Raw genomic sequence first — 144,179 nt, 5'->3', positions numbered from 1 at the left:
GGCAACGCAACCAAAATTTACTGGTGAATCTGTCCCCTTGTGTATAGTTCACTTTCGCAGCTTTTCCACCCACCAACAGCAGGGCTTTTCCTACCCCAGATGCATACCACTGGTATAAGCACTTTATTTTTCTAGTGTTTAAAAAGATGCAGTGCCCAGAAAATCAAATTCAGGTTAGAATTTTCTTACATAGGGCTGAATTCTTTCCTTGGATGCACCCCACATATCTCCTGTTGGGACTGATATGTGTGCATTCAACAGTGGAATATGTCCCTTAATTTTCTGTGATTTGTTTCCTTGAATTATCCAGGGAGCAAATAATGCTGTTTGCAAAATGCACAAAACTGTGGTAACAAATGTAGTACATTTTTTTTATATCATTTTTCCCAGGAATCTGTAAAATAAGTAGATGAAATGACTCTGAGCCCTAACAACATTTTTCTGATCTGATTTGTATTAAACTTCAAAACGTATAGATTTCAGTTTCTTATTCACATGCGCTGGTGAAAACTAGCTCATTAAAATCTTTATGCTTTATTTTGCAGCATTTATTTACAGTGATTACTTCAACAAATTGTCCATCAAAAACTAAAACAAAGAGCCAGATCTCGGTCTTCACGTGTACTCTTTGCATGGCTCCAGCTGCACAAAGCAGTCACAAAACTGGTTTAAGAGATCACTCAACCATTCGCCTGGCATAAGGGAATTTCCAGGTGGTATAGCTTCAATGTTGTGTCTCCTGTATCACTCGACTATGATGTAGTTGTACATGTCTAGAAGCATTACGTATGATTCACTATAATGTTGTCCATGTGATCAATCTAGTGGAAAGAATTATTAAGTGGACAATGGAAAAATTGCTTCCCTGGAGCCAAATTCTTGACTTCTATTTGAGTAGCATGACACAGGGTTTTCTCCCAGGTATTCTTGCTATTAGCTATGGAGTACCAGCTGCCTATGGCTGTACTAACATCCAGGACTCCTGCACTTGCCCTGTGCAAGCGGTTTGAGCTAATATATCCATAATTGTTTGGTATCACTGGCCATGACCTTGACCTTCCCCAGCTATTCCCTCTGCATGGGATCTGCATCACCTGACCCCCCTACACAGCAGAACCATTCTGCTTACAGCCCTCCATGCCCATAGGATGATCGGGTTTCACGTTCTTCCATGACTCTTTTCACGGAATTACCCTGTGCACACTTTCAGAATTGAACACCAGTGTTTTCAGAGTGGAATTAAATTAAACCCCTCAGAGTTTATGAACATGTATGACAATATTAAAATCAACCCAGAGATAGATATGTATGTTGATCATATCTAGTTATGCATGAACTTAATTTACACAAGCAGATTTACATTATTTAATGGCATTATTTAATTTCAGTTGGATATTTGATATCTTTTTATGTTTGCTTGTTTTAAGATAGATTTCTATTCATTGGCTTTATCGCTAATATGAAAAATTAATGGAGCTCTTATTAAGGTTAAAAGCACCTCAGAGAAGCCATCATTCTTTAGCTTTTCTTTTATTATTATTACTGTAATTGCTGACAAAGCTGTATTGTTATCCCTGACAGAATAAGAACTCTATTTTGCCTACCAGCAGGTTGCTCTTCTGCTCCTATTTGCACAGCAGCATTACAGCAGTTTGGGCATAGGTGGTGTGACGGGTTGGATCACAGAAACCCCCTTGGGAGCTGCCAACTGATGTGCCAAGACTACTTCTGCCCCTGCTTTCCTGCCCTGGCAACTTGGGACTTCAGGGCCCTGCCTGGTTTGAGCCAGACCTGCTAGCCTGCTGCAAACCCAGACCCAGGTCTGAACCACGTCCCCTAACAGCTGTAGGCTTAATTGAAAGCAGCTTAAGAAGTGTTCCTGTCTTTAACACTCATATGCCCAACTCCCAATGGGGTCCAAACCCCCAAATAAATCCATTTTACCCTGTATACAGCTTATACAGGGTAAACTCATAAATTATTCACCCTCTAAAACACTGTTAGAGAGATATGCACAGCTGTTTGCCCCCCCTCCTCAGGTATTAATACATACTCTGGGTTAATTAATAAGTAAAAAGTGATTTTATTAAATACAGAAAGTAGGATTTAAGTCGTTCCAAGTAATAGCAGACAGAACAAAGTGAATTACCAAGCAAAATAAAATAGAACACGCAAGTCTATGTCTAATACAGTAAGAAAACTGAATACCAATAAAAACCTTACCCTCAGAGGAATTCCAGTAAGCTTCCTTTTACAGACTAGTCTCCTTCTAGTCTGGGTCCAGCAATCACTCACACCCCCTGTAGTTACTGTCCTTGGTTCCAGTTTCTTTCAGGTATCCTTGAGGGTGGAGAGGCTATCTCTTTAGCCAGCTGAAGACAAAATGGAGGGGTCTCCCATGGGCTTAAATAGACTTTCTCTTGTGGGTGGAAACCCCCTCCTCTCTCCTATGCAAAGTCCAGCTCCAAGATGGAGTTTTGGAGTCACCTGGGCAAGTCACATGTCCATGCATGACTCAGTTCTTACAGGCAGCAGCCATTGTTTACATGTTACCTGGAACGTCCTCATGTAGACTTATTATGTGGATTGGAGCCTTTCAAGATCCATTGCCTGTTAAGTGCTTCTTGATTGGGCACTTAACTTGCAAATTCCTTTCTAAAGAAGCTGACCAAATGTCTTACTAAGGCTATTTAAAATCAAACCAGTATACAGCCAATATTCATAACTTTGAAAACAATAATGACACATGCATACAAATAGGATTAATATATTCAGTAGATCATAACCTTTACATAGATATGTTACATGGCATAGGTAGCATAAAACATATTCCAGTTATATCATATATACATTCATAAGCATATTTCCATGAAGCCTTATGGGATGCAACGTCACAGGTGCAACATCCCCCCACTCCTCCTTTAGGGTTAGACTGTGGCACTGAGAGAGAGTTTCAAAGCTGCTCCACTCCAGGGCAAATTCTGTGGCACAATTCCTCCCCCAGCTTCATGGCATGCAGAAGTGCTGCAATTGTACCATCTCTATGGATGGTGCATCCTGGTCTGACAGCACACCTGTGCAAGCTATGTCCCCACTTCCTCCCTACCATTGCAGTTGTTCCTAGCCCTTGTGTGAGAGATGACTGAAATACTGGGTCCTCCTGCTTCCCCGAGTCCTATGCACTCATGGGAACCATCCCACTTCCATAAGTCATTGAAATGGGTGTGGTGCTATTTCCCTTCACAGGCCCAATCTTTCAGACCTAACTGTGGCAATTTCCTGTTGATTAACAGCAGTTTTTCCTGAATAAGGACAACAGAATCAGGCCCATTAATGGTACATATGCAGAACAGACTGCCCCATATGGATGCCTGGAAAAACACCGTAAAATCAGATGATGCATAAAGTGAGATTTGAAAAAAGAAGATGAGTAGAGAGGAAAATATCCTTTATATTCCAAAACCTTAGACCTTCTGAGACTACTTCAAATAGTGTTTGCTAAGCAATAAACATCCTCAGAGATCCACACACTCTCTTTGGCTAATATCATTTAGAGGCAATTCCTTGGAAAAGTAAGAATAGGAGATCCTTTCACAGCTGTATCAATAATTTCCTCTCTCTAACATACACACACACACACAAAGTAAGCAGCTGACATGGCATGTCAAGCATGACATATTTGGCCATGAAAACAAAGTATAAGCCACACTGCCCAGTAGCATAGAATTGGAACAATGCCATTGAAAAGTTGCTCTGTAAACTGATGCTACCTTACTACTTGGATTCTATGAAAGCTTTCTGGGACTTAATAGCACACCAGTATGATCACATTCCTGGTTGATATTTCTGTTCTTGATACATGAGATCCATGCATGAGTTGAAAAGAGCAAATGAACATCAGGTTTACATCACCCCTGATATGTGGATGATTGATCACCCATTAAATCATATATAGTACTAGTCACAGCACATTGCATAGTGTTAAAGAGAGATGTGTGATTTTTCTACATGTTTAAAGAATATGTTGGAATCTGTATTATAAATATTGTTGCAGATTACAGACCCAAAGAAAGTGGGTTGGTTGAGGATACTGTTATGCCACCTTTACATCGTCCAACCATTGGGCCATTGAGGATTAATACAGTACCTGGCACAACTTAGACACCTCAGGACTGCTCTAAATTATACCACTTGGTAATGGTTCCCAAAGGGCTGTTATGTGCAGGGATTGCTGGAATGTAAGGTACTCTGGCTATACCAACAGCCCACCACTTTCACTGAGACGCTGGAAGCAGGTGGTGTAAAGCTCTGTTTTCCAACCCCTTTTTGTCTCTAGAGCAGCACAAAGGGACCTGAATAAGGGCCTGACTCTAACCTCATATATTTTATATTTAATTTCTAGGTAGCTTTAGTGCTGGATTGATGGACCTGGAGACTGAAGTTTCAGTATAACCCAGACCAAATACCAACCTGATTTCCTCCCTTCATCCTTATCAATATTCCACAGTCCTGTTCTAGAGGTGCTGGACCTCTGCTCACTTATGTTGATTCTGCATGTGGTGTGACTCTATTGACTACACAGGAGATAGTCCTGATTTACACCTGTAAATTAAGGTGGGACTGGGTCCTCCCCCAAAACTGAAGTCATAGTTCAGGCTCCTATTCTGTCTTTCACCTTCCTACTCAAGTAGCCAACACCAAATCTAGTCAAATTTTGAGAAGCCCTCCTAAAGTGCACCCAAAATATGTCACGAGCATGCAACTCTTTCATGTGTTGGTGCAAAATAGGTAATTTAATGCATAAAACAGGAGTGTGAGTGTCTGTTTTCTGAATTTCTCTGTCATGCAGCTAACTCTCTTTCTTGCTGGTTTTTCTGCCACGTTTTCTTTGGAAGCATGTGAAAGCTTCTTATTGAACCCTGAGGATCAACATGTTGTATCAGCAGGGACAGAGGAGATCTGCACAGCTATTAAACTTGCAAACTCTGCAAGAACCCTTCTGAAGGCTCAGGAAAAGGGCAACACAGCTCCAGGAGAATAGAGCAGGAGAGCTGCACTTAGATTGGCATGAGACGCTTAACAAGACTGAGCCAAGAAAATAATATGGACTTTGGTTATTTTCCCAGGAGCTCTTTGGAAGGCAGTGATTTTTTGACAAATTGTGCAAGTCCTAGAGATGGGTCTATTGTTGTCAGGGCATTTTTCTATTACCATCTTATACAGCTTCACAACTCTTTCTATCTTAGCAATTCTAACAATAAAAAATCATCAGATTTTCTTTTGCTATTTTAAATGGCTATTGTTCTACTGTGTTTAATCATTAAGGAACCAGAAGGGACATATTTTATTGAAAAATGTTCATTTGACCCTCTAGAAACAGCAACTTGAAGCTTTATAACAGGCTATCCAAACTGTTTGGACAGAAATAAAGCAGCATGTTTGAAGCACATGTTCATCTTGGATTGTTTATGTTTATGACCTAAGTTCTTTGCAGTGCATTGTTATTTATGACAACTGAATGTATAATATTTTTGATTCAACACTGCTTTAGTTCTACAGCAGCTAACTGAAATCCATGGGAATAAAAAATTCAAAACTGAAGTGACTTGGCTGATTTAAGAGGTGGATTCCAGCAATCCTATTAGTGTGAAAGTAGAAGGGAGGAGGATAAGGGGTAAAGAATAGATGAAGCAGGTAACTAAGGGTTACAAATTAAAAATGTCTAAGAAATCTGGGAAAGAATCTTGTTGATGGCATGGGATATATAAGAAATTTCAGGAAGTCACTGAAGCCATGGGAAGACACTCCAGGAATCTGACCAAACAAAAAGGCAAGAATTTTGCATGCAGACAGTTTTTCCTAAGGAAAACATTGACACTTGCAACTCTTTTGTGTTTCCTAAAACAATCATAGGTTAAAATATTTGCATGTTTTAAACAATTTCAGTTTTATATATATATATATATATATATATATATTTCTATGCTGTTTTAAAAACACAAAAAGACCAAATTCTGCCTGGTGTAAACCCAATGTAACGAGAAGTGGAATTTGCTACAGAATGCCTTTCAGCAACACAGCATGTGAATCTCAGCATTACTGTGAAAAAGAGAGACCCCCAAACTGACAAGCACTACTCTATAATTAAGGCTGAGGAAGTTCTGAGGTACAGAGAGGGCAAAAGCTCACTGTGAATATGGGGTGAAGGAGTAGGAGGAGGGGGAGTTTGGGGAGCTACTGACACTCTGTTGGGGAAGCCAGTTCCAGGCTGGGAAAGGGTGTTCTGACAATTTCTACTGCTGTTCCTTGGTAGCTGGTGCCCAGTGCTTGGGGCTCCCCTCTGCCCTCAGCAACTGGTGCCCTGTGTACAACATCCCCCTCTCCTCTGTACCTCCTCCCAAGCCTGGTCCCTCAACACCTGCTCCTGCCCCTCCTTCCAGCCACGTGTCTCCACCAGGACCTGTGGTGGCTAAAAGGCAGGAAGAGGAGAGGAGCTGGCCCAGTCTCATGCACAGTGGCAACCACTCCAGCCTCTCTGCCATGTCTTGCTGTAACCTCTGTCAGATATTGTGGGGGCAGAAACATATTTCAGCCCTCCCAGTATTTCTCTTGTGGAGGTTGCAGCCTCCTTGGTTCCACCACCCCTGCTGGGTAACTTTATCACAACAGTCTACATTAAACTAGATTATGCCTAGCTATCAAGTATATTAAAGGATTCTGTAACCATTAGCAATATACAGTAAAATACTGTCTGTTTGGGAAATGGGTACAAAGTAAGGTGGGAGCAAGTTAAGAGTGAAATTTATTTTTTTTTATAAAAGGAAGTGAGTTGAAAATGTTTGTTAGGCCAAAGGCCACTGCAGAAAGGACAGCTGGGTTTCTGAGGAAGATGAGGGTTTAATTAGTCCAGGAAAACATAGGGAGAGAGAGAAAGGGGTAACAGATAATAAATATATCCAAAGGAGTTGAGAAAGGTGATTTTAAATATGTTTTGTGTTTTGTGTTTAATTTACTTAATATTTTGTCTCCAGCTAGTTATAATATAAGGCCCTGATTCTGCAATCTGATCCACAAAAATGGACATCCATCCCTAAGGACCTCAAAGGGACTCGTTATTGGTATGTATAGATCACATTGCAGGATTGGGGCCCAACTGCCCAAGATCAATGACTGATTGCATTGGGAGCAAGACTGGCCCCTAATGTTGTACAGACTGTTATTAATTCCTTCGTGCACTAGACATATTTGCTTAAAGACCCTGCAACCTTCCTGTCTTTTGTATTCAAAGCAATATTCCAGTCATATAAATACAACAGTATACTGCTTCCCGTTGTACTACTATTATGTATTTTGGGGGAGCTTTTTATTTAGAGTGGATTAAACATCATGCGCTTGCCTTTGCTCTCCCTCCCCCCAAGAATTCAGCTCTCTGGTATTTAGTTCCTCTCAGGCTATTTTCCTTTCATTTGCCTTATTAGTAGGTAGGTCACTGGCTGATGCCACCTACTGTGGGCATCTAAAGGCTTTTTTCTTTTGTTTCGTTTGCTCCTGAAGCTTGAGAAGTTACCACTTTTTAGTAGTGATACACAAAAGGTATAAAAATAATTTTAAAATCCTTTGATAAGAAAAACTTTATACTGCACCTTATTTTTAAAGGCATGTATAGGTTACATTAACCACTCATTCAAACAGCTTAAACTGACTGGAGATGGTGAAAAATCCAAAAGTTTAACAGACATATGATATATTAATTTCCTCTCATTTTTTACAGTTCTTTTCATCTAAAAAGGTTTGCTGTTTTCCATACTGTGAAACCTCTGGAAGCTGTGGTAGGTCAGAGCTCAGCTTTGCAGTTGAAGATGGAAGGACAATTTGGTATAAATTCCTATTTTTCTACATAACTCTTCCCTCATCTTTAATGAAGATATTCATATGAAGTTCACACATACAAACACACACACATTTTCATCTCTCTATAGCCAAATTTTATCCATATACACAATAAAATCTTCCATAGTCCAAGCGATAGTTGGGTATGTATGCTAGGGCCAGGGCCAAAGACAGATCTGGTATATGGAAGATTTTATGGTATTTATGGATATAAATTGCCTATAGAGAGGTGTAAGCATGTGTGTGTTTGTATGTGTGAATTTCATATGAATATCTTCATTAAGGATGAGTGAACTGTTATGCAAAAAATAGTAATATCCCTCTGTATAATATATACCTTCACCCATTTTTGGCACAGCTGCAACAGAACCTTTTCTGAGATTCTGGAATGTTCAGATAAGCTTTCCTGCTTTCTCCTAGTTTACAGGTGAAATATACCATAAGAAGAGTTATCTCTCAATCTGCCATCCTTCCCTTTAATCTTCTCCCCTCCCACCACATCCTTTTCCTTCATCCTGTCACTGGCTTTGAAAGGTCCCTACTAATACTCTTTCAATGCTAGACCTTGTCTTCTACTGGCTACTGACGTCTAATTCTCCCTTCATGATACCCTTTCTCTGTGTTTAATTTCAACCTCTCCTTCCCAAATGGCTTCTTTTCCTTTGCCTTCCATCACAACTTTATGCTCTGTTCTATAAAATTCCTCTGTCCTATATAATTGATCGCTTCTGCCTTTACAGCCATCACCCCTCACTTCCATTTCACACTTGAGCTCCTTAAATATTCTTCCTATCCCAGTGCTACAGCTTACTCTCTAATGACCTGTTGGATCCTCTGAAATCTGACTCCTGCCCATTCCACTTAACAAGACGGCCTTCTTTGACCAAGTCCCAGACTTCTTCTCCATTATCCCCTTCTACTGCCCTTCTCATCCACTTCTTTCTCTTTCCTGGATTTTGTACTTCTGTACTCAATGGATTCTCCTTCTGCCTCACTAGTCCCTCCTTCAGAGATGCTGCTTCCTCCCCCTTTCTTGCTTTTTGTCAGTGTTCCTTGGGGCTCCTTACTTGCCCCCTCCTCCTCTCCTTCTACACTGTATTCCTGGTAATCTTATTTGTTTTCATTGCTTCAATTACCACCACTGTTCTGACTATTCCCAAATCTACCCTCCACTTATAGCTTCTGCTCCTTGGTCCAGTGGTGCATGTAAGCATGTATCTAAAATGTATCCTATATGTTCAGCCTAAATGCAACACAGCAAAAACAGAGATTACCTCCTGCCCTGAAATCTCCCCTCTTTCTTCATTCTCTATCAACATCAATAATTCAGCCATCCTCTCCATCTCCCTGGCCTCCCTGATTCTCATATTAAACTCCTTTGGTCTATCAAACATCTCCCCACCAAAATTACTTTCCTTATCTATCACTCCAACTGTATCACCACACTTCTCCTTGTCTCTATCACTTTCTAATCTCTTTATATATGGTATGCAAACATCTTATCTTCATCTTCAAGGCCATACGTGGTTCCATTCCCAGCATTGGGAATTCAACTTTCTTTGATGCTCCTTTCCTTATTGGTTTAACTTAACAAATCTTTTCTCATCACTTTGGGAACGACTATTTTTATACCTTTCATTAGTACTTCCAAAACCATGGAAAGCTCCTCTTTACATGCTGGTGAGAAGTGTGGGTTTCTCCATCCATTACTTGCAGTTTGTATTACTGCTTGTCGTGTTTCACCCTTAGCTGCTTCTCTTTCCAGCTCATCCCATATTTCTGGTGATAGAACAGGGGATGTGTTTATCAATTCACATGCACTCTTACTCCTTGTTACAGATCATGTGTAAGTCTGATCAGCTGGTTGTGTGTAATCAAGCATAGGACGTGCTCTTGACAATGTGTCTGCAATTATGGGGCAACATCTGATCTGGAATTCTAGGATCACATCATACTTTTGAACTTTCAAAGCTAACCACGGGATCTAGAACTGGTCAGAAATACTCTGACTGAACATTTTTCCACTGGAAGATGCTGATTCACTGAAAGCTAAATGTTTTGCATAAACAATGATTTCAACAAAAGTTTATTTTAAAAGAAAAATTGAAAAAAGCATGTCAATAAAGTCAAAACATTCTCTTTCAACCTTAGCCTTTTTGGAATGAAACATTTTGATTTTCCATTTAGAAATGACTTTTCATTATAATTGTTTTTATGATGTTATGTCATGTTAATATAATATAATGTAATGTAATATAATTAATAAAGTTAAAATCAGAATGAAACATTTTGATTTTATTGAAATGAAACATTGTGATTGACCAAAAATTGATTTTTCCCTCCAGAATTTGTTTTGCAGAAATTTTTTTGCTTTTTGTTTCATTTTAGAATGGAACAAATATTTGAACTCATTGCATTCCCTCCAAAACAAAAAGTCTGGTTCCCACCTTGCTCTAGCTGCATCTTTAATGTATTCCTCCAAGTCTTTTCTTGTTTATTGCAGTCTATGGGATATGGGTCAGTTCTAGCTTTACAGCTACAACCATAGAGCTACAACCTTGAAACTTTGGTCAGCCACATGCAAGGCCTGCCATCTCTTTTTTTAAATTTGTGTGATTTGCTTTGCCACTATCAAAGCACTCACCTGCTACCAAACTGAAGCATCTACACAACAGATTTTAGTATTCCATCATTTGAATAAGTGCTGCAAGTAGAGAAGATTCTGTGTTAGGAGATCTTTGTGAAGGCTGTGGAACAGTGGAAGGCATACCTGAAATAGACAGAAAAAAGGGAAAGGATTTTACTGACTGGACTTGTTTACACAGAAGATTCAAGACTGTTACATCCAGGTTTTTTTTTTTTTTTTGGGGGGGGCGGGGGGAGTATAATACAAATTACTGAACTTTGAAAGATTGGCATATGTTGCAGATCTGATGTGTATGTTATGTTACCAATATGATGATGTCAAATGGATGGAGAGCAGAGGGTGAGGGATTTTTTGTACTTTTTTATGTTTATTGTTGTTCATATATATGAAAGGACAAATAAAGAGTCACAAGAAACAAAAACAAAAAAAATTATACAACCCTTAGCAAACAAGAAAAACTTTCGAAATTAATTCATTTGTAGACTGGGCTAAATACCATAAAGACCTTTTCTAATGATCAGATTGATGCTAGTACCTGCAGGAAAAATGCTGAAACCATCTGTGAATTTTTAGTAGTGATGTGACAAATGCATTTTTTTATTAATCAGGAACAGAGGAAAGGGTATCAGTACCCTGTGGAAACTGAATATGAATCCCCAGTACAGGTGGAAGTGTTGGAAAGTAGCTACACATCAGGCAAAAGTTGAACAACTCATAGGTTGAAATGTATTTGAATAAACTATTTGGTAAATATTTGCTGAACAAATAATGAATATACAGTAATACATACGTATGTCGAAATCAGGCTTGATTTGCCAGCAAAATAGGAGGCTACTATGAATGTTATTTACAGTGAATATTATTTCCAATGAAAAATTGGAGCTTTAGTAACTATGAAGTATAACCATCTCAACTGGATCTGGAGAGCCTCTCTCTACTATGTTATTGCACACTGTGATCTTTACATAGTGAGGTTTTTCACATGTGTTATTTGTCTTGTCATATTTGTGACTAGTCACATTGTCAAGTAACATCTTTGCTCATTTTCCCCCTAAACAGGTAGATTCCCCTTTAGCATACTTTTGTCTCTTCGTTTCATTTGAAGAGTTTTGCTTCCATAGCCAATATTTAATGTGAATTTGATAAAGGTTAAAATTTTCTGAAGTGCCCATGTCACACTTTCAAAAGAGATTTGGGCACTTTGGAACCTAAGAGCCAGATTTTCAAAGGGATATTAAGGCAATGGGACTTAGGTCCATGCTGCTTTTTAAAATCCCACTGGTGCCTATCTGCATCTTTAGGCACCTAAATACCTTAAATCTGGCCCTAAATCTCTATGACTTTCAATGACGGACTATTAAATGCATGAATTATTTTTAAAAATAGGACTTAGGTTCCTTAGGTACTCTTGAAAACTTTACCCTAAAGTTTAGTATTTCTATACTCTGGAGCATCATTGTTCCTCCATCATTCTTCAATGTGAAATTGATACACTCATGGTGGGTACAGTCCATGATACTTGCAGAGTATGATACAGACAGAGGATTCTGTACGGGGTTACTGGGAAGTGGGAAAGTTCTGTAGCTGATACGTTGTGAAGGAAACAGCTTAAAAGCAACTTTAATGGTAATTCATAGTTTTCTGTTGGCTCATTAGCTCTAACAGTGCAGAATACTACACTGCCCTAGTCAGTACAGCTGTAGATTAGACATTAGGCGTTTGGAATTGGGTTTCTTGACAGCTGTTACAGCCAGAGCCTGCCTTCTTACATTGCCTTGGAACACTGAAAAAAATAATAACCACAGCACGTTTAATTTCACTGTCATATAAATATAAGGAATGAATCACTTAAAATTACTTCTGGATTCTCATTAATAAATTTAATAATCTCTTTAGAAGTCTTTGGCAAAACATCCAGTGAGAACTGAGGGATTAGAGGCTTTAGATTTTAATGAGAATTGGTTGTTTGTGGTATTTCTCATTTTGTCACAATCCATTGTCAAAAGAATGTGCATTCAAATTTCTGTGCTTTGACTCACAAAACTGAAGTATTTGCATCATTCATATTGTCTAATTCTGTGAATTGTACTAGTCATTTTACATGTGTACATTTGATTTCATTAGCCATTGTTTAATTTCTTTCCCTTGTTTATAGGCAGTACAGATTTTTAGGAAGGAATGCAATGCCCAGCTGTCCAAAATAAAAAATAATGAAAAGATCAAAGTAGTACAGCTTGGCAGTATATTACACAAACTATGTTAGGTATTTACATGTCTGATACCTTATTCTCATGACAGAGAGTTGCAAGAACAGAACGTGGCATAACATCAATCTAGTTTTGTTACAAATAGTAATAAAAAGGGGAATTGGTGCAAATGCATCTATTTTCATTACAATCTCAAGATAGTAATGTCTAGGTCCTCTTCAGACACGATAGTGAAAGGACCTTTGAAATGCTAGTGTATTCTTCTGTTAGTCACAAAGGTACTGTACACAGTAATTTGTTTCCTTCAGAGATGGCTATGCTATTAGGCCAACAGGAACTGATCACGAGGGTACCACTATTGCTGAGATGGGGTCATGTAGAGTGGAAATATGAGCTCTATAACCCTTGATCCCCCTCCTTCCCTCTTTATTTCGATTCCTTAACAATGCATGGTTGGCAGACAAAAACAATGGAAAGTTCCAAGCTCTTTTGTTTGGCTTGGGAAAAACTCAAGACAGCTCAGTTTTGTTTTTACCTAAAACTATGTCTGGGTTTCAATTAAAAGGAGCTACTTTAAGTTTGCTAGTCTGTGAAACTGTGTTTGAAAAAAAGCCATTGTTGCCCATCTATGATTGAAGCAACAATGAGCAATACAACTTCTCACCGTTTGTCATAATAACACTAAGTCATGTTTAATTTTAGTAGGCTAAGGATGGATGGATAATGTATTTTTCAAAAAACTGTGTAGTATTTTATGTCTAATTATTATACTACTACTTTAAAAAGCAAGATAATACTATATTAGAAGTCCTGTATCATGGAAATGACAGTAAGAGAAAGAATCACAGATTTCAATGACAGTCATCTATGCAAACTCAGGTGCTTAGCAGTGCTGATGCATCCCTTGGCATCCTTTATGGAAATGTTAATGTTTTACTGTGATGGGAAGTTGAATTACTTGTGAAATTAAAAGTAGTAAATTCAAGACTCCTAAAAATAGATAACTGGAATTTAAATATATACTATAAGTTAAGATTGGCAGAGCCAATTTCTATGTTTTACATACACCTGAACGTGAACCAGTAGCACGTATCTGAACACCTCTCCGACTTTGAGGTGGTTTTAGAATCTGATCCTGGATCAAATTTAATATCTTGAAAAATACAGATAATTGTACAATTGACTTCACAGGCTAGAATAGAAGTGGCTGTATATCAGAATTATGTTTTATGTTTAATCACAAATTGTGAATCTTTCAGCACTAAGGATATTAACTGATCCAAATTCACTCAAACAGGATTCATATTTGCTCCAAACTTGGTCTGTTTTATCATGATCATTATTATTAATTTTTTCACCACAGTTAAGAATGGCATGTATTGTAGAACGAAGGGAGACATGGCACAAAATCCTGGCTCCATTGAAGTCAGTGGCATAACTCCCTTGATGTCCGTAGGGCCAGGATTTCACCCATGCCTTGTTCTTAAGATTTTACAATCTTAGGTTATATTTCTGCAGTCCATCCCATGTTGGACAGTTCCTTGCATATGTGCAGAGCTCTCTGACTCCTGGGACTCTTTGCAATCATAAGAGCCTGTCTGCATGGAACAGATATTAGGATAGGTGTTTAACTTTGGACATGATACAAACAGGTGAGGTTATCAAACACTAAAGAAGGGATGTGATGAGGAAGAATAAGTGTTAATGTAATATGACTGTGCAGTACTCATTTAAGTCCTATGGCTCAATAGTTTATGAAAATTAGCAAAACTTTCAACAATCTACTCTCAATTTTACATTTGTAACAAAACCCAGAACCAGGTTAAAGTCATTTGACGCTTCCTTGTAACCATTAAGCACAGCTCTAAATATTGATTTAGCTATATAGAAAGACTAGACTCCAAATTTTAAATTATAACCAGTTTTTTTTAAATGGTATGCCTGGGGAAAAATACTTTAATCTGATTATCTTCATTTAACCCTAAAATGATTAGGCTTTATTACATCTGATGAGCTCTCATTGTTCAAGGGTTCTTTACATTTTGGTTGCAAGAACCCATGGGTATGCTGCTAAGAGGATAAAAAAATTATTCATAATAGGCAGCTCTGATGAAAAAGTCATATAATAGGATAGCTGTAGACTGAATTATGAGCTTTTTTCCTTTTTCTTTTCCATACTTTCCCTTCTTTTAAAAGAAGAAGAAGGACCAGCCATAAGATTGGTTCTTAGAGGGGACAAGAACACCAACAAATAGAGAGCAATGGCATATCAGTTTATGTGAATGTTCATTGCTGGGCGTTTCAACCTGGAGGTTGAGAACAGTTGTTACAGGGTCAGGACCACACTGGTATTCCAGTATTCATGAATGGCAACAATGTCCTGGCTAGATCAGAGGAATTACTGGGGGCTTCCCAGTGTGGAAAAGTTCGAGAACACATGGTTTATCGCCAACTGCATATTTTTATTTTTGAAGGCTGTGGAATGATGCCATATTCTGTCTTCTTTCAAAGCAGCAATAGGCACAGTTAGGGGAGCCCCATTGGGATGAGCCTTATGAGACTAGACAATAGCAGGGAAAAGAAGTATCTTCTCCATCCTTGAACACAGCTGGGGAGGAGAAATGAGGTGTTCCTATGCAAGACTGGATATAACTGGAGGAGGTGGTGGGAGTGTCCATCTTCTCCGGGGGGAGCTGGAGAGGAACGCTCTCCTTTATCTCATATGAGACGTAGGAACAACAGCAGGAGATGAGACTTCAAGTAGCAGAAGATTGGGTGGGGGCAGTAGGACAGGAGGTATAGAATTATACCATGCAGGAAGTAAGTTCTCCTTATAACTTGTAGTGTTAGCAGCAGAAGCACTGCTGACAGCATGCAGTGATTAGGGACAATCCCTATAAATTCATTTTTTCCTGCATTTGGAGACAGAAGTACTTTTACACTTTTTTCTTCATTTTTATATGATGATTTAAAAAGACTATTGGCCAAATTTTGCCATTGGATTTGAGCACCATCTCTCATCAACTTCAATGGAAACTGCATGCATGCATCTGAGGGTAGAATTTGGCTTGGTGCATGGTTTTGATTCACTGTCTCTTCTTTAATGTTCAAAAACTTTAAAGATTATTTGGATATAATACATGAAAGGAAAAACAATATCTGAAAAAGGATAGGGAACAATTATTCTCTGTTTCAAGAGTGAACTGCCTTAAGTGAGCAGAAATCAGTCACAGGAGGCTGCCTGCTTCACTTATTTTTCTAACTGCTCTAGGCAAGTAAAGATTAAGCCATTCTTTTATCAGGCAGGCCCTTTCCCCACTATAAAGATATAATCAATCTAAACCGAAGGCAACTTGCAGATGTATAGAGGTTTTTTGCAGGTTTCAATGCTACCTAAAGACATAAATGTTTAGGGTTAATTTTGGTTTGGCCTTAACTGCAACTTATTGAGCAAAAATGCAGGTCAAAGCCAAACACCTGAAAGAAGCCAAACATTTTAATAGTAATTTGCAAAACAGTTAATGAGTCATTTGTATAAATAACATCTATTGCAAAAAACATGTAGAAAGTAATGCAGCATTGTAAAATGTTGGTATCTACTGTACAAGATAGTTTCTTTTGCTCAACAGAAGATCAAAATGATGATTGATAAAATAAACCTTTTTCTCATTGAACCATTTCAACCCTTTTTATGTTTAATCTTGAATCCTTTTTTTAACCAGATTATGGTTTAGAGATGTGACAGAAAAGTTCAGGTATCCTAGGTTGCTTGTAGAGATTAGCAACATTTATTCCAATATAAACTCTCACCCCTTTTCTCCCCACTTCTAATAAAGTGGACCTTAAATCTGAACCAATCTCAGGTTTTGTTCTGCAAAACATGATTAATGTTATATTTCAAAACCCAACTCAAAAATCACATGCACCTCAGTTTATCCATAATAGAGGGGACAAAAATAAAACCTTTTTTTCCTGAACTCAGAAAAAAATCTGAGTGTCTTCAGTCTTTGGTGATCAGAATAAAAGGGAATATAGACTCAAATTACCAATGGTCTGAGTTTAAAAAAAGCAAAACTTGGCCTCTTTTCCCCCTTTCTAGCTATTTTTGTGGTTATTTAAGTGTTACTAGACCTTAGTTGTATACATTTTAAAAAAAAGAAAGCTACATGGAGGCACAGAACCAAGAATGGTCCTAGGGTCCAATGGAGGCTTTTCTTTAAATAAAAAAAGTTTACTTCAATCTTATATCAAGACCTGCTGATGGTGCTGTTCAAAGCAAAGCAGCCATTAAAATGGATGAGACCACAAGAGAAGTGGAGATATATCAGAGCCTAGTACTTTTATGCCGACATCAGGTTACCTCACTACCCTTGCTATACTTTCTACTTTGTATTTTACAACTTTTTTAACTTTTGCCCATTTTGGGCAGTTCTTACTTAGTTTTGAAGTTAGTGGGAGTTTCTCTGAGTAAGAGTTAGTAAAACTGGAGGGCCCACCTGAGCATGCAAGATCTGCACATAGCAGGAACATCACAATGTGCAAATATTTCCCTCCCATGCATGAGGTTGGGAATGTCAACGACTTCCCTAGTAGTGTTCTCCCTTTCCCTGCAGAGCCATGGAAGGTTCATTGTAGTTGGACTGGGCTTATGGGAAGGAATGGGCAGGCTGGAGGTGGGGGGAGACAGAGCGACATAAATTGACCTCTCTCCCCCTCCGCCTCTAGCTCCATGCAGATTCCCCTAGAAATATGATATAGCCTGGGATTTGGATTTTCATGTACCCATCTTATGAAGAGGGGGCCTCAAGGGCTCTTTCCAGCTGGAGATGTCTCACTCCCAGGGAGCAGGGGTCTACCAGCAACGCGGAGCCAGCACAGAGGCCCAGAGCCTCTGCATGGATCTTCCTTTTTCATTTTGTCTTGGCATTTCCAAACTAATTCCTATTTTGCATTAGAACAAATATAATGAATCTTATTAACACATTTTAAAGGACCAGTCACAGGCGTGGTTGCTGCCCTTGGAGGAGCTCAGGGATTGCTTCCTCGGTGCCCTCACTAGCCCCATCTAGACTAGGAAAAAGAAAGGAGGTGTTTGTTTGAAACATGTTAGCCAGGGCTTAGAGAGGGTTTAACACATTTTAAAGGTGTTAGGAGCCTACAACTGACCAGCTAATACTTTAAAAGAACCAAAAGCAAATGCCACCTTTTTTCAAAGTTGAGATAAGGCCACAGAGGCCACATCACTCCAGGGATGGTGAGGAGGACACAGATCACAGCCCGATCCCCTTCCATACAGGGGCTGGAGGGAAGATGCACCCTGGGCAGAAAAGATTTTGGGAAGGATTATGTTTCCCTGAGGCACACTCCCTCCCAGTGATTCCCTGAAGTAGGAGCGGCTCCACACTGTTCCCAACCCTGGCCTCTTGCCATATTCACCCAGCTCAAACCAAAATGCATTTGAAGTAAGGCACAGGATCCCAAAGATTGGCGTTTTGGATACAATCTCATTTCATTTTAAGTTCAATGTTTTCATTTTGTTTGGTACACACTGAACTCAATGTGTTGTACAATCCACACATTGTTAAACACTTTAAATATTGAACTATTCCTGATCGATATAAATATTACAGTTGAATTTATAATTGGAATACTACTTTTAACACTTTCTGTGTTTAGTTTTGTTGTATGTTGGAAATCATTTTGCTAATGCTAAACCAAGGTGAAGCCAAAAGATCATGTGTTTCCTGCAGTGATTATAGCAATAGAGATGTTTGACTTTTCTTTTGTGGAAAATGCTGTGAATTTTTAATTATTCCTAAAAAAAAAGTTAAGTGAATTAAAAGAGTTATGGATAAGCTATTTTTCATACAAAAAGGCTAGCATTCAGCAGTCCATATTCATTAACACACCAGCATTTTGCATTTAATTATTGCGTTTCATTCACACAGCAGATAAAGATGGTAAATTAGTTCAATTGCAGATGAGAACTCTGAGCCTACTAGATGCTGATTTGTCTGTCAGCATCCAGGAACTTGCGGCATAAGACACAGCTGCCCTAACCGTACTTTGTCATGTAGAATAGAACATCAGTATACATATGTGTCAGTCTGCTAGTATGAAAAATGCCCTTTCCCTCACAAAGAACAGGAGTACTTGTGGCACCTTAGAGACGAACAAATTTATTAGAGCATAAGCTTTCATGGGCTACAGCTTTCCCTCAGAGTGTGTCCCACTTTGCTTGCCTCAACTTTCTATGGTTACTTCAATTGCCAACATTTAAAGACAAATTGGCAATGCAGAAAGGTGTGACAATGCAAAGACAATGCTTAAAGGCAATGAGTTTTGAAAAGACTTGTAATATAGGTTTTGAAATCTAAGAAAAGAGGATATTCCCCCTGGATGTATGCAACTGGCAGGTGTGAGTGGCGATCTGGGCTATCTTTCTTCCCAGTTGTTACCTGCACACATATTAACACAGCCACTGACTATATTTCCATCTAATTATGGGGAGTATTGGGAATCTTTCTGGGGAAATTATGCTCTTAAGTGTGATGGACCTGCTGAGACCCTAACTTTATCCAGGAAGTGCTGGTATGTGCTTCTTATTGCCTATTGACTCAATGAATGTGAAACAGAGACATTGAACAAGAAAACACAAATGGTAACTTAAGGGGGATATACCTTGGCTGTTAATTTAGGAAATCAAAAGGTAACTGTAGAAACACTGAGCTAGCAATCTTTGATGCTCTCATTATTACAAGGTTTTTAATTTTATCCAGGTGGCTTGTATTCAACCTGACAAGTCATGTAGCGATTAAAAATTGGAATGCTGCAACAACAGTGTTAGAATTAGGATCAGTGACTAGTTTAACTCTCCCTGACAAGGAAAGCCTGGCAAATGACTCGGTTCCAGCCAGTAGGGAATCTTCAGCCTGACTGCACACTACCAATGAGTACTGACAAGTCCCATCAAGACAGCAAACGTGGATCTAGCAGATGCACTTACAAAAGTTTCCACTTCTTGCCTTCCTTGCTTCTCTGCAGTTTGTTGTTGGACCATGTAGGAAACTGGGTTTTGAAGCTTCAGGATGTAGAATTACAGAAGATATTAAAGAATTTGAAAAGGTATCTTAAAAGAGCCTATTCTGGAAATAAATAAATAGATTTTTGAACAGGTTTCCCCCTACTCACTCCTATACTTGCAGAACAGACATCTTTGCCTGATGCGTTTCAAACTTGTGTGGCTTAATATCTATGTTATCATAATGACTGATTTTCTGTATCCTTGGAAAGCATCTCACTAGACACCTAAGAGATAAAAAAAACAAGTGACATTTTGAAATAAACAAGCTCTAGAGGTGGTACAATTAACAACCAATCTGTCATCCTGCATGTAAGGCTGAGCCTCAGACCAACAAAAGATATTTAAAATAAAGGATCTACTGGTCCACAGCCTAAACCCAATGTTTTAGGTTCATAATGAAGAAACTAAAAGGCAAATAATACCCTCCGGCTGCTAAGGAGATTTCCCTGTGTGGAGGGGGGAGTGGAGGCAGAGTTTGGGCAGCCATGGCATGGGCTTTGTACTCCCTGTGCAAAATGGAGTTGGATTCTATGGCAGTTCACCACAAGCCATTGTGCTGCAATGTTTATGGCAAGTGGGGGAGACAGATCTTCCCGTGCTCTCGCCACCCCCTTCTGGGGACGTGGAGGCTGGTCCAATCTTCTGGCTAATGTGTTGGCCTCAGAGCAGCTCTGCTACAGCTCTATGTCTATTGGGGAAGGATTATTTTCCTCTGAGGACTGCTGCAGATCCCTTCTGCTCAGCCCACTTGTATAGCAATAAGATCTTAGCCTAGGCAGAACCAGGAAGCATGCACTGATAACGGATCCTGGTTAGAAAATGTCAACAAAAGTGAAATTTTGACAAAAAATTTGAAACAAAATTGTGAGAAAATATTGGCCCTTGGTTGAAATATGCTCTGTCACATAAATGATGGCCTGTTATGGATCTGTAAAAAACTAACAACAAAATGCTGAGTAAAGAGTACCCCCATGGGGGGAAACAAAACCCTGTTAGCCAGTAATTTAAATGTTTTTGGATGGTCTAATGCATTGAAGCTCTAGTCTTCACATCCCTGTTTCTCAATGCCCTGCCCTATGATTTCTGAGTAGGAAGCAACAGGACTGATGCAGAGGAGAACTGCAGGAGTGTCTCATGGAGTTTTAAATACAAATTAAGAAACCAAAGGCCAGCTAACAGCTGCTGCTCAGCCAAATTGGGAGGAGAAGAGTCAAAGAAGAGATAGGAGAGCAGTGCTGGAGAAGGTCTCTTGGTGGCTGAGTATTATACAACTGAGAAGACAGGGGTATAGTAATGTTCCCCATTGTGCTGGAAACAGAGCATGTGAAATGACTGGTAGGCTGCAATGTTGTGCTACTGTGACCCCTCTCAGATTAGTTATATACCCTTTTAAAAACCCCTCACAGCTCAGAGATCATAAATCAGCAGCTTGAATGGAAGAGGCCAGTCTTAATGCATAAAAAAAAGCAGTCTAGAAGAAGTCACTTATAGGTTGCCACCTCATATGACAGAAATGTGCAGGTCCTCACCAACCAATCTTCAGAGTCTCACCCCGGAGTGAAAGAACATAAGGAAACCCTGGGCACATGTAATCTGAATGCTGATCACAAAAATAAATAAATACAAATTAAGAAATTGTGGGTAACACCAAAAGCAGGAGAGCTGGAATGAAACAAAAAGGTGCCCACAGATCTTCAAAACTCTGGGATTCAAATCACAACTCTGTAACCCCACTTCTAGCATTCATTGTCTGTAGAAATCCTTCATGTGAAAAACTCAGGAATGGTGCGGGAAGAAGTCTTGAAAGGCTTGAGAGCAAGTCTTCATATCCTTTCTCTTTCCCACTTCTATTTTATTATTGATTGAAACTGGTGAATAATGATGCCATTATAGGGAGTTACAAGTATATGCAGAGTCTTAGGGCAAAGTTCTTCTGCCTTTTCTTAGGCTTAGCAGTACCTTACTCTGTGAGTAGTCCTGCTGAAGTCAGTGGGACTACTTGCAGAGTGAGAATACTCAGCCTTGGATATGATGTGGTTCATAATTCAAAATGTAAAAAGTCTCAGCAAGTGAGGTTTTACATACTGTTCTGCATGTTGCCCTTTTTTGTGTTCCATTTTCATCTTATTTTAAAACATAACTGAGCCAACTGAATTTTAAATACTCTCAATTATCATTGCAACAATTCAGATTTCAGGAAAATGGCTATCCATGAGTCCATCAACAGATTCACTTGAGTGCTAGAGGGGAATTGGGTACAAGAAGCCCTATTCAAAAGGCTTTGGCCTTGAAGCCCATGTAGTATTTAGACCGTGAAAAGTAGGCATGACATTCTACCCTCCTCGTTAGATGGTATTTTTAACCATTTTCCACCACAGTGTAAATCACTGCTATGAACAATCTGGCCCATTATTTCTATTGTTCCAGGCTAGGCCTAGGTAAAGAATTAAAGGGCTTTGTTGCAAGGATAGGTTCCTGGGTTAGTGTTTTTGTTGTGTGATGTGTGGTTGCAGGTGAGTATTTGCTGCAGGTTGGGGGGTTGTCTGTAAGTGCTATCCTTGCAACAAAGCCCGTTGCCAACTCTGTCCACATATCTATTCAAGGAACACCATCATAGGACCTAATCACATCAGCCACACCATCAGAGGCTCGTTCACCTGCACATCTACCAATGTGATATATGCGATCATGTGCCAGCAATGCCCCTCTGCCATGTACATTGGCCAAACCGGACAGTCTCTACGCAAAAGAATAAATGGACACAAATCAGACATCAAGAATTATAACATTCAAAAACCAGTCGGAGAACACTTCAACCTCCCTGGACACTCAATTACAGACCTAAAAGTCACAATTCTTCAACAAAAAAACTTCAAAAACAGACTCCAACAAGGAACTGCAGAACTGGAATTAATTTGCAAAATGGACACCATTAAATTAGGCTTGAATAAGGACTGGGAGTGGATGGGTCATTACACAAAGTAAAAACTATTTCCCCATGCTAATTTTCCCCCTACTATTACTCACACCTTCTTGTCAACTGTTTGAAATGGGCCATCCTGATTATCACTACAAAAGTTTTTTTTTCTCCTGCTGGTAATAGCCCACCTTAATTGATTAGTCTCGGTAGAGTTGGTATGGCAACACTCATTTTTTCCATGTTCTCTGTATATATATATCTTCCTACTGTATTTTCCACTGCATGCATCTGATGAAGTGGGCTTTAGCCCACGAAAGCTTATGCCCAAATAAATTTGTTAGTCTCTAAGGTGCCACAAGTACTCCTCGTTCTTTTTGCTGATACAGACTAACACAGCTACCACTCTGAAACCTGAACCTTCTGTGTGGCGGCATGAGGCCATCACAGTCTGGCCCTAGGAATTAATACTCTGAGCTGGCTTGTGCTTCATATACAGAACATTCTTCATGGTCTAACCTAATTTGGCCCTGAACCTCATGCGTGTATTTAACTGTAAGAATGTGAATAGTCCTGTGCTGGCCATATTTTTTATAGGAACACAAGTCCATTGCTATGTCATTTATGGACTGCAGGAAAAAAAATAATCATGATTTGTCACAGAGTGTAGGTTTGAAAGTACCATGAATGAAATCCTGGCTCTCTTGAAATTAATGGCAAAATTCCATTGAGTTCAATGGAGCTAGGAATTCATCCTATATTTTTACCTAAGTAGGAAAGACAAAATTACATAATTAATTTGGCTGTAATTTTGGGGAGATGTTTTTAAAATTGTAAATGTGAATTCAAATCTCCATAATGAAAGTGTCATATCTGAAAAGCATCTATAAAAGAAATCATAATGCACATTTTGGGGCAAGTCAAAGACTTTTTTTCTTCTATCAAGCACTGACCAATCAAGAAAGAGTTAAACAAAACTTTGGAAGGTATATTAGTCATAGCAGTAATCTCTTTATATATCAGTGGGTCAATAGTTCAGTAAAGGAAGGAACTATAACTTGAGTAGACACTAATTAAAAGAATCAATTCTTATCCTACTACATATGTCCAGTCATATTAACACATTTCTGGATTTCTTACTCAGTGGACTAGTCAAGATTAAAGGATTTGCTAATATGGATGAACTGAGTATGCTTCCAAACTGACTGAGCAGATTTGTGAACAAATTAGTTCATTTAAAATTGACAGTGAAAGATTGATTTTGCACAGACTGAGTTACCTAACGTATTCATCATTCCCTCTGCTTCCATGCACAAGACAGATCTGCTTCTTTTTCCTTCTGATTGTAGTAGGACTGCTTACTGAGCACCTTTATTTTACAGTCATGATCGCAGCCTGTCATTCTTTTCATTTCGATATATTTTAGCCTCCATAGTAAGAGCTTCAGAAATAACTTCTTTTAAAAGACTCAGCATAATGACTCATTACATGAGTTGCTCAATTCAACCATAGTACTTTAAATTAGAATGGAGGGTGGAAATTGCTAATTACACAGAAAAAGATCAAATTACTCTCGAGGACCATTTGATTCATTATTAAGATTGTTTGTGGGGATATGGATGTCTGTAAACATGGGGTTATGTCCCCACTTACAGTGGTTACTATTTACATGTCAGCATTTGCCAACAGTTACCATTGAATGAAATCCGAGACATCGGTGTTTTCACATGCAGACTAGATGTAGGTTCCCAAACTGTGATCTGTGGACACTTGCTGGTGGAGAACTGACTAGTCAGATAGGGCTTGATTTCAGCTGCTAAATTCCTTTAAATTGCTAAAACAACTCCAAATGCTTTCCTAATATTTCTTTTCCATATTAACATTTCCTTGGATATTATGTGAATGGAAAGAGAGCTGGCCCACAGAGTCGTGAAGGATTGGAAAGGATGATTCATCAGATGACCTCTCTATTATTAAAATACGGTCCATTATTTAACCATTCCGTCATCTTGCTTTTGATTCACATGGATTCACACCCTGTGGCTTGGCTTGAAGTTTACAGTATGGGGGTGAATTAAACCCAAAGTATATGCCATGACAATCAAGTTTGGCCATGTGTCAAGTTGAAGCCATGTGAAGTTGCTGAGAGTCACCTACTTTCAACTCATAACCTAAAACCATTCCTGGAACCTATGGAGAAGGTGAATTTTCACTCCACATATGGCCCATGTTCATTAGAAAATCAGCAGGGGTTCACCTGACAGGATCCAAAATCTCACTGAACCTGGCCTGAGTTTCATGTTTGTAATGAAACCTGAAACCAGATAAACTTCACCTAGAAGGAGGAAGGTTTCCAAAAGATACAGGATAGTATGCCTTAACAATTTGTCCAGATGAAGGTGTAAATACTCTGTATGAAATTAGATCAAATTTTGATTTAGTTTTATTGGAGGAGTGGTTTATGCCAAAACTAACAAGGAGGGAGAATAAAATACAGAAAAGATGGCAATTCAACTGGCAGATTATAGTTTGTATCTATGCCATCGGTGAAGTGCAATAATTCTAAGAGCTCCCAATGATAATAGTTCTTTTTTACATTTAAAATCTGCTCACTGATTATGACAATTTTGAAGGATATTGTTAACTGCTCCTGCGTTGTGAGCATGCACATGTATACACACAGCTCCATAACTACAGACACAAATTTAGGCCTGGTCTACACTATGAGTTTAGGTCGAATTTAGCAGCGTTAAATCGAATTAACCCTGCACCTGTCCACACAACGAAGCCATTTACTTCGACATAAAGGACTCTTAAAATCGATTTCTGTACTCCTCTTTGACGAGGGGAGTAGCGCTGAAATCGACATTGCCAGTTCGAATTAGGGTTAGTGTGGATGAAATTCGACAGTATTGGCCTCCGGGAGCTATCCCACAGTGCACCATTGTGACCACTCTGGACAGCAATCTGAACTCGGATGCACTGGCCAGGTAGACAGGAAAAGCCCCGCAAACTTTTGAATTTCATTTCCTGTTTGCCCAGCGTGGGGAGCACAGGTGACCACTCAGAGCTCATCAGCACAGGTAACTATGCAGTCCGAGAATCGAAAAAGAGCACTAGCATGGACTGTACAGGAGGTACTGGATCTGATTGCTATATGGGGAGAGGATTCCGTGCTAGCAGAATTACGTTCCAAAAGACGAAATGCCAAAACATTTGAAAAAATCTCCAAGGGCATGATGGAGAGAGGCCACAATAGAGACTCATATCAGTGCCGCGTGAAAGTTAAGGAGCTCAGACAAGCCTACCAGAAAACCAATAAGCAAACGGAAGGTCCAGTGCAAAGCCGCAGACATGCCGCTTCTACGCTGAGCTGCATGCAATTCTAGGGGGGGCCGCCACCACTACCCCACCCCTGATTGTGGATTCCGAGGAGGGGGTACTCTCAGCCATGCCTGAAGATTCTGCGGACGGGGAAGATGATGATGAGGAGGAGGACGAGCTTGCGGAGAGCACACAGCACTCCGTTCTCCCCAACAGCCAGGATCTTTTTCTCAGCCTGACTGAAGTACCCTCCCAACCCTCCCAAGGCGGTATCCCAGACCATGAAGCCATGGAAGGGAACTCTGGTGAGTGTACCTTTTTAAATATAAAACATGGTTTAAAAGCAAGTATTTTTAATGATTAATTTGCCCTGAGGACTTGGGATGCATTCGCGGCCAGTACAGCTACTGGAAAAGTCTGTTAACGTGTCTGGGGATGGAGCGGAAATCCTCCAGGGACATCTCAATGAAGCTCTCCTGGAGGTACTCCAAAAGCCTTTGCAAAAGGTTTCTGGGCAGTGCAGCCTTATTCCGTCCTCCATGGTAGAATACTTGACCACGCCATGCTAGTAGCAAGTAATCTGGTATCATTGCATGACAAAGCCTGGCAGCGTATGGTCCCGGTGTTTGCTGGCATTCAAGCAACATCCGTTCTTTATCTCACTGTGTTATCCTCAGGAGAGTGATATCATTCATGGTAACCTGGTTGAAATACGGGAATTTAATTAAGGGGACAGAGGTGGATGTTCCTACTGGGCTGTTTGCCTGTGGCTGAAAAGAAATATTTCCCTGCAGTTAGCCAAGCGGGGTGTGTGTGTGTGTGTGGGGGGGGGAGCCATTGGCTCTGAGCTTTTAGCGTTTGGCTAGCAGTTTTCTTCCCTGATACCAGCCACACGGTGGGGAGAGGGGTAAAGCAATCATCCCACAGAATTGGATGGGGGGGGGTTATAAATAAATAAATATAAATATAAATAGTTAGTTTGGTTTCTGCAGGGATCTTCCTTGATACCAGCCACGCGGTGGGGGGAGGGGTAAAGCGATCATCCCAGAGAATTGGATGGATGGTGGTGGGGTTTAGTTTGGTTTCTGCTGCTGCACGTTAACAGGAAAACCGCAGCACTCAACGGACTTTGCCTGGTATGGGAAAGGAGGGTGCTGCTTTTATGAAGGTTGCAGAAGCTGAAAGACAATGGCTTACCATGGCTGTATGCAAGCCAAATTCTGTTGCCCGGCCCTGCGTCTGTGATCTCTAACACCAAAGCCGCAGTCACTCAATATAAGATGCAAAATGCGACCTTGTACCGAAATCACATGTGCTATGTAATGTGAATAGTGTTGTTCAACGTGAAAGAGTATAAGCATTTTTCTGCAAAATGTATCTTTTTAAATACTTCTCTCCCTTTTTTCCCTTCCTCCTGCAGCTGCAAATTTTTCAAGCCTCCCTCCTCCGTCCCGAAGGCTATCTCAGATAAGGTGGCGAAAAAAACACACGTGAGACGAAATGTTCTCGGAAATCATGCAATCGACCTGCGATGAAAGAGCTCATCTGAATGAGTGGAAGGACACGGTATCAAAGTACAGGAAAGATGCTAGTGAATGTGAGGTCAGGAGGGATGAATGTGAGGCCAGGAGGGATGAATGTGAGGAGAGGAGGGACGCTCGAGATGAGAGGTGGCGGGATGCAAAGCTGGGGCTGCTGCGAGAGCAAACGGACATGTTCCGGCGTCTGGTGGAGCTTCAGGAATGGCAGCAGGATCACAGAGTGCCGCTACAGCCCCTGTATAGCCCCCCTCCCCAAGTTCCATAGCCTCCTCACCCAGACGTATAAGAACGCGGGGGGGGGGGAGGGGAGGCTCTGTGCACCCTGCCACTCGACCACAGTGGACAACCCAAGGAAAAGGCTGTCATTATTTTGAACTTTTGAAGTGGCCTTTTCCTTCCCACCTCCCCTCCTCCCAAACCCCACCCGGGCTACCTTGTCAGTTCTCTCCCTCTTTTTATAATCAATTAATAAATAATACATGATTTTTAAACGATAGTGACTTTATTTCCTTTGAAAGCAAACTGTGATCGAAGAGGGAGGGTGGGTTGCTTACAGGGACTGAGTCAATCAAGGGGGCGGGTTTTCATCAAGGAGAAACAAACAGAACTTTCACACCGTAGCCTAGCCAGTCATGAAACTGGTTTTCAAAGCTTCTCTGATGCGTAGCACTTCCTGGTGTGCTCTTCTAATCACCCTGGTGTCTGGCTGCACGTAATCAGTGGCCAGGCAATTTGCCTCAACCTCCCACCCTGCCATAAAGGTCTCCCCCTTACTCTCACAGAGATTGTGGAGCACACAGCAAGCAGCAATAACAATGGGAATATTGGTTTGGCTGAGGTCTGAGCGAGTCAGTAAAGTGCGCCAGCGACCCTTTAAACATCCAAAAGCACATTCTACCACTATTCTGCACTTGCTCAGCCTGTAGTTGAACAGCTCCTGACTACTGTCCAGGCTGCCTGTGTATGGCTTCATGAGCCATGGCATTAAGGGGTAGGCTGGGTCCCCATGGATAACTATAGGCATTTCAACATCCCCAACAGTTATTTTCTGGTCTGGGAAGTAAATCCCTTGCTGCAGCCATTTAAACAGAGTAGTATTCCTGAAGACGCGAGCGTCATGAACCCTTCCCGGCCATCCCACGTTGATGTTGGTGAAACGTCCCTTGTGATCCACCAGTGCTTGCAGCACCATTGAAAAGTACCCCTTGCGGTTTATGTACTGGCTGCCCTGGTGCTCCGGTGCCAAGATAGGGATATGGGTTCCATCTATCGCCCCACCACAGTTAGGGAATCCCATTGCAGCAAAGCCATCTACTATGACCTGCACATTTCCCAGCAGCAGCTCAGTGATTGCTTTGGCTACTTGCATCACAGCAGCCCCCACAGTAGATTTTCCCACTCCAAATTGATTCCCGACTGACCGGTAGCTGTCTGGCGTTGCAAGCTTCCACAGGGCTATCGCCACTCGCTTCTCAACTGAGAGGGCTGCTCTCATCTTGGTATTCTGGCATCTTCAGGGCAGGGGAAAGCAAGTCACAAAGTTCCATGAAAGTGCCCTTATGCATGCGAAAGTTACGCAGCCACTGGAAATCGTCCCAGACATGCAACACTATGCGGTCCCACCCGTCTGTGCTTGTTTCCTGGGCCCAGAATCGGCGTTCCATGGCTATAACCTGCCCCATTAACAGCATGATCTCCAAAGTGCCGGGGCCCGTGGTTTGAGAGAATTCTGTGTCCATGTCCTCATCACTCTCGTCACCGCGCTGCCGTAGCCGCCGCCTCCTTGCCTGGTTTTTCAGGTCCTGGTTCAGCATAAACTGCACGATAATGCACAAGGTGTTTACAATGTTCATGACTGCTGTCTTGAGCTGAGCGGTCTCCATGCTTGCCATGGTATGGCGTCTGCACAGTTCACCCAGGAAAAAAGGCGTGAAACGGTTGTCTGCCGTTGCTTTCACGGAGGGAGGGGTGAGGCTGTACCCAGAACCACCAGCGACAATGTTTGTTGCCCCATCAGGCATTGGGATCTCAACCCAGAATTCCAATGGGCGGGGGAGACTGCGGGAACTATGGGATAGCTATGGGATAGCTACCCACAGTGCAACGCGCCGGAAGTCGACGCTAGTCTCTGTACATTGACGCACACCGCTGAATTAATGTGCTTAGTGTGGCTGCATGCACTTGACTTTATACAATCGGTTGCCAAAAATCGAATTCTGTAAATTCGGAGTAATCTCGTGGTGTAGACATACCCTTAGTAATTGCACATTTGCACTCACTAGCTTCCTATTTGTGCACATTTACCCAACTGGTGCACACAAATGCCAATCAATGAACATGTTTGGGCATGTGACTAGTGATCCTCACAAATATTGTAGATACCAATACCATTAAGGAGGCTTTTCAAAAATATGTTCCTTAGGGTTTTCTTGAACACCTCATGGTCTCGTTTCACAATATACTGTATATTATATTTCTTGGGTTTAGAATGAATAATTGGGAGCAAATAATTTGACACATTTAGCCTATTTTTTCTTCTCTGGATGCAACTTATGCACAAGCAGCTTATTTGTCTAATGTATATTATTTGTCATTTGAAAATATTTGCTGAATAATTTGGGTGAATAATTCTACAACTGTAACTTGCGCATGAGTACATTGCTACAAATATTCAAAGCTAAAATTCAAACTGTGAGAGACATATTACATGATTTTGTTTCTTTTCTCCAAATAGATGAGGGGAACTTGTAAAATCAAGATCCTGGGGCAAATACTCAGCACAAGCTCTGTGTGAACATCCAGCAATATTTGCTTAATTAATATCCACTCTCTCTGAGACTGAGAGCATTCCTGTGAGTAAACTCATTTACTAGAATATTTGTGGAACAAAGACATAACATAACATGAGCATACTCAAAGCAAATTCATATAAAACTTCAACTAAATAGTTGCCGATTTTTTGGTAGCATTCATCTAATTCTATCTATTTTAATCTGGTTATGTTACTGGTACAATCCATTAAACATAAATTGCTTTCAGAACGTGCATTCTTCTGCAGTCAAATCTATGCCTCTCTATACTTCCCTATTATGTTACCATCATTATCAATTAGTTTACTGCATTTGTTCATTACTTCTTAATTCCAGTTCTCTTTTCTTTAACTCCACTTCATACCATACATTGCTGTTTCTTTTCTGCTTGAAACACAAGTCTCCTTACCCAGTTCTATTGAGTACATATTTTTAATTCTACAAAACTTCTTGCTGTCAAGATGCTCAGTGCTGCGGTATTTGTAATGAATATTAATAGATAGCTTAGGTTTTTTTTAATGTTGTAGAGGGAAACAATGAGAATTCTCTGAACTTTGCTCTGCAGTTGTATGCGCGACCAAGACACAATGAAGATACTCTCCCTGTTCACCTTCGGTGATTGTCTTTCACAGTTCGATTCTGCCATTTCACAAGCCTGTTGGCTCTAGTGTTATGTGCCCTGGAAAATTGTTGTCTGACACCTGTTAATGTATTTCCTCACTTATCTGATTGACAAATTCCCTGCCTTGATCATTGATTTGTATGGAGACACATGAATGTCTGATGAATTCAAACAGAACCCTTCAACACTTTCAGCTAGTTTATCCTGTAGGGGTTTATCTTCAGTGAGTTTTGAGAAGTAATCTACAGCTGTTATCAAATATTTGTATGTGTCAGGGTCAGCAGTGAGAAAACAAATATCACCATTAATTTGTGCTGTATATAGCGTTCAGACCCTGATGACCCCTTAGTAGCACTCTTATTAATTTACTTGTACTTGATCACACGCTGAAGATAGCTTAGATTTTACACACTACCTCAAATTAGCATATATCCAAATCTTGCAGTCCTTACTCAGGCAAAACTCCAAGTATATCTAGTACTGAATTCAGCAGCATCCATGGCATAGAGTTCATAGAAGCTGCAAGGGGAATATAGCATCACAGCAAGCAAAGCAGATCCTAAAGCGGGGGAGCAATTCTCCATGCAGGCCATATAGTGCTTTTGCAACAACCAAATTTCTGTCTCTTCCTACAGACTGCTCAGCCTAACTGCTGCATATGATAGCTGAACACTCAGAAGTGATGTCAGTGGAGCATCTGAACATGTACAGTGGCTCTCTGATGACCTAGTAAAGAGACAGTTTCTTCCATGGCTGACTGACATGGCCTTGGCCATTCCTTGCCATTTGGCTCTGGAATGCAGGTCAGCAGAGAGAGAAGCCAGTGTTTCTTGGGGCAAAGAACCCTATTTGCCTACTAACCCATAATGCTTGGGGGGAGTAATTCCCTCTTATCTCCAGCAAGATATGCATATGTTCTTTTCCTTTGGAAAAAGAATGGGGACTCCTCCGTGGCCATGGCATTCCCTCTTGCTGGAGCTGCACAGGTGCTACTGAAGCCTTCAACACTCTGCAGTCCCAGAGGGAGTAGAGAGTCAGATTGACACATGAGCCTGTTTAAGAGGGTGGAGTTTTTATTACTTGGGTTCTCTGTACCTACAACATCTATTCATAGAGTGAATTCATGAGTCATTGTTTGTGAGAAGTTCCTTGACTCAGTACCATACCAATATAAGGTGAGTTCCCAAAAGCATAGTTCCCTTGGCAGACTGATTACTCCCAATTGTCCAGCCCAAGGTATGGCCTTAGGTTCCCGCCAGGAGTTCACAAAGAGCTGTGTTTCTCTGGATCACCCCAATCTGGCCCTACTTCTCCATTGGAAGGGCTACCTGAACAGCATGTGAGCCTAAAACAAGCCAGCTCCTGTCCAGTTTATAGCAAAATAATAGGGGACTAATTTAGGTAATGACAAACTCTCCCCAGACACACACTTCAGTGCAGACTAACCAAAAATCCACCTGTTTACAAACATTTTCATGAAAAATAAAAATGTTGCCTCTTCAAAACAGCTGTCACTTCAGTTCAGATGCAAATTAGTGACTATTCTGTTCCATTCTCCCTTTCCCCCTATAGATGGCAAATATTTCTCACTGGGGGGCCTTCAGTAACAGGTTCTAAACTCCTCACATAAAGCGGCTTTTAATGTCAGTTGAAACCCTTGGCTGTCCTAATTTATCATTATGGAAACAGTTTTGGTTTTATTGAGAGTGGAAGGGTACAGGAGGGGGAGTCGACTCTAACTGCATAATGAATGGTGAAACAGCATTCTGGTGTGATCACAGCCATGAAAATATCAGGGTCTTTTGCTTATTTATTTGTTTCTTGCTTGGAGTGTTATTTATACTTGGTGCTCATAAAAGAGAAGGACTTATAGCAATGGTGGGCAACCTGCGGCCCGTGCCGCTTCCCGCGGCTCCCATTGGCCGGGAATGGTGAACCGCGTCTACTGGGAGCTGCAGGCGGCCGTGGCTGCAGAGGGTCAATGTAAACACTGTCTCGCGGCCCGCTAGCGGATTACCCTGACAGGCCGCAGGTTGCCCACCACTGACTTATAGCAAGAACACTAGCTGAAGCCAAACATAGTGTGACAACTGGTGCTTTGCAAGATTTCCCACACTGCCCTGCCAATACTTCTCAGCGCTGATCTGAGTTACCTTGGTTCTTTTAGTCTTGGGCCTTTCTTCATCAGAGACTGCTAGTCAGGAGAAATTCCCTGGTGGCTTTGTGATTTGAAGAAACAGATACTATTCCCAGGTTAGCAATTTCAACCCAGCAATATATAATGGACTTTTTAAAATGTTCACCTGTCTTTTCATTCATTGGTTTGCCAGCCACAGATCCTTTTACAAAGAACCAAACTCAAGTTAAACAATATTACTGATGTTAAGAGTGGCACTTAAAACCTATGGACACTGTTTCCTTTCTGTAAATACCAAAAAATCCATACCCAAATCCAGGGAAAACACTTGCTGAAACCTCAACTCAAGCTGGAACTTTCAACTCACTGGAAATCTGCATACCAGATACTCATTCTTCTGTAACAACAAATAGTCATATGTGATTGGAAAGCCAGATATGATCCCTGCCATCACCCAGAGACACTTTTTGATATTCACTAGTTGATATTGTCAATGCATTTGAGCTGGATCAATGGGAAATCTCATGACGGTACATTTCTGGTATGAGTATTCTGCTACCTTTTTTGTTATTTGAATGGGAAAAAACCCCCACTAAAGCATCCTGCTAATCATGTGATATCATAGAATGATTGTATGCCCCAAACTGTATGGCCATTGCAGGCCAGTTGAGGCATCCTCGACTAGGCAAGTGAATGGTAAACAAATTGGCTACATTCTAAATTCCACAAGGCCATTGCCATTGAAAGAAGATGCTAGTATTCACACTTAGCCTCTGTGGGTAGCCTCTGTGGGTAGCACTGGGAAGTTAGAAATTTTAGATGAAACCGACTTTTTGTATTTATTTTAGAAAATTGTTCATAATTATATTTTAATAAAACATGATTGTTTTATATTCCTCTTTGATACATTTTACCTTGTGGGCTAGATCCTCAGTTGATATGAATCTTAGTTATAATTCACACTAGCTAAGGTGCTGGCTAGCCCTGACATTTTAAATTTAAGTTATGAAAAGTGTTAAAAAATCTAAATATGTTATAGTGTTGCTCATGAACTCTAATTTTACAAGCTCCAAAGCATCTAAGCTTTGAGGTGGGAACAAAAACCTTGATATTGATTTAGTAAACCTAGAAGTCAAATTATATGAATATAAATATGCAGTGCATAGATTTTGTTAATGTTTTCATTCTGTGAGATTTTTTCCATGTCAAGCAATCTCATCTAAAAAATTGGCTCAGTCCTGATCCTTTAAAATTCCACCAGCTCTCAGATATTAGCCTTTCTATACTTTCTATTTATCACTATACTTAGAATTGTTGCAGTGTGATAGCATTATTTCGAAAGACATAAGTAAGCCTGTTATCCACATGAATGAGGAAGCTGCTAATACAGTGAATCTCTCTGAAATGCACAGCCTTAGTACAATCAGTGTATTTTTTTCATTGTGTTTATTCCTTTGAGAGGGCTCCACAACATGTGCAGTCTTGCCATCAATTGGTTCACTACCAGTTTATCCTTTTGACACATTTTTGTTTAACTGTTAAGACAATCATTACACATTGGCATTTGAGAAGTAGGACTTTATTCATTTAATAGCTTCATTCTCTCATCAGATATTCATTTAATTGGATTTCAGACTAGTTTTCATATAGGATTTGAATAAATGGGAGCATAGGTTTCAACATGTGTATTCCTTTAGCATATATTTACTTAAGTTGCCCCGCCTCCATTTACTACAGTGTGCATTTTCTCTACTTATGCGTATCAGTATTGATTATTTTGCTCTGGGCAACCAGGTCCAGGCTACCAGGAAAGAGTCCTGGTGCTGATGTTACTGAAGTATGAAGTTACTAGAATATGAAGTTAGCATATTGTACAGGGTTCTGTCTGAGAGGCTATTAGACATTTTCATTGTGAGAATTCTGTTTTCATAGATTCATAATTCTGGCAAAACAATTAACTCTGGGATGACATACAATTTGCAGAGTAAATGATTGGAAATAAAACAGTTTTCTTTATGAGTCAAAACCTTGTTTTTATTACCATGTTTGTGCGTGATACTTGTGGGTAGCTAGATGTCTCAGGTGTTGCAGTCATGGATTGTCCTTTTTTTCTAGTTTCAGTTTTTAACCTTTAAAACCTTAAATAGATGTGGGGCCAAAATCCACCTTTAGTCACACTCGCACACCCCCACTGATTTTTGTGACTCTTTAGCATCTGGGATGTCCTCCCGTCTCTTTGCCCTTTGCATGTACTCAGCTGTGTTGGGATTTAAGATGAACAGCAACTAGCATAATTTATTTTTGCTAGGTTGGTTGTTTCCTCTTTTTGGTGTCTCTTTTAATCAAATCTTTCTCCTTTACATACAGTTTTCTGTGTGTAACCCTTATGCATGCATTTATTGTTATGAAAACTGAGTAAAATTTTAATGAAAAAAATTAGAAAGGAATTCAATTGCCAAAAAAATTATGAGCCAGGACTTAAATATTCAACTCACATGGTTATCCTTAGGACTCACAGAAACACAGACATACACACACATTACATATTAATATGTGACTAGATACATATTTTAAAATTTGTCAACTCATAAATAAATTATCTGGATGATTTTTTAAATGTCAATTTCACTCAGGCTGATACTTTGTAAGTCAAATTTCAGCCAAGAGTAAAGTATCTTGTCAAAATTGTAAACCTATAAAAATAGAGGGCTTTATTTTATTTCATTAATGTTGCATGATTGTCACTAAGGACAGAATTTGATCCCATATGTTGAGGAAGGATTAGGTCTTCCATGGTTCTGGCTTCAATTAAAACATCATTATTTAGCTGTACATTATGTTTATGAAGAAAAAACATGAAAGAAAGAGACTATGTTCTGAACATTAGGAAATCGAGGCAAATAGAAAGGTTAAAGAAATCTATTTCATAAAATGGCATATAAGCATGTGGAATATGTTACCAAAGACAAGTGAGGTAACTTAGAACATATGTTTGTGAATCAGTATGTTCAAAAGAGAACAAGATGAGTTTCTAGACAAAGAGAGAATAGAGTGTGAGGAATGCAGGAAATTAGAGATGGAAAAAAACCAGAAAGGTCAGTTTTATGAGCATTAGTAGCTTTTTAACAGAGCAGGGCTGTGAGCAGGTGGAGATCCCACCCTGCTCTGACCAGCATATACATCAGCCAGCATGTAGTCCAAACTTATCCTGTTCCTGAAGTTTGGCTTTATTGGTAGTTGAAACAACAATAGGACAATTCCTTTGCTTTTCCTAGTGTTTCCCTGTAGAGATATCTTTCCCATGTCCTAGTTACCTCTGCCCAGAGGGATGCTCCCATCTCCTATATATCTTGCAGGAATGACCAACCAACCCCAAGTCAATAAGGAGATTTTTTTCAACAAGCTTTATGGAGAGCCTAAGAGCTGCTAACAGGGTGGATCAATGGAAGAACCCTGACTTCCTGTTCCATTCCCCACCAAGCCAATACTAAGACATTATTTTTGTGTTTCCCTGTCCCTGTACAATCCCTCCAGGACACTATTTCAAAGACTCTTATCATTGCCAGAGGCTCCAATTTCCTGCTGCCAACGGCATTTCCTTTCTGTGCCACAAGCAAGTCTCATGATCTTGAGCGCTCCTGGACTAGAAGAGGGACTGAAAGTGTTCAGAGGCTATCCCCAAGACAATTGGCCAGGGTAAAGATCATAAACCCCCATGACGGGGATTACAGCCAAAGGATACAATTGGAAAACCTCCATCGACAATAATGACCTGAACAAATTTTGCCACTTGAAGGAGCTCACTTTTAATCAAACCCTCCACATTAATGCCAGGCTCCCTGCTAGCTGCCTGGGCTTAGTACACCTCTGGGGAGTTCCGGGGCTCATGGCCTTCTCCAGATACACAGAAGTTTTCTGCATGTCCCTGTTGATGGCAAGCAAAAACAGGTGGGGAGAGGCTGAGTGTTCTTCTATGTTCTGTGTCCTTTTAGCTCCTCCTTTGGCGTTTCTACATCCTTTAATTTTTCTCCACAATATTCCTTCTGACTCACTGTCCATTGTAGAATACATATGTGGCCATTGTGGTGTTTCTGGCAATTCCACTTCCAGATACTACTTTGTTTGGTGTGTACCCTTGGTCACTTTGGCCTATTTTATACCCTATTACATGGGCTACATTTATTTAAAATGATCACATTTATATAGGCATTTAAATAAACCAGACTTTTCTTTGTCATTCCAAATGTTGTGCATAAATCAGAAACTGCCATTTTGCTTTCTAAACATGGAAATCTGCTTAAAGCAAATCCATAAAAATGTATTATTTTGCCTAACTGTGGAAATTTGATCATTTCCTCTGTAAAAGGAGCTTTATTCATCAGAGGCACAAATAGTAACATTTCAGCCTGGATCAAAAACACTGAGGAAAATACCAATTTTCACATATGAACACTCATAATTCATAGAAGTATATTTACACACATCAGCCAACTTCTGAGTAAGTGTGCACTGTCCTTTATTCCGCTGGTGATGCAACACTGCCTATTAATGTATAACTCTGAAGTACCTGCTCTCAGAGCATTACTGAGTACTGAGAATCCTGCAGGGTTGAGAAGGAATGACTGTTGTTCTGTCCACTTCCACCCCAGGCTTGGCCTCTCTCTTCACTCAGGCTAATCCCTGCAGCGGGACTTCTACACAAATGGGTGAAAAAGGAGCATGCCATAAAGTCACACTCTCCATTCCATGATCCCTTTGCTAGCTCATTGCTTTTTGCTCTCCTGTATTTACCTATGCAGAGGGAAGCAATAAACCCCAGAATTATGTCCCTGCTATTGTAGCTGTTTAGCTATTCACTAGCGTTGTGGTTCAGTGGGAAACATACTTGATACATTTACCTACAACATTTGCTGCATTCCTTTAATTGTGTATTGTACCCTATGTATTAGCAGTTCCTTTATACCTCCGTTTTGCTTTAGGAACTGTAAGATGGTATATGAGTGTGACTTTTCGTTCAGTGATGATTTCCTGTGTTGTTAAGTGACAGCAGATGGTCTCCCTGAAGTGATATGAGACCAGGCCATGGTCCTACTTGCAGGGGTCAGAGCAGTCAGCTGTTCCCTGCATCAGAACTGTTTCTATCTGGGGAAGTTACGGAAGATCAGGAATTAGATTTCCCAAAAGCAGTCATACCATCTCCCCATCCCAACACCTGCCAGAATCCACTAGCTATACAGGACCACCAGCTATACAGCATCACTGGCTATGCAGCACCACCATTCTGTCTGCTCCAGACAACTAGGATGAGGGGACTCAGCGCTATTTAATGCCTTCTCACACCCAGCACACTACTTTCATTACATTATGTTATTAACAGTGTACGGTTTCCATCCTGGGGAGTTATTTTCTTTTGTACACATGTCCATTGTGGGTCACCTGTGCACAATTGCTCTCTATTTTCTGTGAGGTGTTACCACAGAGGTATGAATATAAGGTTTTTATTTTATGTCTCTCTGCAATGCACTCTTTTTTCTCCAAGTTTCTCATTAAATATCTTCTACATTACCAGTCCTTAGAAACCCTATGATATTTAAGCCACTCCTTGTACATAGTACACACATTCATTCCCTGGATTGTGTCCATTCTTGTATAAAATACAGCACTAATCTTAGAAGTCCCTCACTGTATTTGGTTTCTAGCATCCTCATCCTAGATATCGTGTTCACACAAATTGCTTTCATATACAATTGCCTTCCAGATAATCTTGGTTTGACAGGTTCATCTCAGCTTCCTCAAGTTTATATATTCCAATTTGCATGACACTGCTATACAATATTCACCATGTAAGAAATATCTCATTGATCTTAGTGAGGTAATATAATAATGCAATACCTGATTTATCTAGGAACCTGAAATGCATTGTCAGGATGCTAAAGGTTCTCCCTTTAATTGATCAGATGAACTAGAGGATACTATCATCAGGCCTTATAAGAGTTTGGGTTCATGCTCCTGGAGTCATTATGCAGGGTCTCAAAGGAAAGCTGTTGTCCCATTGATTATGATAGGATTAACTACATATGTATGTGTTCCATTGTGTCAGTTCTAAGAAACATTTGGCACTGGTAATATACATCTGCAGACACTTACCCAGTAGCCAACCTTTCTAGATCTTCTCAGTTTCAAAGAGATTTTCCAAGCCTGATTGTTTGAGTTACAGGGTCATGACAATACTCAGTGATGAGATACTACAGTGACAGGCACATGACAGAAGTAAATTAGAGAACTAGATTAGTCAGAAGGCCCTAAGAAGTGGGTGGCTGCATCTGTGACTGTGTTTTCCCATCATTGCGGCTATCATGTTCATGGAATAGGGAGATTTCTGGACTTGTAAATAGTCTGATTTTGTGCCTCAGGGTGTATGTGTGTGTGTGTGTGTGAGTGAAAGAGAGAGTGAGTGAGTGATACAGAATGATAGTTGTCACAAAATTTTCCCATGATTTGTTGCTGGCATTTCTTTGTAAATGTAATATACCGGCTAGCTCTCCAGAAAGAAGAATTAAGATAGTGATCAATACATATCAGTACTGCTGATCAGTTAGAGAGACAGCTAGCTAACTTGCTAATATCATTGGTGTCTTCAACTGTTCTCTGAAAGGATCTTGTCAACAACACTCCCAAGGCAGTAGTGATTTTGATCACAAATGGTTATGGATAACTGTGCTGCTCGATGGGGTAGATAAAAAATTAACTCAATACCTTTTCAATTTTTTTCTTCTTTGTAGATTGATCATGAATATTTCAAATTAAAGCTGTGTTGTTTAGTAGTGACTGGTCAGATAAGTTGCCTGGTAATTGGCTCTGATCTCTGATTGAATGAACCCCCACACACATCCATCCCAATACCACTACAATCCCTCATTATGTTCTGGCAGCCTTTGATTCCTGTCCATCAGCTCAGCAAAGACTATAGGGCCAGGTGAAATCTTTCTACCACTCTCTATCTTGTACCAGCTTCATTCATATTTAAACCTTATTGTTCTATATCATTCTTCACCAAGTCTATCCAATCAATCCTCAGTCTTCCTCTATTTCATTGCAATCTGGTATGTATCACTATGAATGGTATCCTTGTTGGGTCCATTCTTGACATGTGTACAAACCACTACAGTTGTCTCTTAAATCTTCTCTAACATCATTATTTCTTGTGCTATTTTCTTATCACTTCATTTTTTATTTTCTGCATTCTTGAAATTTAGTATTCCCATCAGCCAGTTAATTTCTGCAGTCAGTATCTTTCATTCACTGCCTTTTTCTCATACTCCAGCATTCTGACCCATACAGCAGTATTGGAGTGACAGTTGTCTCATATACACTGATTTTTGTTTTTATTGAAATATCTTTAGCCTTTCAGATCTTGCAGCATTTTCTATATGCAGTAGTGGCTAGTCCAATTCTTTTTTATTTATCTTCCCTATTCCCATTCTTTGATAGTAGTCCAAGGAAAACACATTTTTCTGTTTGTTCTGGTTCTTTATATGCAACTTTGATCTTTATCTCTTCCTTTTGTCTTCAAATTGCCATATTTTTGTCTTCTCTGTGATAATCTTCAGTCTGAATTTTCTCCTTTCCTAGTGTACCTTGTCAGTTATTTTCTGCAGAACCTCCTTGGTCAATGCTATAAGGTCAATATTGTCTGTGAATCTAATGTATTCACTGTCCTAGTCTAAGAGTTAAGTACAATAGGTTGACCAGAGAGATAAAACATAAAGGAAAGAGACAGTAACAACTGGATAAGTGAAGAATGTAAAAAAGCTGAAGAATATTTGAAGAGAAATGTACATGGGATTGTATTGCAAGATAAAAGAATGGAATGTGAACAACCAAAGAATAAGCAATGGGACGAATATTGTGAAGAACTGTACAATGTGCAGAACACAGGAGATGAAACGGTCCTGAAAAAGCTTCCTAGTACAAATGAAGAAGACCATAAGAACATAAGAACGGCCGTACTGGGTCAGACCAAAGGTCCATCTAGACCAGTATCCTGTCTACCGACAGTGGCCAATGCCAGGTGCCCCAGAGGGAGTAGACCAACAGGCAATGATCAAGTGATCTCTCTCCTGCCATCCATCTCCATCCTCTGACAAACAGAGGCTAGGGACACCATTCCTTACCCATCCTGGCTAATAGCCATTACTGGACTTAACCTCCATGAATTTATCCAGTTCTTTTAGATGACAGAACTCTCAAAATAAAAAATAAAGATCTCAATAGAAAATTTGAAAAAGGGAAAGGTACTGGGAAGAGACAACATAACTGCAGAGCTGCAGTATGCAGGCAAGGGACACTTGGTAAAGGCAATTCAATAAGATTTACAAACAAAAGCAAGTATAGAATAAAAAAAAACAATCTATGAAAGAGGAGATGAGAGAGAGTGTGGAATCAGCTTATTGAGTGTGCCAGGAAAAGCATTCATGAAAATGGAGGAGAATGAAGAGGTCCGTGGAAGTGGCACTTGCAGAGGAACAGGCTGGATTTAGATCAGGACAAAGTACAATAAATCAGGTATTTGTGATAAGACAGATATCAGAGAAGTATATGCAACACAACCAAACCTGCTACAATAATTTTATAGGCTTCAAACAGGCTTTGAATAGCATCAGACAGAAAGAGGTATGGGAAGTTGAGAATGTGTGACATCCCCAAGAAATTGATCAAGCTGATACAAAACATCTATAGCAAGTTTTACACATCTCTTTGAAAATTGCTTTCTGAAGACATTTGTGCCAATAAAACTCAATAGCTTGATTATTCACATAATGTAAATGCAGATGGGGAGTGAGCATTGTTAAAGTAAATTCATTAAAAAAATTTGAACACATATTTGTGAGAAATGTTTTTCAATATTCACATGACTCTTCCCCATCTGTTCCACGGTCCATGGAACACAGCGTCTACTTCCAACTGTGGATGGGCAAAAGTTCAGATAAAAAAAAATGAAGAGAATTAACCTTTTCTGGTTCAAAAAATATAGTGAATTTGTTTTGTTTGTTTTAATGTTATGTTTATTTTGGTTTGGGTTATTTTTGTCTTTAGTTTCAGTTGGGTCTGGAAGCAGAAATACTCCATGAAACGCTGTTTTTGTAATATTTCTGTCCAAGCTCATGAGGTTGACTGAAACTTGAGAGAAAGTGTTCTCATGATACTTCAAGTAATATTTCCACCTGAGTTTACTCTGCAGCTCTTCATTGCTGGAAAGGCAGATCAGTGGTTGTTCTTGGAGATGGGTTGTTAAAAATTTCTTTCTAGCTTGTGGCTTGCCTAATTAGTCTACAAGACCTAAAGAAGCAGTTAGTTCTTCAACAACATACACAGGATTTAAAGAGAGAGATCGATCACAGTTTGTCAAACCATTTGCTTAAGATTTCAGCAACAGATTTTTACTGCACAATCACCAAATTTCCCCAAAACATCATTGTTACTCTGTGTGCAGGGCCGGCTCCAGGCACCCGCTTACCAAGCAGGTGCTTGGGGCGGCCACTTCGGAGAGGGGCGGCGTGTCCAGCTATTCAGTGGCAATTCGGCGGACGGTCCCTCACTCCCGCTCGGAGCGAAGGACCTCCCGCCGAATTGCCGCCGCAGATCGCGATTGCGGCTTTTTTTTTTTTTTTGGGCTGCTTGGGGCAGCCAAAACCCTGGAGCCGGCCCAGTCTGTGTGTGGTATGTTTTGGAGAGGACAGAGAAACTATCTATGTAAGTCTTGACTAGCTTGTTTGACTTGAGTGTAATTACTCTTGATTTACTTCAGTACTACTGAGATAAAAACTTGGCCCACTGTCTCACTACCCTATTTCTTTCCAACAATACCAATTAAAAATATTGACATTTTATTGATTTCTCCATTAGATATATAGAGAAATACAACTGTAGCTCTTCTGAAAGGTTTTAGTTTGCAAACAAACACAGTATTCATCATTTGACAGACAGTGCATTTCTAACCACACATGACAGATGTTTGTCACGTCTCTTAATGCACCACTGGAAGCAGCTCAGATATTACAGTGATGAGGGTGGTTTAAGAACTTCTAAACAATAAAATATATTTGTATCAGACATATTCATTAGATACCTACAGGATTTATTTTGTACATATTTATAGCCAAGTTAATGCACCTTTTTTTATTTTAGCAACCAAAGCCCAAGGACCAAAATTGCTGGCTGAAACTTGCAGCTGACCTCTCAAGGGCATATATTTGTAAATGTGTGTGTTTTAGTAAATCATCAGTCTGAGTCATCGGCATCCACAAAGTCTGATTTTTCTTACTCTAGGGGGAATAAAACACTGTCAATTTATTTTGTTCCATATTCTCAGCAGGACAAAAATTCCAATCTCCAGCCCCAGTCAGCTTCCATTGAACAAGGAGGAATAGAAAACACAGTTATAGGGGAGGCAGAGGAGAAAGGGTGGGCTTGTTCTCTTGTAACAATTTGTCACTGAAGGACTGATCCTAAAATCACCAAGGCATGAAACATAGTCTGGGATGAAAGTATCAGTTAAGAAAGGTACAAGGTTAATAAATAAATAAATAAATAAATAAATAAATAAAGACACCCTCCCAAATCTCCTCCTGACAACACCACAGTGGTGTATTTCATTTTTCGATGCATTCTATTCCAAGACATGAATGCAAACTTCTATGAAATTTGGGGATATTTGTAGTTCGTTCAGCCCATGAGAGAGAGAGAGAGAGAGAGAGAGAGAGAGAGAGGTCAGCTGCAAGTTTCAGATTCTGAACCAATTTCTAAACCAAAGTTCGAGGGTGCTTCAATCTGGATTTTCAGGCCCATTACTACTAGAAATCCAGCATCAGTATTGAAAATAAAACACATGGCATTGACATACATGTAGTGACAGTGAAGTGAAGGTGGAGGTATGTAGCGCCACCATTATGCTGAGGCCTATAGACAGAGCTGTACTAGAAGTAGGTGTCGCCATACTGATAGTTCTATAATACTCCACCCAGCACAGCAAGAATTACATCTTACAGAAAAGGCTGGAAAATGGGTCAAAATCTCTGATACTAGGCCACAGCAGAAAAGTCACTCATCTTGATCTGGTAGCACTAATGCCAATGCTAATATTTCCTCATTGATATGAAAAAAATTCTTATTTTGTATTCTCAGAATCAGTGAGCTCTCCCTAGAAGAGGCACCCATAAGCTGTTTAGAGCCATTTTACCCATCATGATGGTTCTTGACACGTAATTTGTGTTCCCCACATCGTTCATATAAGTTGAGTGGAAATGTGGGTCTTCTGGACACTGACTATGGAGCCTTACTTTCTTCAGAAGGTATATTTATATAGTGATACACCTGCTGCTGGATGGCAGCATCGCTGGACTCACATTATTAGAGAAAAGGGTAGGAAGAGAAGAATTCTTCTGGATTTGCATCACTCATTATTTTACCACAGTTCCATGTTAGAGGCACTGAGCATGAGCACTCTTACAAAAATGACTATTCCATCAAATGTTACAAATGAGTAGTCAAAAGCTTAACCAGGATAGGAAAACTCCAGTTTTCCTAGATGAGATTTTCCAGAAGAAGGCTGTATATTCCAGAAATCATCTTACCACGTAGTCTATAAACCAAAAAATGCAGAAATGGCTGACCTTTATTTACAGCCATACTCTAATATACAGTAAATTGGCTTCTAAAGGTTTGTTCAGCATACTGATCCAATGATGCTTCATTCCAAGCATCATTTTCTAGCATTTGTTGTGGTTTGATTACAAAGACCTGCTCTAAGAAACACAAGAAGAGGGAAAGCGTATGTTACCACTGATATATAGATCAGATGACAAACAATTGCATATCTTTCTCCAGCTGGGTTAATACTAAGCCTAAAACCCAGGGTTTCTTATTTCTTTCAGAGCTTATGAGTCTACCATAGCTACCCCACAATACAAAGCAGAAGCACCAGCATTTACATACACTTCAGATAATGGCTATGGTGCAAGTGGTAGACTTCCCGTCATGCACGTACACTGGGAACATTTTAAATCTGCAATGTCTGGTTAGTGCTTGGATCACCTCAAAGCCTATTTCAGAGTCACCTTCTTTGTTGAAAATCACGATAGTCATAACAAAAGAGATTCTGGATTTACTCATTTGAACTTTGATTGTGACATTTCATTGTGCATGAAGGGCAGGTTATGACCATGTTAATGGTGATGTGTAAAGGCTGCATCTACTTCAACCACTTGACAAAGTCTTGTGACTCCTTCACCCAAGCCCAACAACTTATTCAGAATATATAAACCTGATATAATTCTGCCTAGTAAGTTAGTGTGTGTACAGCTGCTTAGAGAGTATTAAAAATTGAATATATCATTACCTTGCAATTCCCATGTCGCGTCACTGGCTATTGTTCTCCATTTAATCTAATAGCCCATAAAAGAGCACCTCTGTCTGATTCTGATGTTCCTTCTGATTGCCACCAAGAAAGTCTGTGCTGTAAAAGCAGTGTCAGGCCAACTCATCCAACTGCAAAAATAACCTGGAGATAATGAGAGAGAACTCATAATCCAGCCAGGATCAGTCCTATATTACCTGCTTTCCTGATGGACAAATGGATGGTAGGAACAGATAAAAGTAATGGCTTTATGTTAGCTGTACTGTCAGATCCTTATTTAAGAGAGAGACATTTTCTCCTGACCACCTCAAAAATCAGAAAAGGCGTATACTCAATTTTTTATAAATGAAGTTGATGCACTGATACTTAGAACAGACTTCTCTCTCCCTCTTTAGTCAAGACAGGGGCCCATGTATCAGTTTCATGATAGTGTATTTCTAAAGAAATGTAACTGAGTGGTAAAGGAGTTTTACTGAGTCCTAACTGGCTTGTTTGTAGCTGGCTGGTCCCAGGATCTTAGAGGGACAAGGTAGGTGAAATAATCTCTTTTATCGCACCACCATCTGTTTTTGAAAGAGACAAGCTTCATGTAAGCTCAAAAGCTTGTCTCTTTCATCAACTGAAGTTGGTCCAATAAAAGATATTACCTCTCCTCGTCTCTTAACGGAGTCACACTCTGGGCTTGATCCTCACTTAAAAATGAGTTACATCAGTGTAAGAGAGTGGAGAGTCATGCTCTCTGGGTGAAATCCTGGCTCCACTGAAGTCAATGGGAGTTTTGCCCCTGATTACCAAGGGGTCAGGATTTCACCTGCTGAATGTAAGATAATGTAAGTGATATGTTGAAGGTGTTGGAAGAAAGTATAAGTTCCCACCAGGATTACTCCCCTGTAATCACCTCTGCATTTAACTCCTAAAATCACTATTTCACCAACAGTGTGTGTCCCCATGCAATATTACTTGGGAATCTGGTGCTTTCCAGTTGCATAGAACTGTGGACTGTTTGGAAAAAACTGATCTCTCCCACCCAGGGTACATTACAGTAATTATAGCACTTATTTTGGGGGCGATGGCTTCCTCTTAACTATAGGAGTCCCTAGATTAATTGGATCAGACAATGATGCCCACATAGTTTGTGCAGTAAACAGTGGCAACTATGATTTATCAAGGGTGTGGTAATACTTGAATGCTTTGTGGAGTGTGTAACTTGCTTGTCACTAACTTCCTCAGAATATTAAAACAGTGGGGAACATCCTACTTCCACTCCTTGCAGATACATATAAATAGAAGAATGTTCTCATCAACAAAAGCAAATCAACCCAAAAACCTCATCCTTCTCCATGCTCAGTCAGGAAACAATCAACTTTTATTTTCTTGTCATCACCCTCCATTTTTCTTCTTTCCCCATGTTTTTATGGTGTACTTTGTGAATAATTTTGATCCTTACCATTATTCCAGTCTATGCAGAAATAGTTTAGATAAACTCCCAATCAGGTGAGTTTACCCTATTATAGTGTCAACTTTTGGTGGTATCTCCAACCATGCATTATTTCTGTTTTAGTACATCTGTACTTAAAAACCTGAAGTGAGATCTTTCTTTTGGAGTTTTGCTGAATTAATTTCAAGTGCAGTCATTATAGTATAGAAGGAGAGCACATCTCTTTAATCAATATCAAGATTGAACTGTTTTACTCAGCAGTCTGTCTTTGCATTTGGGCAGAAAAATGTGGACATACTCCTCCTACACAATACCTACGCATGCCATGCTGGGGTGCTGACAGATGGACATTCTGTATTTAGCAACTCCCCTCATGGTTTCTTTGCTGTTGGATGTGACATTCTTCAGATGTCTGTTTTATGAATGTCAAAGACCACATGGCTATTTTGCAATGAGTGGAATTGTTAAAACCAAGTCTTAGCCTCACTCCCTACTTTAGTCTTTTTTTCCTAAGTCCTATTATCAAAACCAGAGTAGATCCTCCCAAAAATGAACATTCACTGACGATGTGGCATCTTTTAATTTCAACAATACATAAGGCAAACAGTTTACTTTTTACTCTGTTCCATACTTAATATAATCACCTGATCTAGTTTCTAGCATTACTGCCACAAACATCTAATTGAACAGTATAGGATTTTCCTTGATTTATCAAAGTAATGAGTTAGTTTTATTGTAAGTGATTAAATGTGTTTTACTTTTTAAAGCACAAGAACTGAAAAGAAAAGCATTGTTACAATCTGAAAATAACTAGAAAGATAAGTTCATTAACTTCCCTACACTTGTGCATCATAAAAACCTTGTTAAAAATTACTCCCTAGCCTGTTGTATTAGCTTCTTTATGAGGTAATTTCTCCATACAGTAATAAGATTTTTCTTTTACTCTCCAGTGCATATTAAACCCACTAATCTTCTTTTATAAACTACAGTTTCAGCCACTTTCTCAATTTACTCACTTTAAAGATACCCTCCTATTAATATTAAAGGTAGCAAATGCAGATATGAACTTTGCAAAACATTCTTTCAGATTTATGGCACAATCTTTTAACAGTGTATTGCAATAGCACAAAAGGGACAAAGCAGTAAATGTCAAGTATGTCTCATGACAAACCAAACAATGTTAGTCCCCACAGAATTATTTTCCCATCCTGTTCATTATGCGAATGAACTGTGGGCATATTTTCTCCTCTTAGCACATAAATACAGACTCCAAACATTCAGTTCACTGAGAGAGATAAAATAAGATCTCCCACAGAATCTGCACAGATGTGAATAGGATACAGATTAAGGGTCTGTTTCATCACTGCTTCACTTCAATTTTACACCAGTAGAACTCCACTGCTCCCAGTAACATTGGAATAGTGCGGGGGTGAAAAAGGTCCTAAGGGCCTGATTCTGTTTCCATTTAAGTCTATGGCAAAACTTCCATTGACTTTAATGGGAGCAGAATCAAATATATGCTAGGGAGAAAAGTACCTGGCCAATGTCTCTATCCCTGTAGCCATAAATTACCCTTTGTCTTATTTTACAGCTGAAACAAAGCAATCGCAAAAAATCATGTAGTAATAATAATGAATTAACGTTATGAGGAGATTTATGATTATTATTTATACTGTGGTAGTACCTAAGGCCCCCCATCATGGACCAGTACCCCATTGTGTTAGGTGCTGTACAACACTGAACAAAAGGACAGTCCCTATTCTGAAGAGCTTCAGAATCAAAGATTAGGCCCTTAAGAGAAGCTAGTTTACAAACTATGCCTTTTTCAAAAAAATGGTAATTGAAACTCTTCTTTTCTGAAAAAGTCTCAAGTTCCGGATGTATCAGTATCATTTACATAAGAAGTCAGGCCTGTGTCACATTGGACATGCCAGAGAGTCTGATTTATCATAGGTATGACATCAGCACAGGCCTTCACAACATGTGAGGACAATCAACAATGCAACCTTGTGCAATTTAACTTAGTAAAATATTTGATTATGGGAAGAAGCTTTCAAACCAGGCAAGGAATGCATTCTTCCTTAATTAGGGCTGTATCAAAGCTCATTACAATGCAAAGAAACATGACATTCTCTATACTCTTCAAGAGCATGCAGAGTGCTCGCTCTGCAGCTAGGGCTTGGTCCTACAAGGTGCTGCTGAGCACATGGCACCCACTGAAGTCAGCAGAAGTTGTGGGTGCTCAGCACCTGGCAGGGTTGAGGTCCTAGCCAGCTCAGCTGCTTGACATGAAGGAGGCAGAGCCATAGCCCTATCTCTTCCCCTGTTCTTAGGGGTAGCACTGCTAGCCTGCACTATATTTGAACTCAGATAAGAGCAGGTACTACCGTTGTGACCAGCCATGGTGTGGGGGCTCATAGTGGAGAAGGATCTCTGTGTCCTGCCCACTTCATGCACTTATATGCAACCTGTAGGAAGTTAGAAACAGATTATGTTTGGCCTTACCTAGGTACACAAGTGGAGGGAAGTGCAGAAAGAGAGGTATTCATGGCAAGGGTGGTATTTTGTTACCCGCACTTGTAAATACATCACTATAATTTAATGCTGTTCCTGCAAATTTGAGATCATAACAGCATAGAAATGCAGGCCTTTAATATGTACAGAATAAATGCTTTTAATTGTTTTTGTCAGTTCATCACATAGCTAGAACCTCTATGTTCACTGTTAAGTGTCAAAATGATAGAGATTACCAAAGCGTTAGACTATTATAGAATGCGATTACAGTTAGACTATTCCTAGGTTAATAAACTGACTTCTAGAGGCTGAGTGTCTGTATACATAATATTTCTAGTTCTTTGGGTAGAAAGACTAGATCTCTGAACCTTACAATCCTCAGAAGTTCTACCCCTGCAAATGAATTCTTCCTGGAGTAACATTACGTAAAGAAGAAAGTAAATGGATTACTCTGCAACATATATCCTGGAAATTTTTCTAGGGCAGTACTCACATGGCATCATCACAAAGCTACTCAGAAAACAGAAGGGTATTTTGTAGATAGAGTTTTGTGTATGTATAGCTACTGGGGACATTTCTATATTATTACATTTCTACATGCTTTATTTCTAACCCTTGGTTTTTATACATACCTCAGTCATTTATTTGTGAAATCAGTGTTGAGTTGTTACTTTGAAACATATGTAACAGACTACAAGAAGACTCATGCAATTTGATACCTTACAGCTGAAAAATTGGAAAATAAAATGGGGCCTGTTGAAAAGCATTGCTTAAGGGTACTTAGTTCTCATCCAAGAGGGCTGGAGGCAGCTAGCTTGTTATATGAACATGCAAGTGCTTGCAGAAAAATTCAATGGATGTGTTTGCTATTTGATATTTTGTGGGTAATTATTGCCTCACTTTAATTGCAAATAGTGTACAATTTCAGATACATACTGAGCACAACCAAATATTGGTAAAACAGAACCATAGAAATGCAGGACTGGAAGGGACCTCAAGAAGTCATCAAGTCCAGCTCCCTGAGGTGGGAGCAAGTAAACACAGACTATCCCTGACAAGTGGATGTCCAACCTGTTCTTACAAACCTCTAATGATGGGGATTCCACAACCTCCCTTGGAAGCCTATTCCAGAGCTTGACTATCCTTACAGTTACAAAGTTTTTCCTAATATCTAACCTAAATGGCCCTTGCTGCAGATTAATCCCATTACTTCTTGTCTTACCTTCAGTGGGCATGGACAATTGATCACCATCCTCTCTATAACAGCTCTTTACATACCTGAAGACTGTTATGAGGTCCTCCCTCAGTCTTCTTTTCTCAAAACTAAACTTGCTCATTTTTTTAACATTTCTAAACCTTTTATCATATTTGTTGCTCTCCTCTGGACTCTCTCCTACTTGTCCATATCTTACCTAAAGCAGAGCACACAGAATTGGACCTTGTACTCCATCTGAACCTCACCAGGGCTGAGTACAGTGGAAAAATTACCTCCTTTCTCTTACTGGACTCAGGACTGGCCCCTGTGGAACCCCACAAGATATGCCCTCCCAGTTTCACCACTAACCATTTATAACTACTCTTTGAATATGGTCATATCCACCAGTTGTACACCCACTATATAGTAATTTCATCTAGACCGCATTTCCCTAGTTTGCTTATGAGACTGTCATGTGGGACTGTGTCAAAAGCCTTACTAAAATCAACATATATCACATCTACTCCTTCCCTCCATCCCCCAGGCCAATAACCCTGTCAAAACACGAAAATAGGTTGGTTTGGCATGATGTGTTCTTGACAAATTCATGCTGGTTATTCCTTATAACTCTATTTTCCTCCAGGTACTTACAAACTGATTCTTTAATAATTTGTTCCAGTGTCTTTCCAGGTATCGAAGTTAGGCTGACTGATCTATAATTCTCCAGGTCCTTTTTATTCCTGTTTAAGATTTTAAAATCACTTTTTAAAAATAAGTATTATGTTTGTCCTTCTGTAGTCCTCTGGTACCTCACCCTTCCTCTTTCACATGTGCAATTTCAGATCATCCATTGCACACAACCAGGTATGAGTTATATAGCACCTGGCACATCTCTAATTTCCACTGGTTAGCATGTATTGAACTATACAGTAAACAGAAGTCTTGGGAGAACTTGGGAAATATTTAAATTCCAGAGAATCTTAAGAACTTTGTTCATATTAAATTTGTTACTCTCTCTGCTCCAGTAAAAATGCTTAGAATCCAATGCACCTTCAGTCTTATAAATAAATTTCTCTTATGGTATGAAAAAAATCAAAATGATCTAGAACTGAAATCCCCATGCTGCCAAAAGATATCCCCCAAATACCTTTGATTATGGTTAATACTGGGAGATAGAAAAGGGTTTTCGGGGCGGGGTAGTGGTAAGGGGTTAGCACTCCTAAGAATACTGCCTTTCACTTGCAATACTTCTTAAGATAAGCCATAGTAACGGCATTATTGCCAGTAATACCACTGAGACGCAAATGTCTGGAAATGCAAATAGTCATGATTTAAATTTAGAGTTTCAGTAGGAAGCAATGTGCATAAACTACTTGCTTGTTTTGAATGTTTGAAGGTATTTTAAGACTGCCAAAGGATTTTGAGCCATCTAGCATACGGAAAATACTCAACTAAAAAGGATGCAATTTATATCTCAAGTTGTGTGTAACTATCCCCCCAAAAGACATTACTTTATGATCCTGAGGGGACATCAGTGAGCGTAATGTAGTGTACATGGCTTGCTCGATTTTTGAGCATGCTCAGGAAAATTTGGATCCAGCATTCCATAAAGGAGATTTGGGGTACATTTTTCAAAAGTACCTATATCCCATTTTCAAAAGCATCTAAGTGGCTTAAGCGCCTAAGTGCCTACATCAACTTTGGAAACTGGACTTAGGTGCTTTAGAAAAAATTACTGTTGGTCTGGGCAAAATCCTTTATTCAGTGCGAACTCTCAAAAGAGCAGAGTTAAAAAGAAAATAATGCTGCTCAATTTGCACCTTTTCAAATCCACATATAGAGCTGAAGCAGATATTATTGTCAGCATGAAGTCCTTCAGGGGATTCGAGATACTTTAATCAACTGAACATCCAGGAGGTAATACAAGAAGTATGCCTGTTGATATTCAGACATGTGAAACTTCAAGAAGAGGCACTGTATTGTTACAATAAGTCAAAGAAATTCAGCATTATAAAAAAAATGAAGTCTGAACATATCCAAAATATGCATCTGATCCATTCAGAGGTTGAAAGCCTACTCTCTGCTACCACAAGCCTTATATGATCATTTACGCCTGTGCAAAATGACTAAGTTAAATTTCTGTTTTGGTGGCACAGATGAATCTTCAAAATTTGCTGGTGCAATTAAGATGGAATTGAAAATTTGGACTTTTATTAAATGGGCTTAAATGTGGCCCTTTCTGTTCAAATAGATTTATATTAAGTTAATTATGTCCTTCTACCAGTCCTTGTAAAATATCTTACACCTACATAAGGAAAAGGCCAGAAACTGATTACAAAAGACCAGATGCAGATGTTATAAGAAGCACTGTCTAGTGTATGTAATACATAGGAATGCTGCAACTAGGCAGTAGCCTCTAGGAAAAGTAATAAGTATAGAAGAATTACAAGAAGTTAAAATTACATTCTATCTCCATTAACATTGTGTTTCTTTAGGCTTCTTTGAGAATACAGAATTTTTACAAATTACTCTAACAGATCAGCAATGTGTCTCAGTGACCTGTAAGAAGTTAGCTGAGTTACATTAATGTGTGATGATCCTTCTTGACCTAAAACACAGATGTTACCCTTTTTCATACATTTAATGTCCTATATCAACTTTTTTTAAAGGACCAAACAGTTCCAAACAGAATATTTGTACCAAACCTTTTAAGGTTCATCCACATCTATTTTCTTTTATATTTTTTTCAACCTGAAAGGTCATTTCACAAAAGAGATCAAAAGACAACTCTTCCAGGCCTCCTCCGCAGGTGGTCAGCAGCAGATTAACTACTAACAGAGCCCTCAAAGTATAAATCTGTGTGACTTACTTGTTTTACACAGCACTATAAAACAATGTTATTATCCTGCACTGTGTTTACATAAATGAAACAATTTCCTTCTAAAGTCTGCAATGAAATATTAAAAGTGATCCCAAGACAAGCTTCCCAGATGAGTTCCCCAAAAGTCTTTGCAACAAATCATCTGTGGGGAAAATGCCTTCTTATTTCACTGTTTACAATAAAATACTGAGCTACCCTGACACTGAGTGTCTAAACCTACCCAAGAAACAGGATTTGTGCTGATGAGCTCCAATGGGAGCAAAACACGTGTCTAGTGTTTGCAGCCATTTGTTCCAGGCAGATGTTTGCGCATTTAATCCCTTTAGCACTTTGTCTAAATCAGAATGTGGTCAGCATTTGTAACAAAGTAGATACAAATGTGCTTTCCATGAGTTCTTGAACCAAACTGTTTGTAATAAATAAAGCCTTATTCAGCTGTCACAGGCTACATTCAAACTTAAAACAATGCAGCCACACGTGGAGGAAAAAGAACACAGAGGCTTTTTTTCTAGTTAAAAATATGTTTATTTTTTCCAGTTATTCTGCAATTCACTGAATCATTTTCAAGGACCACTTTTCTCTATTTGGGCAATAGTTTCAGTAATGCCAGCTGTTACCACCAGGACTGAATAATATTCACACTGCCCTTTGACAGGTGAAATTCAGTCTCTTAGTTGTGTTGTCCCTTTCTTTTAAAGTAGATATTAGGGGGAATAGATGGGGCTCCCTTTGGGGAAAAAAATTCTGAGAATGATTTATGAAGAAATCAGCCTCTGCACAACCATTTGGCTTCAAAGCTATAAAAATAGGATGTTCTCTCTCTAACCCGAGTATGTAGGGCAGAGAATGAAAATCTGAATCTTTTTCACATTAAAGAGAATGCATAAGAAACAGATCTGCCGTCCTAAAAGGCAGAGACTGATTATCAAAACTCAGAGATAACTTTCCCAGTTGTTAGCCACCTAAAGTGCATCTATCAAATGAAAGCTCTGGTTTCCTCCTGTCCTAAACATTTAAAATTTGATCTTCCCATCACACTGCCCCAGTACTGTAAGTGCATCTGTAATACATCAGTCAGAATATATACAGTATTATCTCAGAACCTCTGGATATTTAGATATCTCTAGATATGGATGGGACTATTTTCTAATTTTACAACACTTCCATTTCAACTAAGAGTGACCCACTATTGTAGAGTATAACTGCCTTGCCTGATTTTAAAAGCTTTGATTTTTTAAGGAAGTCTTTTTACCATGTAATAAATGTTTGTGAGCCACATAAGCAGTATAAGACCTCTCATTTCAGAGTGTCAACATAAAATACTCCAAGGCAAGCTGGGTAAACTTCTCAGGAGAGACAATGTTTCCAGAAGGTATTCAGATAGGATTGCAGAGATTATTACATACACACATGCATCCGACGAAGTGGGCATTCACCCATGAAAGCTTATGCTCCAATACATCTGTTAGTCTTAAAGTGCCACAGGACTCTGTTGCTTTTTACAGATCCAGACTAACACGGCTACCCCTCTGATACTTGACACCATGCAAGGCACTGCATTTAGCCCTATGGAATGGAAATCTATCAACCTCATGAAGAAACTTGCACAAGGACAGACAGATATCATCTTCCTTACATACACACAATTAGCTATTAAAGGCTAGATTCTGGCCATGCCATGGGGCTGGAGGGTGAGAGAGAATAAGGAGCCCACCTCCATCTCTCCCCACTTTGAACTGTTTGTGTAAGTTCAATCAGACATGCAGCCCCTGCAATTGAGGGACCACAGGGCTGCTTCCAAGGTGCTCCCCACAGGGAACATGTTGCCCAAAAGGCTGTGTGTGTGTAGGGACAGGAATCAGGCAAGTAGTCCCACTGAGTGAGGACTACTCATCTTGAGAAAGACTGCCAGAATTGAGCTGTGTGGCTGATGCTTCATTCTTTGTTTTGTCACATAAGGCATGCTATGAACTAAACTGCTTACCCTTTAGGACCAGATTGTGCCTGTCCCTTACAGCCGGGAGGACAGAGCAAGGAGATTTCTTCCACATAGTGACCCGCCCCACAATTGCAGTTCCTGGGACCCTTGCTCCTCCCATGGTAGTATATAGCGCTCCAATTAGTATGATTTAAAGTGCCAAATCTTTCTTTTAATCATGACCAGGCCACCACCCTGATTATATTTATTCTGTGTCTCTCACGTCTAATCATCAGTAATGATCATCGGTTTGGTCCAAAACCCACTGATTAGTGAAAAGACACCTTGAAAAGGCTTTTATGTGCTTTAGATCAGGCCCAATCTGCATTTTCATTTCTTAAAGGTGGGGTTGTCTCACAAACATTTGGGAACTTCCAAACATGCTGTGGATAAGAGATAAAATTGTCAAACTCACCTACTGACTTTCAGTGTGCCTTCGGCTCCTAAGTTACTATTGAAAATGGGACTTGGGCTCATACATCACTTAGGAATTTGTGAACATTTTACCCAAGATGGATAGTTTGTTATCCACATAGTAATGTACTTATGGGCATTCATAATGCTACAAAACTTTTAGAAAGTGGTGCTACTTTGGAATGATATTATGATACCAGCCAGGCAAGTCAGTCCTGGAAATACCATCCTCTCTTTTTGTACTTCCACAAATGATATCAAAACACATTTTTGGCTCAGTCCTGCTTGCCTTATTCATGTAAATACTTCCACTGACTCTACTAGTCTGCAAGCACAAGGAGCACATCTTTAGGTATTTGCTGGCACTGTCCATTTTCATTCCTTACATTTATACTATGTAGTGTTTTGAAGTCACATGCCCTCAGTTAAGCCAGTTTTCTCTGGAATAACCGAAGATGCAGAGTCCGCTGGTAATAGAAAAAGTACCAAGATAGCAGTTTACAGTGGCACTCATTGTTCACTTGGGGACCCTGCAAACAGGCAGCATTGCCCCAAAGTGCATAGTGCTGGCTGGGGATGGGATATGGACATAGCAGACAGGGGTCACTCTGATTAGGTGCATACAACCCAAAACAGTCTAGCGGCTGAGGAGCACTGACTGCCAATAAATGTTTTCTACTTCAGAAGAGATCCTGATTCACACTGTGATGAATAACATCCATAAACTATATTTCTCTATATCTCCATATTGCACTCAAGTCACTCATTTTTACGTGTTTAAGTTCAGAGTCACAATCATAACTATCCCCATTGAAAGGGATATGAATTTGGACAGAAAATACTCAGCCCTATCAAAGAGTTTATAGGTCTGTGTGATGGGGTTGGGACTCACCACCTGGCACCTCCTACTGGTTGTCTTGGGAATTAGCTCTGTCCAGTAGAGCACCCCCTCCTGGTGGTGTCCCGTCTGTCGTCTCACCTTCAGTTAGTGTGTCCGGACCCGCGTTGCTCCCAAGCTCGCGGCGTCCTCTTCGAGCCACTGCCCTCCGGCAATGCCCCTTAGTCCATCCTCCCCCCCTTCCGGGGGGGGGGGGAAGATCCATCAGCTGCCTCTCTGCATCCTGGCCGATGTGGCCAGCTGCACCCTCAAAGTCACTCCCCTCTTGGCAGGGAGTTGGTGCAGCTCTAGATAGCCGCTCCGTCGGCCAGGTGCAAGGCAAGGGGGAGACCCAGGCCCGCCCACTACTCTGGGTCCCAACCCAGGGACCCACTAGTGACAGCCATCCTGCCCTCCTTCTCTCCCTCCGTCTGTCCATCTCCCTGGGCCGCTTCCCCTTCGGCCCCTCACACCAGCTAGGCCCTTCCCTTCAGGGCCTGCAGCCTGACAGACTCCAGGCTAGAGTTATCCTTTGCTCCGCCGGGCCTGCCCAGCACTGCGCTGTCCCAGGTGCTAGTCTCCCAGCTTGGAGACAGACCTTCCCCTGTTGAAGGCCTGGGACAGACTCCTTGCTGCTCTTCCTGAGCAGCCTTTTATAGGGCTGAGCCTGGCCCTGATTGGCTGCCTCCAATCTGGGCCCTGATTGACTCCCTATAAGGCCTTCCCTGATTGGCTCCCTGTCTGTGCAGGCCCACTGGCCTGCTACAGCCCAAATTCAGGGAGTAGGGCAGCCGCCCCCGCCCCACTACAGTCTGGTTTTACAGCATTCCCCAGATCTCTATGTATTAAATGACTAAAGAATATCTGGGTGCTTCCTCCGCAAATAACATTTGGATTAAAGTAGCATTAATAACAGCTAAAAATAACACTTTAAGTCAGAAGAAAAATGAGATAAATCCTTCTATTGCAGAATGGACAATATTCTTATCCATTTCAGCAGCATCGGAGGAGGTATTGTATCTTACAAGGGATAGATTATTTTTAGAAAATATGGGCTCAGTGAGGGAGAGATAAAGCACAGGTATACGTGGAAAAGGCTTAGACTTATTAAGGAAAATGTTTAAGATGACAAACATGAAATTTGTGTCTTGTATTTTAATATTTGGAGGTTTTTATATATATATATATATATATATATATATATATGTGTGTGTGTATATATATGCACACATATACTGTATCTCCTTATATATATGTTACTACATGACTACTTCCATATATGGAATTAGACATGTGACGTTCTGATGGCCCTGTAAATAATATAAGTTACTGTAACACAGAAGGTACAATTCTGCTTGGCCCTTATGTTGAAAGCACTGGAGGTTAAAGTTCCATTTGTGCCCAAGTCCTACAATGAACTCCATGTAAAAGCCAGGCAGAATTTGTCCTATATGAAATTCAAGCCGATTATCACACTTATTCTCAGTTCTGTATGTTAGAGATCTCTTCAGATATAGTGTCTGATCACTAGATAGTAAATTGGGCATAACCAGTTTCATAGATCCCCATTTAGAGCCTAATCTGAGAAAGTGCTTAGTGCCCCTAACAAAGCATCTTTCAGTAGGTACCTATTATTTTGCAAGATTGGTCCCTTGGGGACTAAGTTGTCAGTCCTACACATTACCACAGCAAAGAACTGAACTAGTCCAGCAGCACAACTCAACCAGATGAGCTAAGTAAGAGCTATCTGAACACCAGATTCTGCAGTCCTCATATTAAGTAGCACTTACATGAGTAGTCTAATCAACATTAATGGGACTACTCATGTAAATGCCACGGTATTGCAACCCCAAACTGAAAAATCATGAATCAGACCTCATCAGATTATTTAAAAAGATACATTTTGGGTTCTTTTTATGTTGAGGCTTTAGGAGTCACATTTTCAAGCTTTTTCTTACAACCATGAGGGGTAGAAATTTACTTTTTGTTTTTCTTAACGAAAGCTGTGATTCTCACATAATCACATGATTCCAGGAGCTGGGGCTTTAAGAAAACACCAAATACCATGACATTTGCAATAAAATCACAAATGCTGGCAACGCTGGTGCTCCACAGCATGAGTAATTATTTGCAGAATCTGGTACTAATCCAATAAGAGCTCTGTGGAGTTTGTCCAAATTACCAGTCACTCTATGTAGGGGGTTAAATTCAGAAGATGATCCTATACTTGACAGTAAACTAGCCTATACTAATTAGTAGAGTTCCCCCATTTAGTAGCTGGAATAACTTTGCATACTTCCTTGAACTGCTATAATCAAGCCTCAGACTAGGAGCTAAGTGATCTGAGAAATGGTATTTATCATAACAACAGTACATCCACTGGCAATGGTAGGCAGAAGTGCACCTAGGTGAGTCAAAATAGACTCCTCTGTTTGGCCAGACCAGTCCATATGCTACATTGGAGTAGACTCTGTCACATATTGCATCAGAGGACTATTGAACTGATAAGTAATGTGGACTGAAATATCCTTCTTGTTCAGGAATTCACTCACAAAACACTGACTTGAATCTTTCTATGACTACTAGTAGGTATAAGTATTACTGTTGGACCAAATCCTGTATTCCTTATCCTCGTCTTATTGAAGTTAATGTTAAAACGTGCATTGACTTCGGTGGGAGCTGGGCTTATTCATTCAAAAATTCCATTGATATTAATTGAAATTCTGACTAATTATTACAAACTTTAGCCCAGAATTAAGAAACAGAACATATTTTTCCTAATTCACAGGCAAGTGAAGGCAGATTTTTTTCTAAGAAATATCTTTTTTCATCTGTAGTTATTGACTAACTCATTTTATCTAATCTCCTGGCAGATGGAGCATATAATTTGGTTTGGCACATACACTGTTCTGATGTGTAATACATTATGTCAACAAAAATCAGGTGTGCTGCAGCCTTTCAACAATATATTCTGATCAGACAACACAACAAGTTGCAGTTGGCTGACAACTCTATTAAAAATTAACATAGCTATTGTTTTCAAAATTGAATTGTTTATAAATATCTTTTGAAATAAATATCCTTGTAATTTTTAATGGTGTACTGTGTAAACTGTACAACTAATAGAACTGGTCAAAAAGCACTCACAAATAGTCTGATTATTTTTACATCAATTGTTGAATAATCTATCCTTATATACCTGTTTCCACTATTCAACCAACTCTGTAGATAGTTAAATAATATCCAAATAAACAATTTTTGTTTGCTTCAAACAATTCAGAATAATTTATTCAGAAAACTTTTCCCAGTGTTTGACCACATTACCTTTAAATTTAGGATCTAGCACCCACAACAGAGGCCAGATTATCGAAAGAGCTCAGCTCGCATTTTGGTACCTAAATTAAGTAGTGAGGTTTTCAAAAATGCTCAGCAACCATCAATTCCTATTAATAACAATAGCATCTGCTGAGTCTTGGGACTTCAATGAACTGGTCAAAGTATGTAAAAATAAACCATTGAAGAACTTGCCACTTTTGTACAAAAATGGAGGATTGGATCCAATCCTTGATTGGATGATTAAAACTTTGTAAACTTTGGAAACAGGGGAATATCAAAAGGAGAATAAGGAAGAATTAACTTCTGGTACAAATCTTCAGACAACTTATCAATTATTCATACTAGAATTTTCAAACATTTCTATATGTATGATATTGTCATAATACACAGCACACATTGGAATAGTCATGAATGACATATAATGGGATTCCATGAACCATAGCAGACCAAACTCAGCATGCAAATATTCACAAATTTGTACTGTTTGATCAGCTCCATTTTTGTAGGTCCTAGAAATAAACAAGGGAGAGGAAACTTTAAATACTGAAACAAAAAAGAAGTCCAATATATTAATATAAATACTGGGTCAGATCCTCAGTTGGTATAGATTGATTAGCTTCATTGATTACAATTGTTTGCTGTGAAACATGACACCATTTCCATTTACTTCAGTGGAACTATGCCAATTTATTCCAGCAGAGAGTCTGGCTCTATTTTTCAAAAGAACTCCTTTCTAAATTTTAAGTTTTGATTTAGAACTTTCAGACAGTTCGTTTCTGTTCTTGCTCCAGCTCTAAATGGCATTCCGGAGCCAAGGAAAAAATTGCCTTCATGAACATGTTTACCTCAGATCACACAAGTCAATATCCTCAGCTGGTATGACACAGAATAGCTCAATTTAAACTGATAGAGCTACATTGATTTACTCCAGGCAAGGATCTGGCCCACAAAAATGCTTATACTGTATTTCTGTTGATGAACTATGGGCTGTTTGATAACATTTGAAAGCTTGGAAACAATAGCCACTCAGTCACAAAAAGGAAGATCCTCCTTAGAGATTTACAACAGATTTTGTTCTTCTATGTCAAAATGCCACAAGTCTAAAAGGAAAAAAAGAACAGTGGGAGTAAAGTATGTTGGACATGCCAATAAATTAATGATAAATTATTAAAGCATGATTGGAAATATTGCCATTTTTCACAGCTGTCAGTTTAAGTATAAAAGCATCAGCACATTAAACTAGTTACTGCTTTTTCATAATTGAGACTTTAGCTTCTAGCTGTGCCCTGAAGCTTTTCATTAATCACTAGAACTGAAGTTCAAGCACAATGACAGCTTAGAAGGCATTAAATGGGCAAAGTATTTTCCAGGTACAGCTAGTAAAGGCCCTTTAGTCCTATAATCCTTAGCTAATTGTTTTTCAAAGTCTCTAAACAAAATCTGCTCATGGCGTCTCCTAGTGACAGAATTAGCAGCAGACTGGTTTTCTTTTTATCTTCACACGCTTTCTCTCACTGAAATCTATTGAGTGCCTATTTGTTAGCTGCATATAACAGGTGCAAAAGGACTGAGATATGTAAAACTGTAACTGATACTTAACCAAGGAAACATTGATTAGACTGCCTGGGAAACAATACTTCCTGAATACTTACTCTAATCATACCATTTAATTTTTCATAAAAAGAACAAGATGTCATGGAAGTTTTTAAACACGGTTAGCTTCTCTTTATCTAGAAGAGAAGGAAATGTGTGTACTTTTGTTTTAAGTTAAATTGAATTTGCATACTCACTTCCATGTACTAAACAGGGCTTTCCACATTCATACTTGATCTTTAAGATATCCATCCTAAGCTTCTATTCTTCCTCGTTCACCTTCTCTCCTTGCAAAGTGTTGTACATCAGGATTTAATGGATATGCCAAAACATTCTTTCTTTTGTATAACAAATTATCAAGTGCATTGAGATTCATTAATTATGTCATCTAATTGGATTGAGGCAGGTGCAAAATACCTCAGATGAAGTGGTCACTGGCAGAAAGGCCTAAGCGCAAGTTTTTCTATTAGAAACCAGCATGTCTCCAGACTCCTGGAATTACTTTGTACTTATTGATTAATGGCCATAATTTATTACAGTGCAGAAGATCTTGCATTGAGTTAAATGTGTGATTAATCAATTTTCCATCAAATTATGAACAGCAGAACAGTTGCCAGAAAGAAAATACCAAGTGAATTTTTCCCATGGCGTAGGAGTATAAGGTATGAGGACTTCTGTTTTAGGAGAACTAATAACTGTCTATCACTTGTTTAATATTTCCTGCCACTCTGATAAATGCCATCCCCACAAATAGACCACAGGTAGCAATGATTGAAAGACCACCAAATATGTTTTATAGCTGCCTCTCTTATGTAATGAAATATTCCTTAAATCCATTTCAAAACAATTTATTAATGCAAAATGCATTTCTGCCTTCAGCCTGAAATACATCATTGTTAAGTCAACAAAATTATATTAAACTGATAACTGATATTGCGAGGGAAAAGATCCCTAGGCAACACAGATGAATTTGAGATTTTTGTGTACAGGAGCTCATTTTTATTTTCCACCAAAACCATAGAAAAGTGACTAATTGATGTCACTTCTAATCGGCTAGTAATGCACATCACACGTATAGCATGGGAACACTTGGGGCCCAACTGAAAAAAGAAAAAAAAGGATCCCATAGCACTTTCACATCTTTTATGCCAAAGAACTGACATGCTTGCTTTCTCTAGTTAAACAGTGGGTGAAGTAATGTTTCCTATAGCCTCTTGACTCCTCAAGGCCATTCTGCACCATTGCACAGTTGAGGGTTGCACTCCCCCAAACACGGGATGGTGACAGACAAGAAGGGGCAATAGAACTTCTTAGAACAGTGTAAAAACAGCAGAAAAAAGTGAAAAGTTTAAAAAAAATGTCAAAAGAGAGGAAACACTGAAGACTAGACAAAGAGGGTATACAGGATGTAGTTTAAATCTGTCCAGTGGCTGTCTTAATTTATGTGTCATCAAAACCCATAGAGGCAAATTCATTCAGGTGTAACTGCTGCAGAATGACTTATAGGGCACAGATTTTCTCTCTTTCCCTTTACAGTCATGGGATACAAAATGCTCCACCAAGTCATGCAGATGCTGCAGTGAGGCCAAGATTTTCAAAAGTGACTGGTGATTTTGAGTACTTTAATTTGTGAGTGCCCAACCTGAGACACTTTCAATTAGCCTGATTTTCAGAGCATGGGTGCTGAGCACTTTCTGAAAATTAGGCCATTTTAAAATGCTCCAGCTCACTCACTATCATCTGATGGCTGTTCCCTGACCTATTTTAAACAAGTTGAGGGTCTTAACTTTTAGTGGACAGGTGTTTACATCACAAAAACCCATTACACTTGACACTGGCATCAGTCAATAGGAAGACCAGTGACTGTATGTTGTTTCAATGCAAGGGAGACAGAAAAGGAGACTGAAATTTAAATCTGAGAATAGATATTATAGAATGAAGTAAAAAAATAAAAGCCAACAACTTTGGCCGTGTTTAGTCAATATATCATTAACTGCTCCACTGAGAATGTAGTTTATATGTTGGGATTAGGATTAAAGACATGGTAAACCTTGTTTACTATGCCTGAGTCCTATTTATAAAGACTAAGACCCTTAATGATGAAAAAGCTTTGGTTTATTTCCATACAATTCATATTATCTTTACTCAAGGGAAATATGGAACATTTTTTTCTATTTACCTTTTTTTGTGTGACATCCATTAAAGTTGTGTTTCCACTCCCAAATGTGGCTAATGCAGTGAACTCTTCTTCACTTTTAAGCTCCTAAGAGATGTACAACTCCAAAAGGGGAAGAAAGTTAGGCTGCTAAATGGTCCAATCTAGCTCTAAGATGAATAATGGGCATATTCATCAAAAAGGCTTTGAACAAATCATAAAAAGGGGGGAGTACAAATTACTGCTGCCCTGAGAAAGTTGAAAATTGCATGCTGTCCACTTGAGTGAAAAATTGCTGAAACGTACAGTAGGGCAGTATAAGCAGTACAGCAACTTAGCTGTGAAATGAAATATTTATACACACAGAAGTTTCTGTCTCAGTGTGAGTGTTTGTGTGTATGTAACCACACATAATTCAAGAAGTAAAAAGAGGATTGCAATAACTGAACGTGTTTTAAAAAAATGTTTAATACTTATTTTGTTTAAAATAGGGTTCAGTAGTGGTGACTTTGGCTCAGGGTACAGTTCTTTCTTCTTTCCTAGCATCTTAAAAATGTCCAAACCCAATCATATCCTATTTTGCAGACATGCATAATAAACTCATTCACTGCACTGAGCTGGCATTAACAATTAACACTTTAATCCAGCAGGGACCTAATAAAGCTAAGTGAATGGGTAGCATAATGGCAGACAATGCAAAATTTTGATAAGGACCTGGATTTTGAATCACATCCAACTGCCCTCAAAATATGACATTGATTAAGATCTGGGTCTTTGACTTGACCATTATGAAGACAGGGTCCCCATTTTAAAATTTAGACATGGATTCAGGGTTCAGATTCTGTACTCCTGCAGAGTTTGAGGTTATTTGGATCCAGGATTTCGGTTTAGGACAATCTCAAAGGATTGTTGATAGGTGGGAAGATAGGAGGAACTGTTCTCATGTTCCATGACCTACAACTATATTGCTAATGTATATGATCAACTTTGTCATCTACTGTATATATTTAGCCTATATCTGGATTCAAATACTTATTTTCTTTAAGACTGCAATACTAATTTGGGCCCAATCTGCACCTTTACTCACCATGAGTCACACAAATGAACTCACTGTGAGTACTTGAATAGATTTCAAGATCAGAAGGGACCATCATGATAATCTAGTCTGACCTCCTGTGCATTGCAGGCCACAAAATCTCACCCACCCACTCCTGAAATAGACCCACAATCTTTGGATGAGTTACTGAAGTCCTCAAATCATGGTTTAAAGACTTCAAGTTACAGAAAATTCACCATTTACATTAGTTTAAACCTGCAAATGATCCATGCCCCATTTTGCAGAGGAAGTTGAAAAACCCTCAGGGTCTCTGCCAATCTAGCCCAGGGGAAAATTCCTTCCTGACTCCAAATATGGTGATCAGCTAGACCTTGGCTATGGACAAGACACACCAGCCACACACCTGGGAAAGAATTCTCTGTAGTAACTCAGAGCCCTCCCCATCTAGTGTCCCATCTCCAACTGTTGGGGATTTTTGCTACCTGCAGTTGCCAATGGGCCACATGCCATCATAGGCAGTTCCATCATACCATCCCCGTCATAAACTTATCAAGCTCAGTCTTGAAACCAGCTAGTTTTTTGCTCCTCTTGGAAGGCTGTTCCAGAACTTCACTCCTTCAATGTTTAGAAACCTTTGCCTAATTTCGAGCCTAAACTTGTTGATGGCTAGTTTATATCCATTTGTTCTTCTGTCCACATTGGCACTTAACTTAAATATCTCCTCTTCCTCCCTGGTGTTTATCCCTCTGATGTATTTATAGTAGTGCTGTCAAGCGATTCAAATTTTTTAAAAAATTAATCGCACTGTTAAACAATAATAGAAAACCATTTATTTAAATATTTTTGGATGTTTTCTCCATTTTCAATCACAACACAGAATACAAAGTGTACACTGCTCACTTTATATTTATTTTTGATTACAAATATTTGCACTGTAAAAAACAAAATAGTTTCAATTCACCTAATACAAGTACTGTAGTGCAATCTCTTTATCATGAAAGTTGAACTTACAAACGTAGAATTATGTACAAGAAAACTGCATTCAAAAATAAAACAATGTAAAACTTTAGAACCTACAAGTCCACTCAGTCCCACTTCTTGTTCAGCCAATTGCTCAGACAAACATGTTTGTTTACATTTGCAGGAGATAATGCTGCCTGCTTCTTGTTTACAATGTCACCTGAAAGTGAAAACAGGGGTTCTCATGGCATTGTTGTAGCTGGCATCACAAGGTATTTACATGCCAGATGCGCTTAAGATTCATATGTCCCTTCATGCTTCAACCACCATTCTAGAGGACATGCTTCCATGCTGATGACGGGTTCTGCTTGATAACGATCCAAAGCAGTGCGAACTGACACGTACATGTTCATTTTCATCATCTGAGTCAGATGCCACGAGCAGAAGGTTGATTTTCTTTTTTGGTGGTTTGGGTTCTGTAGTTTCCGCATCAGAGTGTTGCACTTTTAAGACTTCTGAAAGCATGTTCGACACCTCATCCCTCTCAGATTTTGGAAGGCACTTCAGATTCTTAAACCTTGGGTCGAGTGCTTTAGCTATGTTTAGAAATCTCACATTGTACCTTCTTTACGTTTTGTTAAATCTGCAGTGAAAGTGTGCTGGGTCATCATCCGAGACTACTATAACATGAAATATATGGCACAATGGAGGTAAAACAGAGCAGGAGACATACAATTCTCCCCCAAGGAGTTCAGTCACTAAGTAATTAATGCATTTTTTTTAACAAGCATCATCAGCATGGAAGCATGTTCTCTGGAATGGTGGCCAAAGCATGAAGGGGCATATGAATGTTTAGAATATCTGGCATGTAAATACTTTGCAATGCCGGCTACAAAAGTGTCATGTGAATGCCTGTTCTCACTTTCAGGTGACATTGTAAATAAGAAGCGGGCAGCATTATCTCCTGTAAATGTAAACAAACTTGTTTCTCTTAGCGGTTGGCTGAACAAGAAGTAGGACTGAGTGGACTTGTAGCCGTCAAAGTTTTATGTTGTTTTGTTTTTGAGTTCAGTTATGTAACAAAAAAAATCTACATTTGTAAGTTGCACTTTCACAATAAAGAGATTGCACTACAGTACTTGTAGGAGGTGAATTGAAAAATACTATTTATTTTGTTATTTTTACAGTGCAAATATTTGTAATCAAATATAATAATATAAAGTGAAAACTGTACACCTTGTATTCTGTGTTGTAATTGAAATCAATATATTTAAAAATGTAGAAAAACATCCAAAAATATTTAATAAATTTCAATTGGTATTCTACTTTTTAACAGTATGATTAAAACTGCGATTAATTGCAATTAATTTTTTTAATCATGATTAATTTTCTTTAGTTAATCACATGACTTAACTGCGATTAATCAACAGCCCTAATACTAGAGAGCAATCAAATCACCCCTGAGCCTTCTTTTGGTTAGGCTAAACACGCCAAGCTCTTTGAGTCTCCTCTCATAAGGTAGGTTTTCCATTCTTCAGATAATCCTAGTAGCCCCTCTCCGTAGATCTTCCAGTTTGAATTCATCTTTATTAAGCATGGGAGACCATAATTGCATACAGTGTTCCAGATGAGGTTTCACCAGTGCCTTGTATAATGGTACTAACACTTCCCTGTGTCTACTGGAAATACCTCACCTGATGCATCCTAGGACTGCATTAGCATTTTTCACAGCTGTATCACATTGGCGGCTCATAGTCATCCTGTGATCAACCAATACACCCAGGTCTTTCTCTTCCTCTGTTGCTTCCAAGTGATAAGATCCCAGCTTACAGCAAAAATTCCTGTTGTTAGTCCCTAAATGCATGACCTTGCCCTTTGCACTATTACATTTCATTTCATTTTTATTACTCCAGTTTTCAATGTCATCCAGGTCTTCTTGTGTGACATTCCAGTCCTCCACCATATTGGCTATACCTCCCAACTTTGTGTCATCTGCAGATTTTATTAGCACACTCCAACTTTTTCTGTCAAGATCAGTAATAAAACTGTTAAATAAGATTGGTTCCAAAACCGATCCTTGAGGAACTCCATTAGTAACCTCCCTCCAACCTGACCGTTCACCTTTCAGTATGACCCATTGCAGTTTCCCCTTTAACCAGTTCCTTATTCACCTGTCAATTCTCATATTAATCCCCATCTTCTCCAATTTAACTATTTACCAATTTACCATGTGGAACTGTATCAAATGCCTTACTGAAATCCAGGTAGATGAGATCTACTGCATTTCCTTTGTCTAAAAAATCAGTTATCTTCTCAAAGAAGGAGATCAGGTTGGTCTGGCATGATCTGCCTTTTGTAAAACCATGTTGTGTTTTATCCCGGTTACTGTTCATCCCAAACAGTTGCATAATTTGACCCTTTAATTATGAAAATATGTGCATCCCGTTGCACATTACCAGTATAGATCTTTTTCACTCAGAAAGATAGAGAAGGGAGAGTCAAAAATTTCCAAATATCTTGTATGAATGCTGCCACCTCCTTTTTGCAATGTTATGTCCTCTAATAAAAACAAGAGTCAGACATTGGTGCTACCAATTATTAATTTTGGGTCCAATCACAAATACTTTGAATTTCCAACTTCATTGGTAGCTTTGGTCACTCAACAAATCTCAGGAGGACCTGAGTATCTTTCAGAATTGGCCTTAAGTCATTATAATGAATAGATATATACTTACTTTGAAGATTATAATTTATAGATGTATTCATTTATTTTTCTCTGATTTAAGCTCTATAGGAATATGTGGAGGGGTAATAGGATGCTGATGTTCCTTGAATGTATGCATGTGTCCAAGCACACTGTTTCATGGCTGTGGCTGGCAGTTGGGTCAGGTGACCAAATATCACATGATGACAAGGTGGTGTTTCCTTTAAGAGGGAGCCACCCTAGACAGGTGTGGGAGACACAAGGTCAAGGAAAGTACCTGGAAAGGGGCTTTCTGCACCAGAAGGCATGGCAGGAGATAAAGGCAGGGAGTGGGAATAGAAGCCTCAGCTGGAAAAAGAAGCTTTAGGATAGGCCAAGCAGCAGTACCTGGGGATGGGAAGGAACAAGAAAGCCTATTGGGAAGATTTATGTTCTGTTGAGTCAAACTGTTTTGTTAAAAAGTCAGACCCCAAGAATGGAATGTACTTGAACCACATGAGTCTTCAGCATGCATTCTGTGGGAACTGAGTTGGGAAAACTGAAGTAGCAGACGCATAACCAGATGGGGTAAGTGGACTCCATTACATCAGGGGAAAAAAACTTCCCTATAAATGTAAAAAAATGACAATAATCAGGCAAAATTACTTCACCAAAGTCTTTTGAAATAAAATCTTTAAATAAATGTTAAAATTCATAATAAATGCAAAGTTTTTACTCAAAATCATAGAAAAGATTAATTAAATAAAGTCTTCTCTGTAATTATGTGAGTGTGTCTCATAAATGCCAAAGGTTACTACTTATATACCAAAGAAAGCTAGAAAAAGTGGGCCACATCTCAGCTGGTGCAAATCAGCATAGTTTCAATTACTTCTACTGAACTATCTTGATTTACCTAAGCTAAGGACCAGTCTCAAGAAAAAAAACTAGTATGCCACCTGGTAAGTGTAAATTATTGTCCATGTTAATAACAGTGAGAATCCTCTAAATCAGGGGTGGGCAAACATTTTGGCCTGAGAGCCACATCTGGGAACAGAAATTGTATGGCAGGCCATGAATGCTCACAAAATTGGGGTTGGGGTGCAAAAGGGGGTGAGGGCTCTGGTTGGGGGTGCAGGCTCTGGGGTGGGGCCAGAAATGAGGAGTTCAGGGTGCAGAAGGGGGCTCCAGGCAGCGCTTACCTCAAGCGACTCCTGAAAGCAGCGACATGTCCCTTCTCTGGCTCCTACACGGAGACACAGCCAGGCGGCTCTGCACTCTTCCCTGTCCGCAGGCGCCACCCCTGCAGCTCCCATTGGCTGCAATTCCTGGCCAATGGGAGCTGCAGGAGCAGCGCTTGGGGTGGGGGCATCATGCAGAGTGGAGCCCCCTGGCTGCACCTACATGTAGGAGCCGAGGGGGGACATGCCGCTGCTTCCGGGAGCTGTGTGGACCAGCCCCCAACCCTGGTCCCCGGCTGGAGCACCGGAGCAAGACCATGCCACTGCTTCTGAGAGCCACGTGGAGTGGCCCCCGATCTTCCGGGGAGCCACATAGAGCGGCCCCCAACCCTGCTCCCCAACTGGACCACCGGAGCAGGGCAAGCCCCAGACCCCAGTGGGAGCTTGAGGGCCGGATTAAAAGGCTGGCGGGCTGTAGTTTGCCCACCCCTGCTCTAAATCCTTTAAAAGTTGTATTTATAGAAGAAGAATATACATTATCATATCCACAGAAATTGATCCAGATCTTAATTTTAAGTACACAATTCCTTAAGAGACTTTCCTTTAGCAATTTTTGATGGAAATTTTAGAATTAATCCTGAATTTCAGAATCATGAATACTACATTAATGAAATAATACCTTCTGGCAGTTACCTTTCCAAAAGCTATGTTATTTTGACTCTTTCATTATTGTTTGAGAGTAAATAACTTCAGATTTTTTTTTAAAAAATGACAAGAGTTAAAATGAGAAGCAAGAACAAATGACCTGTTGACATTTCTGAGTTAACATAGACATAGACTATCAGGGTTGGAAGGGACCTCAGGAGATGATCTAGTCCAACCCCTTGCTCAAAGCAGGACCAATCCCCAGACAGACTTTTTTTTTGCTCCAGATCTCTAAATGACCCCCTCAAGGATTGAACTCACAACCTTGGGTTTAGCAGCCCCCTAGATATTTATGCTGATATGTTTATGTTATATTTGTGTTAATATACTTTCCTCTGCTCAGGGGAAGATTGTGTGTAAGAGTGCAGGAAAGGTACAAAGCACCTTCCCAACCTTGTATTTATATACAGTTGACAGACACAATCTCAGATCTTGTGTTCAGAGATGGCAAAGATAGCTAGCTGAAGGCTAGCAACAATGGTGATACTAGAACCTTGTCTGCACCAGAGTCGGTCCTGTGGACTCCTGTAACTCCTACTAGGTGTCAGTAGCACTTCAGGTGCTCAGTACTTCTCAGGATTTGGCCCTAATGATTTACAAATGTGTCTGTGATGTATATCTACACCACTGGTTTTCCTTGTTGTTTACCAATTGATTCCAAGTTGTCGTGAATTGGTTAAACCTCAAATCTGTCTAAACTGCGGGACAAGTTCTCTTCAAAGCGAGAGCCAGGCAAAAGGGTCAGTTGGAATTGTGGACTGTTGGCCCCAGAAACATCATCACCTCTCAGAATCTTCCTTTACACCTTAACATAAAATACTTGTATTGGAAAGGCTTTCATTTCATGAGAAGTAACAGAAGATAATTGCTGAGTAGAGCTGGTTGGAAAATGGTTTTTACACACTCCCACAATGGAAAATTTCAACTTTTTGTTGAAAAACTGAAATGTTTTTGTGTTTTAAGGTTTGTTTGGTTTTTACAAAAAGTTGGAATTTTCAATAGAATATTTCATGTAGTTGAAAACCCAATTTTCTGCTCCAATTGAAAAAATTTCAACCAGCCCTACTGCTGAACTATGGAGGTTAAGCAGGAGGTGTAACAAGATTGTGGTCATGGGTGCCTTCTTCCAATATGAGTGATGGGGGATTTTAATGACCTGGACAATAGAAGGTACTCCTGTGTAGTATCTTTTAGTTGGTACTGTGATATATTTCCAGCTATGGTGTTGCTTCTGTTGAATTCATCCTCCAACCTGCTACTTCTGCTTGATGCTGTATAAACACACAACAAAAAGAAGGTTCCTGCTGCAAAGAGCTTACCATCAAAGTATAAGACAAGAGACAACAGATGGATGCAGACAGACCAATGGAGCAGTAAAAGGAAACAATGAGATAATTTTGGTCCGTATGATAGGCTGTGGACTCAGCAGATTAGCAGCCGTGGTTGAGGTTTTTGTATCACAGCATCTATTCTGCCCTCTCCCTGCTCCCACTTCTTGTCCTGCCTCATTCAATTTTGGGAATGCATTGTGTGGCTCAGATCCCTGGCAGAATGTGGTACGCAGGTGGATTGTGCCTCTATGACCTTGCTCCAAGCAGACTTACTGTCATCAGGGGCTTGCAACACAAAACATGATTCTGGCCCTTCAAACATAACCCCCTCTTCTAATGTTTAGTGTCGTATCATGCATATTTCAGATTTTAAAGACCTAGAGTAGTCAGGTATTTATCTTTTTGTGCATCACATTCACTCTCACACAGATGCATACAAGCATATACTTGAAACTCTGTCCACAGCTCTGAAAATTGATTTAATAACTTAGCCAATTAAACTACATCCTACTGCTATTTCTTAGCTAACCAATGCACAGCCATCCAAACAGACTGCAGCAGTAGGGGGAACAAAAATAAATAGCATATCCACTTCTTTTCAGTGCTTTGGAGTTGCTACTCCATTACTAATAATGAAGAATAGTGTCGGGAAAAAATGAGACACACAATGGGAGACTACAGTAAACCACAGAAATGAGATTTAAAACACAAATATTTTTAAAACAAAAATGTAAGTGTGCGAAAGGATAATTTGTAAGCAAATTAATAAATAGTAAATGTTTTTCTTATTTGAATTTTGTATGACTCACTACACACACAAAACACGTCACAGGATACTATTAATGAGGCTGTGCACGTCCTGGGATCCCAACAACAGCAGAAAATACTTTGCTTACTATAAACCCTTCTGCATAGAATTAGCTCATTTATTTGTAATATCCTTAACTCAATGGGGCCCACCATCCAGAGATGTTCCCTACATATCCCATGAAACAAACTGCTTGAGCACCAGTTTTGGAAACTGATCCAAAACCCATTGAAGTCAACAGGAGTCTTTCTACTGAATTTGGTGGACTTTAGATCAGGCCATTGGGGAGAAAACAGACTACCCAGTGAAGGAATGCCTGCTCCATAAGCTACACTGGATTGCATAGGGCTTGTTCATTACCTACTCCTCCCCTGTGTGCATTGCCTTCTGCTACAGGTGCAATGGGAAAGGGGTACACGCTGGAGATAGAGATGAGACATGGCATGAACTGAGGCCACTTCCTTCCTCTTCTGGACAGAAATAGCTGCTTAGCAGCCATTTTGTGTATGTAGAGTTTCTTCATCCCCTCAGCAGGGGTAATTCTCCTTATGCATATACTCTTGATGGTTAGATGATGTAATATATCTGTAGATGTATAAACATAGATACAGGTAAACCAACTCTCCAATATATAACAACTGGTCCTGAAGCACTGGTTTTTGTCTAAAATACTATTAATTTGTTTTAGTGTTTACATTTGATAGATTACTCTGCTGCATTTAGCATACATTCTTCACCAAATGCTAGAAAATAATCCTAGTTTTCAGGCCAGCTTGGTTTTGGCCCCACCTAGGTATGCAGTGAGAAGGTACAGGGGAACATACAAAGAGGCTTCCCTGAAAACTTCACCCCTTTACTCAGACAAGATCCCAGGCATCTTGATTTAAAATTATTTTTCAAATTTTCCTCTAACCTACACTAGCATTTAGGAAAAATTATTTTCCCCCCTGCTTTCCCTGAGGTATCCATTAATGCAAATAGTAGGCACCCAGTCTCCAAAAATATATTTGGATCTTAAGAAGAATAACATCAGCCCCTTTAAAGTTTGGACATCCATTTTAGAAGAAAAATGTGTCGGTTTAACTGTAGTTCTCATATTAAATTTAGATGTCTTATACATTTTTTCATATGGTTAGTATCAGTCAAGCATGGCTGATATTCTAGTAGCCCAGTTTCATGATATTTTTATACAAAATATCCTCCTGAAGGTAAGTTAAACACTCCATAGTCCCCAAACTAAAACTAAACTTTAGAAAAAGATTTTTTAAAATGGTCTACTGAGTTAAACTATATACGCTAAATGTTATTCCTGGCATGATGTGTGACCACATGCAACATAATTAATTTCCCCTCTACAGAGATTAGTAATTAAAAAAATAAAATATAAATCCTTAATACTGCTTCTCGCTGAAATAGCAAAAAGTTGGACTAGGCAAAAAATCTGTTATATATATAGCTATTATAAAAGAGCTTGTAAATATAGTGGAGCTTAAATTGGCCCAGACCATCCCCTGTAATGGAAAAATCTGTGAAATGGGACTACAGGGGTGTTTCCTCTGCAAGGATTCACTGACGACACCATCACAGCACAGGGGGGTGGTTTGCTTCCTTGTGGAAAAGGCAGTCAGAGCTGGTTTCAACCCTAGAAGATGCTGGGGAAGCCACTAGAGGCCAGAACCATCTGAATGGAGGCACTGTGCCTCTGCACTAGCCGTAAGGGATCCATGAAGCACCCTCTCCCCCATGGCTCCTGGCAGCACTGATCCACTGGAGATTTTCCTCAGGGACTTTCTGTCTGCAGCTGCCTCTGGCTCACCGAAGCTGGCTATACAGGAAAGATAATGGAGCACCAGATTGCATTATCTTCTCTAATTTCCAGGTAGCCAGAGGTACCCTTTCACACATACACCCTGACCTCTCATTACCTGCCCAGTCTCCACCTCTTCTCCAGCACACACCTCAGTCCACAGGTTCTGGGGAAAGAGGGTGCCCCAGTAGAGGCAGAGCCACTGTTCTATTCACAATGGGTGATATCTGTGCACATGGGGGATCATCCATACATATAGCTAGGGGTATGGAGTAGCGTCCATTGTGTGTTAAGAATTCTCAAGCAAAATGAGCTAAATTTTAGCTAGAACTGCAATATAGTGATCTAGTTTTGACATAGCCTCATGGATTTAGTGCCTTGCATTTTCAAGACTGACTTAAAACTGCTTGCAAACCATATTTCATCACGCCCTTGTCTAATACTTTGTGGTTATCCTTCAGGCCAGAACAAAGCAAAGATATTAATCATTAGCCAAATAAAGTTGTCAGCCTGCTCCACCCTTTATTCTTTCCAAATAAAGATCAATTGGAATAGAATGGAATCTTCACCCTTTTAGGGGGAAAAGTAAAATGAAAGAACTGTAAATTATGGGCCAGAAAAATAACTTTTTGCAATGGGTGTCGATATGGACATATCTAAGTCAGTAGGTTGTTGTTGTCATTGTTTATTGATAAAATAGGATGTTTTGTTTTCTTTCTATTATGCCTTATGGGAGGGTAAAAGAAAGCAACCAAGCTGTATTTCACTAATTCTGAGTCAGACAGCAATAGTGCTACATAGAAAAAAGGAGTCTCCTTTAAATCAGTGTATTGTAATTGAAGCTGAATATCCTAACTTTTTGGTAATTCATCTACCTCTATTCATTAGTGTATTTCTTCATTAAAATTATGTAGTTGAGTAAAGTTGAGATCTGCACAATTTGTGTTTTCCTGTAGGGTAATATAAGTACAAACCTGTTTCATATTTTTACTGTTTGTTGCACAGAATTTTGCCAAGGTCTAGACATTTGAAAGGCTGGAGTGGAAGTACCACTATTTGATTTTTATGAAAAGATTTGCAAAAGTACGCTGATAGATTTAGAAGCAAAAGGCCCATTAACTTTCAATGGGACTTGTGCAATTAAATCCCTTAGGTATTTTTGAAAAGCTTCCACTTAAGTCTTTGCTTCTTTACTCTCAATGCACAGAGGGTAAGATGGAACATTTTGTTCTTCATTTCTAGAATCTTGTCCCTAAATTCAAGGTCCTGCACAATTCTGTCCCTCCCTGCTTGCCCTTGTCTCTTACTATGTTACCTATTTCTCCTCTACTCAGCCAATAATTCCATTCTCAGTGCCCCATTTGCTTCTCCCTCACTTCCTTCCACATTCCCTCTGTTCACAGAATACCCTTCCTGAACCGGTCCACAACACCACTATCCTCTTTGCAATCAAATCCCATCTTAAGGCCCCTTTCTACTGTGATGCCTACAAGAAACTAACCAGATGATTGCAGCTTGTTTTGCAGGTACTTGGGCAACAGGAAAAGCTCTCAAAACATTGTGCTGGATCTTCCGTTTAAGTCACTGCCGCAGCAGCACAAGAGAGACTTAAAACTGTCCTAAAGGGAAATCCCCTGGAGCCTTAAGGAGTCTTAAAGCTGCCTGTCAAATATGGGAATTCCTTGGTGGTATGAGCATAGTCAGCTCTGTGCCATCAATTTTCCCACTTCATGTTGGGTTTGTGTGGAATAGCCTGGAGCTTGCTGGTGACCCTGGGCTTGCAAGACAGACCCTAGAGGACTGTTCCAGCTGTTGTCAGAACAGCCCTGTTTCAGTTCAGTGGTTGGGAGTGAAATGGCCCCCTGCCAGCCCCAGGAGCAGGAGCAGGGGGAACATGGTATAATGTCTCTTCTGCTTCTCTTTCAGTGGAGCTGACCATCTATCCCATTATGATCTTAAAACGTTGTATTATCAAAAAAGGCCAGTCACCACCTGGACACTTTACGTTATTGTACCTCTTTTCCCTAATCTCTGTCTTTCTGTTTTGTCCTTTTACAGTGCAGATGGTGCCATGGTAGGGACTGAGCCACTGTTCCGCCTGAGAGGGGCAGGGACCATGCCTCCTTTTGTGTTTGTCCAGGGCTTCCATTCTGTGGGCAAATAAATAATAAAGGAATAATAATTAAGAAATAAATTTAGGTCTCCTCAGAAAGGGTTAAATTCTGCCAGGTCTTAGATGGATGTTCTATGGGGAAAGGATGGGGGGACTTGTAGAGTTTTTGCCCACTCTACCTGAGCCATGCAGGATGCAAAGAAGGGTGACCTGGTACTCCACTGAGAACTAAGTGGAAGGGCCTGGCTAATGTGCCTGGTGATACACCTTGGGCCCAAAGTGGTTTGGTGACATGACCAAAGCCCCCAACAAAACCTGGCTACCTGCAGACACTCAGAAGCAGGCATTTGGGTGGTAATGTATGCTTTTCCTGCTTTGGACCTGTCATAATGTGTAATACTGAGGGAGATGAAACCAGGTCCTGTCCCCCAAACCCTTTCCTATTAGGTCTACATCTTCCTGGACGAACAGAATGGATCAGGGAAACAACACTTGACTGCAAAAATTCCACTCCCTCCTGGCAACCAAAAGCCAGAATGTAACCCTAATATTTAACTCCACAAAGTTTTAAAAATAAATATATTTTCCATCCCATTTCTTTAGGCACAAAAGCACCAAGGAAAGTTATTTATCAGAGTGACTTGCATCCAAAATTAGACACAAAATAAATATTCATATCATCATTATTAGTTGGTTTTGACTGGTATTTTCATGATGCCACAACCACTTAACTATGAATTACCTGGCATGGGCTTTTCATGGAAGGAACTGTATGTTTGTTCTGTTTTATGCTGTCAGTGATGTATAATCAATTGCTGCTGCTTCATTTGTACTGCCTATGACACTAGGGAAAATTAAAATTAGCATAAATAATTATAGCATTTAACCTTTCAGTATTAGCATGGAATAATATATAGGTGATAAAAAGGCAAAACTGCAGGGTAAAGGAATAATTTTCACAACTCACCATTTGATAAACAAAAAAGCCAATGCAAATAAAATGAAAGAAAAAGAGTGTATGACGTTAATTAATGTTACAGCATCTTAACGGAATCTTTACACTGTAATGTTTTTAAAATGAACTGAAAAACAAGATTATTAATCATGCAAAACGTAAACGGGGAAAACATTACACAGCTTCTTCCGCTACATGAAGAATGTGCCAGGAAACCACCATACATGTGGTATTGCCCTCCCTTGAGCTACATGTCAAGAGGCAGCTTCAAAGGAATTAAGGAATAATGTCCTTTTCTGCTGCTCTTTCGTCCTCATATTTAAAGCAAATGTTGGGACAGTGTTGGCCTTAATTAAAAATGTGTTTTGATGTTGCTTCTTAAGGCATGATGGGAAAGTTTGGATGAAGTAGTTATGATTTACTGCCTGGAACACACCTCGTTTTCTAATGAGAGCAATGTATCATTTTTTCTTTGCAAGAGGTTTTACCGTTTAAATATTTTTTGCTAAACTAATTCTTACTTCCACATATACAATGCGGAAAACAATGCAGTTACATTTCCATAATTTTCCACAAGTAAAAAAAGTAATGGAAAACCAATATGAGTAATAAATACAAAATATCCTCAGATTCTCATGTTGTTTCATTCCTTTTTGTCAACATTTAAAGCAGATAAGATATACAGCAAGAGATCTAATACCTATTTAACTCTGGAACATATAAAGGATGACAATAAACCTAGAGAGAGAGAGTAGATATATGGATATACAGACAGGATAACATTTTCAAGGTTTCTGGTGGAATAGTCCTTACAACAGATGTATTTTTTAATTTAGGTTTTTTACTACAAGCTTAGATCATTCATAATTATACCCTTAGACAAGAAGGGGGTATAAATAAACTTGAATGGAAAGGAAACAGTCTGTACAATAATTTTCTTTGGATCACAAGTTTGATTTTTTAAAAAAGAGGCTTTACTTGAAGGATAGGGTGAAAGGCATTTAAAATATGGCAATCTTCCCCACTTTCTTCTTTGTTTGAGCAGATGGCTGGTGGCCAGAAAAGGCTGGATCTGAAAAATACTAATTTGTCAGGCAGATTCTAGCCCTCTTACATAAAATGAATGACCAGAGCAGGAATAATCACAGCAGAGGGAAAGAGAAAGACGGACCAAGATGATCGTGTCTCAGAGTTCTGATGGTCCTACTGAAGAACTGAAAGAAACAAACTACTGAAGAACAGAAGATAGATTAGAAAAATAGTTCAGGAAAAGCAACCATATGATCTGCTACTTCTGATCCTTGTCAGATACAGGTTCCAGAACTTCTTTTGAGTTGTTAAAATAACAATTTTAACACATAATAGAGGAAAAAAGGGAGAGTCTGGATTCAGAGGCCTTGGATTCAGGGGTCCTGATAATCCAGAGACGAAAGTCAATAGTGAATTCCAGTACAGCAGCTTTGGTGTTTCCATCTGGGGACCAGAAAACATCTGAATGAATGAGAGGAATGATCTAACAATCAATAACTTTTTTCAAGCCATCACAAGAAGCCTTTGAACAATATCACAAGAAGGAATAAAGGAGAAAAACTGTTCTAATGGAGGGGGAAATGGACCCAGAAACAAGACCACATCCACACACAGTACAGTTTTGAAATAATAAAGGTAAAAAGCAAATTAGTCTGGAAACAGTAGCTTCAACCCATAAGAAATATAGTTGAATCTGCTTGTAGCAAACTTGGTCATAGTAAAATGTGACTTATGGCAAAAAGGAAAGAACAGAGTAAATTGCTTCTGTTCATTCTAAGTGACTTCCATTCCTCTGATAGGGATGCTTTACTGCTTATCATGAAGTTTCACCAGACTAAATTAAGTGGGTTCCACCCTGCAGACAAGCGCGGGAGATCAGTGCTACATTCCCGGGGGCAAACTTTGATCAGAGGAGGGAGATAAAATAAGAAGTTGCCTGTATCCTTTTTAAATTATTTATTATTAATTAATTATTATTATTGTGATTTCCTTTAAATAGACATTAAAGTCAAGCCTATTAGTCTAAATGTCTTAACCATTCAATAGCTGAGGGAAGGGCATTTTGCAAGTCACTGAGGGAACCAGGCAGCCCTTGCCAATGGATATAGCCTGCAAGTTATGATCTACATCTTCTAACTGGCCACAGCGACAAAGAGAAGAGTCACAGAGGCCCCACTATAGTCATTTGCAGCACTTCTAATCACTCTATATCTGACGCCAGTGAGCTTTACCCACACATAGCATAGAAGATCAAAACCAGGGGGCTGGACTGTTGGATCTGTCATGAGATAGTCAGTGCCTATGACTGAAGCTTATTCTTGCTACCTAGTATCAGGGGGGTAGCCGTGTTAGTCTGGATCTGTAAAAAGCAACAGAGAGTCCTGTGGCACCTTTAAGACTAACAGATGTATTGGAGCATAAGCTTTCGTGGGTGAATGCCCACTTCGTCAGATGCATGTAATGGAAATTTCCAGGGGCGGGTATAAATATGCTGGCCAGAATCAGTCTGGAGATAACGAGGTTAGTTCAATCAGGGAGGGTGAGGTGCTCTGCTAGCAGTTGAAGAGTGAACACCAAGGAAGGAGAAACTGCTTCTGTAGTTGGCTAGCCATTCACAGTCTTTGTTTAATCCTGATCTGATAGTGTCAAATTTGCAAATGAACTGAAGCTCAGCAGTTTCTCTTTGGAGTCTGGTCCTGAAGTTTTTTGCTGTAAGATGGCTACCTTTACATCTGCTATTGTGTGGCCAGGGAGGTTGAAGTGTTCTCCTACAGGTTTTTGTATATTGCCATTCCTGATATCTGACTTGTGTCCATTTCCTTATTTCCTTTTGCGGGTATCGTAGTTTTGAGAATGCTTGGTGAAGATCTTGTAGGTGTTGGCCAAGCACTGAGGTACAACCGCGTCTGCTCCAACCCCTCAGACAGAGACCAACACCTACAAGATCTTCACCAAGCATTCTCAAAACTATGATACCCGCACAAGGAAATAAGGAAACAAATCAACAGAGCCAGACGTGTACCCAGAAGCCTCCTGCTACAAGACAAGCCCAAGAAAGAAACCAACAGAACTCCACTGGCCATCACCTACAGTCCTCAGCTTAAACCTCTCCAACGCATCATCAGTGATCTACAACCCATCCTAGACAATGATCCCTCTCTTTCACAGACCTTGGGAGGCAGGCCAGTCCTCGCCCACAGACAACCTGCCAACCTTAAGCATATCCTCACCAGCAACCACACACCGCACCATAACAACTCTAACTCAGGAACCAATCCATGCAACAAACCTCGATGCCAACTCTGCCCACATATCTACACCAACAACACCATCACAGGACCTAACCAGATCAGCTACAACATCACTGGTTCATTCGCCTGCACGTCCACCAATGTTATATATGCCATCATGTGCCAGCAATGCCCCTCTGCTATGTACATTGGCCAAACTGGACAGTCACTACGTAAAAGGATAAATGGACACAAGTCAGATATCAGGAATGGCAATATACAAAAACCTGTAGGAGAACCCTTCAATCTCCCTGGCCACACAATAGCAGATGTAAAGGTAGCCATCTTACAGCAAAAAACTTCAGGACCAGACTCCAAAGAGAAACTGCTGAGCTTCAGTTCATTTGGAAATTTGACACCATCAGATCAGGATTAAACAAGGACTGTGAATGGCTAGCCAACTACAGAAGCAGTTTCTCCTCCCTTGGTGTTCACTCTTCAACTGCTAGCAGAGGACCTCACCCTCCCTGATTGAACTAACCTCATTATCTCCAGACTGATTCTGGCCAGCATATTTATACCTGCCCCTGGAAATTTCCATTACATGCATCTGACGAAGTGGGCATTCACCCACGAAAGCTTATGCTCCAATACATCTGTTAGTCTTAAAGGTGCCACAGGACCCTCTGTTGCTTCTTGCCACCTTGTATGCCATCTGGAGGTGATATGGAGGTTCTTTAACAGAATTGTCTAAATGGGGTGCTTTGAGCTAAGCTAGAGGATCAGAAGATTATACACATCTTTAAACAGGGGTAGATGTGGGATGTATCCTTTAGGGGAAGGGGTAAGGAATAATCAGGGTCTCCTGAGTTTGCTGCAGCTACTCCCAGTAGGGATTGAAGAGATCCCCAACTAATCTTGCTATAGCTGCTGCTGACAAGGAGCAAAGTTATATTATGGCCTTCCAGAGCCCCCAAATGCAAAGGGTGAAGAAAAGGGAATCTTGAGCTCACAAAGCGCTTTCCTATTATATGAAAACTGTGTATAGAGAAGTTGTTGTAAAGAAACAAAATCCTTTTCCTTCTAACAGGGTTTCACAGTACACCTACTAGGATCTGGAAACAAGAGTTGAAATCAGTTTAAATGTTAGAGGTTGAGCATAGTTCCTTTATAATTTTCAAACAGCCAAAGTAGGATTAAAGAATTTGCATGTTTTGGTCTGTTGACACCCAGAAAAGCAGGAAACAAGTGCATAAGCAAGCATAGCATTTAGAGTCAGATTTTACCATCAAGTCTGCACTTAGCTGTTATGGAAAGAGCTTATAGAATTTACTAGGGATAACTGGCAGCTGCTAGGGGATCCTGTAGGTCGCAACAAGTGCCCTCTTCCTCTTCACTCTCCCCCTCCCTTTCCCCTTCCCCTCAGTTTACAGCTGGGCTTTTAAATCCAGCTGTGTAATTGTATTCAGAGTCACCAGCCCTCTGACTGGCCAGTAGTACTGATGACCCTAGAACTAGCAGCCAAGGTCTCTTCTGTCAAACTCCTTGCAGCTGCCTCCCTGGACTTCTTCCTACCCCTCCTTCTCAGCATTTCTTCCCTGTAATTTCCTTGGGTTGACCCTTCTTTCAAGGCTAGGATCCCAGGGCTTATTCTACTCCTTGGGTATCATCCTCACCCCACTCTGCCCCCCAGACAGTGACTGAAGACTCCCTACAGCCTCTTCTTGCTCTCACTTTCTGTTTTATAATCCTATCTTAGTTCCTCCCCTAGCAGGTTTCATTTGCCATTAAGATTTATCAATCCCTGGTTCCGCTCCAGGTGCAGCATATAAGGTTAACCTGCTCTCAGGGCTTGTGTGGGGTGGGCACCCCCATCACACTAGCCCTAAAGATTAAAGACAAAATCTCAAAAATATGAACCAGCCAAAGCAGTGTCTTCTGCCTGAGCCTTGGAGAGCCTAAAATACTAGCTCTAAGAGTGCCTGTGGACTCTGCAGTTACAGACTATAATTTGGCATTTTTCCAAGGTGCCATGGAATTCACCATTTTGTATCAGGTAGGCACCAGTCATTCTCTTTTCTCTCTTCCTGCTATGCCAGGACCTGTCTGTAGCTGTCTCTGGTTCCACAGGTGTCAACACAAGGAGGCATTAATTGGATTATCGTGCACCCCCAACCCGCACTATTCTAACAGCAGAATACTGTGGAACAAGAAATAGAGTCCAGCTTCCAGCAAATGAATGCAGCCAGGGTGTAGGGGAGAAGTGTAGGCTAGTGAGCAAGGCCCACTGGAGATCAGTGGAGCAGTTGAGGCCTGGGTAAGCTAAGGAAGGTAAGCTACTGAAGCCAGCAGGGTCACCTGGACAACATCATGAAAGCTAAACCCTGACGAGTGGAACTGGACTGCCTGGAGAGTATAACCTAAAACACGTTTGCAAATAATCCCAATTAAAATAATCATCCAAAAATGTTATGTCAAAGGGTATTTTCAACTAGTAGCCACGGTTATGTACATTTTCAGGGGGGTAGGAGTAAGGGAATGAAAGATGTTTCATAGCACTAGAATAAATTAATATTGCCCTGGAACGTGGGGGTGCTGCTGCAGAATTTAGAAGTTGCTGCTGTGAAATTTTGTCCCTTTACACTGTGGAGTATCCAGGCCCTGGTTATTGCATAAAACCTTTCATACGAGCTCTATCCAAAATTATTGTACTGTATAGGGCTAAATTGGTAGCAGGGTCAGGTGAAACTAACTTCAGGAAGCAAGTGAGGTTTGATATGATTCATCTGAATTCTGACACCTTGGAACATACAAATAACAGAACTGAATAAAGGGGTTAACATTATTTAAAACTGGATGCCATTAAGTAATTCTGAAGTTCATCATGTGGGATGCTTCCATCTTTCCAAAACAGATCCAATTTTGGATGTGTAAATTATATGTTACTACTGAAGTATAATTCACACATTTAAGCCTCCATAGATGTTTAATCAATAATGCTCTGAGTAAATGTGTTTTTAGAGTCTATGAGCCATTACCCCGCAAAGGCTGTATGGTGGTGGCAGGAATTTTGTCGTCTTCATGTGGAAACTCATCAATGTCTATTGACATCTCTCTGTTTAATTGCTATTTAAATCAGGGTGTATTTCATTAGATCTTAAAATGGATTACAACGCTCCATTAATTTTGTCGTTATATATGTGAAAAATCTCGTCTTGATTCTATGGGTTATATATGGGCCTCAGTCTGTGAAGGGAGTGCCTATTGACATCAGTGTGAGTTCTGCACGTGGACTGAAGGCATGATACGGCCCATTATTCTCAATTTTACATAATCCAATTTCTGAGATAACACATCACAATGGAAATTGCTTATCTAGAAGACACAAATAAATATAGTCCAGGTTTATTGTATGGCTCGGATTTTTCTTCTCAGGATTCAAGAAATTCCAACATGTGTTCTATATCCACATTTCCATGCTTGTTGCTGAAAGGTATTCTCTTCTTTCTTTTAGTTCACCAAATATAAAATTTATCTTTTAAAGATTAGATAGATAGATAAATAATGTGTTAGCCACTGAATATGCCAGAAAGGGAATCAGCAAAGGATCTGAGCCTGCTCCAATTGGATGTTGTGTTACTGATTTCAGTCAGAGCAGGATCAAACCCTAAATTATTACATTGATCCATTTTCTTGTTCTGTTTCAGAATAGCAAGATTTAAAAATCTGAATATGTCTGGCTTGGCCAAATAGAGACTACAGGACGTGTAGATTGGGGGCTATGTACATTAATGAAGTAGAGTATCTGGGTGTAGTAAAAATGAGGTATAATTAGGAATGATAGGATGAAATTAAGCAAGGGACAATTTAGACCGAATAGCAAGGAAAAATCCTACTCGTGAGGCCTATTAAATTATGGATTAGATTCCTAAAGAAGTAACATTACCACAAATGTGTTATGTAATGTTGGCTTGTGTGTTATACATGCTGGGGCACTAAATGTAGCATTATATAAACAGATGATATTTAGATAATGATCTCTGACCCTGCGGCTTCCATGCCACATATCATGAATGAAATCAAAGTATTTAGAGCTCAGTTATGCCTTTAAGGCACAGCCCACACTGGGGGTATTGCAATATTCCATCCCAAAACTCCCCAATACGCAAGAAGTGAAGAGAAAACAGTTGTGCCCTGTCCTACTCCACTGCACTCTAGTGGGGGTAGCAAGGCAAATTTCATTCAAAGCCAATTACACAAAATCTAAGCAGTAAGCTTTAAGGCAGAATGTAGCTTTAAACCACAGTGAGGAAAGGCACCCTGCCCCAGAGGAAGCTCCAGAAGCCTTGTGCGTGAGGCTCTGGGAGCTCATACAGCAGCAGATATTGCTATAGTCTTTTACACGGGGCAACATTTGCCCCTCCACACTGCACATTAAGCAAAAGCGAACAAGGAATTCCAGTGCCTTTCTCCCGCTATCACATCTATGCAATGCAAGTAACCATTCTAACCAAAAGTAACTTTTGATTAAAATCAGGAAAGAGCAGTGTCAAATGCATAGGAGAGAGAACTAAAGAGTCTTAAAAAATACTAGAAAAAAATCTGGCAAACTGGCAAAAAATCTTTGGCTCTTCAGTTGATAGATTCACCAATATTATTACAATGATTCTTGACCAAAAATGCTTCTGCTAAAATGTTTCCTATAAAGGTACCAGAGTGTCTCTAATCCAGCACAGTGCAGTTTATCTGAGAACCTGAATGGCTCATGCTGTACTTGTTGTTGTCGATATGGAATGAGACTTTTGCCCATACTCCTCTCGTTCCATAATTCATATCCAAAAAGCAAAGGCTACTGCAAATGGGCACACACTGGACATTACACTGCCGCTCAAAGTAAGGAACAAACTGAACCCAAAAGCTACAGTAGTTCTGACTCCTCCCCCTTAAATTCTCTGCAAAAAACATGGATTTATCCTTTAGGGAGTTAGACGGTCTCATCAAGGATTGCAAAAGCATGTAAAATGAGCAATTATTTTAAGCAATAGGAGAGAAAAATGTGGACATTAACACTGTGATGGGTTGTAGCCCATCTGTCCAGTTCTGTTATCAGTTCAGTACTGGTGACTGTAACTATGTTTACATTTAAAGCTGGAATTGTTAATAAGCCTGGTATAAAATAGTTACTCATGCATGGAGTGCGAGAGTTCTCTGAGTTATTGTAAAAGGTTTAAGTGAACATCCCTGATTGGCCAGTCACCAATCCCCCATAAGGAAACACACAGGCCATCCTAATGGCTCAGACATAAAAGTACACAACATTTTTGAAAATAGTATTTCCAAGATGGAGGAGGTAGCCCAGGATAGTTGAAATTAGTCATGCAGCAATTTCCTTCAACTTCATAGAACTGCTCCCACTGCTACCATTACATTCACTTGGAAAGTTATTGAATATAGCCAATGTGTAAACCATCCAGGGATTTAAAAATCAACAGTGCCAATTTAAAAACAATTTAATACTTTGGGCTCCATCTTTTGCAGAGCGTGTGTGGACTGTTGGCACACATAAGCACACAGTATAAAGTGACAAGCAGGATAGGAAATGCCAAGACACCTGATCATGTAATAGAGAATTTCTGCATGGCTTCTGACTTACTCCTGCCTTGTCGGAGAGTCAGGCCAAACATGGGAGTGCAAACCTCTGTGACTCATTTGCAAGCGCAGGGTCAGATTTAAGCCTACCTCTCCTCAGACCTATACACACACTATCCAAAGTCCAGCCCTTTTTTATCCTGCATTCTTGCATTAAGGAAGTGACCTTGAAGGTTAATTCCTCTCAGCACCGGGGACATCACCTAGTGCTTAACTTGACTACTTGAGCCCACAAAGTTCCTACTCGTTCTTTTCTCAAGGTGAAAAAACCAAGGGGGGGGGGGTGAGAAAAGGGAGGGCCCAGTTCTGCTTTTGCTTAGGTCAATGGCAAATTCCCATTGACTTAAATGACAGCAGGAAGAATGTCGTATCTTCTGTCTCAACTAGTCTGGTATGTCAGGTTCCTTTCAACTGCAGTAGCAATCGCTGCAATATAAAGGTAGAGCTGCAGCCTTTTCTGTTCCAGTGTGTCTGTGCTTAATGTGCACAGACTGCCCCTAATCCAGGGCCATGAAGTTTCATTTGGCAATGGAACCATGGTAGTGCCACTGAACGGGATGGATTTGGGGTACAAACCATCTGAACGGAGCAGAGATCATCCCTGTTGGGACTCTTTGTCCACTAGCATGTAGGGAGGAGATGGAAGTGGAGTGCAGCTAGAGGCTGGGGTGGAGGACCTGTTATGCACAACCTCCTATTCTCCCCCTGAAAAGGGGACCACATTAGGGTTACACCAGCTGTTGCAGCTCTCTGTCCTGGCAAGAAAATAACTTCTCTCTCCCCGTTCCACACATCACCCCATGGTTACATACTCAGACAACACCCTGGGGAGCAAAATTAGGTCTGGGTGGAGCAAAGAAAAGAAGAGGGGAAACTACAGTTATGAAAATACTGGCAAAAAAAAATTTTTTTTTAGACTGTAGCTATTGCACAGTATCCTGTACTCATTTTGTTGGCTGGAGTATGGTTGGGGAAGTACTTCAGCACTGGGTATTTTGCATTAACTTTTAGTGGAAGTTTTGTGTTGGCACTCTTAGGACGGACCTCAAATGCAGTGTCCTTTGTGGGTAACATAGAGACTACGTTCAATCAGATAATACTTAGATGTGTGATGGACTATAATTAGATGAGAATTTTGATTTTTTCATAAAGATTTCTGATAGAATTGTTCATTGATTGCTTCAGCAGTCACTGAGTTTTCAAGGTAAAAATAAATTAACTCTTGTGGTCCATGAAACAATAGTACACTCTGTAATTTGTACACTTTACACACTATCTTTTTATACTGATTGAATATATCTAATTATCAGTGAACAGTAGCCATTGCAATTCTTGCTCTTTGATAAAGACAAAAAAAATTGGGGAAAGTAGGTCAAACAGGTATTGCTATTATATCCATGAACTGTGGAGTTTTTGTTTTTTGTTTATTTGGGGGTTTTTTGTTTTTTTGTAAAGAACAATAATGATATTATATTAAAGTGATGAGACCAGAATTAACTTAAATAATGTTGGTCTTGATTTGTGAAAAAAAATCCTTACATAGTAAGATGCCATTATTTCTATACTTTTTCTATGCACAAGTCATGGTCAGCATTCAACAGCTCAGAAAGAGAAGTTTCAGATTTATATAGGTGTAGTTTTATCTAAACACTCAATTCCATGGGAACAACAAAACAAGTATGTGGAAACAACTACCCTTTCTAGTTCAGAATTAAACTGATCAGAAACTGAAATTCAGACAGACTCTGATTCCAGGAAATTATTACTACAATTTTAGCAACCACCATGTTGCAGTCAGATAAGAAGAACAAAATGGGCACACGGAAAAAAAAAAGCTACATAAATTATATTAAAATAGTCCTTTGCCTTCTGCACATTAGCACAACTTCCATCTTCAGTCAAATATAAATTCATATTCTTTTAAAAAAAATGGAATCTAAACAAAACCAGGAATTACTATAAAATACTTAAGATGCTTTTAAAAGTAATAGATTCCTTCATTTGAATGCAATTAACAGATTGTGCTATACTTTTACAGTATGTATAAAAATGTTTTGTTCAATACACAATGTGGACATATTTATGCACACAATATTTCTAAACAAAATATATCAGCACTGTAAATAAAATGATGCTTTCATTTTGTTCTTTTAATTCAGCTCACACACACACACACACACACACACACACACACCATTAAAGAATAAAATGTGTACCTTGGAGAAATAAGCCAGCAAGTGGAGAGAGTGATTTTTTGAACACTGATTTTGTAGCTGGCATAAATTTCTGAAAAAAGCATTGGTTAAAGAAGGAATGAGTGGGATTGTGCTATCGCTAAATTAGATTAGCATTGCCTGTTGTTTGGAACATTATTGCAAAGGCCAAATAATGTTAATATGTCTATCATGGCAAAACTTTGGGGGTTTTTTGTTTTTGTTTTTTTTACATTTTTCTTATTTCAATTTAAATTGGTGCTTGTTCAGTAAACAACTTTGAACCATAACCTAAAAGGACACTGTCAACTTAAAAGGCACACTTTTGTCTGAAAATGCTTTGCCTAGTGTTGTTACAAGGAACTTTTAAGATTACTGTAATGGAGAGAAATTAGAAAAAACATTCTCTTTTCACTTTGTTTTTACTGTGTGCATTTGACAATATTTTTTCATGATCAGTATTAGTGTTTCCTTTTTATAATCAGTCACTTTCCTCTGGTGTTTGTGTGCGTCTTTTAGGCAGCAGGAGAGGAGAAAAAAACATTTTTTAAAATTAGGTATATGTGATTGTAAAATCACAAAAATTGGCAGGAGGATTCGGGGCAGGGGCAATACCTGAAACTACTTTTAATTCAGAGAGAGAGGGGGAGAGAGGGAGAGAGAGAGAGAGAGAGAGAGACTAGACCTCATGTTCTTGGTGATACTTTAAACTTTAGTGGGGAAATAAAACCTACATAACACATTTATTTTTTTCTTTCCTTCCTAAAGTAACTTTCCAACCCCCACCCCCATTTTTAAATTATTTTCCACGGGATAAATTCTACTCTCAGAATACTCAGTGGAATTACTTTGAGTTTAAGATATGTAACTGAGAACAGAATCTGACCTGATGATGTTTATAATTTTAAACAGCCCATGGACGTAAATCAATAAGCTCAAGTGAGACATTAAATTTATAAGTAGATAAATTCCTTAGCTGTATTTTGTAAAATATACCTTAATTAGTCTATATTGCTGTGTTGTGGCACAACTCCTGCACTCCTTACTTGAGTAAAATTCCTCTCAAAGTCAATGAGACTTCTGTTTGATTAAGGTTTGCAGGATCAGGCCCTTTGTGAACATAAAATATTTTCCTCTTAATTTACACTGTTTCAGGAGGATTATTTAAGACTCTTAAAGCCACATCGCAATCTCGCTTAAACAAGTTTTATACTGATGTAACTTCTTTGACTTCAACAAACTTACTCCTGATTTACACCCTGGTGTTTGCAAGATCCCAGAAAAGCCCAATAGGAATTCTTGGTGACTTTTTGTTACTATCTAATGAAATAGGCTTGTTTTTTAAACAATTTCTGTGAGAACGTCAGGCTGTTTCACAGAGATGTGATTCTCTTTTTGTGTATCTTTCTTCATTTATGTTTTCTTTTTATACTTGTTTTATATTTGTCAATAACTTTAAAATATAATCTCAGAAATAAAATAATACCATTTACCCTGTGAAAAAATCTTTGCATTAATACAAATACAGCAATTTAACCACTCTCCTGGGGGTTTGTAGCTGTTTATGTCACTCGTCTCCCATTTTAGCATCATTCTTTAAAATGAAGGGGGGAAAAATCAACTTGCAATTTAGACAGTTACCAAATTACCAAAACTAGTGCTGCAACTCTTAATGAGCAAAACCATTAACAATTTTCCTACTGCAGCCCCTGTTCAAATACCTTGGACACCTTGTTAGCACAGAATGAGGTGTTCAATCAAGAGACTGGGAATTGGAAGTACCAGGGCACAGTTTTGAGTGGTGATTACAAGGGCATGAGTGTGAGTGCCAAAGTAACAGTCTTCTACACTGCAGGAAGCTGAGAAACCTACAAGTCTACATTTGTAAATCAGCCTGGATGATTACAGTAGTCACAAGCAAAGAACATATGAAACAATTATTTGTACCATTCTTCCACTCTTTTAATTTGCTCTTAAAATGAACACAGTGCTACTTAGAGCCATTGGTGCTTTGTCTTTGTAAATTTAGTACATGGCTTCATATTTTTCAAAGTGGCAACCTAAATGGCATAAAAGTAGAACTATAACAAAGAACTATTGTTGCTTGATTGTTAAATCACTTTAACTGCAATAATCTAAGCTTATATTAATACTCAGACATGTCTTTACATTCCTCTTACGTTTCTATGGCAGATCTGCAGAAATGTAATGATTTTAGACATTTCTCGCTGTCCTAAATTGTTTAGCCAAAGAGACAGTTTTTCTTTTTTAAATTAGTAAATTTAAAATGTAAGTTTTGTCTGTGTTAATATAACATCCTAAGCCCTGATAGCCTTATGTTCCATTTACACACAAAAACCACACAACTTCAATTTTGTAAAGATGCTCCTTTGAAATGTATTTTTCCAAGTAGTGCAATGTAAAAAGAATCCTGAGCACATTTAAATCTTGCTTTCTATGTGCAGAAGCTATTAGATGCTAATTGCATATTAAAAAGGAAGAATTAGTTAGTTAAGCAAGACGTAATATAATGATAAAGAATTAAAGTATATCGGACTTTGAAGGGCTAAAAATATTATTGTTTTTAAATTAACTATTTCAACATGTTTTGCATTTATTTTTCTATATTTATATATACACTGTTAATAAAATGCACACTGCCATTGGCTTAAAGAAAATATTTTTTCAGTTTGAAAATAACTAAAATAGCTACTTTAAAATTACAAAACATCCCATACTTTTTACATGTATATACTCAGAATAGTACTAAGTTAATTAGCATCTCAATTATGCTAAATGACTATATAGATACCAGGAAAATATATTTTTTTAATTTTTTGTTGATTAAGAAATACCATATAAAAACTTCTCACACAGGAAGAATGAGTGTATTTCTTTGTGTAGTGTTTATAACATGAAAATGAATTGTTCAAATGATAAAATTATCAATAGCATATACTTCCCTGGCTAATTGCACTTTGAGATCTGCAAAAATATTACAATTAGCTCCAAATTTAATTTCAGTCATTATGTGTAAAGATTCACACAGACATTCTTTTAGAATAGTCCCTGACTTTACTGCATATTCCAAGAATATCATAACTATATATCTAATCAACAAAGGAAACTAATACTTACGCTTCTAAATAAAATAGTAAAAATAACATTAAAAGACTAGAGTGCAAATATTTTAAAAGCCAAACAATGCTGTGCAATATATTCCCTTTCAAAAAAGTTTTACTGTGTGTCTAAACTATGTTTTAGGGAATTGAAAAGTGTAACATAACGTCTATTGTACACTTTATTATTTTTATTACTATACTAAGGGAACTCTTGTAACTCTAAATAAAACATGGTAATGTGTAATTTTATAATGCTACATACCTCTTAGAAACTCATCATAACACCCCTCGGCCCCCCAAAACAGCTGCTGCAACTGGCTACTATTGACTTTAAAAGGCTTCCTTTTGCAAGTACTAAAGTCTGTTTTTAATCATCGTAGGGTTTCCAAATGTAGAGGGCGCTGTTGTTCATGTATTTTGCAAGCATTTCCTGATGAGGGGGAAAAATATTTGTTTAAAAGCTTGATGCTTTTATATTTTTAGTTTCCCTTAAATATCAGTGGAATTGTTGACACAAATTCTACACTGCATTTTATGTGATGCAACAAATTAATACTGGGTGCCCGCTATCATAACCAAAGTTAAATGTTTTTCAGGGTTTTCATTATAATCTCCATTTGGCAAAGCTCTGTAATTTGGCTATAATGTTTCTTCCATCCTAAAACTTACATATAATTTTTTTTAAAATAGCCATAAGTATTTAGGAACAATTTTTAATTGCAAGCATGAGAAGAAATTCAAATATACTATTTTGGGGCTCTTCTTCTGCATTTCCTTGGAAGTTTACAGAGAAATATTACAGGTGTTTGTCCATAATGTTGTCTAGACATAAACACAAACATACCGAACAAGAAAGATGCCTGGCGTTTACATTTTACAGCCAGCTAGTGTGCAATCACTTTTCTTCAGAACTTTATATATGCATATCTTAACATTGTATCTTCACACTTGTGAGTCACAGGAAAATGTAACTGCTGGAAAGGAGCCACTACTTCTTCCAAGTAAATAATGTCTCAAATGTCCATCACGTTCATCATAATGTGCCACATGTTATACATTTCCATTAAAAAATTGTTGTTGGGGTTTTTTTCCGCAGTAGAAAGAATAAATTACAAATCCTCAAAGGGGTAAAAAAAAGTTGATAAAATCATCTTAATGTTGATTTAAATCAGCAAAAATCAAGGAAACTTACAGTTAAGGCTGACACTCTATATTTAACTCGCACAACTGCACCTATGTACTTTAGCCGGGAGGGAAGAGTGGGCATCCTGCAGTCCATGTCTGAAGTCAATGGGAGTTTTGCCTGAGTAAGAATTACAGGATCAGGCCTGGGATATCTCACGTCTGTTAGTGCCTTGAGTTCCCTACACCACCTAAGCACTGCGGGGTGCGTTAAAGCCAAAGTAACAGGCTTAGCTCTGAATGTATTTGTGGATATAAATCAGACTCTAAATATTGCTTTAACATGCTTTTTTTTGTGCATGTGTGTGATTTAATTCTTATTTGCCAATGTAATCTGACCTTCCCCAACAAATTATTAGCTGAAAGACAAGATTTGAAGAAAAGTATTCTAGAAGTACTTTTTTGTGTGTGCAGTTCACTAACAACTCAATTGATCCTAAAACATTCTGCAATACAACATATATACCACATCTGAGCCTTAAAACTAGGTTCCTAAATGTAAATATTAAGATAAATAAATTTTCATGTGTCACTACAAGCCAAGGCTTTCCCACTTTGTGAAATACTTTAAAATAAACTGATTACTTAGAAGTAACAAACAAGCCCTAGGAATACATCGCTCACCAAAACTACTCATAATTTGCAGTGTGCATGTCTGACTAATCAAAACTTTGCATTGTTAAAACTACATCTAAGCTCTAATAAAAATGACCATTTTAGCTCTTTTCTGGAATCAAGGCTCATACAAAAGTTTCCCACCTGATAAAGGCTTAAACATAACTGAAATAGAAGTTGTATTTTATGATTGGCAAGTTCTTTGGGACCAAGATACCCCCCAGCCTGACTGACTAGGACCCAGCAATGCATTTTGGCCCTGTCTGTATGTCAAGACACTGCCATCAAAACAATGGCTCATATTACATGAAAATCTTGTGCAAATGAGCCATAATGGGAGAGAATGACAATCTCCTAAGACCATGCAGCAGGATTCTCCTTTGATCTGAAATACTGTTAATCTTTCTCAAACATAACACTAAGTATACTTGGCAAATCCTGTATGAGAAAGTCCCTATAGTGCAGGTCTGCAGATAGAGAGCCATAAGTGAAATACACACCAATAAAACGTTCCATATTGGCTGGAAATTTCTTTGCACTTATGGGCATTTTTGCAAACAAGTTAAACAATATGTTTAATTAATAAAGGACATTTCCTGCTGGATATGAAGTTCTCGTTCACAGTCTTATTTAATTAAGAAGCTGCAGTGTTTAAGATATTAAAACAGTGTTTTGAGGAGGTTTAGCATTTTTAAAAACACGGCCTTTATTTAGATAGGCTTTAGGACTCAGCCTGACTCTAAATTATAGTTTTAATATGATGTTTCAGGGGAAGAAAAAAAATCAAATTGCATAAGGCAAGATTTTTCATTGGTAACAAAAGTATGATATAGTAGTTTATACTTTATTAATGATGCTTAAAGCAAAGATCTGGAATGGTATGTCTCAAATGAGGTCATTTATCAACTTCAGGATAGTAAAAACTTCTCCTTGTTCTGTATTATAGCCAGATCGCACCTTTTTGTTGTGCAGCCAAATATGCAAGGCCTATGTAGACAAATGCAAACAGAGTAAATCATGTTGATTCAGTGCTAGTAGGAAATATGCCTCTTCAGTTGTGTGCTGCTTTTGAAGTACTGCCTAAAAATCAGCCTTCGGCTTCAAAGCAAGGGGATTATAGCCTTTATCCAGCAATTAATATGGCTGAAACTCAAAATGTCAGCACCTGACGACTATGCAGGCTGGACAGTAGCCTGGTGGGGGTCCAGTCCCCTGAAGAATTGGAATTCACTATAAAAATTAGTGACTAAATAGACTGAAATATTTGGGGAAAGGACATAAAATTTTAACTTCTAACGACCTTTCTATATTTTGACATGCAGGGGGAAAAATTGTGGTGTCCCTTGACCTTTAACCTGCCTTATCCACCTAGATCATTTTAATCTCCCACCAACTGTTAAGCAGAAAGGAGTGCTATTAAAGGGGAAAGCTATTCCTTTTGCCTTCATACATAGATCAGATGACAACCTCTCCAAGTCCCTCCTCTCTGTCAGAGTTCAAGGGTTCAAAGATGGTCAGAATATCAAGCAACAGAAAACCAGCAGGACTGCTGCAAAAAGAGTTTAAACACTTTATATTATGCAGAGTGGTCCCAAAAAAAAAGGGTTATTTTGAAATTTTACTTCTTAATTGACTATTTTCTTAAGTGCTCTCTTTTGATAACAAGCTCTCATAATCTTCTAATTTTAGGGAAAAAACACTTGTTAGATGCAAAAATCCTAAATTATTTTAATTTGTACCCAAATTCAGTTACCTAATAGCCTTTTCAATGCAACCACTAAATACAGAGTTACAAAAGAAACTTTGTGGAGATTGTCACAGAGGCATTTATTTACCTAAACACTTATAAAGCATGAATACTTCATGATCTAGCTCTGACACTTCTAATTTATGTTGCAAGAAAAATATATAATAATAGGGATATGCAGCTAATTACTAGATAACACCAGATGGCATTTTCAACAGTGCAATATACATCCTGTAGTACCTTTTAACCAGCTTTTTCTATTTCTAATTTTTAACCATACACAGTGGAAACATGTTTCTTTCCAGATTTTCCATTTGCTTTGAAGAAAACACCCACAGAGTATCCATGCTTAAAGTACTTACAGAACAGTATCACTACAACATGACAAGCTAAACAATGTGTTTCATTAATAAAGAATGTTTGATATTAAATGCAGAGTTCTTATTTCAAAATGGCAAAAAAACTGTATGAATGAGGGATGGAGGATAATAATTGCACAACATAATATTAATACAATTGTGCGTATGCTGAATGTAATTCATGTGCCACTTTCTAAATATATTTACATACACACATATATACAGAGACATTAGAAATAATAGAAATTAGAAGACTACATTAGATTTTGGGGTTTAGATTTGGCCTTTCATTCTCTGGGTACCCTAAAATGCTTGACAGTGTTTCCACTGGATTTAGCTAAATACAGTAGTAGTGGTGCAATAACAGCCATTAAGTGTAACACAATAGCTCCTGCTCTGACTTGGAGATTAGAATCTGTTTTACTGAGACAGAGAATTTTGGCTGGGAAGTAGGCTTATCCTTACTCTATTCACAAAGTGTCATGGAGATATTGCCTAGACAGGCAGCAGGGACGGGCAAAAGGGATTTTGGATTAACATCTCATCTGCAGGACGGTATCTCAAACAGTTCAACACCTCTGTGGTGTTGCACTGCCATGTCAGAATTAAGAATCAACCCAAGTCCTGGTGTGAGACTTGAACCCATGACCTTGTAGCCAAGAGGTTAAAAAAAAAAAAGGACTAGCAACTGAGCCACACTGTCATTATTGATATGTGCTCACGTCTATTGACATCAGTGTTGACTACAGTTTGACCTTGGAGCAGAAAACTGTTGCCCACAGATTTTAAAAGTAGCCAATATCTTGCAGCAAGCTTTGAGATTTTTTCCCTATTGGAAGCCATTTTTCCTACCAGACAGCAGCAGTTTTCAGCATAAACCTAATCTCTAAATATTAGTATCATAAATACCTTAAAAGAATTTGGATACCTTTCAAATCTGTCAAGGTTCACAGTATTTAATTAGGTAATTTTAAATTGATTAGACATACAAATTAGACCAGGTTTTGATAACAAGGTACTTTTTTGTATGAATAGTAGAATATTGACAATAGTTTTCATTATAAATTTATTTATATTTTGTATAGTACTCAAAAGCCTTCTGGGCACTTCACAGACATGGAAGTCAACAGATTCTTGCCCCAAAGAATCTATTATCTCAGTACACAGAAAAAGAAAGGGAGAGGAAGAAGTGTATTGAACTGCTACTGTGTCTGTGATGCAAAGCAAAGGAAAACTAGTTGGGGATATATTTTGTTGAGAGGAAATGTACATACATTTAGTTCTGACTTGATATGGGAGCGATTCTCATGGCCTTGATCCCCCTCCCACTGAAGTTAGTGTAGCTGAATTAGACATTTGATTAATGCAGCATTTGATGAGTGGACCTATGACTCTGAAAACTCATTCAAATTTGACAGTAAAGCTAACTATATTTAGCCAAGTATTAAAATCTAAGCATCTGAGGACCATCCAGATTTGCATAAAGATGTCCTGAAAAAGTGATGTTCTGGATTCAGATTCAGATTCAGTTTAGGTTGCAGTTTGATTCCAAAACCAATTCTTGTCTAGGGTTCAGGTCTGGTTATTTATTTATTATGTGTTTCTTTGCACTCACAGGAATTTACAAAGGTGCCTATATCCCAAGTTCTAGCCACCTGAGACATTAATTTCAAAACACAAATCATAGCAGACAGACCAATCCAGCAGCAAACTCTGCCACACACTAGCAATCACCAGACCAGCTAATCATTACAGCAAAACAGATAAAAGACTATTTCTGTCTCCTCTGATATCTCAAGGGATTCCCTACTCCCCAAAAGCCATAGTGAAAAGATAAATTGATTTGATGATGATGATGATGAAATACTGCAACTTCTTTTAATCAGATTTTCGCCCCAAATACTGGAAACCTTTCTAGAGCAGCAGAATTTAGGAAATTTTGGTTGCACCTCAATCAGAACAGAAAAATAGGCCCTATCTGCTACTAAATCCAAACCCTGAACCAAATCATCTGGCCTTGGAATCTATTAATCTTGTTTTTCCATTGGAAGTATTTGGACAGAGAGCCTCAGAGCTCTCCATCTAGTGAGGATTCATAGAATTATTTATGAAGTTGTAGGCAAAGCATATCACTGAATACAACCCTTCTGCAACCACAGCATTTCCTGACTTGTAACTTCTAATGTATAGATTTGGTTTGCTCCTGTAAAGGGATTATCTAGCTATTCTTTCAGTCTGGGCATAAATGGACAACTTAGATTATTAATAAAGATCTCTAATACAGATACATAATCAAGTTCAAGATTTGATGAGTTACTTCATAAATTCCTCACAAATGCTTTTTTTCTTGGTGACTGTTACAGGTCTTTCTTTAACTGAGGCAGGCATACATCTGGAATTAGTTGTTTTAAGCTCTAAAGTGAATAGCAAGTAGATGGCCAGTTGCTGAATATTATTTCGCTCTGCTTATAAAGACCACTCACCCCAATCTTTACATTAATATTGTATTATATTTATACTGGTGATGGTGACCAAATGGCACCCCACACAACTTCATGGCATTTGGTAGTTTTAGGAGCTGCAGCCTATTGCACTCTCCCTCCTTCAACCATTTTCCCCTGTAGAAGATACCACTCTCCCTTCCTGCCTCTCTTTTGATTAGTTGTGTGCTCTGGCACAAGATTCGTGGAGGGTATGAGTCTTGGATTTGGAGTACACCACATTCTATGATCACCAGAGTGACGCTAGTCAATCAGCAGGTGATACTCTGAGACCCTTCATAGAGACAACTACATGTTGTAGGGAAGATGTGTAGGCCCCAGAAGCTAAGGGAAGCACCTCCACCCCAACTTTTCTGTACTTCTAGGAAACACTAAATGACAAGCCAACATCCTCATAAGGGGGAAGGAGTGGTCCCTAGAGCAGTAGAATCATAGAAGATTAGAGTTGGAAGAGACCTCAGGAGGTCATCTAGTCCAACCCCCTGCTCAAAGCAGGACCAACCCCAACTAAATCATCCCAGCCAGGACTTTGTCAAGCCAGGCCTTAAAAACCTCTAAGTATGGAGATTCCACCATCTCCCTAGGTAACCCATTCCAGTGCTTTGCCACCCTCCTAGTGAAATAGCTTTTCCTAATATCCAACCTAGACCTCCCCCACTGAAACTTGAGACCATTGCTTCTTGTTCTGTCATCTGCCACCACTGAGAACAGCCTACCTCCATCATAGCTCAGTAACCATGAACATGCAATATGCATGCCAGGCTTCATAGTAAAAGGCTCTGCTCATTACTGCCAGAGTGGGTACTGCAACAATGAAGGTTCCTGAAACCTCCTGGCCTGAAACCTCTGCAGATGTTGCTAGGAAGCACAACTCCCAAAAAGTTGAGTGGTGCTGCCAAGAGAGAGGGAGTGGCCAGCACGTTAGGAGAAAGGGCTAGAATCAAAGCCAGCCTATTCCCCACCCTCATGCAGAAGGTGAAGTAGCAAAGACTGAAGACTATGCCTTTCACAAACGTTAAATTTTACAAACTGAAACCCCACATTGGGCTAGATTCCACTGCTGCACAGTGACACAAACTGTAGTTCCCTGAAACCAATGAGTTAAGGACAGAGGGGATGATTGTGATCATCTAGTCTGACCTCCTGCAAAACACAGACTATAGTCTTCCCTGAATTAATTAATTAGGGCTGCTGTGACATTGGTGACAGAGAAACTGCACCGGCAGAGAATGTAGCTTGGTTGCACTGAATCAGGATGCTCCCTGACTTGCCTGGCCACCCCCTCTCTCTTGCCAGTACCACTCACTTTTGGGAGCTATGCTTCCTAGCAACAGCTGCAGAGGTTTCAGGCCATGGGATTTCAGGATCCTTCACTGTTGCAGGCCCCCCTGGCAGTGGTGAGCAGAGTCTTTTACTATGCAGCTAGGCATGCATGTTCATGGTCACTGCCCTAGGGGCCGCTCCTTCCTACACTGCATAGAAAGATCAGGATTTGGCCCACTGATACCAGAGAGAGATCGAGAGGGCAGCATGAAGATCAGGATCTGGATCTTAATGAGGTTTACACAATACTAAACTAATTTCCCCTGGAGCATGTCCACATGCAGGCTTGTGACAATCTCCTTATTGTCCACACTTAAAACTCTGAAGCACTTGTCTCAAGACAAGCAGAAGATAAGTAATCTAGCACACCTGAGGGGTGTGGGTAAGTACATGCCTTAGCTGTGGCACAGCCCTGTGCCATGCAGTGTGAATGGGGGAAGGGGTGTTTATCAGGTCTGAAGTATCAATAGTCCTCCACCCGCATACCCACAATGCACTGAACCCTTTTCTTCCTGACCCTTACACACCCTGACCTTGCACCAGTAGTGGCATGCTGCACTGACCACAGCAAAACAGCTTTCCTCTGCAGTCTTCACAGGTGAAAATGGATCCAGCCACTTGATCTGTCTAGCATAGCCACATGCTGATCCAGGTCTGAAATCGCAGAGCACAATGTACTCTGTCCAACCAGAGCAGCAGAAATATTCGCTGTACTGGGAAATTACATGGAGGCTGGAGCAGGTGGGTCACTCCATCTTAGTACCAGGAAGGCATGAAGCATTTGAGGCTTCGCTACAGGAAGGCCAAAGACTCCAACAGTTGGTCCTGAAGTCTCACTCTACCTGCCTCTTTTAAGCGAAGCGTGGCTGGATGTGGTCAAGGGACCCCAGTACAGAACCTGAAGTGCCTCATGATCCCCTCCTCAACCTCTCCTGGCCAGGGCAAGGAGGTGGTAGGGACCATGGAAGATGTCCCAGAAGACCTGGAGGATGAGGGGCATGTGAGTCTGTACTTTTATCCGGTGGAGCATATTGAATAAGCCTCCAGTTACAAACCTGAGGATGACCCTGAGCTGTGGCAGGAACCAGACTCCCCCCACTGATATCCCTACTTGTTGTGCTAAATTCCTGATTTTAAGATCAAGGGCAATTTCCTTACCATTACTAGCCTCTTCTTCCTTATTGGCTACAAAGGCTGTCTGAGGATCAGGGATAGTGAGACAGTTACATTCCTGGAATGCTGAATATCAAAATGGTGGCCTTCCACAGCAAAGTTATGTCATGTGAGGAGATTTCTCAGCTTCTTCCCAAGGTCAAAAATATAATTCTCTTCTTCTCTTTGAATTGGCAGGACCTATGCTCCTGAGATCAAGAGGGCAGGAGCAGTATCCCAGAGGCAGCAGAGATAGACTGATAAGGAACCTGGAGGAGCTGCTCATAGGGATGGACAGGAGAAACCAGGAGAAATTTGAATTCCTCAGGGCACAGAAGGTGCAGTCTCTTCAGCAGGAAGAGACATTTACAAACCTGCTCATGGAGCTGGAGACATGCCACAGGGAACACGTACATTCCCTATGGAGACGATCATCGAACTGGTGGCTGAAAGAATGCAATGTCCACCTCCTGCCAACGCCCCAGTACTAGCCCATCTGCCGCCTCCTACTCCTTCTCTTCTGGCTGTCACCAACTGTGCTGCTGAGCCTGCAGATCCTGTTCAATGACCCCTACAACTGCTCAGGATAACGACTCTGAGCCTGTAGGAGTCCCAGACTGCCACCATGTACAGGACATAAGAACATAAGAAAGGCCAGACTGGGTCAGACCAAAAGTCCATCTAGCCCAGTATCCTGTCTTCCGACAGTGACCAATGCCAGGTGCCCCAGTGGGAATGAACAAAATAGGTAATCATCAAGTGATCCATCTCCTGTCGCCCATTCCCAGCTTCTGGCAAACTGAGGATAGGGACATCATCCCTGCCCATCCTGACTAATAGCCGTTGATGAACCTATCCTCCATGAATTTATCTAGTTCTTTTTTGAATCCTGTTATAGTCTTGGCCTTCACAACATCCTCTGGCAAGGCATTCCACAGGTTGACTGTTATGTGAAAAAATATTTCCTTTTGTTTGTTTTAAAATTGCTGCCTATTAATTTCATTTGGTGACCCCTAGTTCTTGTGTTATGAGAAGGAGTAAATAACACTTCCTTATTTACTTTCTCCACACCAGTCATGATTTTATAGACATCAATCATATTCCCCCTTAGTTGTCTATTTTCCAACCTGAAAAATTCCAGTCTTATTAATCGCTCCTCATACGGAAGCAGTTCCATACCCCTAATCACTTTTGTTGCCCTTTTCTGAACCTTTTCCAATTCCAATATATCTTTTGAGAGATGGGGCAACCACATCTGCATGCAGTATTCAAGATGTGGATATACCATGGATTTATATAGAGGCAATATGACATTTTCTGTCTTATCGTCTATCCCTTTCTTAATGATTTCCAACACTCTGTTTGCTTTTTTGACTGCCCCAAAACCCCTTGCAGGAGCCATTCCCAGGTTTCACCAAAAGTCACTGTCCCCTGTTGTTCACCCCTTCTGATAAGGAAGGGAAGAAAACAGGTGCAAAGACTTTAAATTGTGGGCAGTATTCTTGGTTGTGAACAGTTACTTTGGTAAAATATATTCATGTTCTGATTTCAAAATCTTTCTATTAAACCTTCTACCTCAGTTTTAATAAATATTTTGCTTTGTTTAGCTGTGTGTTGGTACTCCTGCCTAATGATGAACTGAAGGAGTTTCTTTGTTCTTGATTGGGCCGCAAGCTTCCTACCTCATGTAATGGAATGGTGTGTAAAAATTTGGTAGCATCATAGTGCAAATATTTTTAAGGTCCCCCCCTCCCCCAAAAAATCAGAAACATTTTACATCCCACAGATACACAGAAGAGATGGGGGAAATGCAGCATATATGTTATGTGTTTTAGAAAGCACTATTATTTTTCAGTGTACCAGATCTCTGAAACACAGAAAAGGGATCGACTGATGTCTTAATACCTATATTTAAAATCAAAACCAAAGAACAATAAGAAACAGGAACACGCTGGCAATAACAGTCTCTGCCAATACCCTGTTCAAAAATATCCCCTTTTCCCCATCCTGAAACCTTAAGCAGTTGCAACCATGCCAGGGATTAGTGCTCTGTAACAGCCATTCATCGCACTTGGCATTGCTGACAATAAAAAGTAAAAAACCACAATTGCTGCGATACTCTCCCACCCCTAAGGCAAACAGTCGTAAGCTCATTAAAAAAAGTTTAAGTTCTCCTGATAAGAGAGGCTTCTAAGGAAGTGTAAATACTATAGACAAATACATTGAACAATGATTGCATAACAACTTGGACAACCCCTCCACAACTCAAACCTAACCCCAAGTTGATAAAGACAAATAGAACAGGACACCTCCATTGGGTTAATATATGCAATGTCACATGAACAAGTGTCTAATAACCTTCAGATACAGGGGAATAAAACCCTCCCAAAGCTATATAGCCCCATACGTATGTATCAGTGTTCCCTTATGGGCAGCTTTATAGGATGTGAAGGTGTCTCTCAGCACACACAAATGTCATCATCTGCCTTGCAGCTGTTCCAAGATGTGTGCACATATGGCATCCCTGTTTTCCCCTGCCTGCTGGGAACCAGGACCAGTGTACAGTGTGCACATGGATGGGATCAGGCTGCCTGTACAGAGTTTGAAAAACAGAGTTGTCGTCAGCCCACTAGGGATGGAAGCGCTCCCCAGTATGCTGATAAATGTTATGTAGTGCTCAGCAGGCGATGATTATGATTTAGTTGGGGTTGGTCCTGCTTTGAGCAGGGGGTTGGACTAGATGAGCTCCTGAGGTCCCTTCCAACCCTGATATTCTATGATTCCATGATTATATGCATGGCGTTTGCCACACTGGCATCCAGATGGGTGTTTAGGCAGCACCAACATGCTTTCAGCCTACCAAACATGCTCTCTATGACCATTCTACAGTGAGCTTGTATCTGGATTCCCTTTTTCCAGGGTCACCTATGTTGGGGTACGGTTTCATGAACCAAGGCAGGAGTAGGTATATGGGGTCCCCCAAAATGACAGTTGACACAGACACACTGTATATAACCATATAATTTCTGGTGAATAAAGTCCCTTCTTCCCCCTTCTAGTACAATCCCGATCACCTCAGCACCCTGGCATCATAAACCTTTCCAGTATACATGAGTCAGCCTCTGTGTTCCACTAAGCCTTGCAGAACAACTTAATAGTAACCTTTTCTGTTCACATACTCAGTTGCCCCTCGTGGTGGGCAAAGTATTGAGATATGAGTGCTATCGATGGCCCCAGCACAGTTTTGGAACCCTATTATTTCTGGAAGTTTTCTTATGGCAACTGCCTTGGGGTAAATGACAGTGTTAACTGCCTCACAAACCTGCACAACCTTGATCCCAACAGTAAACTTTCCAACCCCTAATTGCTTTGCAAAAGACCTATAGCTGTCTGGTGTAGCCAGTTTCCATAGGACAGTGGCTTCCCTGAATTGACAGTTGTGGCTCTTGCCACACAGATCCTTGAAGGTAGGGTGACTATATGTCCCGTTTTGGCCGGGACAGTCCCTTAGCCCTGTCCCGGCCATCCCAATTTTTTGGCAAAAGTAAGCATTTGTCCCATTTGCTCTTGTCAACTGATCAAGTTGGCAAGAGCAAACGGGACAAATGCCCATTTTTGTCAAAAAATTGGGGTGCTGTACAATCGGAGGAACGTGTGGGGTGCAAGCGGAGATGCCAGCTCCATGCAGGGGGGAGGCAGGGCTGGGTGGAGGCAGGCAGGGTTCCAGCATGCAGGGGGCTAGCAGGGTTTGAGCGACCAACGACAGCCTGGCACGGGGGGCGGGGGCAGCTCTGAGGAGGAAAGGGGAGGTTCTAGAGAGTGGCTGCAGAGCGGGGCTTGGGCCAGCTCCACTTGGTGTCCCATTTTCCCTTTGGGAAATATGGTCACCCTACTTGAAGGTCTGTTTCCTCATACAGAAGTTCTGAAGCCACTGCTGGTCATCCCAGATTTCCAAAATGCTGTGACCCCATAACACCATGCTCGTTCTCCTGCACTAGAAGCAAAGGTCGACCAAGAGCATACCATAACAATAGCAGCATTTACCATATCTGTACAGTGTGAACTGAACTAATTGTCCTTGACCCTCAAAGTCAGCTGCCTTCAACGAGTCAAAAAGTGTTGCCCAAATTCCATTCAGCATCTCACCAAATCGCTACTCCACAGCATAACCATTTGTCCCACAATAAGGAACAGGAACAGAATCAGATCATCATCCAATTGCTCTATGACTTTCACCCAGTTTTGCAGGGAATAACAGTGTGGGAAAAGTGATCAGTAACTGCCTTTAACAAATGTGTTAAGTCGGGGACAGTACCAACAAAAGACAGGAAAGAAGTTCCCAGAATGTCTCCCAGTGACTCACAACACCCTGAGATGGTGCCCCTGAAATGGTAGTGCTAACATCATATACCGACAGTGACTGTGTGGATTCCATTCATTCTCTGGTCTTCTCATGTGATAATCACCTACAGGCTGCCCCTTACTCACTTACAGTCTAAAACACTAAAATGTGTTGGTAAATTTGTATGAAATCTATAAGAAATTTACTAGAAAACAATTCTTGTTTATATTTACTGCAACAAATATAGATTTGGTACCAGTGGCTGCAACTTCTCTGGCTTCAATGGAGCTGAACCTATTTTGCCAGATCTCAATTTGGCCCTATGTCTGCCATTTTAGTCAATATAATGAGTGCAACAGAATGAAATCATACCCTCATACATTACCTAGGAAGAGGGCTTCCCTTTACAGGGATTATCCTTTAATGAAAACTTTAACTTTATAAGTTACACATGGAAGTTTCAGGCCCTTTAAAACAATATATGCCACAACTGCAATAATGATGTTTTGACTCAAATTCCAAATCTGCTTCACTGAGAGATCATTTTCACAATCTTTGTCTTTATTGGTTCAATGCCTTTTTAAAATACTGTTCAGTCATACACCCCTTCTTCTTTTGGGCAACCTTTACTGGTTTACCCTTTACTGGTTTATCATCACTCATATGAATAAGAATTATTTAGAAGAGCAAGGGTTGCAGGATCAGGCCTAGAAACGAGGGTGAATGCCTTCTAATTGACATCAGTGCAACCCAGTGAAATTAATAAGTTTGTGAGGGTGTAACTGAGGGCAGAGTTTGAATAACAATTATACCAAAAATTATCCTTTGACGAGGTACAAGTCAATATTTTTAAACTTACTGAACAAATTTCACTGATCAAATATGAGTCTTGATTTTGTTTCTCGGAGCACAAATATTAGAAAAGGTTTTAACCATATATTTGCACAGGTGATTTTGAAATGCTCAGCAAGATCTTGTGCCCAGATTTTTAGAATCTATTGATTCCTGCATTTAAATTTATGGTACATTTCACACTGTTACCTGCTGTGGTCATCTTAAGGTCCTGGCTGCTCTGTCACTAGAAAATAAGCAATGAATGGCAGAAAACCCCTGTGCCTGTTCTTACCTATAGAATTGCAAACTTGAGCAGAGTTCTGTGCAAAGTCTGCTATGCTGCCAAAAGTAAAATTACAAAGGGCTGCACTCTGATATATTTATTTATATATTTTAATATATTTCTAATTTTGCAAAAGTCTTTTACTTAGCCACAATCACATCATATCTGAAATTATTTTATGGCTAGGGGCAAGAGTTGGGAGGCCATCTGTTCTTTCATATTGGCTGTCAGATGAGTACAACCATTTCATTCAGGTTTTGAAAGTGCCAAAAATAAAACAAGTTCCATACATGTTAATGAGATTTACCAAAAAACAATTAACCATTCCAAACCAAAAGTTTTAGCTTTTCAAAGATATTCAAGATGTATTTATTACTATTGTCAATAGAAAAAACAATTGGATTCCAACTAGCAATAACAGGAAAAGTGGATGAAGGTCAAGACATATCCGGTAAACTACATCTAGCTTTTATACTTGCTATTTTTAAAAACAAACCTTTAATTTTGAAATTCACAGCCTATCCACCATTACAAGCCCCTTCAGGGCAATGATCTATCAAGTTCTGACTGTCTCAAACTGTTTGTGCTGGATTCAGCATCTATCACTCCTCAGACTTGCTGCACATTCAGCCATAGAGACAAGAAACAATAATTTTCAATTAAGAAACCTGGAGAAGACTTGGGGACTTGATTTATGGTGCATGACTAATTATTGAAAAGCTAGCCTAATGAAAATTAAGCTGCTGGTTACTACAAAGATTTAACTTCATTTTCTTGAGGAGATGCTGATATGACCCGGAGTATAATTTATTGAAGTTTTATTATATATTTTAAAATAGACAAAGACATATACATGATCTAATTATCATTTTTAAAATATGATTTTTTTTTACATTCTATACCCTAATGGAGCTTGTACTTCATATAAATTTAGACCTGAATTAAAGGCTTCTTGTTGCCTGAAGTTAAAGTGTTTCCTTGTGGATGGTGATGAAAGAGACAGAAATATGAAGGAGGACATAACAGAAATTGCCTTTTAAGGCTCAGAGTATTTATAAGCAGAGGACACAGTTTATCACAGAGTTGATACATGAAAATCAGTTTAATACCTAATACTTTGTATGTAAAATTCTTCTTAAAATTTAAGTTGCAGGGAAAATAAACCAATGAAATTTGCAAATCTTTGGTAAACAACTATTATAGTGATTTGTTTGGATTTTTTTCCCTCCTTAGGAGCCTGATCCAAATGCCATTGAAATCAATAGAAGTCTGTCATAAATGACATTTGTTTCCTGCAAACAACATATTTTCAAAGGCCCAATTCTGCAGCTCTTATTCATTTTGAGTAGTACTTACTCATCTGAGCAGTCTCATAAGACTACTTAACTGGAGGAAAGACTGCAGAATTAGCCTCTAAGTATGAAGGTCCTGCAGTTTACTCAGTGAAGTCACATAAAAATTCAGAACACCATAAATTCTAGGACCCCAGTCACACAAATATCACACTGTATAAGCAGAAAAAGTTTACTCTTTGCAGCTTTACAATGTCTAATGCAAGCAAAACAATACAGTAGTTCCTATTTCTTTCAACCCACATGCTCACAGTTTACCCAACTTCAGCTAGGCTCCCTGAACCTATACAGACAAGAGAACATGAAACAATACATTCTTGTAAGTCACATTCTTTTGCAGAAGGAAACTCAGATAAATGTTTCCAATGTACAAATGAATCTATTCCTACAGCAAGAAACCAACCTTAATTTGGTGCATGTCATCTTAACCAATTCTGCTTCTGCATTGAACTTCTGCACACAGCCACTCAGAGGCATCTCAGGATACACAATATTGAGCATTTACAGGAAATAATGCAGAGAGAAATATCAAGGTGAAATGATGTAAGTGCTGGACTGGAGCAGCTGGCAACAAGACTGCACAGGATTGTCACCAAAGATACTAGTCAAGGAAGGGAAGACAAAAGGAAAGGAGGAAAAGAAAACTTGATTTATTCAGGAAACCACCTGTTTCTTCAGAAGGCCTTTATGTGGATCATTAGTTTATGGCTGGAAGGACAGCTGGTAGCCAGAAAGGGAACTGAATATAAATTAATTTCCTATCTGACCTTTTAGAAAAGTCTGGGTTCTGTTCAAGTCACAGGATAGATATGGATTGACAATGAAACTAAGGGTTTTCCTCTAGCTCCCTGATTCTAAGCTGTATAATTTCTGAGGAATCTGCATGAGCTCAAAGACAGGCCAAAGCAATGCAGTAAATTTCTAGCACTGCCAATATTGAGATACTTACTGGAGTCCTGGATAAATATCAGTATGATTAATAACATTCTGCCTACCTATTTTTTCCCAACAGTTTCAACTGCATCCAATATTCTTCTTCTCTAAGTCCTGCCCCCTCCTATGCAGGTACCAGGGTCTCACAGTGGGGTCAGTGCAGAGAGGAGCAAGACTTTGGAGATGCTACATAAAGTGCTCTTTGTGCACTGCTATGCAGTGAATGTTCAGTGGAAGGAAGAGAGCCATAGGTTCCTTAATCCTCCAGTTCTTCTTTGCCACAGATGGAAGTGACACAAGGGCCAAGGAGGCTACTTCAGCCATTTGGCCAAGTATTGATTGGCTGCTCTGTGGCCCAGGGGAGGGAATTTGTCCCTTCTTTCCCCAACGTGTTCAGCACCCAACTGAGTTACTAGCACAAGCATTGGGAGAGTAGCTTGCTCTTACTCTCTCAACCATTGTGTTGTGCCACTGCATTCTGTTAAGCAGCTGCCATAATTCACCCCTGAGCTGGCTGTGTGTGAAGTGATTCAAACATGTATGGGCTGTAACCTTTGTAAAGCACTTCAGGATCCTTTGACATGAAAGGTTCTACTTCACTTTAATTTATTGGTAGGGTGGATATATAACTACTAACTACAATACCCTGTGTGGGTAAGGCAGCAGAGACTATTAGTTTGAAATGGCCTTGGAAAGATTATGCACAAATACAAATGTATACACTAAAACAGGGTTTCCCTAATTGTGGTCTGGGGACCACAAAGTACATGCTGATAACTACTCTTCCTTATTTCCAGCTTCTAAATCATAGAAGGATATAGCAAAAATAGCCACTCCGCATGCAATGCTTTCCTAATATTACTTGTCAATGTAATGGAAGGAATTACTGTATGTGTCACAGGAATGTTACACGATTGCAAATGGGAGGAAGGGTGATCTGCACAGTCATGAAGGGGAAGGGAGGGACTCCAAGCTATGGAGAACCCATATTCTAGGCTTCCTTTTGTCTCAGGATCCACCAACTTAGTCACATTTTCAGTACCAAATACAGCAGTTTATAGAGCACACTGTACAGTAAGAAAAGTCTTAGTCTTTGTTTTTAACTAAAACAAAGACCAAGAAAATAAGGCCACAATTCTAATCTCAAACACACTGGTGCAATCTTGTTGATTTAATGGAACTGCACCAGAGTGCACCAAAATGGGGGCCAGGCTCAGCCTGTCAGTCTTTCTTGCTTTGATGCTTTCTCCATGCCAATTTAGAGTAATCTCAAAAAATCTGTTTGTTGGGTAAGAAATGCAATCTGCTACACCTGAGAAGCAAATAATTATAGATATATAGTATGTTTACCACTTGATTATTCTGATAAACATGCCAGCTGTGTGATTTATTGTGATGTTACATGATGGGTTGGAAGTAGCGCTGTCAATTAAAAAATTAATCGCAATTAATCGCACTTTTAAACGATAATAGACAGGGCCGGCTCCAGATTCCGGAGTGCCGCCCCTTGGTACTGGCTGCCCCAAGCACCTGCTTCTTTAGCTGGTGCCTGGAGCCGGCCCTGATAATAGAATAACATTTGTTTAAATGTTTTTGGATGTTTTCTACATTTTCAAATATATTGATTTCAATTACAACACAGAATACAAAATGTACAGTGCTCAGTTTATATTTATTTTTGATTACAAGTATTTGCACAGTAAAAAAAACAAAAGAAATAATATTTTTCAATTCACCTAATGCAAAGTACTGTAGTGCAATCTCTTTATCATGAAAGTTGAACTTACAAATGTAGAATTATGTACAAAAAATAACTGCATTCAAAAACAAAACAAGGTAAATTTTAGAGTCTGCAAGTCCACTCAGTCCTACTTCTTATTCAGGCAATCACTCATATATGAACAAGTTCGTTAACAGTTGCAGGAAATAATGCTGCCCACTTCTTGTTTACAATGTCACCGGAAAGTGAGAACAGGCGTTCATATGGCATTGTTGTAGCCAGCGTCGCAAGATATTTACATGCCAGATGCGCTAAAGATTTATATGTCCCTTCATGCTTCAACCACTATTCCAGAGGACACGCATCCATGCTGATGACGGGTTCTGCTCAATAACAATCCAAAGCAGTGAGGACCGATGCATGTTCATTTTCATTGTCTGAGTCAGATGCCACCAGTAGAAGGTTGATTTTCTTTTTTGGTGGTTTGTGTTCTGTAGTTTCCGCATCAGAGTGTTGCTCTTTTAAGACTTCTGAAAGCATGCTCGACACCTCGTCCCTCTCAGATTTTGGAAGGCACTTCAGATTCTTAAACCTTGGGTTGAGTGCTTTAGCTATGTTTTGAAATCTCACATTGGTACCTTCTTTATGTTTTGTCAAATCTGCAGTGAAAGTGTTCTTAAAATGAACAACATGTGCTGGGTCATCATCCGAGACTACTATAACATGAAATATATGGCACAATGGAGCAGGAGACATACAATTCTCCCCCAAGGAGTTCAGTCGCTAAGTAATTAATGCATTATTTTTTTAACAAGCATCATCAGCATGGAAGCATGTCCTCTGGAATGGTGGCCAAAGCATGAAGGGGCATACAACTGTTTAGCATATCTGACCCGTAAATACCTTGCAATGCCAGCTACAAAAGTGCCATGTGAATGCCTGTTCTCACTTTCTAGTGAGATTGTAAACAAGAAGAGGACAGCATTATCTCCTGTAAATGTAAACAAACTTGTTTCTCTTAGTGATTGGCTGAACAAGAAATAGGACTGAGTGGACTTGTAGGCTTCTAAGTTTTATGTTGTTGTTTTTTGAGTTTAGTTATGTAACAAAAAAAATCTACATTTGTAAGTTGCACTTTCACAATAAAGAGATTACACTACAGTACTTGCAGGAGGTGAATTGAAAAATACTATTTATTTTATCATTTTTACAGTGCGAATATTTGTAATAAAAATATACACTTTGATTTCAATTACAACACAGAATACAATATATATGAAAATGTAGAAAAAACATCCAAAATAGTTAATAAATTTCAATTGGTATTCTATTGTTTAACAATATGATTAAAATTACGATTAATCATGATTAATTTTTTTAATCACAATTAATTTTTTTTTAGTTAATCGCGTGAGTTAACTGTGATTAATCGACAGCCTAGTTGGAAGGGAATTTATTGAAATAGAGAAAGAAATCAATTGTACACTTGAGATATTTGGCCGTTCTTTAGCGATGGCTTTCAGACAAAGTGCAAGACCCAAAAACTCTCAAACTTTGGGGAAATTTAGGTTAGGATTTGTATGTGAATTTTGCAGCCGCTGGCCCATCTCTACTCTCCTTGCTGCTGTCTTTTATCTCTTCTGCTTCTGATAGATACACAGAATTTAAGTCAGAAGGGATTATGATGATAATCTAGTCTGACCTCTTGCACAACAAAGCCATACAATTTCACCAAGTGGTTCCTGCATTAAGACCATAACTTCTAGTTAAGCTAGAGCATACCTTTTAAATTACAGGGGTAGTCAATTATTTTTTGTCAAGGTCCAAATTTCTTGGTCAAGGTATAGTCAAGGTCCATACTCTAGAGAAAATAAATAAATAAATAAATAATAATAATAATAAAAATAATCAGTAAATAAAAGATTTTGGGGTCCATTAAAAAAATGTCTGGCAGTCCAGATTTGGCCTATGGTCCGCCTGTTGACTACCCATTTTAGAAATACATCTAACCTTAATTTGAAGAGTTCAAGTGGCAGAGAATCCACCACATCCCTAGGAAAATTATTCCACTTAATTACCACCAATTGGCACTAGGAGCTCAAGTTAAATTGGCTATTTATCATGATCTTTAGGTCCCTTTCAATGTTACTGCTTTCTGAAATACAGTCAGCCCTCCTATAAGTGTGACCTACATTTTTTGTCCTAGATATATGACCTTGTATCTAGCTGTAATGAAATGCTTGCTGTTCAAATTAGACCAGTATATCAAATGATCCAGAACACTATGTAGAACTGATGTGTTCATATCCCTATTTACCTCTCCACCACTAATAAAGATATTAAATAGGATTGGGTCACAAATATATCCTTGTGAATCTCCACTAGAAACACTTCTATTGGATAACAATTCCCCATTTACAATTACATTTTGAGATCTGTAAATTAGCCGGTTTCGAATCCATTTATTATAGGCACCATTGGTTTTTCAAAGTGTTAGTTTCTTAATCAGAATGTCATGTAGTAACTGAAATGTTTTATGTAAGTCAAAGTCTATTATGTCAATAAAGTTCCTTTATCAACCAAACTTTTAATCTCCTAAAAAATTGTATCGCATTTTGTTTTTGTGTTGCTTCTATTCCTCACTCTGTGGCCATGGTGCTGAATTCCAATGTATAAATATTTGATCCATAACTGTTGTCATTTTAGAGCTAGTCGGTGCCAATGCTTCACTTTTTCAAGGTCATGGAGGATTCTTGAAGTTTATGTTCAAGTTTATGTATTTCAGTTCTGGCCCTATTGTTTGAGCCATATTATGCTTTGTTAGATCCACAGAATTAGAGCTTTTTCACTATACAATAGCTTTCTTTCCCTAAATGGCTTGGTTCCAAAATGTGCATGAATTCTTTAGGGCAGTTAGGTTCAAGTCCTGTTCACCTTATCCACACTTTGCTGCCTAGTATGCCTTCAGATAAATCAATTTTCATTTTCCAGTCTACTGTAGGGTAATGTTTAGCAATGAAGAGGAGGTACTTTATGCCACCTTCTGTGAAGAAACATGAGACAACTAAACTGGGAAAGAGGAGTTATCAGCAATAAAATCAGGATGGCTGGCAAGGAAAATAAATAAGCTGACTATGGAGTGGATGGAGTAGATGGCCAGTTTGAGCAGCCTAAGTCCAATCAACCCTAAGCCAAACAGCCAACACAGAGCCAACCAGCCAGCTCTGAAATAGCCCAGATATTCCAAAACTTGACAGCTTAGAATTGGCCAATGCTGAACCAGGCAGGCATCCCAGAACCAAACACCCACCGAAACAAAAACAAAAATCTGGCTATAATAAACAGTAAGACAGCCAGCTAAGAAAAACAAAACAGCAAGACAGTTAAATATCAGCTATCCAGGTAAAACAAAACCCCACTAAAAGCCCACCACACCACTCACATCAAATACCATCCATATCACAAATAGACCATCATATTTGTCCTTTAATTCCTGTGGCCTTCACAGTCGAAAAGGTAAAAGAACTGTGGTTTAGCATATTCACAGAGGATGGGACAGGCCTAAGGAAAATAAATCTAGAATCCTCAGACCATTCTTACCACAACTGGCAGAAACTGGTATTCTTGTTGGCTGCCTCAGCTAGACAGTCCAAGGATTGAATGGGCCTGATGAAGTTTGAACTCCTTTCTCTTAGTAATATTCTTTTATGTGAGGATTGAGAGGTTCATTGGTAAAACAGGGTGGGGAAGTATGCATTTGCTGTATCTCTACTGTGGATAAAAAGAGGACTTCAGCACCCCAGCCCACTGATCTAGCCCTTTTCATAAACATCAAATCCATACAATTTCTTTCAAACCAGGTAGGTTTATGTGAAGGAGAAAATATGTTTTGAAGTGAATTCCCTTGGTCTCACATGCAAGATGTTAGGAGTGGCACCTTTTTCCCTTGCGCATGCAGTTGAAGTTCAAAGAAACTCCACGCAAAGTATGAAGTAAGATATTTGTTTTTCAATTTCAATGCTATCACTTAAGGTTCAGAATGATATGTAGATGAGTCTCTCTCTCTCTTTCTCTAGCAACAAAAGCAACCCAGGCACTGAAGGAAGGCAGTTTTAATCATAGCTGTAAAAGTTTTGTTTCTTTTACTGAAATTTGTTTAACTTTCTAGAATATTTAAGTTTGTAAAAAGTTTGATTACCCATTGGTTTATCTGTAGGTACTCTACGTTGTATTATATAGGCTTAGACAGGAAGATATTATTAATTCCAGGTACATTTTGACTTAGCTGCTGCTTTACAATATGAACACCATATTTTTTCCTAGCCTCCAGAGTAATGTACAAAGTGTGCTTTAGAAGACTGAAAGACTGTAACAAGTTGACTCAGGACTAAATATCAATGCCATACCTAGCACAAACTGCTGGTAGACTCTCAACAGATTTAGGCAGACAGAATTGTTACCAATGTGTTCCTATGGGAGTATCCTCTTTTAAGAGTTTTTCCTCCCTGCTTGTTGCTGCTTCCTGTTAGGAGATACATCCAAATAACCTTTAGAGCTTTACAGGAAGTGTAAAGTCTAACTGACCTTATGCACTGAGCACATCAGTCCAAAAGGACTCATTTGTTTTTCAGCTGTACCTACATACTTTGTATATTATGGATGTTATTCCATTTGTGATGCAAGGTACAAGTTAATTCTAAAAGCTTATGTTTCCTTCACTATTCAAGCAAAGTTTACTAAAAACAAAACAGTGTGAACAAAGTAAAAAAAAACATCATAGCATCATAACTATAGAAAGCTGAATCATCTACAGTCTTCCTGTATTTGTCTGTGATTTTTCAAAGTGCTAAGTTTCTCTATTAAAAAGACATGGAGATCTAGTTTTACAGCATATTTGAAACACACAGAAAAATGTTACATGCTGGGCAATGAAATTGAATTTTTTTTTTTTACTCATGAAAGAGGCCTATTCATTTCATTCAGTTCTGCCATATTTTTAAGTAAAAAAAAAACAATAGGAATCTACAAAAATATTTTGGTAAAATCTGTGGAAACCTGCAGGGGTTCTGGAACCTAGAGTGATATTTCTTCCAACCTTCACATGAATAACTCATCTGCTAGCCCTATTCTTATTTAGCTCAAATGAAATAATAACAAGGAGACACAGAAAACTGATTCTCTGTTCTTACAATGTTTCATGTTTGTTATAGGGCTATTAATAAAAGTCAGGCACTTTGTGTGTTAAAGATTGGAGCGACAGAGCAGGTATATGCTCATGGCTAAATATTTACAAAAGACAATCTTTCTGCTGGAGAACTTACTACAAATGGCTTCATCACGAAAAAGTGTAAATTACATCAAGACAGGTGGGCTATAAAAAGACAAGTTCAGCAGTGAGGAAATTGGCCTGTACAATGATTTTGACCTTAAAAATGCCACACTCTGACTGTCATCCAATGCATAACTGTACACGAAAGGATAATTAACTGAAACCCATAAAGATAAACAACATGCATAAAATTTTAACATACTATATTTTAATATATTTTTAAAAATTTTCAAGAAAAAAAATATGAGCTTCATATTCATACTCTGTTACAAGTCAGGTATGAAACAGCATGGCCAATTGTACTGCTGGTCCTCCCCACCCAGCCCCCAGACACTGATTTAAATGGGAATGCAGTAATATAACAGAGGAGAATTTGGTCTCAGTGTTAGTAAACTCACACAATTGAAACAAATTGCCTGCAGTAATTTTGACATTGCCTGAAGATTATCCAGAAAAGCTGATATTATCCACACCTCTACTTAAAATATTAGTCATCCTAGCAAACAAATGTGTCTATGAATATATCCATTACACATACATGTGAGTAAGGTCTGCTGAAAACAATTAGACTATTCCAGAAATAAGGTACTACCCAGGATGAGAAACAGTGGCAGGATCAGGCCTTATAGATTAAGCAACAAGACATACTTGGGTAAAGTGATATTATCAAAATATTAGCCCTTGTAGAGTGGGTTGTGAGATAAAAGGCCAAAGGCAACATCTTTAACTATTGTGGGGTGGTGATGACATTGTAAAATGTAAAAACATCTTAAAGTTTTACTGGTTATAAAAAATAGTCTTGGTTAACGTGCACCTCCCCCCAACCTCCATTCCAAACAAACTATTTAATGTGGGAGAACAGGACCCCGTGTGGATATAAATAGTAATATATGATAATACTAACTATTCATGGACTATTCATAGGCCAAACAAATTCTTATTATCCTTGTTATTAGCAGTTTATTAATACAGGCTATGGGTGTGTTGTCATGCTCTCACACAGTAGTTGTAAAGTTATTAAAAGATGACACATTTATAAAAAAGTATTTTTAAAAAAAATCACTGAAATACTTTTTTTTTTTTTTAGATTGGGCATCCCATGATGACTTACTAGCTCCTAATAGCATGCTTCAGCAACTCATCCCAGGTATGTGGGAGGAGCTCTCTTGTTGTTTTTTGTAGTGTCTGTCACAATACAGAAGTGGTAGGACTCAAATATAGTAAACTCAAAGAGTCTTCTTTACACAGGAAGCTGGACACACACATACCTTGTTCCTCCCTGGCTCCTTAGCACACAGACTGAAGAACCACTTTTGCAACCTTTTGAGATTTCATTGTGAGTCCCAATATTTGATGTTTTTCCTTAAGCTCCAGCTCCTGGAATCAAGGGATTATATGAGAAATCTCAGCTTTCTTTTTTTTTTAAAGTAAGTTTCTAGTCTGCATGGTTTTGAGGAAAAATCTTGAAAACATGAAACCTAAAGGCTCAGAACTCGAAAGGCCAAAACCAACCAACCAAACAACCCAAGTTCATTCTTTTTTTTAAATCTCATGATTTTTTTTAGCCAGTCTTATGTTTTGTTGGGGTCTGAGTCTGAATCATGATATTTGAGTACTTAGGGCTGGCGATCCTGAGGAACGCACAATGATTAGCACAAAGGGTAAATCCAAGCTCCATTGTAGGCTGCAGGCCCTAACCACTTGCTGATCCATACTGGAGGTGCAGAAATATCTCTTGTTGGGAAGAGTAGAATGAGCAGGCCCATGACAGCATGAGTGCTGGAGCTGGCTGGGGCAGAGGGAAGGACTTGGCATTAGTGGCCAATACGTGGTGATGTTGTGCAGCACTCTTAACCACAGTCTGTGGCACCCAATTTAAGCATTCCCAGCCACTGCAAATGCAATGGGGTTGGGAGTAGAGAAGCCTCCTAAGATGGGTGGACTTCAGGAAATGGCCAACACAACCCACTAGGGCAGGGGGGAGTGTCACTGCTTCAGTTCACAAGAAGGAAATGGAGGTGTCATGGTTGCAGGGCCAGCTGCACCTCTGTCCCTTTCCTGGTTTCTCTGAGTGCACTTTGTCAGGCATCGGGCCTAATGACTTCATCTCTCCAGTGTGGAATCACATAACTCTTCCACTCAGACAGGGCCCTGCTATCAACAGTGCTTTCCCAGACATGCTGACTGGATTCATCACCTGAGCGTCTTTCCTTCAGGCATCTGTGACCAATGGTATATAGTGATCAAACAGCCTTCTTAAACCAAAGGATTGTTTATTCTCACAATAGGAAAAAAGGATTTTGAGAAAACAGTCTACACGCTTGTCTACCTCACCTAAAGCTCTACCATCCTGTGACGGTGACCTATGCAGGCCTAACTTCTTCAGACACCTCAGTGGGTTCCTATCTCACTCAGCTTTCCTGAACATCCACAACTGCCTTCCCTATGGAAAGAGAGTTTTTAACCTAGCCAGAGTCCCTGTTCTTCTCAGTTCCTGGGCTTTTGCCCTTCTGGCCCAGTCCGGAGACTGTTAGTAGGACTTCAAACCAGAATCCTCAGAGTCAATGGCTCTCCTATTGTCCCTCAAGTGTTTACCAGGAGGCAGCTTATCTTGAGCCATTGTTTCCTTCCTACTGTTGTCCTTACAGACCCCTTTTAAATTAAACCAATAAATTCATACAGTAAACATCCCAATAAACCAGTCAACATGGAGTATTCATAAATTATTGCTGAGCAGCTCCAGTCCAGTCCAGTCACTGGAGGTTCATCAAAGGAATGAGCATGGACAAGGCCAGCAGAGGATAGCTGATTCAGCACATACTCCATGCAGCTTCTTTGAGAAGGGTTCCTATGTTGTCATTAGCAAAGTTTAAACCTCTTCACTTGTGGCAGAACTTCAGGGGAAGGTGGCAGTAGACTTGAGCGAATAATGGATTTTTTGGTATGGTGGCTGAGTGTAATTCATAGTTGCTGCTGTAGGATCTTATGGAATTTAAATATAATTTGAAAATATATTTATTGTATAGGATCAATTTTTAATACATTACTGTTGTTTCATCAACAAAAGCTCTTTTCAGAGAATATCCGACTTACTCTTACTCTGACAAATGGCCAGGGAAGAAAGATTTGCTGCTCTATGCCTTATGGAAAGGCAAAAGGGGAGTAAGGCAAACTCAACTGGATTGACTCCTCATCTTTCACTCCCATTAGAGTGCTATCCATTGTACACAGGCACTGGGACATCTAAATCTGGCACTGGGCCATGAACTTGCATGAAAAGTAAACCTGTGGTCTCTGATTTGGAATCTTTGGCTTCCTTCTGCCATATTCTGACTATTGAAAATCAGCCTCTTTTTAGGTTCTCCCTTCCATAATGTGTAAAGTATTTATTTTATTTTTCAAAATCAATCCAGCCCAGAGCTGGTTTAATGATGTCACATTCTGTTAATTACATGGGCTCAACATTCAGTGCTCCTGGCTGTGAAATCTGCCCAGCCTCAATATCTGCATTTGATTAACTTACTTGGTATTTTGACTGCTGGCACTCAGACCCATCTGTTTGGATGGCATTGTGCCCACTCATAAATTGGTTGGACCTTTTCATTACAACATAGATCAGTTATAGGTTTGTTAGTTCTCCAACCAGCAATAGGCTAGCTAGCCATAGAATCCTTTGTGGACAGCAAAAGATGCGCAAACACACACAATCAATCTGCTCTGGGTTCATTCGAAATGAAGGTAGTACTTTCAGGCTAGATCTGATTCAATGATTCATTGTAAACAATTTATCAGTTGAATGTAACCCTTTCTCCTGATTTTCAAAACATTCACAAAGACTGATTTTTTCTAACTTTTTTTCTATTCAATGAACAGTTTATAGAATTAAATCACCAGCTTTTACATTTCAACCAATGGGATTATTCACATTCTACAAATTTTTCACTTCGCTGGTTCACCATGCATTAGTATACTTAAAGTCACATGGTATTGTTTCTACTCACTGATTGGATAAATGAAACTTTTCAAATAAATTATGAATAGCAAATAATGAGTAGCCAATTTTTCAAAAAATTCTGTTTAGGCAAAAATACCCTTGGTCATATGTCAATTTGGACATTTATCAGAAACACAGTTGTTCCCCAAACATTCTTGTAGGCAAAAGCCCCAGAGGGATTGTTCACATGTAAATCAAAAGAGGCAAGAACACTGTCAAACTCCACAGCCATTTGGAATTTGAATTAAAGTTTATGAATACCGGGTTGGTGTAAATTGGCATCTCTTCACTTAAGCTAATTTGAGGATCTGGCCCAGGTTTTGTTTTGTTTTGTTTTGTTTCAGAATTCATCCAACTTTGTTTAAAATCAGTCCCCCTCTTTTGAACTTTCAGATCAATGTTTTATGTCAGCATCAACATTATATTGGATACTAACCAATCATTTCCTGCTAAATCACTAGTGATGTGAAATAAACAGCAGCAAATACAATAGGAACCAGGCCAAAGGAGAATATTATTGGAAATATTTTAGATGCTGCTGCTGTATTTTTAACAATATCATTTGAAAGCCTTTTAATAGTCAAATTTTGTTTCTTCTTAGTCACCTGTCAAAAATAGTCCTCATGGCACTTTAAAAGGAGTACAACGAGAACAGCTTCTATGTTAGACACTATTAAATGTTAAAAATACAACAAACATGTTTCAAAGAACAGACCCCTGCCCAGAGTTGCCAGAGGAAACAGCAGTGGATACAAAAGGTCATTAAATGTGGTTGTTTAAAAAAGACTTTCCCTGGTTTGCCAATAGCAGTATGTCAGCTTTTTGTTTGTTTGTTTTGCATCAGTTAGTGCCTGATGTCACTCCTGATGTTCATGGAGGAATCCAGCTTAACAGCTCCCAGGTTGCTAAATAGCCCTGTTTAATTATAAAGTGCCAGATCTTTTTTGTATAGAACCTTTTGAATCATTTCAGCACTTTAGTAGAAACCTTTATGCAACATTTTTGACACATACTAATATAATGGGCTAAATAAATCCCAAGTATATGCACAAAGGCAAGCGCAGTACAGGAAACAATAATGTGTTCCCACATGCAACACCAGGTGCACGCAGTTCAATAGATATTATCTTGTGTAGTCTGCCATAACAGGGCAGAATGTCACGCAGGGCCATCCAATGTGCTGTGGGGTTCTCCTGACTTCAGCTTCTGTCACATTTTGCCTTCTGCTATTGCTTTCATTTTGTATGGGTTTATTTTAGCTGCAAATATTCTCACCAAACTTGGTGTCCATGCCTCTTTCACAACCACAACCCTTGCCATGGATTTGTGCAGCCTGTGTAGATATCCGTGCATTGGTGGTAGCACACTATTGTGTCTAGAATTCCATACTTATCACCACATTGCAAGCTTGCATACGTCATTTGAGTAATGTACATCTATTTTTTTCCTCTTATATACCAGTTTAGACACAGGTTGGATTTAGCCCATTTTTTGCCATTCTTCTTTAAGAGCTATGGCAAGATATACTGAGACTATTACATGAATCCAGGGGTATAGAATGATTTCATAGCTGTGAAACTAGAATCCTGCAGCCAAGGTTATAGTGAGGAATGCAGCCATAGAATTATCATTCCCTAATCAGAAAGTTGGTCTCAAAATGCCACAGAATTCCAGAAATTCAGCTTTTGAGGAAAAATCTGTTTAATACCTGTACTGCAGTACCTTCTCTTGTATTGAATGTTCCTTTTGCTGTGAGGCTCCACTGAAAGATGAATTCTAAATTCTTGTTTACACTTAATCAAACTTGTTGACATTTACATGGCAAAATAAACCAAAATCTGAATACATGAATGGTGAAGAAAAGAAAGATATAGAGTACACGGATACTCTATAGAAGCAAATCTTGCATGAAATTCTTGTCATTTGTTTAATATCTCATGTCAAAAGTTTTACCACATTGCAATCTGGGAATCATGCCAACTTAGAAACTAAGACATAGATTTTCAATCTAACTGTATACATAAAGACTGAACACAGTCACAGCTGCAAATTAAATGCAGTCTTTTTATATTCAAATACAGGACAGTAGGCAGGATTTTTAAAGAATGATATATATATATATATATATAAACAAACAACCTGCAAAAGGAACACATACCCATTCCATGAAGCTAATCATACAGAACTGCAGTGTACTGTATACTGAATTACAGTGAAGCCCTTCTGAATGAACACGTAATCAAGGAGAGAAAAAGGCATAGGTGCTTTAAATAATTACTTACACTAGCCTTTCACCTTTGGAGACCTTGGACCAAATTTTGGTATTACTTACACCAGAGTAATCAGGATTAGGTTGTGCAACCTTTTCTCGTGCTAATGAGCACTGTAAGTGCTCATCAATGTGAGTAAGGGTTCCAAAACCTAAACCTTCATTTGAAGCAACTCTGTTGTCATCAGTGGCATTACTGCAGGTTTCCTGTGATGTAACTAGAGTAAAATCTGACCTCTGTGGTGAGGAATGCTCTTCTTCTAGAAAACATTTGTGTATATAATAAGGCCATCACACAATTTGGCACAACTGACAGTTAAGTTTAAGAAGTGTCCAAGGTACAGAATAGCAGGAGAGATGCAAATCTATTCTCTCTCTCTGAATATAAATATAAATATAAATAGTTTTTATAAGTATGATTTATAATGCAGCAACACCTAGGACCCCTAGTCATGGACCGAGAACCCATTGTGCTAGGCGTTGTACAAACACAGACCAAATACAGTTCCTGCCCCAGAGAGTTTATCTGGCCTCATCACTTCAGTAACCTAAGCACCTTCCAGTAGTGCCTTAAGCGACATGAATGTGCGTAAGCTTGAAAACATGTCTCTCTCACTGATAGAAGTCCAATAAAAACTATGACCTCATGCACTTTGTCTCATGAACAACATCTGTCATGTGTGGTTCATTCTCTCCCTCATTCTCTCTCCAAGAAGAGAATTGTATGTCCAGCATATGGTTTTGTTTCAATAGGGGCTGTTTGTTTGTTTGTTTGTCTTAAATCAAGCCTAAGGTACGTTATTGTGTAGAAGACTGTGGCACCATTAGCTTCATTACAGCTAGCTCAAGCCTGCCATGCTATTATTTTCTATTAGTGCTAAATTCATCATATTAAACATAAATAAATAAATAAATAAAAAATCAATGCCGTCTATCGGTACTCCCAGAGAAAAGCCCATAGAACAGGAAAAATTGTGCAGGAAACTTTGTTTCAGTCTGCAGTATTCTCATCAGAGAAGGAAGTTTGTGCCAGTACATTGGGGCATAGTCCTTCAGCAGTAATTGTGTCCTGATTTCAATGTGTAAACCATTTTGATGCCAGGGCATTTGTATGCAGGACTGAGGCATGCACATGGACTGCCTGAACCTCCAGACCACTCCCTATCTCATCATTATATGGCCCTCTTTCTGCCTTCCCTGCCCTTATTCTACTGAGGGAATATGGGACTGTATAGGAAAAACATTACTTCAAAATAAACAGTGCAAAATGGGGAAATGTATGGCATTATTAGGATTTGGGGCTTTTTGTTTTGTTTTTGCTTAATTAACATTATATAAAAGTATGAAAATTAGTGTGACGTGGATAACTTGTCTATGACTTACAAAGTACAGTCTAGAAAAAACACCATGTGATGTTGTCGTTGCTACAGTAACTATTTTTTTACATCAGAGCAAATATTCATACAAATCCTTTCAACTTGAATTCAGAAAATTTGCATTCTCAAATGTTTTCAAGTAAAGTTTCTGACCTAAAAATAGTAGATCATTGTCTCCCTGTCAGTCTAGATATAAACAACTTAAAATATTTTTCCTAACAAAGAGTTATTTTGATATAAAAAATGATCTAGTCTCACGGTTATATTTCATGTACTTTGCAATGTTGTAACTTAAAGTAAACCAAAGGGGATTTCTAGCTTTAAATACTGTAGTAGTGGTGGGTTGGTTTTTGTTTTGTTCTGTTTTTGTTAAAGGTGATTAATCACTCAAAGCCAGTGTGAACCATTCACTTAATGCATGGTGTGTAAGCTCAATCCTTTTTATCGTCTCAATTTTCAACACCCAACTGGCCAGTTTCACGCCACTGAACTAATGCAAGAGAAAAAAAAATCAGTGGCACACACTTTGGATAAATACCTCTGCACTGTACATTTGCCAACAGAGTCTCTGAGATCAGCTCTGTAAATGTCATGATCCTTAATGCTATTGTGGTATAAATGAGGAGCGTTCCTTGAGCCCATTTGGCTAGGCTGAGTAGCGCACTTTGTTTTTCCCAAGAGAAGAAAGCAGAGTAGTAAACCATTTTTGCAGAATGTCATTCTCCCACAACAGTTTATGAAAGAAACATCTGTGACAAGAATCTCTAATGCTTTTCTCAAAGCCATGGCTGACAGTAAAAGAGCATTGCTAAAAGTGGCAAATCAATCCTATTCCACTCCTTCTAGAGCATGACACCTAATTTGCTATGTATCGCATGTATTTTCTTCACATGTGCTGAGAGACTGTGACACTGATGTGGTGGCTCTTGTCCAAGCTTCAGTTGAATAAACAGTTTGGCCATATAGTGGGCAAGCTGGCATGTTTAGAAATATCTGCTGTCCAGCACATGTTTACTTCACCTCAGGGAAAGGTTTGTTTAAATTACAGATTGCAATTTGGGGATTTAAATGGAATCTTTTGAAAACCCTAAATAATCTGATTCATATAGAGCACACACTGTAGTTTTGGGGGATTTTTTAAAGCTTGTTTTGCTTGGTGTAATGTGGGTATCTTGTACTACCTGAAAACACAAGCAGACCAGACAGAAGGAAATGAGTAAAAGTAAATACAGTGCAGCTGCTAAAAATTATTCCATTACTGGACATGTGCTGATTGTGTTACAAAAAGAGGATCATTTAACTTAAAATGAACGAGTCAAAGTATATCTGGATCAAACAGACTCATTTGTTCATTTAATTAGCTCTTGCAGTTAAAAAATTTGAAAGGTTTTACTAGTTGTGGATAATTAATCAAAGCTGTAGTAAACAGTGTGCTGAGTACATCAAGGACTATACAGGTAATCAGGACAATTTTTATACTTTTAATAAAAAATGTGTAGAGCTACTGGAAGATTCTATTCCCCTCCTCAAAATAAAATCAGCAAATCAACAATGAAATAATCCTCTAAGATTTAACATTTTAAAATTAACTTTTATTTTAAAGCTTCTTAAAGATGAAGGGAAGTACAAAGAGAAGGACAGGTTCTGCCATGGATCACATTAATTACTGCATTCCCCTTTCCCATGAAGAAGTTAAACATGATGCCTCTTTCAGTAAACATTACATTTGCCAACAAGAATATTTTTGTCAAGTCCTGCAATTTTTTCACTCTCTTGAATTCAGTGAGGGTTTTGACTGCGCAACGATGCAGCAAGTACAGATATAGGATTATCTGACACGTCTTAGTGCCTGACCCTGCTAAGTGTTGAATGCGCTCAGCTTCAAGGAGACAGATGTGGTCGGTTGGCTGGGAGCAGCCATAATACCCAAAGAGCAATGGTAGTAAGGATTAAACCTGTTTTATACAGAGGCAGGCATAATACCTTCAATGGAGATGAGCAGTGCAAGCCAAGAGCTAAATGTTACTTTTAAAGTGCTGGGACATACTGGAGGTGGCTGCAGTAACTCCAAATTTACACTGGAGCTGCTGAACGCAGGATTTTGCCCTTTTGAGAGAAAGACCTGTATTTCAGAGAAAGCATATGTATTATTTGTTCCATTGGTTGCCATGGGTAATATTATTTTTTATGCATTTTACAGCAAAATTTAGAGGAGGGGAACTGAGAGTTAGAATTGTTTCCATGCAGATGTAACTAGCACCCCCACAACTGGCACAGTTAGTGCTGTTTTACTGGGGAAGCATGTTTGTCTTTCTCTTTGCCTGCGAACCCCTCAAGTCTGTAAGTCAGTAAAGCTGTGTACAGAGTAGGAAGGCCTGGATGAACAGAAACATAATCAGCCATTGTTATTTGTGTCCCACTCATTTGGTGGGTAACATCCATCAACATCCTAAATTGCCACTCACTAGTAAATCTAGAACTACAAAACAACATGTCTGCTCCTGGAAGATACTGAATCACCTCAGCTCCCTATGAAGCCAATGGGAGTTGAAGCACGTCAAAACACAAGGCCCAGAGGTCCCAATCTGGCAAAGCGCTTAAAGCACATGCTTAACTTTAAGCACATGAGTAGTCCCAATGGGCTTGATTATCCACTGCACATGCACAGAGCTCTGACAATGTGTGTGTGGTACAGGAGGAGGGAGCTGGGCTGCCTAAGCACTAATTGCAGGCCCCTGATTCTCAGCTACCCAGCTTAAAAGTTGCAGGGAGGCACCTTTAAACTATGCTGCCTGGGTAAATTCCCTCAGGAACTTTTTAATGAGTGACGAATTGGTCATAGCAAAGCTTCACTCTGTCAGGCCCAATCCCCTCCCATCTCCTTCCCTGAAGCACTACCTCACCCTCTTCCCCCTCCTTCCCACTTGCCTCCCCATACCCCATTCACAGCTGAGTTTCAGCACAGCAGATGGTCCGGTGGGTAGTGGAGTTGGTGACAGATCCATCTCTGCTAGCTTTATGGCATCTACACAAGGGAAATTCTTAACTGCAGTTTTCCAGCCACTTCAGATTGGGAATTCCGCCCATTGATTTCAATGAGACTGTTCACATGCTTAAAGCACGTGCTTAAGTGCTTTGCTATAGTGAACAATCCTCCATATGTCTGTCTGCATCCAACTGTTGTCCCTTGCCTTATACTTCATTTGTAAGCTCTTTGGAGCAGGGACCATCTTTTTGTTCTGTGTTTGTACAGCTCCTAGCACAATGGGGTCCTGGTCCATGACTGGGGTGTTATTATTTGGGACAAAATAAGAGAAAACAAGCAAACAAACAGAACCCCTCCAGATTTACACTAGGACCTGAATTTGACCCCGTGCAATGTTAAACAGTTTGTTTGCATGTTATTTTAAATGAAATGTGGTTCGATAAATTTTAAACCAAAATATTTCCCCGGCTCTTTGCTCACTATTGCTTGCTTTTGAAGCTGTTCAAGACAGTTCTTTTCAAAGTCCCTTTTATATTTTCTAAGAGAGTACACATATACCTGGAGAGGAAATTGCATTTGCTGCGTAGTATCTAGCACATCAACTTAACATTTAATTTTATTTTTCAAAGCTCATTTTCTCACAGTGAAAGTGTTTTGTTATCAACAGTGAAGTGCTTATGTCCAACATTTTGACCCTCCATCCATCCTTCCCCATAGGCTGCAATTAAAGGGTTTTCTTTAAATAGCCATTTGGTGTGCTGGGTGCTATGTTAACATACTGTGAATTGTTGGTTTTCATAAGGCCTACAGCTGCTCTGTCCACAGCACCCAGTGATCCTTCCAAATACATAGGAAAGACTTTGCTAATGCATGGTACACATTTTCACAGAAGAAATAAAAAATAGAGAGATTCCTTTTAGGGAAAGACAGTTCCTATAAAGGACAACAAGGGTGTGTGTTATGTGTCTGTCATTTCTTGCCCATCTTTTGGTTTCTATCATGGGAATACATCAAAATATTGAGTTCCAGTGAATAAGGCACTTATGCATGACTTGTAAATTCCATATGCGATTGTGTTAAAGTATCTTTATATTTCCATTGCTCATACTAGATTTTTGTGTGTACCTGCATGTTTTCCCAGCCCTTCCTTGCATGTTGCTGTGTGTACACAGAAAGTGAAAGTTTTGTTTCTTAACTGGATTTGTTCAACATAATTGGTATGCTGCTAGTCACATCTTGTATTGCCCTCTCTGTTTATTTCAGTTACTCAATCAGGGATTAGAAACAATACCATGTGACTCGGGTGACCAATGTGTAGGCAGAATTGAAACAAATACTTCCCAAGAAGTACCCTCAAAGTCAGGGCCGCCCAGAGGGGGAGGCAAGTGGGGCAATTTGCCCCAAGCCCCGGGCCCCGGGGGGGCCGGGGGGGCCGGGGGGGGGGGGGGGGGGGGGTTGGGGGTTTTTGGGGGGGGGGGGGGGGGGGGGGCCTTCAGTGCTGCCGAGGACACGGTGTGACTAAAGGGCCTCCCGCCACCGAAATGCCGTCGAAGACCCAGACCACCGCCAGGTGAGTACAAGCACCGCAGCTCCCCCGCTTTGCCCCAGGCCCCCTGAATCCTCTGGGTGGCCCTGCTCAAAGTCAATGGAGCTACTCATATGAGTAATGCTAGCAGGATTTTCCCAAATGGCATACATTGATACCTACTATCCCCTCATGCAGGAACCCATTCTATATATGTGTAAGAAAAATTTGCACTTCAGAAACTTGTAACTGGCAATGAGACATTATTTTAAGATACTGTGTGTTTGCATTTAAATGTGTATCAACCTAAAGGTATCAATAATACTTCTTTAAAATGATGCCAAAGTATTCTTACATCAGGACATTGTGTTTTCAAGATGATATTTCCCATTATTTAGTGATTAACCAATCACAATGAACATAGTTTTTATTATAGGCCTAAACCAGAACCCTGGATTTAAAGCTTCCTGCGCTTTGGGGGAAATTTGTAATTTGAAACCCATGTCTAGAAGCTAATTTCAGGGCTGGGGCCTATTGGTTTTAATCAGAACTCTGAAACAGCTTCGACCCCACAGATTTTAGGAGAGGATTGAAATACAGTACCAGATTTGGATGTGAATGTTGTTCCTGGGCTCATTTCTATTGTCAGTTAGTAGTTGCTCTTGTGATGTATCTAAAGGCAATGGTATATAGGCTGCGGTTTAGAGATGTACATAATGTAGCTTTAAATTTCAGTGGGAACCTAAACAAAACATCTGGCCCTAAGGCTGCATGTTCAAATACTACAGTCCCATAGCGCATTACACCAGTTAACACTTCTTTTCAAATACCACCCGCATAACAATTAACCTCACTTCAACCTTGAGGTCTCTGATTAGTGATGGCCTATTGTTTAAGTTCCATTAACATAGCCCCTGTGTTGCCCTATTCTCACTCAAATGGACTAATCAAATCAGTCACCAAGGACTTAAACTCAGGGTTCAACCTCTTTAGTAAGCAGTGACTTTCAATTTAAGTAGAATCATGTATGTCATCAACACAATCACAATTAGTATAGCTCTGAGATGGAAAACATCCCTAATGATCCCCAATTTGTGAAATATTAAGGTTCCCAGCAACCTACAATATGAGAATTTCTTTCTGCGTATACTAGAAAAATTACAATATCAATGGGTTAATCATTAATGCATCACCTTGTAACTAAGCCTGTATCTGAAAGACAACGGAACCTCAGTTGGATTCCATTTAATTTCAGGATGCAAATGTTGTTTTGAACCACTGAAAAGAGGATGTGTTAATCCATTTTTTCACTAACTATACCATATTTCTATGTAAAAATGAAAGCATTGTTTATTTTTCCAAATATAGTTAAATACAGAGGAGCTAATCTACCCATGACACTATTATAATTTGGATTGCACAAGTAAGTGTGTTTCATATTATACAGCTCAGTAGGTTTTAGTGATTTGTAATTAAAAATCATGTAAGTATTTCTCTGCTTTGGTTTTTAACATTGTTTCTAATTTCTCTCAAGGTAATGAATGTTTATACCATAACCTACTGGGATGTTAAAGCTGGAAAAGCCATAAAAAAACAGAGTTTCCTTGCAGTTAACCAGTACCGGTTCCTGATAGGCACGAGAGACAAATTTTCACATGGGTATTTGTATATATATCGATATGGTCAACAGACAGGGCCTCTTTATTGTTCTGAAGAGGCTGGGTTGTCCGCCCAAATTGCTGAACATCATTCGTTCATTATATCAGGATATGAGGGCAACTGTAGTGTATGAAAACAGAGAATCAAATGCCTTTGATATCAACAACATGTGAAACGGGTGTGTTTTAGCCCCCATGCTTCTTAACATCTACTTTTCATTCCTGCTTTTTCATGCATTTAAGGACAACAATGATGGCATTTATCTTCAAACCAGACTAAATTGAAGTTTGTTTAACATTGCAAGGATTAGAGCAAAAGCCAAGGTGAAAGAGCTGGGTCTGAGAGATTTCCTGTTTGCGGAGGATGTGGCCTTGGTTGTCCACAGTAAGTATTCCCTGCAATATCTGTGGGGTAGATTTTCTGCATTAAGCAAGAGCTTTGGGTTGACAATTAGTTTCAAGAAGATTGTGATCATGTACCAATGGGTGGAAGAACCAATGCCTGACATCCCTCTGGAGGGTAAATCTCTTAGCGTCATTGATAGCTTTTGCTACTTGAGTTCTACAATCAGCAGGAATCTTGACATTCAGACTGAATTGACGAACTGAACTGGAAAAGCAGCTAAGAATTTTGGGCTATCACAGAAATGCGCATGGAGTAACAGCAAACTATCAACTAAGATGAAGATGCAAATTTATAAGACTTGTGTGCTGTCATCCCTGCTTTATGGTTCAGAAATGTGGACTACATATGCTATGCCCTTAGTCTTGCACTTAGGATGGAAGAATCCCATGCACCACTACAGGCTGGGGACAGACTGGCTAAGCAGCAGTTCTGCAGAAAAGGACCTGGGGATTACAGTGGATGAGAAGCTGGACATGAGTCAGCAGTGTGCCCTTGTTGCCAAGAAGGCTAACAGCATATTGGGCTGCACTAGTAGGAGCATTGCCAGCAAATTGAGGGAAGTAATTATTCCCCTCTATTCGTCACTGGTGAGGCCACATCTGGAATACTGCATCCAGTTTTGGGCCCCCCCCACAGAAAGGATGTGGACAAATTGGAGAGAGTCCAGTGGAGGGCAATGAAATTATCAGGGGGCTGCAGCACATGCCTTATGAGGAGAGGCTGAGGGAACTGGGCTTGTTTAGTCTGCAGAAGAGAAGAGTGAGGGGGGATTTGATAGCAGCCTTCAAATACCTGAAGGGGGGTTTCAAAGAGGATGGAGCTCGGCTGATCTCAGTGGTGGCAGATGACGGAACAAGGAGCAATGGTCTCAAGTTGCAGTGGGGGAGGTCTAGGTTGGATATTAGGAAACACTATTTCACTAGGAGGGTGGTGAAGCACTGGAATGAGTTCACTAGGGAGGTGATGGAATCTCCATCTTTAGACGTTTTTAAGGCCCGGCTTGACAAAGCCCTGGCTGGGATGATTTAGCTGGGGATTGGTCCTGCTTTGAGCAGGGGATTGGACTAGATGACCTTCTGAGGTGTCTTTCAACCCTAATCTTCTATGATTCTATGATATGCACATCAGGAGACTGAACAGTTTCCACATGAGATGCCTGCACAAGTGTCTGAAAATGAAGTGGGAAGACAAAATACCAAGCACAGAAGTGCTGGAGCATGCAGGACTGACACTTAAAAATCACTATCAAGAAGAAGAGGTTGTGATGGCTCAATCATGTCAGGAGAATGGGAGGGGACCGTATCCCCCAGAATATTTTTTACAGCGAGATTTGAGATGGCTCTAGAAAGCCGGGTCACCATTTATGGCAGTACCACGACATGTGCAAAAATGATACAAAGTTGTTGAACATCAATGTACAAAGCTGGGAGGAGTGCACAGAATCCCATCCAATCTGGGGGCAATATCTGGCACTGCGTGCAGCTCAACATGAAGTGACTTTGTTCCAGAGGATGGAAACAAAGTGAGAAAGAAGGAAGCAGCGTGCTGTAATCTTGGACTCCAAGTCAGACAACCCATGGATGTGTGAAATTTGTAACAAGCTGTGTCATTCTTGCATTGGGCTTGCCAGCCATAAGCAGATTCATCGGACATCTGAATAGACCTCTTACACGTACACCATGATCCAGTGGATCAACGATTGCCTATAGATTTGAATATGTAGTATGGGTTGTTGCCTGTTTATAAATGTAGTTAACTGTTTTGCACAGACAACAGGGCCAGCTCCAGGCACCAGCCCACCAAGCTTGTGCTTGGGGCGGCACCTGGAGGGGGGCGGCGCCGCCCTCCCCCCCGGCGCTTTGGCCGCCGGGGAGAGTGGAGCCCCGGCCGGGCACTCCGCCCTCCTCCCAGGGCTCCGGCCGCCCTCCCCCCCGGCGCCCTCCCCCCGGCCGCCGGGGAGAGTGGAGCCCCGGCCGGGGCTCACCGCCCCTCCCCGGGCTCCGGCTGCCCTCCCCCCCCCTGCGCTGGGGGGGTGGGGGGGGCGGCCGGAGGCTTTTTTGCCTGGGGCGGCAAAAAAGCCAGAGCCGGCCCTGACAGGCAAGGAACAGTTTTTACATGCAAGTACAGATGCACTGGGTGTAGCACATGCATTTTTGCAAGCATACCAATTTCACCTTCCTTTGAAAACTTAGCCAAAAATCAGTATGGGAAACCATCATTCGTTTATGCAGAAGTTGTTCATACGTGTTATCAAATTGAAGTCTATTTTGAGTTATTTTCAAAATGTCTTTGTGAAATAAAATAATTTGATCTATTTGTAATGTTGTAAATGCATCTACCAGATAAAAAGAGCTATTTTTCTTGCTTCTTGTTGCCTTGTTTTTCTGCCAATAACTTTCACAGTCAAATGGTTTTCCACATACTAGATTTCAGTGGACTCAAGCTCTATCTTCTCTTCAGAATGTGTCAAAGTTTCTAGATGACATTCCCATGTAGGCTTTCTTTTATGATCAATGAGAACATTGTGCATAGTTCAGAATAAACATCACCAGACACATGACATGTTTTATTTCTGTATTGCAGAGAATTAAATTTGGCAGAAATAGTCCCTAATTTAAACCGTGTTTTTCTCTGCCTCATCACTTTACACTCCATGTAGTAAAAGAATTGGCTTCACATTGTTCCCATACCACCAGTCCATCTGACGTATAACAGATCCAATCTGCATTACATAGACCATCTGAGCCGTCCACTCTGCTTCTCCATCACCGACAGCTGGAACTGGACTCGGGGTAAGTGCCAAAGTAATTTGTATCATGGTTCATTTGGAACATGTATGCTGTACATTCACCGCTGGTGCATCACTGCACAGTTACAAGACAAAGTCCTGGTGTACATACACAAATTGCAGAGATCTAATTAAAAACCAATTTAGTTAAACCAGTGCAAACTCTGTGTGGACCCTCATATCAGTTTAAAGCCAGTTTATCTCAGTTGATCTGGCTTTGGTAAATTTACAGACACCAGCAAAAGCAATATAAGCTAGCTTTAAACAGAATTAAAAGTGGCCATACAGGGGGTTGCATCTTTTAACTAAACTGGTTTGAAAACACATCTTTAGTTAAACCAGTGCAACTTTGTCTGCAGAGAGCCTGTAAAGATGGTTTGCTTCACTACGCATGCTGTCTATGCAGAATAAGGGGCAGATTCTGCTGTGGTCATTATTTCTTTGATTCTGACTTTCGTGTTACTAGCCTCAGTCTCTTCCTTCTCTATCTCTATTGAGGAACCCAGTTTGGAGCCCCAGGGCCAGAGCTAGCACAGACACATCCACAGAAGTTTGTGTGAGTTTCTGTGCTTTTAGTGCTTCAGTAAAGTTGTAGGGGATCTAGATTCTAAAGTGGGAAATGGGCACATTCTCCTTCTGTTGTTTTTGTGACACTGCCTCAAGAGGAAAGTTGTAGCGTAGAGGCTGATTATTAGTTTTCATTTCTCTTCTCCCCAAGTCCCCCCTTAAATGAATCATCACCAGTTTTAGAAGAGATGTTGTTTTTTTCCTAAAGGGAGCAAAACAGAATAAACAACCTCTTCTCAGTCCCTGTCAGAGCCCTCTTCTCTTCACCATCAGTCATTTTCTCCCCAGCAAAACAAAGGGGGAGGGAAATACATTTTTTCCAGTGACACAACAAAGAACACAAAATTAAAATTAGGCAGTTTAGCGGATTTTCTGCAGCTAACCTTTGACATGTTTTTGCAAATTTCCCCAAAGTTTCCTCTGAGATGTCCCCTCTGAAGCTTCAGCTCAGGAAAACTTGTCTCATGTGATGGTTATTTGCCCTTTTGCCTAACTTCTGTGTAATGCCTCTCAAGTTGATTTAAGAGGCAAACATGCCTCTCTGATAATGGTGAAAGCTAGAGACACTACAGCAGGAGGAAATAATTGTTCCTTTTTTACCTTTGGAATGGGAGGGGGTGGGTGTGGGGAACGGTGAGAATTCAAAATTTTCCAATTTGTACATAAACTTGAAAACATTTTGGGCCTGATTTTTGTGTCTCAAAGTGGGTGTAAATGTCATTTATTACTAATGATTGACTAGAAGTCGAAAACAGTTGCCCAAATTCTGCTCTCTGTTCCATCCATGCAGCTCTTGTGCAAGTTGGTTGTCTTGCTTTGAGAAGGGCGTTCTGAGAAGTAATGATTTTTCTCCCCACAAATATACTCTCATTCCAGTAAATCTGCATCAGATTAATCATCTGGAATGTATTCTGAGGATTCATAGTGTTGCACTGGATTGAGTTTGCAGCTGGTACCAATCATAACCAATGCTTGGAGCTAAACATGAAGACCACTCAGAAACTTCAGCGAGTGCAGCTGTCTGCCTCCTTAGCAGCACATCTCACAGGGAGCATATTACACCTGTACTCCAGAGATTCCACTTGCTTCCAATTCACTTCCAGGTGTAATTCAAGATGGCATTTTTGATACATAAAGCCCTCATGGCTTAGGGCCTGTATTTTTTAGAGACTGCCTCTCTGTTTTAACATCATGTTTTAACCTGGCAGTTGAGATCAGCTAGGTTGCATGAGCTGTCAGTCTCTAGAATATCAGGTATTCTCAGTGGATATACATACAGTGTGAGTAGCAGGAACAGAAGGGGTTCTAAGATGGGCAAGAAAAATAATTGGAGGTGGTGAAAGACTTCCAGAGGAACAGTGAATGAAACGATTGGAACTGGTTAATTTAGAAAGGAGACAAATAAGAGAAAATATAACACAGGTATAACAAAATGACAGCACAATGAAAGTAAATAAAGGTGCTCTTCTACATTCTTTATCATAAACACAAGAACAAAGGGGATATTCAGTGACATTAAAAAGCAGCACATTTCAAACAGATAAAAGGAAATCACTTTTACATAATGCATAATTATCCTGAAGAACTCATTGCCACAAGATATCACGGAGGGTCAATGGATTTTAAAAAGGATTAAACTTAAATATGAATAATACGTAATGATAGGAGGTATGAAAATTTCTTTAGAACAGGACTAGACTCATGTTTGAAGGCACAAAGAGAACTCTCACTTGATTAGGAAGAAACTCCCCCTATTGGCATGTTTTTCCATAATTGTTTGCTACAGGGTTTCTTGCACTTCCTCTGTGACATGTGCTACTGGCCCCTGTCAGAGAAAGGATTCTGGACTAGACAGATCACTAGGTCTCGTTCAATATGATGATCTCTTTCTGCCTATGTTTCCTTAATTTTGGAACATAATGCCCACTTTGTTCCAGTAGCGCCTGAGTTGGTTGACCTAGCACGATTTGTCTATTTATCCAGGCTATTTTCAGGTGATGGGTGGGAACTCAATTTTATAGGCTAGGGAATGCTGACACTTGATCAACCTGAATTCTTTTATATCATTTGTTATTACAGATTGAATTGTGCCTAGTACTTTGAGCTGAAGTTAGGCATATTGTTTCAGTGAAAATAAATGACATAATTAAAATTAAGGGCTGGTCTATACTTAGCCGCTAGTTCGGCGGCTGGAAATCGAACTTCCTGGTTCGATTTATCGCGTCTGGTCTGAACGCGATAAATCGAACCAGGAAGTGCTCGCCGTCGACTGCGGTACTCCAGCTCAACGAGAGGAGTACCGCGGAGTCGACGGGGAGCCTGCCTGCCGCGTGTGGACCGCGTCTGAACCGCGGTAAGTTCGAAGTAAGGTATGTCGAATTCAGCTACGTTATTCACGTAGCTGAATTTGCGTACCTTACTTCGACTTGGGGGGTAAGTGTAGACCAAGCCTAAGAAACACTTGCTGCACTTCCTTAAGTTCGACAGGCTACAGCCCCTGCAGTAACAATGGAGACCCTGGGATGGAAAGGAACTCTACCAGGAGGCCAGGAGAGAGTTCTGTGCCTTATTCTTCCACCTCTCTCTGCTGCCCTTCTTCTCCTCCTAGCCTCTCACTGTCTTTCCCAGCCTGTTCCAGTGCACAGAGCTGTTTGTTATTTGTTTTATAATGCTACATACAAAATACAGTTTTAATTATAAACATAGAGAGAAGTGGGGAGGGAACTAATGAATACATAGGAGGGAACCCCAAATGAGTAAGCTCCACAGGCAGCACTGGATGTGTTTAATCTTTCCTGGCATTTCTACATATTCTGCTAGCAATTTGCTCAACAGAGTAGGAGGTTATTCTTTAACTCAATGAGGGAACATGCCTAGAGCAGAGCACAGAAGCCAGAATTTAGCCCATTTTGCTGAATGACTGGAGGCACAGAAAAATTTCCATATGAAGAGAGAATGAAAAGATTGGGACTGTTTCATTTAGAGAGAAGAGTAAGAGGCAACACGATGGTTGTTTTTCATCAACAAAATTGCTTTCCTTTTTTGTTGAAAGTACCAAAAAGCTGCAGACAAACCCAAAAAATATTTTGCATTCTTGCAAAACCACAAAAGTGATTGTTTGCATAAGTTGCTGGTTTTCCCAGCAGCAATTTATATACTTTTTTACAAAGTCTATTAGGATCCATATTGGTATAATTACATCTAGGGTGGATTTGGGAGGGCTACGAAAAAATATATAGCATAAATATGAAACATTTTGTAAGATCATGTTGCCACATAGGAAATGCTGTAAACAGATTATGGAGGGACTAGGAAAGAACATTGTTTAATAAAAGAATTGGTTTAATATATATGGCATATAGAGCAGGGGTGGCCAAACTGTGGCTCACGAGCCTCATACAGCTTTTACAGTTAAAGTATGGCTTGCGGAGCGCCACCAGCCCCCCCATTCTTCACCTGCCAGACTTGGGGAGTGAGCTTGGGACCTCTGTCTTGTAGCGGGGTGGTGGGGTAGGGGCTTCTGCCCAGCAGGGAGCAGGGTCTTGGGCTTCAGCCCCAGCTCTCGAACTACTGAAGATTGTCATACGTGGCTCGGAGGGTCAGTAAGTTTGGCCACCACTGGTATAGAGTGTGTGTGGTGAGTGTCTCCACTTAAATGTTTATTGACTGAGGCTAGCTGCCTGCTTTAAGCCATTGTCATTGCCATGAACTGTAGTCAAGGGGTTTCCTTGCATGTATTTGCAGGGGTCCTGAGATTCAAATTGGTTGCAGGAACCTCAAATATCCTAAGGAACCTAGGCCAAAAAAAAAAAACCAAAACAACCCTTTTTTGTATGATAGGTCAAAGAATTCAGCCTGTGTAACCTCCGAGGCCAGTTGCCATCAGCCAATATTCCACTTACATTTTCAGTCTTCCAATGATCTTCAACACACACACTTTACACACACAAACATCCCTTGCACCATTTCTTCACCTGGGTCTGTTCACTGCCCTTTCTTATCCTACAAAAAGTCTTCTGAGGCTTTATATAAACTAGGAGAGGGGTTGTTGTTTTTTCAGATGAGTTGCTCAACCAAGCTAGCATAACTTGATTGAAACCTGATTAACACCAGTGTAGGCACAGTTTAACATCTTTAGTTTGATTCTAGCAGCTGGAGTTAGAGCGAAGGCAATGTTGCCAATTCATGATTTTATTGTGAGTCTCATGATATTTGGTGGTTTTCATGAAGTCCCGGCACTTGGAGTTATGAGGAGCTCAGTTTTTGTTTTGTTTTTTAAAAAGTACATTTATAGCTGTTGTGGTAGTGGAAAAAAAGCTTGAAAATGTGACTGACGTGCACTCCAAAGGTTCAAAAACAGAAAGCAAATAATGAGAACTCTAAATTCCCCAAGTTTTTATGAAATATTATTTTTAAGACACTCCCTTGATTTTGTGAGACCTAACTTATGATTTTTGAATGCTTGCTGCTGGTAAAACTGCCTAGGGCACTTCTTTGGCTATAAATTCAACATGCTAAAATCATTATTAAAACTGTGTTCATTGGTGTTTGGGGAAGATGAGTCAAGTTCAACTAGCTCAATTGAAAACTGCACCTTTTCCCCTCGTGTAGACAAGATCTGAGTGGAAAAGGGTAACACACTACAGCCATAGGATAGAAAGCTGCCTGCTCTACAGCTGCCAGCTTCACTATCACCTAGGCACCTGAAAGATGTCCCAAGCTCCTCAGCAGCTGTTGCTAGGGAAACATTTTAGGGAATCTTTTCCATGAATTCATAGTAATCTCCATTTCTCAAATGTCAAGGCTAATGACTCACCTTTTGATTACAAATGGGATTTACTACCACAGAATTGTTCAAAGCTAAATTGTATTTGTCAGCATTTGAAGACTTTCAGTGCATTGGTTAACACTGCTCCCCTCGAGTGCAGAGAAAATGTAGATATATGAATATTTGTCAGAATTTACTCTGAAATATTTCAGCCTTTCACTCAAAGTTTCTGTGCAGGAATGAATATGGGGCTTGCTTTATGCCTGGATTAAGGCAGCAGACAATCCCTGGTGACAGAAAGTCTGCACTAAGGTAGGCTGCGGCAGCACAAAACACCCACAATTCCCATCCCATCGATTCAGCACACACTCTAAACAGCCTCAGCCCAAGTGCTCCTATGGAAGTTGGTCACTGCTTAAATCTGATCTTTGCTGACTACACAGTTGAGGCAGAAACGTGGTACATAAGCCACCTGCATTCAAGGATTGAACATCCCCCACACACACACCTCTGTGCCAGCTGGGGTGAATCTAACTCATAGGCATTTCCCTAATTATTCTCTAACCGAATCTAATAAAGTAAGAGTGCCAGAAATTTGAGTCATGCATTTGGAATCTAACCTAAAACCAGACCTACGGCCTGATTCTCTGCTACTTTTCATCTCATGAAGTCATTTACCATTTACATATATGCCAATGGGTGCAGTTTTGGAGGTACCAATGTCATGGAATAGGACACAAACATTTCTTTTAAAGTATTTGATGGAACATCAACAACCCGAAGTGACTTCAATTCAGGGATGATGTCTATTGCCCTACAAAGCAACAGATATTTAGGATAGGATTCTATCTCAGGAAATAGAGACCTCACTGAAGATGGACATAATTCTAAACTAAAAGCCTGTAGGCCAGAACTGAATTTTAATAACAGATACAATCAAATTTAGATCTTAAAAACTGAACAGGGCTTCCAAGATTGCTTTTTGGACCTAACAGCAAAGTCTCTATATATTCTTTTGTAAAAAAATTCATTGAAACTTTCCTGGATTCGCATAACAAGTCAATAGTGTCTTCTGGAAGACCTTTGTCACTGGGATTTCCTGAGCTAGAAATGAGATCAGTGCAGATGATGTCACAGAAGAGAGATGAAACTCTGAATTTTATATACAGTATTACATTGTTATGAGACACTTTCTACAAAACAAAGGGAGAAGCTATTTAGGAATCTATTTGGGATAGATATGGAAGAATACTTCATAGATCCTTTTTCAAATGATCCCTGATCATTTTGTACACTATCTGAAACAGGGGAAATGGAGAAAACATTCATCCACTGCACTTTCTCCATCTAGGGAAAATGCAGCTCTCTCCTATGTTTTCTATCAAGCTGTCTCGAGACAGATAATTTTTCCTTCCTGCTGTTTCTGGTAGTGAACAAATCCACAATTGGGGAGTCCCACTTTTTAGTCACTGTGTTCAGCCACATGCCCAGAATATATATATATCCTCCCACAGGATCCAAGTCCTGGAGAGGGACTACCTACATTTTCCTTTCCTGGAATGTGAAATGTTGCCAGGAACCACTGATTCTGATATGAGAACACTAGCATTCGTGGGGCTAGATTTGAAAGGTGACCCCTTATGTTTTCTTTTGATATTAATCAGCTTATAATACTATGTTGTCTGACAGAACTTGCTCATATTGACCTTATAGTGCCCAAAGTGCTGAGATAGTATAGCGGGTTTTTTGGTCAACTATCAGTTCTAGCCTGTTTATTATTTTCCAACTAGCAGCTATCCAAAACTAAGCTCAAAAATACTTAGCCCTGGTCTATACTACGAGTTCAGGTCAAATTTAGCAGCATTAGATCGATCCACACGACGAAGCCATTTTTGTCAACTTAACGGGCTCTTAAAATCGATTTCTGTACTCCTCCCTGAGGAGGGGATTAGCGCTGAAATTGACATTGCCGGGTTGAATTTGGGGTAGTGTGGACGCAATTTGACGGTATTGGCCTCCGGGAGCTATCCCAGAGTGCTCCATTGTGACCGCTCTGGACAGCACTCTCAACTCAGATGCACTGGCCAGGTAGACAGGAAAAGCCCCGGGAACTTTTGAATTTAATTTCCTGTTTGACCAGCGTGGTGAGCTGATCAGCACAGGTGACCATCCAGAGCTCATCAGCACAGGTGACCATGCAGTCCCAGAATCGCAAAAGAGCTCTAGCATGGACCGAACGGGAGGTACTAGATCTGATCGCTGTTTGGGGAGACGAATCCATGCTATCAGAACTCCGTTCCAAAAGACGAAATGCCAAAATATTTGAAAAAATCTCCAAGGACATGATGGACAGAGGCTACAACAGGGACCCGCAGCAGTGCTGCATGAAAATTAAGGAGTTCAGGCAAGCCTACCAAAAAGCCAAAGAGGCAAACGGCCACTCTGGGTCAGAACCCCAGACATGTCACTTTTATGATGAGCTGCATGCAATTCTGGGGGGGGGGCCCTACCACTACCCAACCCCTGTCCGTGGACACCTGCAAGGGGGGAGTCTCAGGCAACAGGGATGAGGATTTTGGGGACGAGGACGATGAGGAGGTAGAGGAGGAGGAGGATAGTGCACAGCACGCAAGCAGAGAAATATTCTCCCCGACAGCCAGGAACAGTTTATCACCCTAGAGCCAATACCCTCCCAACCCTCCCAAGGCGGGATCACGAAGCCGGAGAAGGCACCTCTGGTGAGTGTACCTTTGTAAATATAATGCATGGTTTAAAAGCAAGTGTGTTTAATGATTAATTTGCCCTGAAGACTTAGGATGCATTCGCGGCCAGTACAGCCCCTCCTTTTAAATGGCCAACCCAACGGGTGCTTGGTATGGAAAAGGAGGGCGCTGCTATTTGAAACCATTCCCACATGTTATGAAGGTAGAAGAATCTGAAAGACTGTGGCTTACAATGGCTGCCTGCAAGCCGAATTCTGTTGCCCGGCCCTGCGTGTGTGATCTCTCACACCAAACCAGCAGGCCCTCAATATAAGAGGCAAAATGCGACCTTGTACCGAAAGCACGTGTACTATGTAATGTTAACAGCTTGGTTCACCATGAAAGAGTCTACCCATTGTTCTCTAAAATGTGTCTTTTTAAATACTACTCTCCCTTTTTTCCTCCTGCAGCTGCAAACTTTTCAACGCTATCCCTATTATCTCCATCCCAGAGGCTAGAGTGGATAAGAAGGCAAAAAAAACGCACTCGTGATGAAATGTTCTCTGAGCTCATGCAGTCCTCCCGCACTGAAAGAGCTCAGCAGAATGCGTGGAGGCAAACAATGTCAGAGTCCAGAAAAGCAGAAAATGAACGTGAGGACAGGAGGGACGAACGAGAGGAGAGGTGGTGGGAGCAAGATGAGAGATGGCGGCAACGCGATGAGCGGAGGCAGGATGCAATGCTGAGGCTACTGGGGGATCAAACCGATATGCTCCAGCATCTGGTGGAGCTGCAAAAAAGGCAGCAGGAGCACAGACCACCGCTGCTGCCGCTGTGTAACCGCCCGCCCTTGTCCCCAAGTTCCATAGCCTCCTCACCCAGACACCCAACAACACGGGGGGTGCAGCTCCGGGCACCCAACAGCTCCACCCCAGAGGCCTGCCCAAGCAACAGAAGGCTGGCATTCAATAAGTTTTGAAGTGCAGTGTGGCCTTGTCCTTCCCTCCTCCCCTCATCCACCACCCCGCCTGGTACTTCCCTCCTGCCCCACCCCTTCCGGGCTACCTTGGCAGTTATCCCCCTATTTGTGTGATGAATTAATAAAGAATGCATGATTTTGAAACAATAATGACTTTATTGCCTCTGCAAGCGGTGACCGAAGTGAGGAGGACGGTTGGCTTACAGGAAAGTAGAGTGAAACAGGGGGATGGGTTTTCATCAAGAAGAAACAACAGAACTGTCACACTGTAGCCTGGCCAGTCATGAAACTGGTTTTCAAAGCATCTCTGATGCGCAGCGCGCTCTGCTGTGCTCTTCTAATCATCCTGGTGTCTGGCTGCATGTAATCAGCGGCCAGGCGATTTGCCTCAACCTCCCACCCCGCCATAAACGTCTCCCCCTTACTCTCACAGATATTGTGGAACACAGAGCAAGCGGCAATAACAATTGGAATATTGGGTTCGCTGAGGTCTAACCAAGTCAGTAAACTGCACCAGCACACTTTTAAAAGTCCAAATGCACATTCTACCACCATTCTGCACTTGCTCAGCCTATAGTTGAACAGCTCCTGACTACTGTCCAGGGTGCCTGTGTAGGGCTTCATGAGCCATGGCATTAAGGGGTAGGCTGGGTCCCCAAGGATAACTATAGGCATTTCAACGTCCCCAACAGTTATTTTCTGGTCTGGGAAGTAAGTCCCTTCCTGCAGCTGTTCAAACAGACCAGAGTTCCTGAAGATGCGAGCGTCATGTACCTTTCCCGGCCATCCCACGTTGATGTCGGTGAAACATCCCTTGTGATCCACCAGTGCTTGCAGCACCATTAAAAAGTACTCCTTGCAGTTTATATACTGGCTGCCAAGGTGGTCCGGTCCCAAGATAGGGATATGCGTTCCGTCTGTCGCCCCACCACAGTTAGGGAATCCCATTGCAGCAAAGCCATCCACTATGACCTGCACATTTCCCAGAGTAACTACCCTCGATAGCAGCAGCTCAGTGATCATGTTGGCTACTTGGATCACAGCAGCCCCCACAGTAGATTTACCCACTCCAAATTGATTCCCGACTGACCGGAAGCTGTCTGGCGTTACAAGCTTCCAGAGGGCTATCGCCACTCGCTTGTGAACTGTGAGGCCTGCTCTCATCTTGGTATTCTTGTGCTTCAGGGCAGGGGAAAGCAAGTCACAAAGTTCCATGAAAGTGCCCTTATGCATTGTATGTATTATGTATTCGCAGCCACTGGGAATCATCCCAGACCTGCAACACTATGCAGTCCCACCAGTCTGTGCTTGTTTCCCAGGCCCAGAATCAGCGTTCCACGGCATGAACCTGCCCCATTACCACCATGATGTCCAAATTGCCAGGGCCCATGCTTTGAGAGAAGTCTGTGTCCATGTCCTCATCACTATCGTGATTGCGCTTTCGTCGCCTCCTCGCCTGCTTTTGCAGGTTCTGGTTCTGCACATACTGCAGGATAATGCGTGAGGTGTTTACAATGCTCACAACAGCAGCGGTGAGCTGAGTGGGCTCCATGCTTGCTGTGGTATGGCATCTGCAGGAGAGCAGAGTTGCAGCGGAAGCGGTGGATGACAACGGATACCACGAGAATAGATATTTATACCGAACGACGAGTGGACCTGCAAGGTCGATTCATGGCACCAGGAGAGCAGGACAGCAGAGTTACAGCGGAAGTAGTGGTTGGATGATGATGGTTAGCAGTCCTACTGCACCATCTGCTGAAAGCATTATGGCGTCTGCATGGAAAAAAGGCACAAAATGATTGTCTGCCTTTGCTTTCAAGGAGGGAGGAGCGACTGATGACATGTACCCAAAACCACCCACAACAATGTTTTTGCCCCATCAGGCATTGGGAGCTCAACCCAGAATTCCAATGGGCAGTGGAGACTGTGGGAACTGTGGGATAGCTACCCACAGTGCAATGCTAAAGTCAATGCTAGCCACGGTACTGTGGACACACTCCGCCGACTTAATGCGCTTAGTGGGGATACACACAATCGACTGTATAAAATCACTTCCTAAAAATCGACTTCTATAAATTTGACCTAATTTCGTAGTGTAGACATACCCTTAGCTCTGAAAGGAAGTTGCCTGGCATTGAGTGGAAACACTTGTCTGCAAAATGTGGGTGAAGGAGGAAGAAAATAAATAAGTGGTTGTACTACCATAATTTTTACCAAATGGTGAAATTGCCATAGCACTCAAATTCTAGAAGAGCCACTAACATCAGTTTTACATCCCCTTTCTAGTTCATAGGTCTTTCTTTGTATCAGTAACAGATAAAGAAGGGTTCTGTTGATGCTAGATAATGTGGCAAAAAAAATGCTAAGGAAGCTATCATATCGTTAGTTGCCTCAATTTTTGTTATAATTCTTACTTTAATTTAAAAAATTTCTCCCTCTTTGTGGCAATAATTTTGACAATCTGACTTCAAGGGCCTGATTTTTCTTTTAAATTAGGAACATAAATATGCACACATTTTGCACTTGCAACTAACACTATGAAATTACCACAATTAGACATGCACATTTTAAACATCTGTATTGCGACCTGTGGTTACTAGCTTATGCAGTTACCTGATTTGTTTATGCACTTATGATAATTGCACCCTCAGCACTGCCATAGAGCTGCATGCA

Source organism: Terrapene carolina, unplaced genomic scaffold, assembly GCF_002925995.2.
Source record: "Terrapene carolina triunguis isolate 2854851 unplaced genomic scaffold, T_m_triunguis-2.0 Scaffold88, whole genome shotgun sequence".
In the NCBI taxonomy this organism is placed as follows: Eukaryota; Metazoa; Chordata; order Testudines; family Emydidae; genus Terrapene; species Terrapene triunguis.
This window is presented reverse-complemented; position numbering follows the sequence as displayed.